A 133,415-nucleotide genomic window follows, 5' to 3' on the forward strand; every position below is an offset into this window, starting at 1 on the left:
AACGCTGGCCTTCTGCCTCGTGCCTAGGTATCTGTGGGTCCGCAGCTGCTGAAGTGTGGGAGGAGCGGGGCAAGACTGTTCCTGCTGGACCCTGGCCCACGTGCAATGGGGGGTAGAGGAGAGCTGGCTGGCTGATTGGGATGGTGCTGTGTGGGGGCCCTGAGTTCCTACTCAGGGGCAGCTCAGCCCACACACCCATTGATGGGGACTCGCCGGGCTGGGTGGAGAAAGCTGGTCAGACTCCTCTGAGTGATTCCATGAAGCCCTGTGCCAGGAGGTGCCAGGATGGGACAGCAAGGCTGTCCAGGCCCACTGTGTGTGAGCTCACTCCTGGCCCCTCGGACATCTTCTCCTGGGGGCCGGGTGCCCTGGCTTTCCATTTCCACGTTGCCAAGCTTTGCCAAAAAGAGCTGAGCTAAGTCTGAGGAACCTGGGGTACCACAGGCTCTTCCCAGCCCTTGCGCATGGCAAGCCTGGCCCCTGGGCTCGACAACCTGGCTGTTTTCTTCCAGCACCTGTGGTGGGGTATGACGCGGGTGTGTGGTGTGGGGGTGTGTGTGCTGTGCGTGGGTGTGGCACAGGGGTGTGGCAGCTGGAACTGGTGTGTGGTTTCTCTCTCCCATGCTCCATCCCTGCACTTCCGTCCTCAGCTTCCATCCATCTCTGGGCCTACACACAGACCCTGCCTGCCTGGACTTGGTTTCTGCTCTGGGTCCCCCTTGCTCTCCCCTGTGGAGCAGTGGATGGGTGCCTTGGCCCCACCCACATTCTGGATGACACGTCATTTATCACCAGTGGGGCTCCAGGCAACATCAGCCCCAAGAATGGCTGGGACCTGGAGCCCCTCCCATGGTGGGGCTGGGGTGCAGGCTTCTCATCCCCCTATCCTGGGGAGGAGGCGGGGCACTGGCGAACCTGGGTCACAGGCTTCCCAAGGCTACTTCAAGGGATGACGGCTCCCTCGGGGCTTGATACTGAGCGGGGCGAGGGGCTGCGCTGGCCCTGCTCATCCAGCCCGTCCTGTGCCCTGGGTGAACACCAGGGAGTCATGGCAGGCAGAGCTGGGAGCTCTTTCTTGTCCTCTTTGGTTTTTGAAAGGTTTAAAACAACAACAACAACAACAAACAAACCCTTAAGCTGTGGGGGCCTGTCTGGAAGAGATTGGCAGGGGAGTGGCGATGGAGCAGGGCGCCAGGCCAGGCCAGGCATGTGAGGGCAGCCACCCTCCCGCTGGAGAGCAGCTCGGAGAAGGACTGAGGCACCACGTGGAACTTTCCGGCCCCCACAATTCTGTGTCCATGTCCCAGGAGTCCCTTGTCATTCTTCCCTGCAGGGGAACTCGGATGAAGGCGGGCCTTCTTGGTCCCCCCAGACTTTGCTGCTGGAGCTTCTTCCAGGGGACGCTGGGCTCCCCTTCCTGTGGAAGACAGAGGAAAGGGGGTCTCTTTCTGGAAACAAGGACTGGCTTACTGTTCAGAGGCTCCGCCTGCCGCCTCCCACAATCTCCAGCTGGACTTGAGCAGGCGAAGGTGGGGGGTGCAGGGCTTTCACACGAGGGACGGCAGGGTGTAGTTCCTGGGTTCCAGCCCTTGGTGGCCTATGGGTGTGTCGTGTGGTCACCGGCCCTGAACGTCTTCAGTCCTCACGGGCCACGTGATTTTCTCGCTGCCCTCTTCCTGTCAGCTGTTGGGATCAGGGAGCGTGAAGTCATTTCCCATTCTCCAGCGTTCCTTGGAATTCTGACTGTCTGTCAACCTGACAGGTACAGAGCATTTCCTGGGTGCATCTTGGCCTTGCAAGCCCTGTACCCGGTTCTCAGCTGCCTCCCCGGTCAGGCGAGAGGCTATGTGGCTTGGCTTCCCCCCACTTGTCTTCTTTAAAGAGAGATCAGAAGCATGGAGGGGAGCCAGGCCTCTGGGCAATGCCGCCATCTCTGCTTTGGGCAGCCAGCTCTCCCTGATGGAGAGCAGGTGACTGCTTTGTGGCTGTACACCCTGTGCTCCTATGAGGAAGGCCTTACGTCCTGGTGGTCTGTGACACGGTGTAGACCCGCGGGCATCCCCACAGCATGGGGTCCTGGGCCCTTTCCAGGTGCGCGGCTGTGCAGCTGCCGGCGCAGGATGGGGCAGAGAGGATGCTGGGCTGAGTCCTGTTCTGGGTTAGTGATGGTTCTGAGGTGACCTGGACAGACCAGGCTCCAGCACAACATCCCAGGGGACGGGATCCACTCTGCACACGGGGTGTCCTGTGTGCCCTGGTCCCAGGCTACCTGCTTCCTCCACACAGACATTTAGGGGGCACAGCAGTGATTAATATTTACAGCTGCTGAAGAGCAATTTCCTAAAGTACCACCCACAAATATAAGTATATATATTATATATTTATATATATATATAGAAATTAATGTTCTATCAAGGGAAAGCACAAGCCCACAGTTTCCTGTCCTGAAAGCCCTAGGGCCCAGCTGTGTCCTGCGCCCTCAGACTCTGCCTCCCCCCATCCCAGCTTCCGGCCCGGCTTCCTGTGTGGGTGACAATGGCCACGCCTCCAGGGAACAGCATCAGGTTGGCCGGGCTCCCTCTCTTGAAACCTCAGGCCAGGGTGCAGACGACGGAGCCTGCTGCCCACACGGTGGGCACCGTGGTCTGGCCTGGCCTGCTACAGCTGCTCAGGAAGGGGCACTCTTGGGCCCACTGGACACAGAGAAGGACGGAAGGGCAAAGGCTGTGGGAAGCAATGTCTCCCACTGAGGTGGTGACCCGGGGGGCCTTCCACGCGCTGGCAGTGAGTGGTCCCGGCACGGCCTGCGGGTGCTGTGGTAGACGCAGGTCTCCGCTCCCCCCGGGTTCCGCCGTCCCTCACGGGGCAGCTCAGAGGCTATTTGTAGGGCCGCAGGAACCGGGATACTTTGGAGCGCAGCAGTTTGATGAAGGAGCGGGGAAACATCTCCTTAGACTCCTGGGCCGTGTACTTGAAGTAGTTCTGGGGGTGAGCCAGCACGTCAAAGAGGGCCTTGAGCAGCTTCTTGTCCTGTAAGGCACGGTGAGGCCCCAGGAAGGGTGAGGCCTGGGCCCTGTCACCCCTTCCTGCAAATGCCCAGGGGACAAGTGGGTGGGAGGAGTCTGTGTGGAAGAGGTTGGGTGGGTGGAGGCTTTCAGAGCCCCGATTTCCTCTTGGCCACAAATAGTCCTCTGGATTTAGCGGTATGATTGGTCTTTTGTGTAGTGCTGGGGATTAAACCCAGACATCCGCTAGGGAAGCGCTCTTCCACTGAGTTATAGCTCAGCCATGGGGCTGGTGGGAAGTAGTTTTTTAGCCCTAACTCTTGGAGTTCCAATAATATTTTATATATATATATATATATATGTTTGGTTCAAAATACAACACCACAACTCTTTGAAAACCAGAGAACAGCAAAGAACATAGGCTTTGCAGTCTGTAGCTTCAAGGCCATGGATCAGGGTTAGGCTGGGTCCCAGGGAGGCTGGAGGGATGGGGGGCCATCCCTTGGGGACAGAGGTGAGGAGAAGGTAATCAAGGGGTCCTTGAGTGAGCATGCAGTGAGCAGGGGCAGGGCAGGGTGGGACCTGCTGGCCTGTGTTCTTGGGACGGCATGTAGAGCTGAGGAGGTAGGAGGAACCTGAGGAGGGCCAGGAAGTGGGGAAGGCATACAACTTCAACCTGTCTGCCACGCCTGTGAGCTGCAGGGTGGAGTGGAGGGCTGTCTTTCAGACACTGTGGCTCTTTCAGCCCCAGGCTGGCTCTTGTACCCTAGGTTGGGGGCAGCTGCCCAAAGGTCGAGCTGGGTTTGTCTGTTCCAAGCTGATCCCAGGACGGGCCTCGCTTGGTGAGAGCTGGGGTCCTCACAGCTATGGCTGCGAGTGACAACAGCAGTGGCTGGACTCTAGGGATTTTAAGATGTCACCCCGTCAAATTGCCTCAGCCAGATGCTGGCCAAGGCCCCCAGCTGCCGGTCTACCGAAGGCCCCCTGCTCTCAGGGGACAATGCCTGGTCCCAGTCCCTCCTCCAGGGCTCAGGGCAAGAGCCAGGGTGGCCCAAGCCACACTCTCAGTCACAGAAGACACTTTCCACACACTCACCTTCAAGATTTCCTGGTGATTCTCTGAGGCGTAGAGACGCCCATCACGAACAATGTCCTCTATGAGTTGCTGGTAGTCCTCTGCAGGCAGGCAGGGAGAGGAAGGCCAGGGATGGAGACCTCCCTGCTCCAGCCTCTGTCCTCCCCAGCAACCTGACATGGCTGTGTGAGCTCTCCCCCCACCTGGGCCTCTGCACCTGGGGTTCCTTCTGCCCACTCTCCCCTCCTGGTGGCTTAGCTGCCTGGGCAGGAGCTCCCACCAGAGCCTCTGCCAAAGCCGTCTATGATCAGTCGGCATGCCCGCCCCCCTCACCACAGCCCCATGCCCTGTGGCCTGCCTCCCGCCCCTCGGGTTCCCCTGCACCTGTGCTCCAGAAGGGCAGCCCTGACTGGGTGCACGGCGGGCAGTGACCCGTGCGCCTTACCGTCGTAGGTGACGTAGGGAACTTGGAACCCTTTGCCGCTGTTGCCTTCGTTGGACTTGAACTGGATCCAGAGCTTGCGGGAGCGAGAGGTGAATGCGATGGGCCTCTCGTAGGTCTGGCAGGTCTCATAGGTGGTGACAGACGCCGGTGAGGCTGCGAGGACACGCCACAGCTGCCCCAGGCCCATGGCTCCTCACCGGCCCCTCCTGCCTCTGCCTGTCCACCTCCCATCCTCACCAGCGGCCTGGCTCCAAACCTGCAGCTCTCTGGTCTGTGGCTTCCTCTGTTCTCTGCCCTGAGCCCCAGCTCTGACTACCTGTCCTTGTGGGCCATTCCCAGGTCCCTTCCTCGAGGAAAGCCCTCCCGTTGGTCTCCTGGCTCCATGAATGGAGGCCAGGTGACCCCGAGGACCTGCCTTCCACAGGCCCTGGGAGGATCAGATGCTCTGAGTAATAATGTGTAGCCCAACTCAGCACACAGCACACATGACGCAGAGGAAGCGCTGGGCTTCCCTTCCCTCCTTCTGTCTGTATTCACCAACAGACAAGGCTCAGACCAGGAGTGCTTTTATCTATTATCATTATTATTATTATTTATTATTATTATTATTACTACTACTACTACTATGCTGCTCCTAGGGCTTAAACTCAGGACCTGTGCTTTTTTCTTCCCCCTGCAAGGCTAGCACACTGCTATGTGAGCCACAGCTCTATTTCCAGCTTTTTGATGTTGCTTTGTTTTTGTTTGTTTTTGAGATAAGAGTCTTACAGACTTTCCTGCCAGAGCTGGTTTCAAACTGTGATCCTTGGCGAGGAGTTTGGCCTAGTGGTGGAGTGCTTGCCTAGCATGCACGAAGACCGAGATTCAATTCCTCGGTGCCACATACACAGAAGAAGCCAGAAGTGGTGCTGTGGCTCAAGTGGCAGAATGCTAGCCTTGAGAAAGTCCAAGGACAGTGCTCAGGCCCTGAGCTCAAGCCCAGGACTGGAAAAAAAAAAGAGTATCAAACTGTGATCCTCAGCTCTTAGTCTCCTGAGTAGCCACGGGCGCCTGCCTTCAAGGTATCTTTTTTGTTCTGTGTGGACTCCTGGCCACCCTCTAATCTTTGGACTTGGGGCTTGCGCGCTTACTGCCTGTGCCCAGGGACATCCCAGCTCAACCCTGGGCTTCCTGTGGGCACTCAGCAATGGGGCTGGCTGGCCATTTGGGCACAGGCTTGTCTGCAGCCCTCTCTGAAGGCTGGCCCTCTCCTCACCATCCACCCAATGGGGCTCACAAGCTAAGAGTCTGGGGCTTGAGGCGGGGAGAGACGGGGGACCGCCTCCAGTAGGAGGTCACAGCCGAATGGCATGCACAGTGCCGCGGTGGGAGGCAGCTGGCTTGTGCCAGGACTGAGACCTGGTGAGATCTGATTCCCAGGATCTTTCTGCCTCCTGGGACCTCGGAGCCCCTGTCCCTGCCCCCCATTGTCTGTGGAGCTGTGCCAGGATGGAGGCCGGTACGTACCACTCTTCCTCATGACCAAGACATCGCCGCACTCGTCCTCGATGGGCAGGAAGATCTCGGGGACCACGATGAGGATCCTGCGCTTGGGGGGCGGTGCGATGTGCCACACACACTCGGCGTTGGCCGGGTAGTCGCCGGGGTAGTTGGGGGACTCGATGTAACCCATGTAGTCTCCAAGTTCGCCGCCGCAGTGCTGGTCTGTGGGCACCGTGGTCCAGGGGCCTGGTCAGACTCGGTGGGAGGGGTGTCCTGGCTGGCTGGCCCACAAGGGCACAGAAGGGACTGGCAGGTGCTCCCATCCCCTCCTCTGCCCAGCTTCTACCAGTGCGCCGGGGGCAGCCAGCCCAAACCTGCCCTGCCCTGCTAAGCTCCTAGGTCTACACCTGCTGGTTCTCCCACCTTGAGTGGCTTCTACTGGGCTGCTCTCCTGGCACAGCCCCTGCCACCCTCCTGTTTCTCTATGTCCACCTTGTCAGGCCCCCCCCCCCCCCGAGGGCCCGGCCCTCCCTACCCCTGTAGGCCATCTGCACCATCTGTGTCTAGCTTCCACTTCCTGTTGCTTCAGGGTCTCGGTGTGGCACCCACATGGTAGCCTTGGTGGCTTGTGCCTTGTGGAGCTTCAGGGCCAGCACCTGGTGGCTGTCCCATAGCTAGCTAGCCTCTGTGACACAGGGCCTGGCTTCTCTCCCTGGGACCCAGAAACTAGAGCAGGGCCTGGCCTGGGCTGTGGCTGGGATCAGGGGACCGAGGGACTGTGTGCAGTCACCCTGCTCGCAGTGCACAGGGGTGCGGGTCAGGGGCCAGGTGTAATCACACCACTCAGTGCACAGGGCTGTCCTTCCTTGCCCCTCGGCTCAAGATGACAGAGGATCCATTGACAGACGCGACCAGCGAGGCCCAGGGGCCCCTCTCAGCATGCTTGGTCAGGTTTAATGTTGTCCCCAAGCCTGACACCCCCCACCCCCACTCCCGGCTTCTCACCGGACTGAGAGGACACCTACTCTTGCAGTGTGTGACATTGGTAGAGCCGTCGAAGTCGGTGCTCGTGTTGCCTGGACAGGTGATGCAGTGGTTCTGGCCAAACTCGGGCTGGTAGGTGCCCACGGGGCAGCGGATACACCGGTGGGTGGTGGTGTTGTAGTGGTGGCCGGGGGAACAGTGCACTGCGGGGCAGGGGACACCGATGGGCAAGGGCAGTTCACAGCTTTCCCCACCCAGGTGGGAGGACAGAGGGATCACGCAGGAGGACGGGGAGCTCCTGGCAGGGCTCAGCCTGGAGAGGGCTGACCTGAGCAACCCGGGCCCATGCAGGGACCAGACCATCTGAGGGCAGCGGTGCGGTGACAGTGTGTCTGGTGGGGAAGGAAGTGGAGAGGGCGAGGCCAGGTGCTCCCTTCAAGATGGATGGGTGGGGGCCAGCGTGGAGCTGGAGTACGTACTGGCATTCTCCTCTCTCCTTTCCCACACCCAGACCCTGACTCCCTCCCCCTGGCCAGTGTCTGGAGGAGCTGGCAGCTTTCGCTGGTCTTGAGGCGCGGACGGCAGGTGTCGGGGAAGAGGGCCCTTAGGTGGATGGGGGGGGACCTCCTCACCTTTGGCCTCGCAGTCCTGGAAGGAGGTGCTGCCAGCGTGTTTGGTGAGCAGCCCCCCTCCACAGGAGAAGCAGCGGGTGCGCCCTGGCTCGGGCTGGTACGTGCCCACAGGGCAGGCCTGGCAGGGCTTGAAGCCATTGGCTGAGAAGAAGCCTGGGGAGCACTGGCCTGGAAGTGAGGGGTCACAGCTCAGGCAGGGGAGGGCACCTGGCCCTGCTCCCAGCCCTTGCTCTGCCTGGAAGAGTCAGCTGTGGTGAGGCCCTGCTGCTGAGCTGCAACGCTGCAATATGGGGCATCCGGCCAACAGGCTGGTGCCATCTTCCTTTCTTTCTATCTTCCACCAATCCTGGGACTTGAACTCAGGGCGTGGGCACTGTCCTTGGGCTTTTTTAAGGCTGGTTCTCTACCACTTGAGCCACAGCACCACTTCTGATGGCCTTTTCTGTGTATATGGTACTGGGGAAGCCAATTCAGGGCTTCATGCATGCTAGACAAGCATTCCACCACTTAGGGCCACGCTCCTGGACCTGCTGCTGCTTTCTGTTGCAGGGTGAAGGAAAAGACCCAGAATGGGTCTTTCAGAACCCAAGGGCTCTGGCAGGACGTAGAGAGGGGCCTGCAGGAAACCCAGCTCAGCACAAGGAGTTCTAGCATTCCAGCAGAAGGTGAGGAGTGGATTTGGGGCCCCTCAGACTCCAGGAGGCTCAGCTTCTCCCTCCCATGCCCACAGTGCACCCCTGCAGCCCCCATCCTCCGGGAGACCTCACTGCAGGAGGGGCCGTGGGCAGGGAGCAGCTAATGCCCTCAGAGACAGGGCTCAGGGATTCCCGGCTGATGGCACACTGACCCATGCTGCAGATGGCCCTGGGGACAGTAAATGGCAGAGTTCTTTGCAAGCCAGATTGTCCAAGGGGAATGGGGAGGGCGCACTAGGGAAGAGGTGAGGGGCTGGGCTAGAGCAGAGCTCCCCTCCAATAGGCCCTCCGGAGGCAAGCCACTCCCACCCCCAGCAGAGCTGGTCTGGTCCCCCACAAAGCCCTCCGTGTGGCCACACCCTGGTCTGTAAAGGAACGGCCTTTCCAAGCTGTGGATCACCATGACCAGCACGTGCAGGACAAAGGGCAGGCAGAGGCCGCAGTGCCCTGTGGTGGAGCCCTGGGTGGCTTTGGGAGAGGCAGAGCCTAAGACAAGGCCATGTTGTGTGACTGCATGCAGCCTCTGCCTTTGCTTGGAGGGCTCCTGTCTGTGCCCATCCCCGCCTGTCCCTCTCCCTTACCTCCACATTCAGATACGTTGCGGGCACCGGCCAGACCAAGCCCATGGCTGCTGGGGCACGGTGTGCAGCCGAGCTGACCTTCCATGTCCTGGTAGGTCCCTGATGGGCACGGCACGCACTGGCTTGGTTCCCCGCTGAAGGAGGTGCCGGGCCCACAGGCCACTGGGGAGGCAACGTGGAGGGCACAGAGTGATACGGGCTGCAAGCATCACCAGGCTCGCCCCTAGTAGGTGGCAGGGCCCTCGTGCTGGGGCTGCCCCAGCCCCATTCACACAGACAAGGGCAGTCTATGAGATCTCACCCTGGTCTCACGCCCCCCTGGCTTCTCCGTGTGCTCCCCAGAGCCCCCAGCCCTGCCCGGGCCTCTGCTCTCCTCTTTCTCGTTGCTCACATCGAGCGATGCACTCTGACCTCGTGGACTATTTAGAGCCAGTCCTGAGGGCAGGCACTGCAGCTCCTCTCCTCGGCTGCCCGTCTCCCGGGCACACTGCATCTATCTTGCCTGGCTGCACGGACTCACCACACTTGCCGTCCCGAAGCACCTGGCCTGGCCCACATGTCGCTGGTCCCTCCGGGGCCTTGGCTGGCCGCTGGGCCACCTCGTACTCAGTGCCCGAGATCCGGATGTAGAACTGCTGCCGGCTGATGGCCTTGCGCAGGGTTTTGACGGCGGCCTGTAGGCTCTGCTCTGCCTGCTTCCGCACACAGTCTGCCTCGCAGGTGTCTGCGGGAGTGGAGAGCAGCTCTCACCCCTCTCCTCGCTGGGGGTGGGGGAAGGACAGGGCCTCTGCTGGCCCTTTCCCCTCCCGCAGTCTCTCTGGTAGTGGTGGTGGGGTCTGTGTGCATGTCTGTATCCCATAGCTGAGAGTGCAGCCAGGCCCAGACAAACGGATATAACGACAGACAGCTGGCAGACTCTGTCCCAGTGCTCGGGTCACTGATAGCTAAGAGGAGACACTGGCATAAATACAAGCCAGCCTCACAAGTACCTTCTGGAAGCCAGAAAAGCCCACAGCCGGCCACTCTGGGGCTGTGTACACTTTCTCTGTAGCCCTCAGAAAGGCACGGAGGGCACGGGCCCTGGCTGTGTCGCATGGCTCTTCTCCTTCCCATGCCCTTTGGCTGCCTTCCTGGCTGGCCTTCCTGGCTGGCTTCTGCCTCTGGTGGCCGTGGCCTGCATGAGAGCCCCCGTGGCCCACTGGTGAAGCCGTCACCTACCCGAGGTCTGGTCCGTCTTCACCTCCACCTCAAACTCGGCCGTGATGTGGGACACCTCCTTGGAGGGGGACTGGCGGCCTCGTCGCCTCTTCCTGGAGGAGTCACACTTGAGCGTCACCAAAGTCACCTGGCAGTTGTCTGGATGAGGAAGGGAACACAGTGCAAAGGTGGCCGGGGCAGGGAGTGGGGCTGCCCACCCCGCCCAGAGGCTGCCCGCCACCGGCGCCTGGGGCAAATGCTCAGTCCCAGGCTTGTGGTGTTTTGGGAGGTCCTGGAAAGGTCAGGAGGAGGAGGAGGGGCCTAGATGACGGAAGGAGGCTGCGGGGAGAGGAGGCGCCAGCATGAAGGAAGGAGAGCGCCTCTGACGCGTATACACCTGGCTCCCAGTCCCATCCTTCCTCTGCTTCCTGCCTGCCATGAGGTGACCAGCCTCCCCTCCACATCACCAGGACAGTCTTCCTCTGCACTGGCCCAGAGGACATGTGAAACGGAGCCACAGTCCTCCTCCCTCCCCTTGGGCTGTGTATGTCAGGTATTGTGTTATGGTGCTGAGAAAAGCCCTGAGCACAGCTCCCAGTGTAAAGAATCCCCCAGACCAGCTGTCTATGGAGCAAGTGGGGACATGGAGGCCAAGAGAGCCAGGGCCGGGCTGGAGGACACCGAGGCTGATTTCCCCAGGGCTGTCAGGCCCCAGGCCCTGCCCTCTGAGCCTCACACCTCTGCCTGTGGAGGGTCGTGCACCTGACCACTGAGGGGGCCTGCTGGGGACACTCCTTGGGGACCTCTTACTTTTTAGTAGGCCCGCAGAGTGCTGGGACGCTCGCCAGCTTTGAGAGGGGCGCACATGGAGTCACAGCTGGAAAGCCCCTCCTGGCCTCCTCACCAAGCTTGTGCCCGGCCAACCCTTCCCCTGTAACCCTGTAACCCTCCCCTCAGGACTCCAGGCACGTGGAAAGCCCTGGCTGGCTCAGGGGTTCCTTTGAACTCTGGCTGCTGCAGAGACCATGCCCCTAGGGGACGCGAGGACCGCACAGGCCGCCTTCTCCAGGACTCAGGCCACTGACTACAGCACCCAGGTGGGGCTGGCTCCTTAGAAGGCCATAGTGATGGGACACAGAAAGACCACTATTCTTGGAAACCCAGGCTGCTCCTGCCAGGTCTACAGACTCCCTCATTGTCCCCCTCTGCCCCTGCAAGTGGGAGTCTGCCCACTTACTCAGCAGTCCAGGCCCTGGATGGCCAGTCTGAGGACTCACCCAGCAGTGGCTGACTCTGACCCTGGGTCTCCTTGGCTCGCTCCCGGCTGCGGGGCCGGAGCTGGCACCTTGCATCTCTGATCTTGAAGCGGGCCTTCTGCTTGATGGGAGCGCTGGGGGCATCTGGGGAAAACCAAAACTCCCAGCTGGTGGCCTCACCTGTGGGCAGTGAGGTGGGGGGGGCAGGGACTTCCAGGGAGTCTGGGGCTGGGGCTGGGTGTGGACAGCCCTCCAGGATGGAGGAACCTCCCTGCCCTATTTCTTTCTCCCCAGACAGGACCTGAAAAATGTGCCCACATGGACAAGAGGGTCAGATGCAAGGCCAGGGCCACCCAGGCCGAAGTCTCTGTAGGCAGAGAGGGCGTTGAGGGCCAGACACACAGAACTGCAGGTTCCCTCACAATCCAGCCCGCTGGCACAGAGCCCGTCCTGTATGCAGAGTGCACAGGAAGGGACCCAGTGCTCACGGGAAGGTCTGTCTTGAAGGGTGGGGCCTGGGCCCTGCCTGGGCATGGCTCAAGGGCAGCAGTGCCACACAGATGGGATACTCTGCTGAAAGCAGAGCCTGAGTACAATGGACCACAGTGTGAAGCAGGGTCCCTGAGCCAGAGTGGCTCTGCTATGGCTCTCTGTCCCTGGGCTGGGGGCTCAGCCTTAGCCTGCTGGCTTTAGGGCCCTGGCCCTGCCTTGTCTCCAGTGCTCTAGGCCAGGCTGGCTGCAGTCTTAGTGTGTGACACCCAGACAGGCCCAGTGGTTACCTGAGCAGCCAGGCCCCATGCCAGAGATGGTGCCATTGCGCTTTGGCTGCGTCTTGCCCTGGAGACCTGGAACGCCGCAACTCAGGACATAGCTGTTCTCTGCATCTGTAAAGAGGTCGGTGGGGCGGGGGGGGGGGGGGGAGGGGAGAGCACCTGTGAGTCTGTCCTCCACCCGGGTCCCATGCTGTCCATGAGTCCTCCCTCTGCTTGGGCTGCCATCTCCCAGAGGACAGCATGAAGCAGGGCCTGAGCCCCAGGGAAGGGGCCCCACCCACCCGCCCTGTTTTGCCCCAACAGTCTGGGGTTACCTGGCACAAACAGGGTATGTGCTGGGCAGGACAGGAAGCAGCTCTCCACGCCTCCTGCCTTGGTGCACACCAGCTGGGCCTGGGCAGAGGCCTGGGCCCGAGAAAGGCACTTGCCCATCTCTGAAGGGAACAAAGACAGGCCTGAGAGAAGCCAAAGGAGGGGGGTGCGGGGGGGGGTAGGAAGGGGCTCGGCCATGGCAGAGTCCACACACATCTGTGCACGAGGAATACGTGGGCCCAGACAGCTGCTCTACCCAGAGAGCAGAGCTGAACCCTCCTAGCAGGAGGCTGTGGGCATCTGAGGAAATCAAGGCTACAGATGACCGAGGCCTTCCACGGGGTGGGAGGAGGGGGTGGAGCAGCCCCTGACCCCAGTAGATGGTAAAGATGGTAAAGAGGACAGGTAAAGCTCTCATTCTCCTAGGAGAAGACGTGCCAGAACTCACCTGCAGATGTCTGATCGCTGAGTGATGGCTCTGAAAGCCAGCTTACAGAACAACTCACATTCTCAGTCAGTCAACAGACAGCCACTCTAGTGACCTGGCCACCAGGCTTGGTGGAATCACTTCTCAGCAGCCAGGACAAACCACACTTGCAGAAACAGTCATCCCAAACTGCCTCTGAAGAGCATCGGAGCTTTGCTTCCTACACGAGCAGGCAGGGATCCAGCTCTCCCTTCTAAGCAATGCACATGGCTTTCTGGTCTCAGGTATAGATTGGAATCTGCCCCAGGAACTTTCAGAAAATTCAAATTCCCTAGCGTCTAGCGCCTGCACTGGTGTGCTCACCCATGCTCTTAGCGTCCCACGCGCCTGGGTATCCATTGCTGAGCTCACTTCACTGCCAGGGTCTTGGATGAGAGAGGAAAAGATCAAAAGCAGCAGATGACAGGGGGAGGGGCATTTAAATACCTAGCGGAGCATAATTTTCAGCCATAAGAAAACTCTAAAAATAGGAAAAGTTGCAGCTAGAAGTCTTTTCCTTAAGAAAAAAAAAACTGGATGAAGATTTAAACAAGTGTAAGCAAAGTAAATATGATTTCATTGTTGACTTCAAGTGTAGCAAACAATATTTCTGAGCAGCCCCAAAGCCAAAATACAGGGATTCTGATCCTTTCTGGAAAGAACTTGAAACTGAGGATTTAGTAGAAAAGATAAATTGTAATGGGAAATTGTCAACTTGAATTACCTTCAACATGAAACTGGGAAAGCAAATAATCTGGAAACAAGTACACAAACATCCTCCCCCTGCTCCAGATGAAAACATCTGGCTCCTAAATACTATAGGACCCACAGCCCAGTGTCCACAGAGAACACTGTGGGCAGGTGAGGAGTGGACTAGCTGGACCTCTGCATCCCCAGGGGAATGGTCAGCTGGAGACAGGCCACCATACAGCTTTGTTCACATGAGGCTTCCTGCAGGGTGCCAGGGCTCTGATTGCCCTTTCCCCAGCCCATTGCTCAGGCTGTGTTTGCGGCTGGAATCTGCCATCCTCTCTCTTAAAGAGCAGCCTGGCTTCTACCCACTATAAGAAATGAGAAGGGGGTGAAGGCTGGGTATGGTGGCACACCACAGTAATCCCAGCTACTTAGGAGAAGGAAGGTGGATGGCAGCCCAAGGCTGGCTCCTGAGAGAAAAGATTCTATCCGAAAAATAACAAAAGTGTTTGGGCCACGAATTTGGCCTGGTGGTAGAGTGCTTGCCTAGCATCCTCAAAGACCCGGGTTCGATTCCTTGCTATTACATACATACAAAAAAAGCTGGAAGTGGTGCTGAGGCTCAAGTGGTAGAGCTCTAGCCTCGAGAAAGCCCAAGGACAGTGCTCAGGCCCTGAGCTCAAGCCCAGGACTGGCAAAATAAAAATAACTAAAGTGAAAAGTGCCAAGGGAGTGACTCTCAATTCACTAGAATGCCTGTCTAGAGTGTAATTACACACACTCTCATTGCCACCACCACCAAATGTTCTGGCCACGCTGAGCCACCCCGTGGGACTGGAGGGAGAAAAGGCGCTGCCCTTGCACTATGCAAACCCTTTGTCCCCAGCTATCATGCCCAGCCTCTGAAAATCACCACCAGGGCCCTGGCTGGCCAGGAAGGGAAGTTCAGACCAGAGTCCAGCAGGTCAGCATTCACTCCAGGACCACAGGGGAGGTTCACAGGGGAAGGAATCCAAGTGGGAAGGAGAAAAAGAGAGGAAAGAAGTTTTTTTTTTTCTGCCAGTCCTGGGCTTGAGCTCAGGGCCTGAGCACTGTCCTTGGACTTTCTCAAGGCTAGAGCTCTACCACTTGAGCCTCAGCACCACTTCCAGCTTTTTTCTATGTATGTGGTACCGAGGAATCAAACCTGGGTCTTCGTGCATGCAAGGCAAGCATTCTACCGCTAGGCCAAACTCCCAGCCCCGAAGTCTGGGTTTTATGCATGTGGGTGAGGGGCTGGGTGAACACTGTGGGGAGCTGAGTTTGAGAGGAGTCATGTGTTAGCATGTGTGAGAGCACGTGTAAGCACACGTGTGTGCTCAAGCATGTGAGAGGTCAGGGGCGAGGGCATGTCAGGTGACTGCAGGGACTGGGCCAGGTAAGCTGGGGGGGCTGTGATCCCAGGCCTGGGGCCCTGTGCCTGGCTCTGGGCTCCTGGGCCCTCTGCTGGAAGACTCCTGCCCCCTTTCTCTGGGACTAAGAATCCTGCACATGCAGTATGCCTACCTACCCCGACTAGAACTGCCCAAACACTACACTCAGGATGGTTATTTTTAGAGTCTCCACAGAATCCTCTTTACACATGATTCAGATTACAGCCGACAGAGTCCTAACATACCTCCATCAGCCAGGATTCCAGGGCGAATCCCTGGGGCCATGCTTCCCCAGCGTCAGCAGAGCCCCTGGCCAGGAGCCCAGGGAGAGTCCAGGCTGAGCATTCCCAGACCCCTTGCCAGCGCTGCCTCTCCCTGCCTGCCCCGGGCCTTGCTTAGAGAGCCAAGAAGTCTTCAGATCTTGAGGCTTTTCCTTTCAGGCAGACCCAGATGTTTTCTACTCCTCGTTAACGGAGCGTGTGTCTGGTTATTTTCTTCTGGTCCTCACACTGAACATGTCTCCTGACTCTTCTGAATGTGGAGCTCAGCCAGGGGCTGGCACTGCACTGCTTCTGCCTGGAAACCCTCACTTGATGGATGCTATGTAGCAAATGGAACTCAAGATAGAAACAAACAGATCCTAAAATTCACAGAGAAATTCAGGGGTGTCAACACAGCCCAAGTGATCTTGAATATGAAATATGAAGTTGGAGGATGCACATTTCCTGGTTTAACAACTTATTGTCAAGCTGTAATAATTGGAAGAGACCAATGGGACAGAGCCAGCAGTCCAAATGTAAGCCTACACATTTATATCCAACTAATGTTGACAATGCCAAGGCAAAGAATAATCTTTTCACAAATGATGCAGTGATAATTGGTTAGCTATGTGTAAAAAAAAGAGTAAGATCTCATTTGACTCATACTATATAAAATAAAACTATCTGAAAATTGCTGAGCGCTGGTAGCCCACACCTGCATTCCTAGCTATCCAGGAGGCTGAGATCTGAAGATTGCTGTTTAAAGCCAGTTCGAACGGGAAAATCTGTGAGACTTATCTCTAGTTAACCCACAATAAGCTGGAAGTGGAGCTGTGCCTCAAGTGGTAGAGCAATAACCTGTACAACAGAAGCTGAGGGACAGAGCTCAGGCCTTAAGGTCAAGCCTCAAGACTAGCACATGCGCACATACACAAAGGCATAGATTCTAAACAGCATCAGGGCAACAAATCAAAGGCATGCTCTGCTTCAGTCACTGTCTACAGGAAGGGAAAGTGAAAAAGTGGCAAGTGTTGGTGGAGATGAAAACTGGGACGCTTATGCATTCCAGGTGGAATTTAAAACAGGAGACCATTTTGAAAAATACGTTTCTTAAAAAAGGAAAAAAGGAGGGCCAGGAGTTTGGCCTAGTGGTTAAAGTGCTTGCCAAGCATGCATGAAGACCCGGGTTCGATTCCTCGGTACCACATACATAGAAAAAAGCTGGAAGTGGTGCTGAGGCTCAAGTGGTAGAGCTCAGCCTTGAGAAAGTCCAAGGACCGTGCTCAGGCCCTGAGCTCAAGCCCAGGACTGGCAAAAAAAAAAAAAAAAGGAAAAAAGGAAAAAAAAAACTGGGCACCAGTGGCTCACGCCTGTAATCCCTGTTACTCAAGGCGGTGAGATCTAAGGTCCTTGGCTAGAATGCAGCCCAGGCAGGAATGTCCATGAGATTTTTTTTTTTTGCCAGTCCTGGGCTTGGGCTCAGGGCCTGAGCACTGTCCTTGGACTTTCTCAAGGCTAGAGCTCTACCACTTGAGCCTCAGCACCACTTCCGGCTTTTTTCTATATATGTGGTGCCGAGGAATCGAACCCGGGTCTTCATGCATGCTAGGCAAGCACTCTACCACTAGGCCAAGCTCCCGGCCCTTGTCTATGAAACTTTTATCTCCAGTTAGCTAGCAAAAAGCCAGAAGTGGAGCTGTAGCTCAAATAGTAGTAGAGACCAGCTTTGAGAAAAAAAAAGCTCAGGGATAGGGCCCAGGCCAAGTTCAAGTCCTAGGACTGGCGTGCTTGTATGTACACACACACACACACACACACACACACACACACACACACACACACACACACACACACCCTGACCTGGTGTCTTAGATACAGTACACAGTAGGTAATAGTTTGAAGACCATGGTATGATATACAAGCTGGATGCGTGGTTCAAGGGGTGGAGCATCTGCCTAATAAGTATGAGGCCCTGAAATCAAAGCCTACAGCTGCCCAAAACCAAAACCAAGCCCAACCAACAAAACCCAACTTATTCTGGTTGAGGTATAAAGCTCTAGGCTTACTTCAAGTACCACAAAACAGGTAGAAAAGGCCCCCCTTTTCTGCCGCAGCCTGTGTCACGGGAGGAGTAGGCAGGGGCAGAGGCCCCCGAGTGGCTGGCAGCACAGTGGTTCTGGACAGCAGGTCCTGCACATCCTTACGACTTCTTTATACAGGACCCTAACTCACAGGGGAGGAAGGCAGAGCAGGAGCCCCCTAACTCCCACCTCCTACCCCACACCCTAGGCTGAAGGATAAACATTAGTAACACCTAAGGTCAACTTCGGGAGTTATTGCATTTGCTCTTTGGTCAGGTTTAAGAAACCTTCCAGCACCTTCTACCTCCATTCATACCCGTCTCAGCCCATGCCATTATCTAGAATATCAAATGTAGCAGATGAGTCACAGATGAAAATGGAATAGGTAAGATCACAGGGAAAACAGGTGGAAAGGCTGCAGAAGATTTGGACAAGACTTGGCGGCTGCCCCAGACCCCTAGCAAAGGGAGTGAGGGGCAGAGGGAGGACATCCCTGAGAAAGGCGTCAATGCCAGAGCCATGCAGCCGAGCAAACAGGAAAACACTGCAGCCCAGGGGATGGCTGCCGCCGCACAGTGCCCTCACAGCCTTGGTGGTGTATGCCAGCCACTGGGGCAGATCCAGCGCTTGTTCTCATGAGCAGCACGAGCCGTGCACCTCAGAGCCACCTTACCGACTCCCACCCCACCGTGTGGTCTGCTTTACGTGGTAAGAATGCCCCAACAGCCCCCAGTTCAGCCTTTCGGGTTTAGACAGCAGTTGACGCATCCGCCTCCGTTCTTCCATAGGCCCACCCACTCTCTAATTTCATTCAACAAGTATCAACTTAGGGTCTGTGACTGCCAGGCTCTGTTCTGGGTGCTGAAATACAGCAGGAATTGGGATCAAGCCAGACTGGAAAGTGGTTCTGAGGTTTCAGGCCTCATGTTGGAGGTCTCTGCTCCATTCTGGTTTGATGTTGCAAGGACCTAGGGGATGCGGGTCTAGGTTCAGTTTTCTGCCCGCACCATTGATTAAAGAGGTTGTCTTTCTTCCAGCCTATGTTTTTGGTTTCCTAACAGAATATCAGATGGCTATAGGTCTGTGGGTTTATTTCTGGGCTTTCTATTCTGTTCCATTGGTCCTTTATTTATGTTACTATAGTCAGTAGTCAAGTCTGAAGTTTGGGTATTGTTATACCTCCAGCTCCACCTTTCCCGCTAAAGATTGCTTTCAAAATTTGGGATCTTTTATGGTTCCGTATGATTTTTTAAAATTTCTTTCTCTATCTTTTTTTTTGATCGGTTATGGGATCTGAACTCTGGCCCTGGGCACTATCCCTGAGCTCTTCAGCTGCAAGGGTTGAGAGGAGGTCTCCCTGGCTATGACTGTTCACTCTAGCTAAAGCAGTAGGCCCAGGGCCCATGGCTCTGGCTGTACACTCATCTCCCTCTCTGTGCCCCTTCTCTGCTCTACAAGTGCCAGCTCTTGGCTAATACCAGGCTTGCCAGTCTTCCCACAACCTGTCAGCTGCAAGCTTTCCTTCCCATGAGCCAAGCCCAGAGGCAGACGACCCCCTCCCCAGGCACCAAGGCCCACAGTATGAGGTCCCTGCTTCCACTTCCTCAAGGCTACCTTGAGGGAGGGGCGGGCCCCCACTCACCTATGCAGTCCTTCTGGTTCCAGTGAAGCCGCCTCCCTGGCGGGCAGACACACTCGTAGCTGCCTTTGGTGTTGACGCAGCCCTCATCGCAGCCGCCGTGGTCCACGCTGCACTCATCCACGTCTAAAAGCACAGGTGGAAGTGAGGGGGCGTGACCGCCAGCCCAGGCCACGCCCACAGGGATGGCAGGACCAGATTGCTCAGGAGCTCCTGACCCAGCTCAGCCTCAGTTATCTGGTGCAGGTATGTGGCTGTGTGCACACTCGTGCTCACACATAACACACAAGCACATGCACGCACATGCTCCTTACAGATGACAACACTCATCCCTTCTCCGGGAGCCTCCATGGTTTTCTGAGGGCTCAGGGGCAGCTGGCAGAGCTCCCGTTCAGCCCTGTTTCCTGGGGCAGGGCCCGACCTGGCCCAGGCTCACAGGCCTGCCACACCTTGGACACCTGAATCAGCTTCTCCAGAGCCTCCGATGCAGGAGGCACCAGGGTGGAAGGCGGCTGCAGGTCCTCCACGAACCAAAGCTACAGCTACTTGCTGTGATGCCCAGATGGCAGCCACCAGCCTGTGGCAGGCCCTGGTGCCTGAGCGTCCCTCCAGAAGAGTCCTCCCAGCACCCCTGTGCCTACTGCTTCACTGTGTGGTCCCCACCTTATCTTCATGCTGCGCCAGGTTACAGAAAACAAGAGAGCGGGTGGTCCCTGACTCGTGCCCACCATTGCTGGCTTTGGCCTGCTCCCTCTAGCTCCAAGGCTATGGTCCGTGCTTGCAGGTGCCTGTGCACCGCCGCTCTGGATCCTATTTTTTCCACGTGGCAGCCATGGCACCTGGTTGCATGAGCCTGGCCATGCTATACCCTTGCTTAGGGCCCCTCCTGGTTTATGTGGCAAATGAGGCCCAAATGCCTTTTGGGTTCAGAGGCTCTGTCTGCTTGTTGGCTCCAGCCACAGGGCCAGTCTCCTGGCTTCCCTCTGTCTCTGTGCCTCTGCCAGTGTCTCCCATCTTGGCCCCTCAGTTTTCCCTCTGGCATCCTCTCACTGCCTTGACACTCTTTTCTTCTCTGCCATGATCCTAGCCCACTGGAACAATGGATGGATTTTTCTGTACATTAGTTCCCCTCGGACAAGGGTCCTTTAGTAAATGAGGTTTTAGGCCTATGTCTCAAATGGGCCTAGGACAGACACCCAACAGATGCTAGCTGGCCCTCCTCCCATGCAAGCTCCCAGATCCGGCCCCTCCCCAGCCTTGTCCCCCACGGAGCCCTCTTCTGGGCAGTCCTCAGCCTTGCTGCAGTCCCTCCCTGGCCCAGGAAGATCAGGTTAGGGTGTGGGGTGCAGTGTGGAGGCCTTGTGGCCAGGCGCGTGCCTCGAGGGGGAGGTGGCCCTGGCGGGCGGGCTGCAGACCTCCGCAGTGGGTGGCTCCGTAGAGGATGTAGCCGTGGTGACACAGGCACTGGAAGCTGCCCGGGGAGTTGATGCAGGTGTGGTCGCAGGTCCTCTCAAAGGAGCACTCGTCGATGTCTGTGTGAGGAGGGAAGGGGGTACGCCTGTCACTGGGTCCCCAGGGTTCCCCGCGGGCCAGTCTCTGGGCCCCAGCCACAGTCCTGCTCAGGTACCACTCTGTCTCCAGGAGAGTGGTTAGAAGCGTCTTTTTTGGAGGTAAGCTGGACAGAACCGTTTCGAATGGGAAGGACCATCATGAATTGCCGTGGCACCCTTTCTTTGGCGGTGCTGAGCAGTGACCTCGGGCCCTTGTGCTTGCTAAGCGGGCGCTTTCCCTCTTGAACCATTGTACTGGTTCCTTTTTGCAGTGGTTATTTACGAGATAGGGTCTGACGTGGTGATGCTGTGATCTTGTGCTTCCCCAAGTTGTTGGGGTGACAAGCCCAGGCATGCAGGGGAGGGACGTCTTTGCTTTTTCTGCTAAGGGCCATTTGGATATCTGTAACATCATTGGAGGCTCACACAAACCCATCAGTACCGGCGACTGCTCTGGGCTGCTGTAAGGAGTCTGTCTGTCTCTCCGGGTACCCAGTGAGTACACAGGCCTCGTATGGCCCAGGGGCTGACGTTCCCCACTCCTGATGGAGTCACAAGAACTTTTTTTTTTGGTCCTCAAATAATGACCCTTCTCTACCCCCCAAGTAGCCAGGCACCCAGCTTGCGCTGCTGGAGATATTAAATCCCATGAACAGGAAGGAGAGGGTAAGATGTGTTTGAGGGTTCCAGGAAGGCAGTTGACTGGGACATGAGACTGGGGCCCCAGGTCTCAGAGAGGTGATGAGAAAGAGTGGGGGTACACAGGTAGGTAGAGGCAGGCAGGGACCTTGGCCCAGTGCCCAGACACCTCCTCTGTTTGTTCAGGCTTAGTGTCTCCTCTGCCCTTTCTACCCCAACACTTTGACAAGGCAGACTGAAAAACTTATGGTGTGGACAGCCCTGGTGCAGTGTTCCTGGTGACCCTTCTACTGGACCTGGGCCAGAAAGTGGCTGGCCAGGGCACACAGGAAGCCAGAGGCCAGGCTGGCTGTGGAGGCTCCTGTTCTCACTGTCCCGAGGCCCTCGCACCTGAGGGTCATACACTGCCCAGGCTCCGAGCTGCATTCCCAGGCTGCAACACCACAGCCAGACACCCCGTACAAACTTGTCCAGCGCTACCAGACAAGACGAGGGAAGCAGGGTAACTGGCAAGATCAAGGCCCTTCTCTGGGCCTTTCTTCGTCATCTTCTCCCAAAGCCTGACCCACAGCCAGGGTCCCCTTCTCAATGGCCTCACTCAGCCCCCCTGGGCTACACTCCCCAAATCTCGTCAGCCCCTCGTGCCATTTCCTGGAAGGCCTACCTGGGCTTCATTCCCCACTCCTGGGGAATGCTGCCCACCCATCCTGTGGGCTCCACTGCCCCCCTGCTAGCCCATCAGTTTCACCATGGCCTCTTTAAGAGGATTTCCATGACCACTCTCTCTCCTGGCCACCCTCTGGGCTCCAGCTGCATCTGGGAGCCATCCAGGGAGCCGGTGCAGGCGGGGGACTGTCGAGGGCCTGTGGTGTGCGGTGTCTTCCACCAGGTGGCAGCAACCCCCACTGCTGCCAGCACCCCTCGCACACACAGGGCCGAAAGAGCCGTCTGGGGACCCCACTTCCCATAGGGATTCTTTTTCTCTCTTTGAGGCAGAGTCTATGTAACCTTGACTGGACTCACACTCACAACCCTCAGTGTCCTGAGTGCTGGGATTACAGTGTGAGCCTCCAGGCCTGGCTATTTCCCACCCGTATAGGGGACAGGTTAGATGGGTGCCCAGTCCCACAGGAAGGCAGAGTGGGCAGAAGCAGGGCTCAAGGTCTGGGGAGTGGTACCCATCCCCACAAGTCCCCCAGCCACCTCCCCATCCATGTGTCCTCCTCTCTCCGGGGCCTGCAGAAGCCCGTGAGGAGGGGCCGCCCAAGGCCGGTGGCACTCACCTTGGCAGGTCCGCTCGTCGGTCAGCAGCTTGTGGCCTTTGCGGCAGCCGCACTCAAAGCTGCCCACGGTGTTGCGGCAGAAGTGGTCGCAGCCGCCGTTGTTCACCAGGCACTCGTTGACGTCTGCAGGGGAGGGGCAGGGGCTCAGGGGCCGGGGGCTGGCACCACCCTGCTCTTCCCACCGTGGGTCCCGGGACACTGTGAAGAGTCAGCCCCCTCCCCCCTGCCCTGAGACCTGAGAGGGGAGAACGTGGCACCCTGCCCCGAGCACCGGGGCACACTGTCTCCAGATAACACGTCAGGGTTGGCGTGGCACACACAGGTCAGTGGTCCTCAGCACACTGCAGAGAAGTGGCTTTCACTGTCCTCCTGACTGGTGAAGCCCAGGCTTGGAAAGCACATTATGGGCTCCAAAGGTTCCTGGGGGGAGCTGCCCTCAACCTGGCACCGTGACCGCCCCATGCCCGCCTGCTTGCTTGATCTGCCTCTTCCGTCAGCAATGACCGAGGGGCTGAGTGGCACCCCTCCAGGTGCCACCCCACAGGCAGTATCAGGGATAAGAGGCCACTTTCAGGGTAGTGGGCCTTCCCTCACCAGGAGAGAAGAAAGTGAGGAGGAAAATGGAGACTCCCGGCTGCTCAGTTCCCACATCTCTGCCAGGCTTGGAGCCAGGACCTGCCAAGCCCACTAGAGGATGGATGCCAGCCAGGTGCCCACAAACCCTGACCGACGGAATGGAGACCACCCGTGAGGGGGGCGAGCTTCTTGATAGCATCTGAGTGCCACTTGCCCAGGCCTTGGCCACGCTTTTCACTGCCTTCTCCTCGAACCAAAGAGGACGCCAGCCCAGAGCCGCACTGCTGCGCTCGCTCGCACCCCCACCGCCATGTTTCCTCTCGCTCCCCCGCCGCCACGCTCCCACGCACACCTCCAACACAGACCGCATGCCCACGCGTGCTCTCAGCACGAGACAACCCTCAGATTCCACTCGTGCTGGGGCGGAAGAGGGAGGGCTATCTGGGAGACCCGTGCCAGGCACTTTTCTGACCTCCCTCGCCTGGTCTCCGGAAGTGGGAGAGCAGAGAACGGCTTTCCAGATGGGGTCAGGGGCAGGGCCTGGCCTCCGCCAGCACCGCCTCTGGGGATGCACTGCCTGGGGTCCAGTGCGGCCCGTCCATGGCAGAGCTCCACACACCCACCAGCCCCTCCCCTCTGGCCTAAAGAACCCTGGGAAGTTTTTCCAGAGGCCCCCGGCAGGAGGGCAGAGGCCCCATCTTCTTGCTCTGGCCAGCCCTGGGACCTTGGTCAGGGGAAGACACTTGTCTGGGTCCCAGGTTCCCAACCAGTGCTGTTCCCAGTTATGTGAAGTCAGTGAACAGCCACTACTGGGCTTCTGCGGCCCAGTCCCGCCTGACCCATTCCTGGCCCATCTGGCCTGGTGCCCCAGCATGGGACAGGAAGATGGTATGTTCCCTTGAGGCCCACGGTGGGGTAACTGGCTGCCTGGGGGCAGTGAGGAGGCGCCACCCCTCTAGCCCTGGTTCTGGGCTCTTCAGGCTTTCTACCACAGATGACCCTTGCACTGCAACTGTGTCCCTCTCTCCACTGCAGAGCTTGCTGCGGCCCCTACCAGCCATAAGGTCTCCTAGGGATATAGCCTTGCCAGCACAGAGGCGCAGGGCCCTCAACTTTGCAGGCTTACCTGCTGCTGGCCCCCCTCTCTGGGCTTGGCCTTTGCCAGGGCGGCTGGGCCCCGCGGTTCAGACATGCTTCTCACTGGCATTCCCTTGGCAGGGTCACCTGTGGCTCTGGGAGAGGTTCTCTGAGGCTCTGAGGGACAGAGCCTGGCCTGTGCTGGCTCTGGCCATGAGAGGGCCTGGGCGTGGCAGACGGGGCCACCTGCTCCATCTGGACCCCAGAGACAGCACGCATGGCTACCAAATGGTCCCCAGAAGAATGAGTGAACGAGTGTGTGATCCAGGCAACCCAGGGAGCAAGGGCCTCGGGGCGGAGGAAGGGAGCCCTGCACGGCTCTGGGCAGGGTGGGGCTGTGTGCAGGGGTGCAGGGATGGAGAGCAATGCAGAAGTACTCAGGCAAATGTCTTTGCTCCCTTCTGCCATCCAAATGGGGTGCGCCTGGCGTGAGGGGGTGGAGGGAGGCAGGTGAGGGCACCTTTGCTTCCACTCAGATACAAGTCCTGGCAGGGGGCTGGCCTGGCTCAGGACACCAGAGGAGGAAGGGGTCGCTCGGGGGGGGGGGGTGAGAGGAGGGGCTGCTGTCCTGAGGCTCCCCTGGGGAGTAGCTCAGCCCTGACAGTGAGCAGGGCGCTGAGGGGGGCCTGTCTCCAGTCACACTCTTGAAACAAAGCTAGAGAATGGGGCAAACACTTTGGATGCCCAGTCACCATGCTCAGGCTTAGGAGGGCTGCTTTGCCATCCTTCCCCACTGCAGGCCCTGGTCTTTCAGTGCTGGCTTTTCCAAGCCCACCGTTCACTTTGCTTTCACTCACCCATCTTGCTTCACAGTGACCCTAGGCTTCCAGAAAACATCAAACCTTTTTTTTTTTTTTTTTTTTTTTTTTTTTTGCCAGTCTGGGGGTTTGAACTCAGGGCCTGAGCACTGTCCTTAGGCTTTCCTCAAGGCTAGAGCTCTACCACCTGAGCCACAGCACCACTTCCGGCTTTTCTATGCATGTGGTACTGAGGAATCAAACCCGGGTCTTCATGCAGGCCAGCCAAGCACTCTACCACTAGGCCACACTCCCGGGCCAAACACTGAATGTGTGCCTTGATACCTTCCTGGGCCCTTGCAAGGTCCAGGTGTGCCCTTGGACTGGTGAGGCCCAAACCCTGGGATCAAAGCTATGGGACCACTGCCAACCTCACCTTGGCCGCGTCTTGAGCCTGCCTGCCCGGGATGTCTAGACTTGTCTGTCCCACATCCCTGACTCAAGCTGCTGTGATGCTGATATGAGCGTTCGTTTCAGAAGAGGCTGAGTCCTTCAATGTGAGCTGGGGACAAATCCTAACCCTCTGCTTGCTTCCTCTTCGCCGTCGCCGGCCTCTGCGATGTTTCCTTGAGCCTCATGATGGCTTCCTCACTATGCTTAGGTGGCAGGTCAGGCAGCGACAGGGCTGTGCCCAAATGGCAACCTGGACCTGACCCTCCCTTCCTTGCCGGCTTCCGAGTGGAGCCTGGCCGGCAGCCGCCGCCGGGGGTGCCGGCCACCCCGCATCTTCCTGCCTGAGGCCTGCACTGCCCGCTCCTTCCCTACATCCAGTGTGGATTGACAGGCAAATATCCATCTCCAGACCTCAGCACGAGGGGGCTGGGCTGCCTGCCATGTTCCCCCCCTCCCGACCATCACATGTGAGCTGAGGAGCTGCTCTCCCAAGTCACGAGGAAGCCAAGGCCCCAAGGAGTGACCATGCCTGGGCTTTGTATCCGTGGAGCCTGGGTAGCCAAAGGGCCAGGCACAGGCAGCCTGGCTCCAGGGCCTCGGGAAATGGGGAGTCACAGTGGCGTGGGGCGAGAGCCTTCGCTTAGTCTCCCTCATGCCTCCCCTCTCCCAGAGATGGGGTGGGGGCGTTATGCCCTGTGGGCTGTCCGGGAGTGGGGCAGGGCAGCAGGAGGAGCTACACAAGCTGCCAGCCCCCTTCTCAGCCCAGACAGATTAGTACCCGGCGGTGAGCTGCTGGCCTCCAGCTCCCCACTTCTGGCTGTCTGGTGTCACCTCAGGAAGGAAGCCGGGTGCTGCAGCCACCCCTGGAGGGCGGCAGGGCAAGGCCCGATCTCCTCTGTGCCAGCCTTCTGGAACATCCCCGACCCGTGTGCACCTCTGTCCTCCTTCCACTTGGGGCATGGAGTCTGCGTTTGGCACTCAGAGGCTATTTGTTTGTCCTTGTGCCTGCCAGGGACACGCTAAGGCTATTACAAGGCTGTTACCAGGCCTGCAGTGGCCACAGAAGGGCTTTCTTCTCAAATAAACGCGTGGAAGAGCTGTGATTTCTGCCAACACCACTGCGCTTCCCGTGGCTGGCGAGGAAGGAGTCGGCTGATGTCTATTTTCACAACAGCTCACCCTGACCTCCTTTAAGTGACCCACCACTTCCCGTCCCCTCCTCTGCTGGGGGATTGAGGTTCAGACCTAACTCTCTCCTTTCTGGGGGTCCTCTTGCTGTTCCTGGGGTCCCACTACCAGAGGCAACTCTGAGAGATGGGTCCCGGGACCAGTGGGGGGCCATCCTTTACTTCTGCAGTTTGGCCACCTGTTGTCTTTCCTTCCACCTGTAGCTGCACCGTCCCCTACTCTCCGCACTGGCTGTTCTATTAATGTCTCCTCGCAGATGTGTGGCCATGGCACACACAGTATGCCCATCTCCCCCACATCCCCGTACCAGGCTCTTCCCACCACAGTAAAGACCCTCCCACCCCCCGGGGAGCCAAAGGCCAGGAAGCTCTGCCTGACAGATGACCACTGGTTGCTTTGATATGAGAATGTGCTCCCTAGCCAGGGGGCTCCAGACAGCCGTGCAAAGGGCTGCGGGCACAGGTGTGGGGTGGCGGAAGAGCAGGCCCTGAGCTGACCTTTGCACGTCTTCCCATCTGGCTGCAGTGTGAATCCAACCGGGCAGCTGCATCGCACCCCAGTGGCTGTGTCCTTGCAGGTCCGGTCGCAGCCTCCGTTGTTCACCGCACACGTCTCTGGGGGTGGAGGAGGAGAGACAGACGCTCAGTGTCCCGGGGTGAGGCCGCCATCTTTCCCTACTCATGGGGAGACCTCCTAGGAGGTGGGAGAGCTGGGTTTGAGCTCTGGCCAGTACCCAGATGTGGGCGCCCTGGGCAGCTGCACCCCAGTCTGGGGCTCAGGCCCCCATGTGTGAGAAGAGATAGCACTGCTCCTGTGGGGTGACTGCTCAGGCCCACGCCAGGAGGAGCTCACCAGACAGAAAGGACTCTGCCAAGAAGGTTGAGGCTGGTCTGGCTATTTAACTGTACAGGCCAAGTTGCTAAACTTTTGCCCTGCCTGGGCAGCTCCAAGTCCAACGCAGTACGCAATGGCTTGTGGCGCTGAGCCATGAGCCAGGGTCCCCGGGGCTACACGCACGTCGTTTATCACCTTAGTGAGGCTTCCAAGCCCACATCTGTTCTTACTGAACCATTTGCCAGAGGCGTCTGGTTTCTATCCACTTGACGCCTGTCTAGTGCTATTTTTTCCTTCTGCCAAATTCAAAGGGCCTGGAGGGGCTGGGGGCATAGCTGGGGTCACCCAAGCCGTGGCGTGGTGAGAGTGATCCTCTGCAGGCCACAGAAGGCTGGCCAGGCCCGCTTCCCGCGGCTGGGGGCTCCCGGGGTGGGGGGCACTTTTCCAGACCTCTGATCCCTGCACCTGGGCGTTTTCCTGAGCATCTGGTGGGCTTACAACTCGTGGAAGAGGTGCCCCAGTGGGCTTCCTTCTTCTCTCTGCTGCTAGGAAGTAGAGAGAGGCCAGGCACCCGCCTTTCCCAGCCTAAGTTACCCTCCTGGCCTCCACCACGCTTCCCAGGGGACCTGGCCCTCGGCTCTCGAAGCTGCCAACAGGTCCTTCCACGAGGGGCTTGGGAGTGAGAGACCAGGACAGCCTTGGGGCCAGCAATCCCCCTGGCTCCCTGGATGGGGTGTGGGGAGCAGGGAGCCCCTCAGGTGTGCATGCCATGGTGACAGTCACTCTTCCTGGTCTGTCTCCACATGCCTCAAGCTGGGGGTGGGCACAGACCTCAGCGCCCCCCTCCTGCCCCTGCAGGGTGCTGGGCTGCAGCTTGCTGGTCTCCACAGGCCTCATCCTGAAGCCCAGACACTGGGACAAGGCCCCGCGCTTCCTCCCCTTCCCATCATGCACCAAGACCGCGCAGGCCGACCTGTGGGTCTCGGGACAATGGCCTTCCTTCCTAGGACTGGGGCAGAGACTGAAGGAATTCCCACGCCAAGTAGCTGCTCATTGAACGGCTCCGGTTCTGGGGTTCAAGTACAGGGGTCCTACCTCCCACCCCAACAAGAGCTGTGGGGCTTCCGTGTGAGCAGCCCTGCTCTGGAGGGGGGCAGAGGGTGTGCTCCCCGTGGTGGTGATAAAGGCTCTGAGGAGGCCGGAGATGGGGATGGGGGAGCAGGGCTGGTGGACATGGGTGCCGGCCCTGGGATCCGGCAGCGTGTAGGTGTTACCCTGCTGTGAGCTGTGCATCTGACCTTCCAGGGTCCAGGGCCGCAGGGATCTGCTGACCCCCACTGCCCACGGGGAAGCAGCTATGAGGCCTGGGGCCCAGTGTGGATAGCTCCTGCTCACTGTACCCCACTGCTGGACTCGAGTCTTCCCTGCTGTCCAGTCCAAGGCTGGTGCACCTCAGGGTCCTGGACCCCTGTGGTGAGCCCGTGATGGTCTCCAGAAGCCAGGCCCACACGATGGCCTCTGGCTCTCCGGCAGCCTCCTCTCACTCCCTGCTCTGGTATTCCCACTCCGCATGCCTTCCTCCCCCGCTCCCGCCCTCACTGCAGACCCTCCCCTTCAAGAGGTTGTTCTGAGCCAGACCACTGCAGTCCTCCAGGTGATGTCACACGCTCAATGTCCCCCAAGGGATTCTGGGCCAGGGGAGGGGGCGCCCTCTCGGTCTTTCTTCCACTCCTGCCTCCCCAGTATCACAGGATAGGAGTTCTGAGGCTCAGATTATAACACAACCCATGTGGATTCAGGGTCTGCACTTACAGACAGGCTGGCCAGGGTGGGACCAGGCCCTTTGTCCCTGGAAGCTTCCTAGCAGAAGGTCCTAGGTGTTACCAAGGGGGTGCTTTTGGGGTTATCAGCCTGGGGTCCTAGCCAGGACAATCTCCCAGAGCAGCAAGAAAAAGCAGTCTTGCCTTTCTGTCTCCTCAAAGCAGAAGCCACCAGACCTGGTGTTAGGCCTCTCCTGCCTTAGAGAAATGTGGAGAACAGGCCCCAGGCCCTTTCCTATCTTCGGATCCCCCGTTGCGTGCTACAGAGTCACGTGCCTCCCAGGGCCCCAGGCCTTCCTTCTCCTTGCCTGGGAGGGCCTCTTTGGGCCCCATCCACCCCATACCTCCTTCCTGGTGCTGTGCAGGCTGGGCTTGCCTCTGGCCATCAGATCCTGACTGCTGGCTCTTAAAGGGGGCACAGGGCAAAGCTAAACTTCAGAGTGCCTTCTCCAAGATCTGAAGGGCCCTTGTTTCTCTCCCTGTCCCACTCTAGGCAGAACTACCTGGTTCTTTCTACAGGGTTCCCAGGGAAGCATCAGGAACCATGGCTCCTGAAGCAGAGCCCTTGCTCTGGTGACCTCAGCCAGCAGCCCATAGGCATACAGCATGGCTCAGAGGAGAACCAGTGCAGGCAGGTCAGATCTGTGCCCTGTGCCTTGTGCCAATGGCCAGAGGGAGGAAGGCAGCGCAGAGCCCAGGGTTGGCTGGGCTCTAAAGAGTGAAGGAGATATTCTAGACAAGTTAGAAGACGGGCCTTGGCTCTTTCCTGGGGGGGCTGGGTCTGCATGGAGGAGCCCTACAGGGAGGGGTGGAGGGATGTTCCACCAGACCCTTTGTGCAGCCTAGGCAGAGGACGCAGGGGCAAAGGACAGGCAACGTTGACCACCGTACATTCATCAGAGATGAACGATGGCCTCTGACAGGCCGGGCCCCTGTCACATGGCGGATAACGAGTGTTGACCACCTGTCTCTTGCAGGGCCCAGATGTATCAGAAGAGGCACCAAGGTGCTGTGTAGCCAGACTCACCCTGGCACCACTGCAAACCTCAGCATGCAGACTCTCAGCACCCCCACTTCACTGTGGATTTTTGTTGTTGTTGGTTTTGGTGCTGGTCCTGGGGTTTACACACTGGGCCTAGCCCTGCTCCATGTTTCCTGAGCCCTGTCCATTCATATGGTGGCTCCTCACACACCCTCTGCTCGCTGGGCAGAGCTGTGGGAGGGTGGGTCTTGTGTCTGGAATCCAGCACAGGCCCAGCACAACAAAGCCAGCAATTCAATGACAGGGCTTAACGAGAAGTGGCAGAGAACAAGGGCACCAAGTCCCTAGTTCTGAGTCAGGCCTGCCTGGCGAGGACGCAGGGCATGGCTGGCTGAGGGCCCACAGGCCAGTGTGCCAGGCTTCTCTCCAACATGGCCCATCTCTCTCCAGGCCTTGCGTTCCTATCTGTGCTGTGCCTACAGCTCTTCAGAGGCTCTGAATGCCACGTCTACCCTGACTCTCCCTCAAAGGCCTGCCCTGATGGAGAAGCAGTCCAAGGCCTTGAAGGCCCCGCCACACAAGCCTCAGTTAGGGTGGGAGTACCCGCTTTCTTGCCTCTAGGTCTAGCGGAAGCAGCTGGATGGTCCCAGCCACAGGGAAGCACCATTTACTCTGTCCCCAGGCAGCCATCAGAAGCCTGCAAGGTCTTCCCTCTTCTGGTAGCACCTCTCCCTTCAGGGAACTGCTGACCCTTGACTGACTTGGAGACAAGTCACTCTCTCTCTGGCCTGGCTCTTAAGTCAACTGCACTGCCCGCCTGGTGGTGCCACATGTGGCAGGCTGGCATTTGGTCCCGTGCTGGGCACAGGGTAGCCTGCCTCTACCAGTTGGGTAGGTGGCTCCTGAGTGCTTTCTGAAAGGGTGGGGACAGGACCAGCCCCTCCCCAAGACTGGGCATGCTTCGGAGTGGAGCCAGGCCCCGGGGAATGGGTCTGGGGTGGTGTGGGGAGGGGCAGGGCGGCTGAGGAGGCCAGGACTGCGCCCTGGATGAGGAGGAAGATCCCCAGGGGGCAAGTGGGAGAGGGGCTCCCCGAAGAGCCCGCTCTGCTCAGGGCTGAGGCTGACAGGCCTGGCTCAGCGCTCAGGGGGCCATACTGGCCCGTGCGGCACCTGGCATCTTAAACTGGCTTCCTGGCACACAGCTGGGTGACCGGGAGCCCTGAGAAGGCCCCTTTGCCAATCCTGGCCTCCATCCTGTAAGGCATTTGTCTCCTTGAGCACCGCTCCGTGTTTTCCAGGCCATTAGGGGCTCGGGCTGCACAGTGAGCACCTGCAGGCGGGTGACAGGAAGGCAGAAGCCACCTGGATCTGGGGGACAAGGTCCTACAGCCTGCAGGGTCTTCGGAGGGCCTGAAGGGAGAGGTGTCAGGAGCGGAGAACTGACCCAGGAGCTGAGAATGCGCCCTGTGGCAGGCCCCTCACGTCGTCGTGAGGGTTTGTGGTCCGTTCTGAAGGATGAAGAGGTTTTACGTTAAATCAGGTGCCAGGCACAGGGCTGAGAGGCGGTGCCTGCCTCTAGCACTTGTCTTTGCTGTGGCTATGAAACGGAGGGGACTCGGGGCAGGCCAAGGGGCTCACCCACAGCCTCTCTCACTGGCGCTGTCCCTCGGAGGACAGTGAGTGGATCTGCATACCTGCACTAAAGACAGGATGAGGTCACACAGCTGGTGAACAGCTGGGCCCATGTTCCCAGCCCTGAGCTACCCAGGTCCTCCAGACCAGTGCAACCTAGGGGCAGGGCAGTCAGATTCTCCTCTCCACCCCCTTCAACAGCAGCTCATGTGCCCCGAGCATGCCCAAGCCACCGGGCACACAGGAGGACCAGACCAAGCCTGCCCACCCTGGAGGGCGCCCAGTGTGGCACTGTGACCCACCATGGCTGCTTGATGGAGGCAAAGCTCTGTTCCAGACTTCTGGTGGCTGCTCGGGGACGTGGCTGAGAATGACAGACCTCCGGGCAGAGGAGGCAGTGCACAGCGCCTGGCAGGCCTCCGTGTTTCCTAGGGGACTTTAGCAGTGGTCCACCCATGCCCCTCCCACCACAGGGGTCCAGATGACCAACCACCTGGCAGCCTCTGGGTAGTGCTGGTTAATCCTGCAGGCTCTGCATCAGGTTTGGCCCCCCCTGCATTACCGGGGCGGGGCGGGGGGAGGAGGGGAGGTGTCTAGCAAACTACTAACATGAGGGCAGAGAGGACAACTATGACCTGCACTGGGCACCTGCTCTGAACCCAAGGCCAGGTGTGGCACGGTGGCGCATGGGGGCTTCTCCTGCCGCCTCAGATCCCCGGGGAGTGAAAAGCCAAGGCTCCCGGGGTGGATTCGACCCTGACGGCCAATGTGACGGGTGCCTGAGAAGCCAGGATGGAACCTGGGCCTGACTGCAGAAGCTGGGCCAGGATAAGGACCTGGAAAGAGGAGTCCCAGGGATCCCTGCTCTAAGTCAAATAAGCACATAGTTCACAGACCCCAGCCCCAGCTGGCTGCTCGTCACTCTTGGTCTGCAGCTGGGCCCAGGCCCAGCTCAGGTGAATCCAGCTAGAAGGGGCACAGGTAGCGGAGGCGGCAGGCGAGGCCAGGCCTCCGAAGGCAGGTGGGGAAGAGGGTGCCTGGTGGAGTGTGTCTTTCTGCAGCTGGGTTCCTCAGATCGAGAAGGGCAAAGCTGTCTTGCTCCTCTAGCACGTTCCAGGTGTGGCTGGTGGACACAGGGCCCACCTGCACACTGGCAGAGCCGGCTGGCACTCCGCCACTGCATGCAGTGACTGTGGCCCAGCTCACACTGGGATGGGTGCACTGGGGGGAGAGAGGCTGGGGCAGAGTCTGCGTGCTCTGCTCTCAGCCACCTCCCTGGCATTATGGGGGCTGTGGTCTGCAGGACTAGCTTCCTAAAGTATCACACCCTCGCCTCTGGTTTTGCCCCTTTTCTTGGTTAAGCTCCGCTGGCACGAAGCTTCCACCCACAGTGTACCCTGCACCCCCACGGAAGCACCACGCCCTACCTTCTCCATCAGTCTTCGTGAGAGAGCAGGGAGAAGACGCAGCTTCTGAACTGAGGGAGGGGCTCAGGCCCCGCCCACGAGCCCCAGGCTGCCTCAGAGCAGCCGCACGTGGGATTCAGCCTGACCCCCTGACACTACTCTCTTGTCCCCTGTGGGCAGCAAGGCCACACCTGGAGGAAGGGCCCTCTGCTGGGAAAGGTCTAAGAAAGGTCCCCTGTAATTGCTGGCCACACTCAGATCTGCCCCAACCCTTCTCAATGCCAAGCTCTGGGCAGCTGGCCTGCCTCTCTCCAGGCACACCGGGCATCTCTTCCAGGAACCTGCATTCATGCGCTGAGCTACTCGTGCTCCCGCTCTGGGCGGGGAGATAAAAGGCTTTGCCAGGCAGAACCACCCCGGTGGCCCCGGGAGAGTGATGGTCACATGGCACTGGGGCGGGAAGCCCTGGACAGGTGGTAGGGCATCCAGGGTGAGCGGCTGTGTGGGCTGGGGAAAGTAGGCAGTCCTGGGGGGAGCACTGATGGGGAATGGCCCTGGACAGACCTCTCTGGTGACTGGGCTGGGGACAGTGTGTGGCAGTCTGTGCCACGTCATCCTCGTTCTCCCCCGCTCCCAGCTCTGTAACCCCATACCTGGGGCTCTCAGGACGAAGCAGACCCTGCACATGCCATCTTGCCTGCCTGGCACTCCTTCCCCTCTGCTTTCTGTGAGTCTGGTGGACGTCAGAGTCCATCAGGCACACTTGGGCCACCTGATGGCTGGGGACCCGAGGCCGCTCCTCCCAACGGGATCTGTCCCCCAGTGCAGCCACATAGCCCGCTTCCTGTACCTTTCCCCACGAGCCACGGGCCTCGGTGGAGGGGCAGTGCAGAGATGGCCAGGAGGCTGGGGCAGAGCCAGGCCCCACCCTCCGCTGCCTGCCCATCTGAAACAAACTGCCTCCTCTCCTGTGTCGGTGCCCTGGAGTCACCGCTGTGGCCCAGCTGGTGATGACCAGGCCAGGCCAGGCCCGGCCCCAGGGCCTGTCTATCACTCATGCCCTCTTCACAGAGCTCTATGATTACAGAGACATTAAGAAATAACTCCGGCGAGCACAGCTTCCCTAGAAATGTCAGAAGCACAACCTAGGTACTCTGGGCTGCAAGTTCAAAGCTTTCACTTCTCATCCAGGTCTGGATACCTGTAGGTGGTGGCCATGCAATGCTTGCGGGCTGAGGGACCCATGGAAGCTGGGGCTGCAGCTAGCTAGCTCTGGTCAGCTAGGAGAGCATTTGTGATAGGGCCCTTCAAGTACAGAGAGACAAGTAAGACTTTCGGGGGGGGGGGAGGGCTCGGACGAGGCACAATCCCCACCCACTGGCCTCTGCAAGCATCTCCGAGTACTCACTCCTGGCCACAGAGGCATGGGCCTAAGCAGAGCCAGCTAGGGAGGTGTGAGGAGCCGCCCCGTGGGTGATGGCAGACACAGGAGGGGAATTTCGGGCTTCCTTACAGTGTCTCTAGGCCCACAGTGACATCTGGGCAGACAGCCAGGGCAGCAGGCTGCTACGGCTGGGGTCTTGGCCTTGGCCTTGGGTGCCTTCACGGAGATAAATGAGACCTGCCTTAGCTGCAGAGCCCGTGCAGCCACGGCGGGCCAGGCTGCCCTCGGCTTGGGCTTTGCTCATTGGCCGTGGCCTCTCCTGAGGGTTTGGGTTTCACAGGGGGGAAGTAGGGCTGGAGCACTGACTGCACGGTGAGGAGGGAGAGCCTGCACAGAGCAGTGGAGGAAGGGAGGGGCCCACCGCAGGGCGGAGGGGGCGCCCGAATGGTCAGGTGAGCCCACTTCAACCCACACACCCGTGTGTTCAGAGCTGGCTTCAGAGCCTCTACTTAGACAGGGAGACTTGTGGCCTGAGCTAAGCATGTGAAGAGGGTGTGGGGCTCAACCCTAATTAACAGAGGGCCCTGCCTGTCCCACGCAAGCCATTTGTTTTAGCTGCCTAACGGCTCTGCAATCCCCAGAACCCACACAGCACCAAGGATTGGTGGATGTAAGGGGTAGAGTCTAGGGCTGAAGATCATCTGGGACTATGTGGATAGGCCCAACGGATGGCCAGGACCCCTAAGAGCAGAAGGAGAGGCAGGAGAAGGGGGGGAGGACAGAGGAGGGTCAGTCCCAAGAGGACGGATGATCTGGAGAAGAGAGGTGTGAGCCAAGGCGCAAAGTGGCCTCCAGAAGAAGGAACAAGCAGGGCAGGGACGCAGCCCTGCCTCGGGTACCAGCCGCAGCCACTTGTGGGAAGCCACTGAGTGGAGCGAATGACCGCCACAGAGAGCCAAGTCACATCCATCCCAGGTCCTCTGCGGGATGGGTTTGGGGCTCCAGGCCTGGCTGTGGGGGATCTGGCCTGTGAGAACTGACCTGCAGCCTTAGCTGGGCACTGCCTTCTCCCACGGGAAGTCCCTTTCGTCTTAGCTGCATGGGTTTATTCTCATTTCCACGTGACTCTCTGTTATTTTCCCCATGCTGGCCTGTGTGCAGGGACTGGGCGGCCACTCTGAGCAGTGGAGGATGCCGCCTCTGAGGACCGGCGTGGACAGGGACCTCTGACCCCTAGGGCCCCACTGTGGCGGGGGTATCTTCTCTGTATGGAAGCAGGGGCTCGAGGCAGGCAGGCTGCATGCTGGGTCCTCAGCTTCTGTGCTGGCTATTGGCCAGGTTGAGAGAAGGGAGAGCTAATCAGTGATTTATAAGGGAGCTGCGGGCACAAAGTACCCGCAGAAGGGTTTGGAGAAGACATGGAGCTTCAGCTCCCACCCACTGGAGCTTCCTGCAGGGCAGAGCCTGGCTCTGCCTCTGGCCCACTTGCTGGTATTGTGGGGCCTGAGGGCCTGGGCACTCAGAGAGGAGCTCGCAGCTGAGCCTGCAGGATATGCCTGCTCCTGACCTGTGCTCACTACAGTAAGTACAGCTGGTGGGTACCACTCCCCACCAGCACCCCTGTCTCCATCTTTCCCACTCTGAAAATACAGCCCCACTGACAAATGGCTTTGCAAGGCTGGAAGGATCCTGCAAAGCCATCTGGGCTACCTTGCCGTGGCCCTGGGCTCCCCGGCTTCTCTTACGCTGGGCCCTTATCTCAGCCTGTGGTGGGGAACTGGTCTGGTCATGCACTACAGAGCCAAACAGGATTTGCCTGTGTCTCCTGTCCCTCCTCCCACCACCGTCCCTGCCTCCCCTCCAATCTCCAGGCCCTATACTGGTGCTTCCTCTCAGAGCTGACGTTGGCAGTGTCACCATGGAAGGGTATCCCCATTCTGACACCCTGGAGTCTCGGCTGCTCTCTATGCCGGGCTTGGCTTTGAATGTCACAAGCCCTGACTGGCACAAGGCTGGAGAGACTGAACAGCTAACTCCTATCACCTTTCCTGGGCACTGCCACGTTCAGGGCTAAGGGAGGTGGGCCTGCCAGTTAGGGCCTCAAGTCCCACAGCACCCCGCTTTACAACAGGTCAGAAAACTGGGAGCCAAGAACTGGGGAGTGAGGGAGTCAGAGCTAAGTGGCTTCTCTGTGACCCTCAAGCTGTGGCCTCAGGGCACTGGGCTTGGACCCTGGGCATAGGCTACAGGTCCAGGGCTCAGCTTTAGAGAGCAGTGTGATTTTGGCTAGCCATCATAATGTCACCAAGCTGAGGTGACCTCTCTGAGACCAGCACCCAGAACAGCAAGGCAGCAGCAGACAGAAGAGGGAAGGAAGCAATATGGGGACAGAGATCCTTAGCCACCCTGCTGTACTGTCATTGGACCAGGCCCCTGTTCCCACCGGCCTAGTTGCAGCCCTGCCTGCCACAGCCCCCCTGGACCCCTGAGATCGAGGGGCCTTTCCCATGGGAATGAGGACCAAGCAGCCCAGAACCGTTTCTACCCTGGGGCCTCCCGGAGCTGCCCTAACTACACATGTGGTGTATACCGTGGGAGCAGGAGGCTCCTGACACACTCAACTGCTCACCATGGGCGCTGGGGGGGTCTCTGCTACAGACACACAAAGAAACAAACACGATGGAATGTAAAAATTTCAAGGAAAAGGTGCGCTCCCATGGGTGGTGGAAGCTGCTGCTCACACAACCCACACAGGGCGAGGCGCCCACAGTCCCCACACCGCACCCCCACACAGCACACAGCCTCACACTCACACACCGCACACACGCACGCGCGCACACACGCAGGAGGACAAAGGAAGTGGAAGAAAAGTGTTACCCATGAGGAGCCGCCGTTTCACCCGCTTGTCCACATCAGCTACTGACGTGGCATTGAACTGCGAGCGCTCAATTGCAGCCTCATCCTTGTCTAGAACACAAGTAAGGGACAAACATGGAGCCAGTGGTTAATGAGAAGCCCACTTCCCGCGGCCCAAGACAGTCAGCCTTTTGGCGTGTGCACACACAGCCAACACACATGCCAGGCCAGCACGGCGGGCGTCCTGGCCAAGGGCTAGTCCCAGGGACCTCCAGGTGGTGCGTTCAGACGCTTGATTGCTCGCTCGCTTGCTCAGGGTGCTGAGGAGGCAGCCAGGGCGGGAGGCGGCGTGCAGACAGGGAGGGGTGGCCATGAAACCCACACAGAGGGACACAGACCCACGTGGAAACAGGACATGGGGGAGGCCTCAGGCAGAGGCTGGAGAGGCAGACAGCACACCATGGGGAGACAAGCGACTAGGACCCCAGGGCTCAGGCAGGCACAGGACTAGGGGACAGGGCTGAGAGGTCCGGTGATGGATGAGCGTGGGACAGCAGAGGTCCCGCACAGGGACATGAAAAAGTGTGTCACTCATGCAAAATTAAACACGCAGAGGAACACAGACACGCACACAGACGGAACAATGGATCCCAGTGGACAGACAAGAGAAACCAAGGGATGGATTTGGGCAGCGCTGGTTGCCTGCTTGTCTAGAGGACCAGAGAGGAGTCAGTTGTTTTAGACGCGTGCAGGAAAAGAAATGGGGCCCTGCCAGCGAGGGAGCCTCTGGCAGCTCCGTAGGCAGCTATGACAAGTCGCCCCTGAGGCGCAGGAAGGCTGGCTAGAGTTTCTTTGCTCAGTTGGAAATGTGCAGAGACTCTGTTGCCAGCTGAGGGGGGAATCGATGACAGGGAGCGAGATCAGATGAAAGATTTTTCATCTGGCTGCGAGTAGAAGCCACAGTGGTAGGGTAGCTAAGGCAGGAAAATGGTTTCTAATGGGAAAGGAGGGAAAGCTCAGGAACTCAGATTCAAGCAGGGACTGTCACATGCAGCAGACACTGAACTACTACTAAAGGATGAGTGAGGAAGACACAGACAAGAGGTGTTAGCCACGGGCTGGGGTGTGTCTGCCCAGCTGTGCATGGGTCCCAGCAGCAGCAGCAGCAGCAGCAAACCCCTGGGGAGACGAGACAGGAGGGAGCCAGGGTAACCCGGGGGTCCAAGCAAGATAGTGGAGGGACAGGCTGGAGGACAGGAGATTCTAGATGGGATCAGGCTGCAATAGAGACACTGGTCTGAGACCTGGTTTGGCTTTTAATTACTTAATTTTTTTTTTTCCTGATTGGTTGGTTTGTTTTTGGCTTTTGGCTCTGAAAATGATTGATGAACATCAGTTATCAGACAAGACAGGCAATCAGGGACCATCACCAGAAAAGCAGGAGAAATGAGATAAAAATGAAATAATAAAAAAAAAAAGGGCTGTCTGAGAAGAGGCCACACAGAGGAAGGGAGACCCACTGCCTATGGAGAGACTGTCCCCGGTCCCCACCAGGCCCACGCCCAGCTCCTAGACCAGGGACGAAGCCACAGTGGCTCTGGGCTCACGCTTATGCGTGCTCAATGCAACACCCCCCACCCCACTTCCAGTCATCTCCCGAGCTGACCTAAGAAGTGGGGACTTCACAGAAAACAGCGACCACGAGCTCTGCTCTGTGTGGAAGCAGAGGCCTGATGTTGGGAGCCAGCTCTGGGAGACCTTCCCCCCTGCCCCTCACAAGTTAAAAAACCTGTTATTTTTGAGTAGGAAAAGAAATGAGGCCCTGCCAGCCAGGGAGCCTCTGGCATGAAGTAATAAGCAAAAATTCAAGCTTCCCCTTAGGAGATACAAGTGAGGATTCTGTGAAGTCAGTAGGGGACAGGTCGAGTCCCACAAGAACCAGTCAAAAGAACCCACACCCCATACGGGATGAACCCCCTGTCCCCTCTCACAAAGGAAACCTCTGGAACCCCAGACTGCAGTGAGCAGGGTACAGAGCTAAGGACGGTCACACAGAATGAGAGGCAGCTGGAAACATCTGTGTTCTGGGCACTGCCACTGACCCTCCGAGACACAGGGACCCCAGGGGACCCCCCCCCCGCAATCCCCTGCTCCACGGCAGTCCTCGTGGAGGAGGAGAATGACACACTTCTCACTAGAAGGTCTGAGTCAGGTGCTCAGAGGGTGAGGGACCCAGGATTAAATCTCTACCAACGCTGCCTACCAGCCCCCTCACCGAGAGGTGGCCTGATTCCCTCTGCTTCCTCTGGGACACGGGGGCTGCACACGAGGTCGGCAGCCAGTGGGGCCTACTTACCAATGCAGGTCCGACCGTCGGTGTGGAGGGCGTACTTCTGGTGGCAGCCGCACATGGGGCCGGTATCTGTGTCCTCACAGTTGTGCTGGCAGCCTCCGTTTCCATAGTTACAGGTTACTAGTTAGATCCAAAGTACACAATGTGTATACAAACAGAACAACACAGAGGATTAGTTTGCCAGCACTGGTTGTTTATTCTGGGGCTGGGGGAGGAGGACAGGGGCCTGCGGTGGCCAGGAATGGCTCGCCCAGGCTTTTGGACTCCTGCCCTCGATCTCCCTGGAGCCGTCTGGAATCCCTTAGCCCTGGAGCCTGAGAACGGGCTCTGAGACACATTTATTTCCACAGAGCCTCACACGGCTGACACTCCCGGATGGTGGGGTCAGCGGGACAGTTTTGTCCTTCTCAGCCTGCGAGACACTCAAATGCTGCCTGTCTCAATGGGCAAATGTCTGTGGATAACAGGAGCGGAGGCCTGGACAGGTTACAGGGGAGATGGGACTCGGCCCAGGTGACACTCATGTCCTTAGTTCTCACAGAGTTCTGGCCTTATCTCCCCGAGCTGAGGGTGTTCAGACAAATTAATGTCTTCAGTGTACTGCCTGCAAAAGACCCGAGTTATCCACCTTCCATGCTGCTCTGTGCCTGGAGGGTCTGGTGCCCTTTGGCCCTGAACCACCCAGCTCTTAGGTTTCCCTGTGGGAACAGAGGCGTCCATTAGCATGGCTAATGGACGGCAGAAGGGGGCTATGAGTGGCCACTCTGAGAAGGGAGGGCTCCGAATGTTTCAGAATGACTCCTGAGGTATCAGTCTCAGGTGCTCAGCCCCTCACAAGAGCCCCATGGAAGCTTTCCAGGCTCCCCTTCCTGGAAGCAGGTGGCCCCCGAAGTGGCCTCAGATTCATGCAGTCTCCACAGAAGCGTGGATCAAAGAAGGTGTCACCCAGAGGGGTCCCAGACTGTCCTCGGCAACCGGAGGCTTTCCTGGACAGCCTCCTGGAGACTCGACTTTAACGGCTGAGTTTCCAGGGCCCTCTTCCTGCACGCGTTAGGGGTTGATCAGCAGCGCCCGCACAGAGCCCTGGTCCCTTCTCTGCAGGAGCGACCCCCTCTCTCTCAGCACTGGGTATGTGTGTGGGTACTTCCCGTCCAGCATCTCCTCTCCGAGACAGTTTCTCTCTACAGCAGGAAGAGATCTTGGGAAGCCAAGGGTTCAGGCGCCACAGGCCTGCCCAGATGTGGGGAGGGGGAGGAGGCCAGACAGAGCCTACCCCGTGCTCTCCGGGACCAAGCGTCCCCTTTGGGGTGGGCACAGGTGCAGCTGGCATGAAGAAACAGAACTGCCAATGGTTTCTTCCTGCCCTGGGGTCCTATGACGTGATTGGGGCAACTCCAGGGCTCCCAGATCCTCCCACAGGAACATGAACACCTCAGACCCCCAGGGCCTGAGCCTCCCCTTATCCACCCCCAGCTCTAGGAAGACCCCAGAGGAGGGAGCTCTGGTCTTGCCTGTGGAGCGGCTCCTTGGCTCTGTGAGTTTGGCCTGTTCCCTCTCTCCCAGGCTGCCTCAGCCTCAGCCTCAGCTCAACGGCCAGCAGCTCCTATCCCTCAAGTCACCACCACGGCTACAGGGCAGGCCTCGAAGCTGCCTTTAACCTCATAAGCCACCCAGGTGGAGCCAGAACTGGGTTGGGTAAGCAGACTCTTCCCACTGGGCCACAGGGCTGTGACCCATGCCTTTGGCCCTGGGAATCATACCAAGTGTGCCACACCCTGGCAATCAGAGTGGGACTGTGAATCCTTGAGCCAGCAAACATTCCCAGAGCTGGAGATGGAGGGTCTCAGCTGCTCAGCCTGTCGCATCCCACCCAGCAGCTTCTCAGGACAGCGTCACTGGGAAAACTGTTCCCTTTGACTTGTCCCATCCAGGATATCTGCCCTCTCTCCTGGGCCCAGTTCAGGATCTAGTAGCTCCATCAGTCCTCCCCTCCCTCCCTCCCCTCCTCCCTCCCTTACCGCCCTCTCTTTCCCCTTCCTTTCATTTCTCTTCCTTTTGGTAGTACCTGTAGCATTTGAATTCAGAGACTTGAGTGAGGCAGGCACTCTACTATCTGACCTGCGCCTCCAGCCCTTTTTGCTCTGGTTATGTTTGTGATAGGGTCTCCCTTTTTGCCTAGGCCGGCTTGGCTATGAGCTTCCTATGTATGCATCCCCCAGAGCTGGGATGACAGGTGCATGCTACCACACTCTATGTTTACTGGGGTCTTACAAGATTTTTTTGCTCAGCTGGCTTCTAAATGAGACTCTTCTGATCCCAGCTGCTCAAGTAGCTGGTATTACAGGTATGGGCCACCACGTGTGGCTCCCTCCTGTGCTCTAGCTGAAGGGCATGCTGGTCTGCGTGCTGTGTGCTCCTGGGCTTTTCTTGTGAGGACAGCTAGGTCACCCCACGGGAGGCCTGAGCGAGCAGGGCTAGGTCTTCTGCTCTGAGAGTGGCCTGGAGGAAGAGCCAGGCTGGAGCCCAGTTTGTCCCTGTTGGTTCTGCTTTGGTGAAGCACACATGCTTATTTTTACTGACCAGGTGTAAAATGAGTGGCTGGTCCACACCGTGGCTGCTGTGGGGGAGAAGGAAACCTCCACCATGGAGAACAAACCCATCACACCCAGGGCTAGAGCTGGAGTCCACAGAGACAGAGAGGGTGTGAGGCCCGGGCAGGGAAGTGCCCAGGGCCCGGTGACTTTCAAACCAGCCTGAGCTGGGAAGGTGCGGTGCGAGGGGCCTGCCTGAGGCCTGGGGACCGCATGGCAGGGTGGTGATGGCAGGCCAGCGTGAGCCAGCTGCCTTCTGCACAGGATGAGGGCGGGTAAAGTCCGCAGGGAGCGTCAGAACCAGGCTCCTCGGGCCTGTTTTTTCCTGTATCATCCAGTGAGTCTGATGAAGCCCTCGTCTCCCTCAGTTCAGGGCGAACATGCTGTCACCTGGTCAGCCCGTGGAGAGTGGAGCTGCGGGCCCCTCCTCCCTGAGAGGACTCCACAGGCCACAGCTTCCCTAGGCAGCCGTGTGCTGTGTTCAGCGGCAGGGGTGGGGGTGGGCAGCTCCAAGGGTTTCCCGCCCTGTCCTCCTCCATTTTCCCGGTTCGGCTCTCTGGAGGGCCTCCAGATGGTTCCACTGGCCAGAGGTTTCCCTTGCCTCCGATTTTCTGGGGGCTCACTGTCCTCACCCCTGGACGCCCCCCCGCCAGGTGGTGCTGTGGTCACTACAAGTTCTGACCTTCCATCCTGGAAACAGGACCGGCACTGCCCAGAGCCCCTCTCCTTGCCTCACTGTTTTCTCCCATTACTGAGGGCTTCCAGGCAGAAGTGGGGCTCAATTCCCATGTGATAGTGGGCTCCATGTTCTCCAGATGATCCAGGCAGGAACACCCCAACCCCCCGCCCCCCCAGGCCTGACCCAGAGCCCCTCACCCCCGTCCACACAGCAATGGCGGGGGGCGGGGGGAATGTCGGCCCATTTGCCGCCATCTACCTACGTGTGCAGTCCTTCTGGTTTGGGGCAAGGTCGAAGCCGGGCCTGCAGTCACAGGCTACCCCACCTTTGGGTGTCTCTCGGCAGATGTGGGCACAGCCATGGTCTTTGTTCATGCAGTTCATCCCCTCTGGAAGAGAGACAGACAAGAGGGGGAAAGAGGAGGCTGGGTTGTGAGGCGCACAGCCAGATGGCCAAGCACCCAGTGGTGCACACAACCCCCGCCCGCCATGCGCTCCACGCCGCTGGGTCCAGGTCTCCGCCCCGGGCCCACGGCGGCACGGTGCCCACTTGAGGCTGGGTTCCAGACCCAGTCAGCGTCGCCTGCCCTGTGCCCCATCTGTCCCTCCCCTCCTCCTCCTTCCAGTGACCCCGCTGGATGTTTATCTTCCTGGTGACTTGTGAGCAGTTTCCAGAATTTATGAGGTCAGGGGTCAAGTGAGAGGTTATAGGTCACAAGTCCATCAAGAGGCCGCAAGCAGATGAAAGGGAAGAGCCGCTGTCTGCCCACGAGGGCTCTGGAACACCCCAGAAATGTGTGGAGAGGGCAACATGTCCCTGGAGAGGGCAGGGAAGCTGGGGGTGGCGAGCGTCTCCCTCTGGGACGCCCTCTGCTGCTTCCTCTAAATGGACTGGTGGACTGGCTCAGGCTCCATCGGTTCTGCATAGCCTTTGGGCTACAGTAATGTCCCCAGCCCGCCCGGATCGATGCAGTAAGCCGATCTGCACTTTCTTACGAGTCTGCAGGCTCTGTTAGCTCTGGCTTATGTGAACCCACGGCGGGAGATAGAATTTCCATTTCCAGCTCGAACCTCACAGTTTCCGAGAAGCCCTGCTAACCAGCACCACCCATAAGCTTGTACCAGAGGAGCCCTGGGGCCCCGGACCTTGGACTACAGAGCCCCAGGCTTAGCAATCGCCCCATCTTTGCCTCCCTGTGGCCCTGCTGTCTAGCGATCTTTCCTTAGAGCATCTAGACTTTAACGGAGCCAAGAGGTCACCCAGGCTTTTTGCGGATAAGGGATAATTGGGGGGTAATCTAGGCTATCACAGTCTATGTGATTCTCAGCGGCCATGTGGTGCTGCCAGGAAGGGTGAGCCCGGAGCCTGTCTGCAGCCCGCCGGTCCCAGAGGTCTCTACCCCATCCTCTCAACACCACGGGGGAGAAAAGCAGGACTCTCAGCTCCCCTGTCCCTGGGCCGGGCCTCTTCACTCAGGCTTGCTCAGACCCCGATCCTCGGGTCATGGCTCCTAATTGGGGAGCCCTTAGCCCCCCATCAAAGTCCCGGCTATCTCACACAGAGGACAAGGGTGAGGCTTGGAGATGTGCAGGGCCGGCTCTCAGCCATCTCTAACAATTTTCAAGCTCTGATATATGCTATTATAGTTACCAACATCTGCTATACTAGAAAGCAATTTAACAATTAACAATTAAAAATGTATTACACACACACACACACACACACACACACACACTTGCCATTCCTGGGCTTGAACTCAGGGATTTGGTACTGCCCTCAAGCTTTTCCAAGGCTAGCGCTCTACCACTTGAGCCACACTGCTACGTCTGGCTTTTTCTATGTATGTGGTATTGAAGAATCAAACCCAGGGCTTCTTGCATGCTGGGTAAGCACTGTACCACTAGGCCACACTCCTGGCATGTGTGTGTGTGAGTGTGTGTGGTGTGTGTACATACACACATATATACATACCCACATATATACGCATATATATATACATATACTTTTTTAACCAAAAACTATTTTCTAGAATAAGAGGAAGGGTGCCTTCTGGAATGGCTGCCAGCAGCCAGCCAGGCTGGGTGGGCCTGGGCCTGTGGCTGCAGAAGAGGGAGGGTGGGACGGCCAGGAGCATGTCAGCAGTTCCCCCATATCAGAACACCACCACCATCACCACTTCAGATGACGCCCACAAGTCAACTACCATGCCCAGTCCAGGACTGACTAGGGCTCCCTGTCTTCGGTGCCAGTGCCCAAGGATGGCCATGCTTGCCAAGTGAGGGGCAAAAAGAGGAGGGGCAGGCTCAGGCCTTGAGGGCAAGACTGCAGTGAGGCACAGGGCAAGCTCCACACAACTCTCTTCCTCCATCCCTCCCTCCATTCTTCCATCCCCCCATCCCTCCCTCCTTCCCTCCTTCCTTCTGTAGACAACTTGAGCAGAGAGCAGAGCTTTATCTTTATTGTGTACGAGAGACTTGGACTCTATTTTCTATCACAGCACAGGGCCAGACACAGGGTGGGGGCCCAGCAAACAGCAGCTGAGGAAAACCAGAGCAGAACCAGTAGAGAAGACAGTGGGAAAGGAAGGAATCCAGTCAATGCTAAGGGCAGAGGAAACATTGTCAATTATTACTGTCAAGCATGGGGAAGGAAGGTTGAAAATATTCGGGTGGCATCCTGGCCCTGTGTTCCGTCTGGTGTGGCCCATTGAATACGCGTCTGTTAAAGGGTCTGAGAAGTCAGGTATTACACTCCCTCTACGATGTCAAGATCTGATGGGTCCCTAGAACCTCTGAAGCCTCACCAGAGTTGGGGTTCACACCTCCATCACTTGGTCCTGGGGCCTTGCTAGGATCCCAGTTTCTAGAGAGAACATGCAGGCTCCCTCTTTTGGCAGCCCTTTTAGGGCAGCGCAGGGCAGCGAGGGGGCTCGGGGGAGCCCAGGTACTCCAGGTGGAGAGGGGTTTGCCAGGTGCCCACTGGGTCCTCGTGTCCCTGCTGCCTTATCTGTCAGTGCTCCTGTCCCAGGAGTGGCCTGAGCTCCAGGCTGAAAGCTGTTCCACCTATCCTACGGCTCCAGCCCCATCTCAACTCGTGTGAGCAGCTAGCCAGGCTCCTGTAAGCCTCCTCACGTCCAGCTTCCAGTTCCCTGCATGTATCGCACTGGCTCTGGACGTGCCTCCCTCACTGGAGATGAGATGAGCCGGGGGTGCTGAGCTCAGAGAAAGCCTGCGCCTGCCCTTCTGGAGGGACTCAAGACAGTGGTTATTCCCTGGAAAGGCCTGGACTTCAGGCTGGTGCCAGCCAGGCCAGGCAGCCCGCCAGGTCGACTCTAATTGGATCTAATCGCTGCAAATCCAGTTATGCTCTGCAAACTGGACCTGAGCGTCTGCTTGGGGGGCGGGCCAGGCTGAGGGCATCGAACTCTGTCTCTGTAATCACCAGGACCACTGTGGCTCTGCCACGTGCTGGGTGGCCTGGGGCATCACTACTGAGCCCCGGTTCACCTGGGTACAAGTGGATGGCCCTGGTCTGCCTCTGTGCTGCACGTCCATGGGAAGCCCCGGGGCGGGAGAGGGAGAAGAGGGGACTGTGCAGGACTCTGTCCCAGCAAGCGGAGGCTCTGAAGGTGGGGGGGCCTGAGGCTCTCTGGTGGCCCTGTGAGGGCATTCTGGAGAGGCAGGACTGCAGGAGAGAAATGAACCCGTAATGTCACATGACCCTGAGAGCACGTGGGAGGACAGGCGTGGGCACAGGTGTCTGGGTTGGACTGCCTGCCACAGCTTCTCCCCAGTTTTCTGGACAGTGATGTGTGGGCCCCGGCCTGGCAACACTCCTGTCTAGTCTACCCACAAGCCGGGGGAGTAGCACCATCAAGCCCAGGTCACAAGCTGCGTCTGGCCACACCTGGGACAGCCAGGCTGGCCTGGCAGTGCCCTGCTCTCTTCCTAGGCCATGTCCTCCTCCACAGCCTTTCCCTAGGGGAAGGCACACAGGGTGACATCCCTTAGCTCACCTCTGTTTCCTCAAGTGACCCCTTTGATTTTGGGAGATGGCCTGGTGCACACAGAGCAGCACGCCAGCCCTTGTCCTGCTGCACGGGAGGCCCTCCATCCCCCCGCAGGGTGGCAGGGGGACAGCGGGGTCAGGTGTGCCTCCTTAGTGCAGCTGCTAGGACAGCTTCACCAATACCCTCATGTTCCATAAAGAGACAGGAAGGGACACCAGCAGGGACGGCAGAACATGACCAGAGGACAAGTGTTTTGCTCCCATTCACCTCCAAACGGAGGGTGCACAATGTCCCCTCCTCCTCCTCCTAGGTGGAATACCAGAGAGCCATGGCTACTCACTCAGGAGGCTGAGATCCGAGGCTCAAAGCCTGCTGGGGCAGGAAAGTCCACGAACCACCAGGAAATCAGGAGTGGAGCTGTGACTCAAAGTGGCAGAGCACTAGCCTTGAGCAAAAATGAGTTTAGGGACAGCGCGCAGGCCCTGAATTTGATCTGGTGGAACAGGGCGAGGTTCTGCCTTGGGCGGCTCAGATGCCGGGACAGGAAGAGCACCCACAGCTCCTGTGGGCTGGAGGCAGATGGATGAAAATACCCGAAAGGCCCTGCAAGGAGAGGTGGGCACAGGGGCAGCTGCAGGGGCCGGGCTGGATGCAGGGAGAGGACAGGACGACCAAGCCCATCACCAGTGCCAGCTTCTCGGGGGGCGCCTGAGTTCTGACCCTGCCCACTGTAATCGGAGGGGCCTGGCTGAGCCCTGCACGCGTCCCAGCCGGGCCCAGAGCCCCGTCTTCACACCCTCCCCCTTGCAGGTCAGCAGTCAGTCTCCCTGCCCCACCTGCTTCTCAGGAGCAGGCAGCGCACCTGGAACAGAGCGCGGCGAAGCAGCAGTGTGAACCCAGGTTTGTGTGACTTGAGGGCCTGGCCCCTCCAGCCGCAGAGAACTTTCCAGAGCACACCTCTGGCCACGTGCCCCTCACAGAAGCCAATGCCTGTGCCCACAGGGTTGGGCACTCAGGTCCTCCCTGGCCTCTCCTACTGGGTGCTTTCTTTGGCTATGGGCAAACGCCCCTTTCCCACCTTGCATGACCACGTCTGAGTAGAATTTATTGGGAATTCAGTTTGGTGCCACCTCATTTAGAGGTGGTCCTTGTTTCCCCGGCCTCCTGACACCACGAGGCTGAGTGAGTGACAGCCGCTGGCACACTGGTGGTATCTTATAAAGGCTGGCCTGTGCCCCTGGCCTGGAGCCCCGTGGTCGTGCAGGCCGAGGCCTGCGGTCCCCTACAGCCCCGCTTCTCTCCTCCCGTTTCCCAGGCTGGTCACTAGGTGTCACCACAATTGCACACAGCCTCTGAGGACCAGGCCTCTAGAGAAGGCAACAGAGGCAGACCCGCCTCCTGAACTTACTGCTAGCCCACAGCTGCAGGGTGTTGAGTTAGGTCTGGACTTCAGATAAACAGCAGGCACTTTCCATATGTATGTCCTAAAGGAGTCACGCATGAAAAACAGCACTGTTTATCAGAGTGCCCAGCTGTCTGCTGCCACCCTCAGCTTATCCCCACCCCACCCACACCCCCGACAGCTCACCAGACACTGGGTCCTGCTCTGTCCTGACTCTGGAGCAAGTCCATGCTCCTTCCTGACAGGAGATGACTGCTCTGGGGTTGGGAGTGGCCATTCACAATGGACTGAAGGTGGTGAGGAGAGGGCTGGGGCCAAGCAGGAGCTGGGTCGGGGTGGAGAAAGAACCAAAGAAAACAGGGAGTTGTATAAGGTGACCCCCCAGTTCACTGGACTGGGGGGCTGAGTCTCTGCCTGCCCAGTCTTGGCTGAGAACAAGGCCCTGATAAGGTGCTTGTCCTGCAGTGGAGAATTGCTGTCCTGCCTCCATGGCTGGCCCTGAGGGGCTGGGGAGGGCTCGGACCTCAGATGACCTGTGCAGCCAGGCAGGCACCTGTCCGGGCCTTTCCGTGCCAGCGCCATTTTGCATGCTGCAGCGTGGAAGGTGTGCTTCACCTTCTCAGAGCCCTCACAAAGCCCAGCTCTGCCGCCAGTGTGCTGGTGACCACACTGGGCCTCAGCTTTTCCCAGAACAGGCAAGTGAGCCAGCCGCCAGCCTGCCTAGAGAAGGCCTTTCCAGTCCACATGTCCTGACACCTGCTCCCTCCCATAGCCTGGCTGCACCCTGGAGAAAGGGGGGTGGGGGTCTTCATCCTAGACAGACTCTCACATGAGAGACAGTCCTGGATCAGAGATGTGGGGGCAATACAGGCAGATGGGGTGTGAAGGAGATACAAAGGCTGGACCATCCACTCCGAGGGCTATCAGGAGGGACGCCTAGAGAAGGGCTGTGTAGGCAGAGGGTTCTCAAGTGAGCACGGGTCAGGGCAGGGTGTCCAGAGGGCATAGTGCAAGTGGAAGTCCAGACACAGAAAGCAACAAGGAGTTTGCTGCAGAGCCCAGAGCCAAGGCGCTGGGAGGATCAAGTGGAGACTTATCGTGGCTGAGGACTGAGTGGAAGAGAGGTCCTGCTTGACTGAACAGTGGTGGCCATTCTCACTGAGGGTGGGGCTCACTGGGCCCCAGAGGGTCTCAGCTGCTCCCGCCTGGTTCTCCTGCTGTGTATTCAGGGTCTGTGCCCTTAGGAAGCAATCAGACCTGGGTTTGAAACTTGCCTCTGCTACTTCCTGTCGACAGAAATCTCTGCATCTCAGCCTCTGGTTTTTCTTTTCTATCCTTGAAATGAGACGAGAGCCACATCCAGGTCCAGGCACCATACCAACGGGACCCAGCAGAGCACACTCCGTGTGTGACAGGTGTGAGGGTTGGGCATGGGGCCCTCTGGACTTAGGGCTGAGAGTTGACAGACCCTAGGGAGCAGTCAGGCCTGGTTCAAAGCCCCCCAAGGCTCATTTGCATCCTCTCCCCCCATTCTGTAGAGAAAGGATTGATCTGTGTGTCATTTTACATTCTGCTCCAGGATGGTGGACAGGAATGGATTCGGGGTGGGTCCTGTCTCTTGTTCTGGTGTCTTGAGAGCTAAAGTGGTGTTTTCCCCTTGTACAATCCACCCCTGGGCATGCGACACTCCTGCATGCTGGAGGAAACTCGGCTGCTAACGTGGAGAAGTCAGCCGTGGGGCGTTGCTGGCATCGGCTCGAGGCCAGGCCAGGAGAAGTGCGTGAAGCTGGCTTCCCAGCAAAAGTAGTTGTTTATGGGGTGGGAGGCTCATAAAAAATAATAGGCAGGATTTATTGTCCCTGCCTTGAGGGCCGTTCCGGACCGCACAGGGCCAGGCCCGGCCTCCTCCAGTAGCACCATAAATCTTCCCGCTGAGTGCTGGAGCCGGCCTTGGGCTGCGACAGGCAGGGAAGGAGGGAGCCTGCAAGGGCCACACGGTGCTCCTGCAGCCAGGCTGAGCCTAACCCCCGGGGCAGGGGCCGGGGTGGGGGGCAGGCCAGCGGCAGCCTGATGGTCAGGTGCGCTGACAGGGTGACTCATGAGACACTAGAAGGTCTCTTGCCCTTGGGCTGGCTGTTCACCAGGGCGTGGAAGGGAGTGGAACAGGAGAAAGCTGGCTTTGTTGTCAGAAACATGAAAAGCCTAATCTGGAAGTGTCACCTCATCCCCTGGGAGAGGAGGCCATCTTCCCTCCTTAACGGGAATGGGTACACACTGAAGCTGCACTGTGCAGCTGGAAGCAGCATGGTGGTCTGGGTAGAAACCAGGGCAGGCGGCTGGCGGTGGGGCGGGCTCAGCTGAGATGGTGTGGGAAGGGCAGGGCCCACTCAGCCTGCAGACCACGGTCAGGAAAGGCAGAGCAGAGACAAAGCGAGGAGAGGGATTGGGGCCGCCAAGGGGCAGGCAAAGGGAAGCCAGGGCAAGGGTTAGCACACACACTGCTCCTGCAGGGAGACCCACCGGACCCCATCCTGACCCAACACACAGAACTTGCCCCTCCAACCCCTCGAGAGGCCTTTCTAGGCCTAGCAGGGCAGTGAGCCCAGCCAGTGGGAGTATTCCCAGAGGCTCCCGCTACCACGCTGGTGTCGACTCAGGTAGATGCCCTGCAGGACTGATGCCCAAGCCCTTAAGAACACAGTGCTGTCCGTGTGACCCTGTCTCTTCCATGCTCTGTTAAAACAGAGCCCCTGGGCAACAGAAGGAAGAGGGGGGCCCGGTCCTCAGGGATGGGATCAGGGAGAAAGTGAAATTGACCCCTCGGCCTCTCTGACCCGAGGTTTACATGCTGTAAAGAGAACAAGGCTGGCCTTGTCCAGAGACAGCCAGAGATATTCCATACCTCGGTGACAGGGCTAACGGTGCAGTCTGAAGTGTAATCCAGGGTGGACGGGGTGCTCTCACAAGGTCAGCTATCCTGATCACCCCCTTCCTTCTCTGCTGTCCACTGCTGCTTTCCCTTCAGATCCCCCCTGCCACGTTTTTTTCTCTTGAAAATTTTATTTTATTTTTTTCTGGACTTCAGAAGGTTGTACAGGGGGGCTGCAGTTTAACACATCCATTGAAGTGTCCCATGCATCTGTCAGTCTCTCCAGAGAGACTGCTTTCTTCTCAGGCTTTCTGCCACCTTCCTCTCTCCACCGTTCTCCTAACATGTCCCCCTGTCGTTCTGTCACCTTTGGTTCAACCTCCGGTTACTTCCCAGCTATGCTCAGTCACACTCGTCATTTCTCAGCCACCATGTCACCTCTGCCTCAGCCATCTCTGTCCCTTTCTTCTATGTCACCACCCCTCAGCCATCTCCCATCACCGAGCCTCAGCCGTCCTCCACTTTCTCCTTTGGCCCTGTCACTTTCCTCTTGCCTCTTCTGTCACGTTTCCCTCACCCTGCTGCCTTCTCCTCACCCAAGCACCCATCGCCTGTCACCTCCCTGTCACATTCCCCCAGTCGCTCTTCTGCCATCTCCCCTCATCGTCCAGCCACCATCTCTTAGAAATTCTCACCACTGTCCCTTGTCATTCTGTCTCCTTACCAATCCTCTGTCATCTTCTTTCCCCCCGGCCATCACTGCCACCCCTCAGTCATCCCTCTCACCCGGCTAGCCTTCCACCTTCTTCTGTCCAGACACCCCCCAGCCACCTTCCCTCACCCAGCTCCCATGTGCGACACCTCAGTGAGCCTCGTGACCCCTCTCACCTCACTCGCTGCCAGTTTCCTCCATCAGCACCCTTCTCCCTAGCCTTCTTCATCACGCCTGCCCCGACCGTCTTCTGTTGCGTTCCTCTCAAACATCCGCTCACGTTCCCTTCCGCTGCCTTCCCGTCACCTCAACCACACTACTCCTATCATCTACTACCCACCCTTCAAGTCATTGCTGCCATCTACCCACATCAGCTTGTCAGTCCCTCAGCCATCCCGGTGTCATTCTCTCCAGCCCTCTTGTTATCCCCACCCCTCACCACGCCATCCTGCTCCACACTCATGCCACCTTCACCTGTGTGCATTCCAGACCCCGGGGGGCTGCTGGCACCCCACCTGGTGCCTGCTTCATCTCCCTGTGCTGCCAGGGACTGATCAGTGCGCTCCCCCCCCCCTCTCTCTCCCCACGCCTCTCCTTACCTTCCTGGCCATACAGCTTAAACTCAGGGCCTAGGCACTGCCCCTGAGCTAGCACTCTACTGCGTTGAGCCACAGAACCACTTCTGGTTTTGAGGTGGTTAATCGGAGCTAAGAGTCTCATGGACTCTCCTGCACCCAGCTGGCGTTGAGCCTTGACCCTCAGATCTCAGTCTTCTGAGCAGCTAGGATTCTAGGTGTGAGCCACCAGCACCGGCTGCCCCTTCACTGTTCAAGTACAGCTTCCTAAGCAGTTTCATGACCCTCGCATTCTGCCGGGTCTTTCGAACTCTTGTGGCCATTCTTCTCCATTGACCCCAGAAACACTCAGCTGAGCAGTCAGAAATCTGAAATACTGAAGGACTTATGGCCGCAGGGAGGCACCAGGCTGGCTGGGTGAAGGAGCTACTGACCCAGATCAACGGGTGGGAAGGGGAGGGCTGCGGGGTGGGGAGACTGTGGACTGCCTGGTCCAGGGTGGAACCACATACAGAGCAGTCCCATGAGCGAAGCACGGACTCAGGGGTGGCACCACGCGCGGACAGAATGCACGGCGGTTAGTCAGGGTGCACACAGGCCCCCTCCTCGCACGCGGGGCCCTGCAGCAGTCGTGGAGTGATGGCCTCGGTCGGAGGGTGCTAGAGGCCGGGCACCTGAGGACTCCCTTCTTCCTGACACTTCCACAACGGTGACCAAGAAGGCACCACGCCCCGGAGCTGGCTTCCCGAGGGTGGCCTCCCAGCCGCACTTGGAATTATTCTGTGAGGCTGGCTGCCTCAGGTCATGACCTTTGCCACCTGCTTTTGGGAATCCCTGGCCTGTTCCTCAGGGCTGTGCGGACCTCCCGGCCCCCTGGGCCTGCACAGATCTGTGCCCCACAGCCTCAGTGCTGTGTACAGACACGAGTAACCCTAGCGCCCCTCACACACAGTACAGGGAGTCGAGAAGCAATCCTTTTAGGGTCCCATTTGTACCCAAGGCCCTGGCATTACCGCAATGTCTTCTTTCCCTCTTGAAAGACTAGCGGTTCTTGTTAGGGTGATCATTACAGGCTCGGCGGAGTAGTCCGTTATTATTTAAACACCAAGTCTTCAGTGTGGTGGCTGGTAAGGGAATCTATGTGGAAGGAAGCGTCACAGACCCACAGGTATGAGATCCATCTGTGCCAACTCCCTGTCTGAGGTCACAGTCTGGAGACATAAGACACCACGAGGGTGAAGGACATAGAGGAGCTCACTCTAAGGTTTCTGCAGCTTCTTCTTCTTCTTCATTATTTTAAAGTTAAAAAAGGTATTGTGACACATGCAGAAGGTTAGCCAGACGGGGAAATGCTCCCGGGTCAGCTCTGGATGCCCTTGGCTGGGCAAACAGGAGCCTGGGATCCGTGGAGCCTGTGGTGCCTTCTGCTCAGGTGCAAGCTCCTGTGTGGCAGGGGCTGCGGCTGGGACTAGGCCAGGACTGGTGCCAGGGCTGAGTGTCGGAGGGGGAGCTCTCAGAACCTGCTGGCCAAGGGCTGGCTGTGAGGCAAGAGTGGGCTGTCATGGCCCCACAGCCACTTGAGGAAGCGCTAGCTATAGTGTAGAGGGGCTGGCCAGATCTCAACAGCTCTGGGTTGCCCCGCCCCCAACAACCCCTTAGGGAGTTAGGGATGGGAGCACCCTGGGCGTGTCTCCACATCAAGCCTAAGTTCTAAAGATCTGGAGAGGCTATCTGCTGCTGTCACTGCCTGGAGGGTGAGGATTGCACTTGGCTGTTTCACTCCCCCCAGTGGACTGAGTTCTCACTGGCCGGCAGGAGAACCGGGTCCCTTTGAAGTCCACAGGTCCTGAAGAGGCAAGGGGAACTGTAGAGGCCACAGGGAGAGCTGGGACCAGACCAAGAACCCAACTCTCCCACCCCCAGCCTGGGCCAGAGCCACACATCTGGGGCCAGGACACTCAGAAGGGCCGGGCCTGCAGCCTTGTTTCTCAGCCAGGAGCCCAGACTGACCCTAGCTGACCCCTCACATGCACCCAGAGTCAAAACCATTCGGGGCGTTTCCTTCCACTGAGAAGAGAAACCGAATTGCCAAAGGACTCTGGGTCCACCCACAGAAGCTTCCGGGAGCCACCTAGTCAGAGGTCACTTGGATGCAGAAGAGTTCAGTCCTAGCACCCTAGACAGGCTCTCAATTTCAGCCATTGACAGTCGTCAACATAGCAGACAGACACTGCCACGGAACGCGGCTCACGAGGGGGCAGCCTGCCAGGCACCATGGCCTGCTTTGTCTGGGCCAGGCCCTGCATACTCATCTCAATCCCTCTGGATTTTCCTCCAGGCCTTCAAACCCCTGGCAGCACTGCTGCCTCTCCCAAGAGAGGTCAGGAAGGTCTGTTTCTTCTTAGGATGGCTCTGCTGACCAGAGTCATAAAGCCGGGAAGTCCACCCACCCAGAAGTCCTCCCAAGAGCAGGGAATTTTCACTGGTGACCACAGACTCCAGTTGTGGCCCTAACCTAAGTGTTCCGGGTAAGTCCAGATTCTTGTTTTCACTTAAGAAATCTGGATCTTCCCCCGAGGGGTCCTTGGGAAGGTGAAGCCCAGGCCTGGTGTCCTGCAAACAGCGGCAGTGCACACTTCCTTGATGGCCCAGCACTGGAGGCTCCTCTGCAGAGCCTGCCTACCCGCTCCCCTCCGGGACGCGGAATACGCCCCTCCTCGGGGCCTTTGCACCCCACCCCCCAGCACTCTGCCTCCATATGCTCAGGCAGTTCTTCCTCCTGACTCGGTTTCAGAACACACGTGGCTTCCTTGTGGCCTGTAGCCACAGCTACTGTTGCATCACGTTAGCACATGCTGAGGAGACCCCCTGCACCAGGCCTGTCTGGGACCCAGCCCTGCTCTGCCTCCCTAACCTACGGGGCTCCAGATCGGAGGGAGTGGTCTGTGCTGGTACTCAGGCCTAAGCCCTGCAGGGAGCTTGTCACTCTCCCCATGCTGTCCCCTGCCTGACCCTGCTCTTGTGGCTGACACCGAGGTCTGTAACCTCCTGGGCCTGCCAACACTGGGACCCTCCCACCCCCCTGGCACAAGTCGTCCACAGCTGTCCCCGTCATCTCCTGACCTCTCTTCTACACAGCCTCCTTTTAGCCAAGGCTGCCCGTGAAACCAGAGCCTTCTCCTGGGGAGCTCACACCCAGGCTGGGAAAGTGGCTCAGGAGTCCAGCCTGAGCGCCACATGCTTAGAAAACCCCTTCTCCCTGGCAAGCTCCATGTTCCTCAGGGCCTGAGGGGGGGCGCTACTGGTACACCTCTGTGCCATCTGCCTCTGCCCTGGGCAGCTCTACTCAAGGGTACACTGAGAGGCTTACAAGGAGCAAAGTGAGCTCCTACCTGCTCAGAGACACCTGTATGGGGTGGCGGGGCATCTGGGTGCCCAACCCTGAGCGAGTACCCGGGAGCGCAACGCTGCTCAGCGTCACACTGCACGGAGCAGAGGGTGGATGGTCGGCCCCACGGCCGCCCAAGCTGCAGGATCTGCCATCATGCCGTGATACCAGTGCCCTCATCTGGGCTTGGCTGGCAGCCAGGCGCCATCCAGCCTGGGTCCGCGCCAGTTCACCCAGCTGCAGCTCTACACTTCATCCTTCTCCCCGGGAGGCCTGCCAGCCTACCCGGCCTCCAGAGGGCAGCAGGCAACCAGCAAAAGGACTCGCTGGCTGGTGAGGCCCACCAAGGCGGGAAGGAAGATGGCAGCCCCCACCTCGTCCCCACATGTTCACAGCCCCGGCCCCGGCGTGTACACACGTGGGCGGAGCGCGTGCTTCAGCAGCATGGAACTCACCCGTGGAGCGATGAATGCAGGTGTGCTGGTTGTCACTGAGGAAAAAGCCGCCGTGGCACTGGCACTCATAGCTGCCCATGGCATTCACACAGATCTGCTGGCAGCCGCCATTGTTATCCTGACACTCGTCCACATCTGCCGGAAGAGGAAAAGAGAGAAGGGAGTGACTCCTGGAGGCCGCGATTTCCCCAGCCTGCACTGGAGGGCCTCTGCAGACCACCACAGGGCAGCGCCCACTGTCTGGCAGTGCTACTCCACGTTCGTGCCCACGGTCACCGTAGAACTCCACGGCAACACCCACGGTCTGTGCTACGGTGCCACCTCACGGTGGAACTCTGTGGCAGTACCGCGGTTTATTCTACAGTGGTACTGTGCCGTACTCCGGGCTACGCCATGCTGGTACTGTACAGAGGTACCATTCAGGATACTCAAGGCAGTATTTCATGGAGGTACTGCAAAGGGCCGTGTCTGGATGCCATCCTAGGAAGGTACTTTGTCGGGGGCAATCCATGGACATGCTCCGAGATCACACTTCGGGGTACACCACGGTTCCCTTCTAGAGCAATCCGGAGAAGTAGCCAGTGACCATGGCTGCTTCCTGGGTGCCTAGCAGAGGTCAAGCCTGGGGCCTACTTTACTCCTTCACTTTTTGCCCCAACCTACCAGAGCCAGATATTGGCCCATCTTTAGATGAAGAATCTGTGAGCCAGAGACACAAAGCCATTTGTCCAATATCCCACATGCATTAAGTGTCAAGAGGCAGAAATCAAACCTGGAAGACTGACTCCCTAACTTGGACCCCTTCCCCTAGAAACGCAGTGTAAGCCTGCTCTACCTCCCTGCTTCTCCCTCGTCTTCCCAAACAGCCTTGCCAACCACAATCCACCATTCCCTCCTCTCTCAAGTTGACAGCAAGCCACACAAGACCCAGAGCCAAGGCGGAGGCTGGAAGCCCAGGGAGGCTGCGCCACCCTGAGGCTCTGGGCCCCGCAGATTGATTTCAAAAGCCCAGAGGGTGGGAGGATTTGAAAAGGCCCTGACCTCTGGCTGCCAGGACAGCTGGGGAAGGCTGCCAAGAGGTCTTTCCCACTCCCTGGGAGGGACGGACCTCAGGGCCGACGCTCACTCCTGACCAGAGGCTGCTGGCACAAAGAGGAGCGACTGGCTGAAAAGAGTCTTTATGGAGTTCTGGTCGTGCACAGAACAGCATGTTTCAATTACCGAAGTCATAACCCCCTACTCTGTCGGTTTGTTTAATGAAAGAAGGGCTTCTTAAACCTTAATGTTCCATGGCTGTATTGTCATTTTAATAGGCAAATATATAAAACCACAGAGGCAACGTGAGCTACTGGCTGCTTCCAGCCCATCTCTGTCCCTCTGCGCTCACACATGTATACGCACACGCACGTGTGCGTGCACTTTGGCACTGAGAAATTCCATCCGGTCCTTTTGAACACAGACATCTTTTATTCTTGAGACTAAAAGAATGCGAAAAGGTAGAGGCAAGCACGCAGACCTGTGCTGAGCTGGCCAGCCACTTGGCTGGGAGCGCTGTCAGCTGGGGACAACAGACCACTTACCACCCAGGGGCCCTCGGCTGCCTTTGAGGCCCACAGCGAGGCGCGTCATTATTCTCTGGCAAGCTCAAATGTCAGCCCTGCGGCAGCTGGAGCAGAGAGGCAGGGCTCTGAAGTCCAAAAGCCTCCAGTGGTTACAGTTCCGAGAGAAGGTGACTCTTGCTGACAGGAGCCCAGCTGACGTGGGATGGCAGGAAGAGGACAGCCTTCACCCACGGCTTTGCTGGTGGCTCCCTGTGGACACCTTTGTGAAAGAACCCCAACGTACAGCAAGTGGGTGCCCCCCCGTCGCATTCCTCCAGCCTGAGCTGTCAGGTTCCCTGGGCCCTTGACCTCAGCAGCCTGAAGCCAGCATCTTCCTGCCCCACCACGATAGCTCACCACAGGCCACAGCTCATGTGGCACATGGTTTTACCAACTGGTACCCTCCAGGACACCAGCTGGGGGCAGCTGGAGGTGAAGGTCTCAGCAGGCTGAGCAAGGCAGAGCTGACACCCTAGCCTGGCTCCAGTGCCACAGCCAGCAGCCTCTCGCTGAATTGGCTGGGCCAGAAGGAAGTTCAGACTATGTCACCAACAACCCTGTCTCTCTGTGAACTTGAGTCTCGAGGTCACCTTGAGCTCGTGCCCATGGAGCCCCAGGTGTGGCTGTTCCTCAGAGCCTGGAGAGTGACTCAGTGCCTCTAGGGTTAGTGCCATCTCTGGCTCAGCAGGATCTGAGAGGCACCTGTGCCCAGGTCCTGGCACGCGCCTGACCATGGCGGCTGTTCCCAGGCTCTGCAGTCAGTTGCGGCCTCTCTCCCCATGGCCAGCACTGCTCTGGGCCTGGGCCTCTGTGGCTTGAGCGAAGGCTCATTTGTAAGATAGACAAAACAGAGACCCTACCATGCCAGCTTCACAGGGCAGACATGCTGCTTTCACCCGAGGCCACCCATGTGTGCCAACCTGGGGCCTGGCCTGGCTCTTACCTCACTGAGGGCGAGGAAGCAAAGGGCAGCTGACGACCCTGCTCTGTACGGGCTGGCAGGGTAGCTGGGCCTTTGGGACAGAGCTGTTTACACTAGCAGGGAACAATGGCTCGCCAAAACTGATGAATAATTTGAAACAAATGCAAGGCCATGTAAACATTTCTTTCTCTCACTCCCCAGTGATAAAGCCCAAGATTAAGCAGGCGGGAGGGGGGGAGCCCCTCACCACCCTTTCTCCACGGGTCCAAACACGAGCCTCGCGCACCCCTCCCCCTCCGCGCAGCCTTCATGGGAAGCTCAGGCCCCACTCGTGCCTTCTCCCACCCGTGTTTCCAGCTCTTAAACAGGGTTGGATGGAGAGCAAGCCGCTGGGCAGCAGGCTTGGTCGTGCGACTGTCCACAAACCCACGGAAGAAGGGTTCACCGAGCCCTGTGGTGGTCCCTGAGAAGTGGGGGAGCCCAGCACACTCACTGTGCATGCCCCGGCCTGAGGGGCTCCTCCACAGCTTCCGGTCTCAGCCTCCTCAGGTTCTGCCCTGCTCAGTGGCTCATGAACGCAGGCCAGGCCTGCGTTCAGAAAGAGCCCAGAGGGTCAAGGGTTGCAGGTGGTCCACCTGGAAGTGGTTCGAGAGCACTGGGAGGTGAGAAGGCTCTTTCCTGCCCACTCACAGAACCACAGCATGTTTCCACACCTGGGGGGAGCACGGAGCCGCTGGGGTACCACAGACTCCCATCTCAGCTCACTTCCCTCAGACCGTGGCTTGGGCTCACATGCAACATTGAACGCACATGGCAGCCCTCCGGGGTGTGGCCCCGCCTTCCCTGGTTCTCAGAGCTCCGTGTTTCTCTGAAGGTGTGGAACACAGAAAGGTGCCCGGGTGCCGAGGCTCACACACCTGGCTGCACATTTGCTTTCCCAGGTATCTACCCTGCCTTGTGCCCAGTCACCCTAACCCCTAGGTCAGCTAACTTCTTTTCCCTTTTTTCCTTTGCCCAGACCGCAGGGCCTGGCTGACATGTCTGTGCTCTGCCTCTCTTCAGGGCGGATCCCAGCTGAGGAGTGGCTGAATGGGGGGGGGGATGTACTGGTGGACACCCCCGGAAGGGCCCCTAGCACTGCAGCAGCCAAGGTGCACAGCCAGGGTCGTGCCAACAGTCCGCCTCCACCACTCCCCAATCGCCCTTCTACTGTTCTCTGAACATAGCCCGGCACTCACACCTGACCTCCTGCATACCTCCTTCCCTCCATGCAGCAGACCACAAACGCCCAAGACCCTCTAAAGAGAACACGGCTGGCTCAGTCCCTGGCTCAAGGTTCACATCAGCACATGGCAAGGGAGGCTTTCTGGAGGAGATGAAGGAGCTGCTAGGAGATTTGCCACCTGAGGATGGAGAAGGAGGAAGAGGAGGAGGAGCAGGAGGGAGGATCCAGCTTCTGGTCTCTCTTTCTGTGTAACCATGGCCAAAAGATGATGGAGCCATGAAGCAGACGCTCAAGGATGGTTTAGGGCTGGCACAGAGCCGACCCCAGGCCCCACTCAGCCAGGTGTGCAAGGCAGGGAGAGCTCCTCCAGTGCACACACGTGCCTTTAGTTGTGTCCCTACACCCGACGGAGCCCTGATTCTTTGGGTTCCAGGCACTTGGTGGTAGGCAGGGAAGGGAGCCAAAGAGAAAGCCAAGCCTTGGGCCTGTGGAGAGGGAGACCCCTCAGCCAGACCGGGGTGTGAGATCTGGGAGTGACAAATGGGCCTGCTCTTCCTGGAGTCCACACCAGCCAATGGCTGCTGGCGGAGTGAGCAGAAGACAGGGTGCCAGGGAAGACCTGAACACCTGGGGGCAGAGGAGGCCCCCCACCCTACCAGCCCCAAACCCCAAACTTCACCTGGCCACCCAGCCTGGGGACCATCTCATCTTTGAACTCCTTTCCTCTGTCTCTCCCCAACCCAGCTACCCAGTCGTTGACTGTCCCTAACCTACCTCATTCTTCTGTTTCCCCAGCTTTCCCGGCACAGGCCTGGCTTGGCTAGCACCGCCCCATGCCAGTGGGTCTTCCATCTTCCAGCTCTCCTGAGCTCCTCTCCAGGGCCGTGGTCATGAAGGCCTCTAGTTCCGACAGACATGGCACTTGAGTACCACCAGCACCTCTGGAGAACACCCAGGCCTGGTACTGAGGTCAGGGCAGGCTGCCCTTAGCTGCAGCTCCTGCCTGCCCATTCCTGCCTAGTGGGCTCCCTCTCATGGGCAAGAGCTTGCCGTGCGCCTGCCAGCCCCCAAGACTCATGCCAGAGCCTAGCCCACAGACTGCGGTGGACACGGCTGTCTCCTTGCAGGGCGAGTCTCTGGAGGTCTGCAGGCAGGGCTGTGGTTTGTGCCTGAGGTCTGCTGTTTGGCCCAAGGTGCTAATGTTTGTTTTTATTAATGGCTGGCTGTTTGTCCTCCTTTGGGCTGAGAATCCAGGTTTGCAGTTATTTATAACGTTAAAAAAGGATGACTTCTGGACCCAGCTTTGGTTGCTTTGTTTCCCATGAACACTTCATGATTTGAAACAGAGATGTTGTGTTCTGTGCGGACCCCACCCGTAGGTCCGTGGCTGGAGGGAGCCCACTGGGTGTCAGGCTGGCTCCATGTCTCAGCAAAGGCCTCCGGAGCTCCCCTCAGAAGGGTGGCCGAGGCAGAAAGGCCTCTTGGCTATCGAGTGGCTCTTGCAAAATTGCATTTGATGAGTTAAGTGTAAATAAATAAGAACCAGATGAATTTGATTTAGGGTAAAATACGCAGGGGCCTTAGAGCCTGGGGCCTGAGTTCTGCCAGATCCAGAACTCTCCAGAGCTGTCGGGAGCCTGGCATGGCTGGCAGGAGCTCTGCGCGGGTCTTGGAGGGCCGATCTGCCTCCTGCTCCGGGCATCAGCTGAGGCCTGTGCTGGGGCTCTAAATTCTCTGGCAGACCTAAGGCTCAGTGATGGGAGAAAGGGGACAGGTGGGGGTACATTTTCACAGGCCCATCCCTGAGCCAGTCCAGGGGAGGGTGGGCTCCACTGCAGCTACAGGACTTCCGGGCTGCTCCCCATACCTTCAGGGGCCGGGGCCTTCTGACCCTGGTTCTGCTCCCCAGTTCCCCACTACTGCCTCTCCAAGGACAGGGTTGCTGCCATGCCTCCTGCAGACAGTCTGGGGGGGAGCGGGTCACCCCACAGCCACTACCTGTGGGACGTGGCTGTCTTCCACACCAAATGGGGTACAGGATGCATGATCTTGGGTAGTCCAGTGTGTGGCCTGGGTTTGCTTCTCTAGAACAACACTGGGGTGTTTGAGGGTTAAAGCAATTAGCACAGTGCCTGGCTGTTGTGAGCATTTAATAGGGTGAAAATATTAGCATGATGGATATAATAAATAAAATATGAAAATGGTATATGATGAACATATTGTGAAATGCTAAATGAATATGATATAAAATAGTGATATAATAATACGAGAAGAGTAATTAAATAAAATACAGTAATGAAATGCAACTAAGAAATATACTGCCAATAGAAACTTGTACCTAAAGGCTTATGGACACGGAGATAAACTATGATGTAAGGACACATAGGACTGTAACCATAGGAACGGTCAGGAGTCTGGCTTACAAGATGAAGTATCATAGGAGCCCAGACACCTGGGCAGAATAGATAGAGCAAGCAACCAGCACATCCCTGGGCACCACCGACCAAAAGGTGTAACCAATCCAGACCAAGCAAGGACCAAGGCACAACCAATTCAAATCAAACACGAAGGAGTTTGAGCTGGAGAGGAGCAGGCCAAGGACTAATATAAACCAAGGAATCAGAATGAGGAGCGGCACTTCTGCTGGCCTTCACTGAGACTGCGGTTCGAGGATCTTTGGCATGCAGAAGCTGCTCTTGCTGGAGAAGACTGACGAGGACCGAGACTCGTCGTGTGGCCCCAGAGCTCACACCACGGCAGGACTGGGAGCTGGGTCTAACATCTGATAGACAGGCCCTGTTCAACTTCAGGACTAAGAGATGTTAGAGAGCTGAGTCCAGCGGTGTGCTGGATAGGCAGGTGAGGACTAGAAGATAGGAACTAGAATATAGTGTCAACTCTGCTAAGCTATATGAAATCAATAAACTATGTTGCATCGTATTGTCTGCCTATTGGTGAAATACTTCGCCGGCTCACGACACTGGCCCACACCAGCCTTCCACAACTCTGTGCCATGCTGGGCGTACCAGCCTGGGCACTAAAGTCCGTGAGACTCTGATCTCCATTAACCATTAGAAAACCAGGAAGTGGTGCTGTGGCTCAAGGGATAGGGCGATAGCCTTGAGCTGAAGAGCTCAGGGACAGCGCCCAGGCTGGGTTTGAACCGCAGTCCTCGGATCTCAGCCTCCTGAGTAGCTAGGATTACAGGCGTGAGCCATCACGTCCGGCCGTACCACATTTTATTAGCCATTCACCAGCCAAGGGACATTTGGGTTATTTCCACCTAAGGGCTATTTCTTCCCCCCTCATGAGGGCTATTGCTAATGGTGCTAAGAATATTGACAGGAGAGGCACTGTTACATAATACCATAACTGTACGTCTATCTCTTTGCGGGGCACTGTTATGTAATACCATAACAGTGGTGTGGCCCCTCTCTTGGCCACAGGGCAGAGCTCACGGGTTCCACCAGTCAGGCCTGAGTTCCCGGTTCCGTTTTCCACATCCATACCCATCCAGACCTACCCCTGCCCACTCCTGTTCTGTTTCAGTGGCTGACCGTACGGCCATGACGGAATCTCTCCTGGCTTTACTGTGCATTGCCCCCATGTCTGTTCGCATCCTTCGCCCACCCCTCACCTGTCTTCTTTATCTATTCCAGCTACTGTAAACACGGACAGACACGAGCAGTGGAACGATGGGGGAAGGCAGTAAGCCTCGGGTGCTGTTGGGCTTCATTTTCTTCCACGTGCCAATCCAGGAGACCCTGCACACCCACGGCTTCACTGGCTGCTTATCTGTCGCTATGCCCAGGCCTCCAGCCCCCTTCTCCACTGATCTCTGAGCCTGCACGGTGCACTGACCCACTCTACCCTACAGCCCATGCTCCTTTCCAGGTCCACCTGGTCCTTAAGCCCCACGCTCCTCACCTCTCCTGGATGGCTGGTCAACTGCCTTTGCCCAGGCCTACCTCAGGGCCCGCACCGCTCCACCAGCCTCTCTGCTGCCACCTTCTCTACGAAGAGCCCTCAAGATGGATCATAGTCACACACTTGCTTTCCTGGCCACCAAGGCCACTGGGAACAGGTCTGGCTGCGTGCTAGCCAGCCTCACGTGTGCATGCCCCCTCTGGTTGTGTTGTGCTCCTCTGCTCCCCAGTATAACGGCTCCATCTCCACCTCCAGCCCTCAGCCGACTGGTCCCTTCCCTGGGGATGCTCCTCTGGCCACCAACCCGAGGCAGCAGGTCGCCTGCCCCGCCTCCTTCAGAGCACATGGCAGCCCCATGTATTCTCTGGGATCTCTTCCCTCCACGTCTGCTCAAGACAACAGCAGTCTTTGAGAACAGGGACTGTGTATGCCTTGAGCATCTCAGACCTGGGTGGGGGGCAGGTGTAACAGTGCCTGGGGCACCCCATGTCTGTGGGTGCACAGCTGAGTGCTCTGGAACCTGTAGGCGGTGGCACAGCCAGCCTGACAAGCCAGGGGCCCAGGCTCCAGGCTGATCTAGACAGGGATCAGCTGCAGGAGCCCTGCAGCCGCACACTGCAACCAGCGAGGCAGCTCCATGGCTGAGTGACTCTAGCCACGTGCAGCTGAGGCAGCCCCTAGGCCAGAGGCTGAAGACCTGAGCACACTGGGCAGAGAAAAGTATGCCCACCTGACCCCACCTGGCATCGTGCCCTGTCCTTGTCTGGAAGGGAGCCTGGACGTGGCATGCACCCGCTGGGAGGAGAAGATGGCGGCCTGTGGCCCTGGTGCCAGGCGCTGCACCACACTGTGCTCAGGGGTGGACAGGTTCACAGGGGCCCTGCGGGTGAGGGCCAGCCTGTGTGGGCCTTCCGTGACATGAGGACAGTGTTTCAGGAGGCGGCTGGAGTGAGGAAGGGTCTGGGATTGGTGGGTGCCTCTTGCCAATTGTCCCCACCTGCAACATCGGCTGTCTTTAAGCAGGGCCGGGGTGGAGGGAGCCCCGGCCTCATGGCGCTGGCTCTGCCAGGCTGGCCTGCCCACAGCCCCACTTGATCGTGGCTGACAGGCCGCTTTCCACAGCTGCGAATGTGATCCTGGCTGGACATCTGTGGGAGGCCCTGCAGTATTTAAAAATTTCTTTTGATGAGGATCAGCATGGAGGACTGGCGCGGGGAGCGAGGCAAAGCAAACAAACAAGCCGTGGAAGCAGAGCCGCTGTGCGAAGAGGCAGCCCTGGAGGGCCAGCTGGCTGCGATCACCTCCGGGGCGGCCTCTTGAGAAAGGCTCCGGGACCGTGCAGAGGCCAGGCGGTCCAGCGACCCCCGTGTTGACACAGGCTGACACGGGTCCTCTAGCTGGCTGGTCCGGCCTGACCTCAGTCAAGTGGGCTGGCCGAGTCCCCTCAGCACTGTCTAGCCTGAAGTCTGCCCAGGGAAACTGGGTACATTTTCTCCCATGTGCCCCAGCTGTGGAGGGCAGGACCGGGTCTTTTCCTCATTCGGCCCATGTGCGCTTGGCGGTGTCCTCCCCCCCCCCCCCGCCCCGGGGGCCTCCCTCTCTTGCACCACCCTCTGGGGTGGACCCCGTCACTCTAGCAGTGAGGGCCACACACACCCAGGCCTGTGCCAGTCCCGTCAGACCACTTGCTGCCTGCCTGCCTGTGTGGTGCCTGTCTGCCCACCTGCCAGTGCATCCCAGGCTGCAGGGCAGCTGTACTCTGTGCAGACAGTCCAGGGACACATCCAGTGCTGGTGGCCCTTCCACGTGGGACACAGACAGCTGGAAGTGGGATTCCGAGGTGGTGACTGAGTGTCCCCTTCTGGGCTCACTGTGGAGCTGGGCTGACTCTCACACCCAGTGTCCATCCACACAGTGCCCGGTAGACCCTCTGCTCACCGGCCCTTCTTCAGAGACATGCCACGCTGTGCACTCACTCCTTCCCCACGCACAGATGGCACCCATGGCAGAGACAGGCAGTGACAGAGAGGCCCAGGCATCAACCTCCTTCCAGGTCCTGGCCAGGCAGCAACTGGCTCTCCCGACTCCTGACAGGCAGTGGCGCCCCACCCGGCTCTGCCAGGCCATGCCCGCCCCCTCTCATTGGCACTGGGAATCCACCACTTCCTTTTGTGGCAGGATGTGCCACAAATTCCATGATAGTCACCGTATTTCTCCACATGGCCCAGGTACCTCGGAACATCAGGCCCTGTAACCAATCTCCAGACGCCTGGCCTGGCAGGCATTGGCATGCCAGGGGCCTGTGCTAGCAGCGGGGCCGGGAGAGAGGAGACCACCATGTTACAAATGGTTTTTCCTGGGCATTCAGCTGTCCTAGACAGAGGGTCATGGCAGTGGCAGCTCTCACTGGGCACCGCTGACTGCCGGCTCCCGACATCCTGGACTTGGGTTACATTCTGTCACCTCCACACACAGTTATGTAGCAACACAGAACCCAGTTCTGATGGACTATGGGGGACACACACGAACATCATCACCTTCATGAGAAGCACAGAGACCCCACTACAGACCCGTTGGTAGTCAGCTGAGGAGCTGTCAGGGAGCGGTGACAGAAAGCGGGCCTGCAGGGTGCAGTGTCCGTGTCAAGGCAGTACTTGGAAGGTTCTGAGAGACCTCGGCGCCCGCAACCATCCAACTTGCCGGCTTTCTCCTAGCAGCTAGCTGGGGGCTGCTAGGAGATCGAGCCATGCAGCTTGGCACGTGCCAGCTCCGCCTGGCTGTGGCGTGTGCCCTCCTCGTGGATAATCTTCCCGGTGGTTAGAATCGCGTTTTCTGCCCCTTACCTGGCTACGTGGCATGTCTCCATCATACTTGGGCCTCTCTAGGCTCCAGGTCAAGAGCTAAATCAGCTCCAAACTCAGCCCAATAGGCGTTCCCAAGGAAAGACCCCCAGAGCCCAGCCAGAAGGGAGCCCAGAGAGGGACCCTCAGGGGCTGACCTCGGCCACGGCCTAGGGGACCTGTCGGGGTCATCCAAATGGGACAGTGAACACAAGGCTAGGAGAGAAGGACTCCTGCGTGGGCACAAGGGGAGTGGCGAGCGAGGAGCCATGGCCCAAGAAACCAAGCTGTCACCAAGCTGTTTCTCGTCCTGGCGACTGCGCTCTGGAGAGAAGAGGGGAGGAGTGGACAGGGCCTCTGTCTCGCAGGAGGAGGACACCGAAAAGGGCTCGGCTATGGTTCCCAAGGCCAGGTCAAATAGACCCCGTGCTTCCCAGACCCAGGATGCTGGTGGGAGAGGCGGCCCACCCCGGGCACAGAACTGTGCTCCCGGGCTTCCGGGACCACACGTGTTTGCTGTCACAGGCAAAACCTCAGAAAATCTACGAACCTCTAGCAGAGTCTAACTGCTTTCATTTTCCATGATGTGGACGGGGAGGCCCTGGGAGGAAGGTGGGGGGGGCACTCGCTCCCCACAAGTAGCAAGAATCGGGGGTCAGAACCGGCTCCCTCTCCACACTCGGCTAATGAGCCCCTTCCCGCTTTGTCAGCCATGTGGGGGAAGAAGGAAACTCATTTGCAGAGATACCATATCGTTCAATGCGTTTCTTTTTCCCAGGCAGTTGACAAGGCTGGGAGAAGCGGCCTAGCCTGCTGGCAGATCCTGCAGCTAGCGTGGTGAGGTCACCGGACTGCCTGCCTGCCTGCTGCAGGAGGGAGGGTGGGAGGTGTGGATGAGAGAGCGTGAGCGAGGCAGAGCCCTCCTCAGTTTACCTTAGAAACACTGGTGTTTACAGAGCAGGGACGGGACTGTCCAAAGCTGTTTAGTTTTACATTAAAATGGTCAGCATTTTTACTGAGTAAGAAATGCGCTGGACTGTTGAAGTATGAAGACAAATAAACAGAGGCAGCGCAGCGCTCGGGACGGGTTCACGGGAGCACCACATTGTCTCCAGCTGTCCTCCCCGGCCCACACGGCCCTTTCATCACACCGCCAGGCCCAGCCTGGCCCTGCCTCCACAGTGCCCACGAGGAGCAGCTGGCATCCTGGATGACTTCCTGTCCAGAGACAGCAGGAGCCCCCGGCTGCCCTCCTCGCCTTTGCTCTTTCCACCTGGAAGCCTCAAGCGTCACCTGCACATCCACGCCATCCCCCGGCCCCGTCCTGACACAGGGGGCTGCCTACTCCACAGGCAGATATGGACTTGATGTGTCCCAGGTCACCAGCGGGACTGGAAACTCTGCAGCCAAGTGACCCCAGGCCAGTGGCACTGCTTTCTGACTGGGGTCTGTGGGCAGCGGTTTACCTAGATGCTCCCTGGCACGAGGAGCCCGTGCTCATCCTTTGAGTCTCACCTATGTTTACAACCTGCTCTGACGTGGGTGTGAGGAAGAACCGGCAATCAGACAATCCTATCTGGGGAGCCAGGCACTGTGTGTGCTTTACCAAGCTCATCTCATCCCGGGCAAATGGCCCCATCTCACTGGGGAACCCCGGAGGAAAGGAGCAGTAAGTGGGAAGACTCAGGGTTCAAAGCCAGGCAGGCTTGCCATGCTTCCCAAAGGAGGGATTATCACTCGTTTCAAACCACCAACACCCAGGGCAAGGCACAGCGTGGGAGCTGCGAGTTCTTTGTGAAGTGAGTGGCTGTCAAGGTCTCTGGCTTTCGAAGCCAGCTGGAAGCTGTCCGCTGAACTTCTCTCTCATGCCCATCTGGACGGCTACTCCCCATCTCAACAGAGTTCAGCCAAGCTGACATCTCCACCAACTTCCACACGTGTGGGCCTCCTTCCACGTGCCCCCTCATCACCACGTTGGCACAGCCACGTAAACTTCGCAGGCCCAGCCCGGGCGGCCAGCTCGGTCCTCGTGCGTGGGACCAAGGAGGGGTTCTTGCTGCTGTCTGCCCAGAACCTCCTCCACACGGAGCCATCTACATCCCTGCCCAGACCCTAGTCCTGGTCCCTGCTTGAGCCCCTCCTGCCTCCTAGTCCCCTGACTTTACTTGGCAACAGGAATGCTTGATCTAAGTGTCAATCAGAACAACATGGATTCCAGGTTAAAATGTCGCATGGCTTCTCAGAATAAAACCCACACCCTGTCTACAAGTTTGAAGGCCCTCCACGACCTCTCCTGCCCCTCTCCCTCTCATCCCCCCTAAGACCTGTCCTCAACTCATCTAGCTTGCTCCCCACTCAGGGGCACACTCGCATCTCCTTGGGCAGAGGACTTGTACTAGATCATGTGTGTGTGTGTGTGCATACACGCACACGCACACACACACGTGCACATTACCGGGGTTGAACTAGAAGCCTCAGAATGCTAGGCAGGCATTTAACCTACAGCCTCAGCCCTTCCGTTTTTTTGAGCTAGGGTCTTGCGAACTCTGCCCTCCTCCTGCCTCCAGGGCCACGCGCCACCTGATGTGGCTGGGGGATGTGACTCCTGAGGCTAGGCTGTAAAACTCTCACACACTTGATCTGGCTGTGTCGAGGCCCCATCCCATGCCGTGAGGAGGCCCCCACAGGCCAGCGGAGAAAGACCGAGCAGAAAAGCCATCCACAAGGATTCTGGCCAACAGCCAACAGCAACCACTCGCTGGGAGCCAGGAAGCTTCCAGATGGCTTTGGCTCCCAGGCCTCAGGTCGTCTCCAGTTTCATGCCGTCTAGCTGAGGGCAGACACCCTGGAATACACGGCAGCCATCCCTGTCTGCTCACAGGAGGAGTGAGATGGCATTTGTGCCCTCAGGGACTGAAGCCCCTTTGCTGAATTATGCTCCGTGTGTTTATGTCTGCACAAGCATGGACTCATGAGGCAACTCCCCACTCTGCAGAGCTCAAGCACAAAGTAGGTGCCCAGGACAATTTTCTGGGTAAACAAATGGTGAATTACCAGGCGGAGGTTGTTAATGGAGGGCTTTCTGCCTGACAGCTCCCTTCTAATTCATCTTTGGCTTTTCCATGTGCCCATCCCCACCTTCGGGCTGGGGGGTTTTCTCAGGTGACAAATCCTTTAATGTGCTCATTCTGCAAATATTGACTTGGGCGCCCAGGGGCTGCCCGATACTGCACAAGGCTCTGGGAGGTGGACGGATAAGCAGCAGGGCTCCTGCTCCCTCGGCAGGTCCCACCACGGGCCACAGGGAGTGAACCACGCAGTATGGCCCCAGAAGACCCCGGGGCACCGGGAGGCTTGAGCCGTGAATGACAAGCAGGTCCATGTGGTCCTGACTGGCCCGGGGAGGCGGCAGGCAGCTGTGAGCTGAACTCCCCCAATCTACAGCTCCCAGAGCAGGTGCTGCGCTGGGCGCCGAATGGAAGGTGCACCAAAAAGAAAAAAACACCTATGTCCTCTCCCCATGGACGTCATGGAGACTGATGAAGAAACATGACACACACTTTGGGAGGATCTGCCAACACACAAGCTCCCCTGTCATGTACTTGAACAGAGCTGTCCACCAGGCAAACAGTAAGCACTCAATACAGGCTCACGGGAATGGGGTGTCTGGTTAATCGATCATTCCTTCTACAGAACCTCGCGATAGAAGACAGTGCTGTGGAGGGAATTTAAACTGAAAGCAACTTGAGAAACACACTTTTCAGTAAGGGAAGGTAAAGACAGAGGCGGGCAAAGACATCTGGTTGAGTAAACTAATGGCTCTGGGGTAAGAGGAGCCTTAGCCTTAGCCTGGGGACACGGGGAAAATTACCCACTGCTGGTTTTAATTTAAGACAGGAAAAAAAATCTTATTCTATTAGCCCAGATAGTGCTCTGTTGTCCGATTGCGTGGAGTTTGGAATAATATTTTTCAAACAGAACTACTGCTATTTCAAGTAATTACACAGCTAAAAGCAGCCATTTGGGGTCGAGCGAGATCTCATCATGGTTTCAATTCTCTCAATTCCCTCTGGTATCATTTTCTGTTACATTTGAGGAATTCCTCAATAAAGATGTCAAATAGAGAGAAGGTTTCACTCCCTGGAGGATAGATCTGGCCACTCTCCAGGACATTCCCACAAGAAAATAGCTGCACTGACTCAGAAGAAGAGAAGGAGTTCAACTGTGAAAACCTAGGCAACTGCAGCCTCACTTTTTGCAACAAACCTGGAAGCTTTCCCAAACTTCTCTACTTCTGTCTAGGGTGATTGGGGTTTGTGCTGGCCTCCAGCCCTTGGGAATCCAGTAGTGGTTTGGAGAGGAACCGGACAAAACTCTTGACTCGGAGGTCTGAAGACAAAGCAACACCACAAACAACACCTGTCTGCCCCCCTCCCCACTGCATAGATAGCAGCCTCTGGGACCTCACCAAGCTGGGTAGGAGTGAGAGAGCAACTCAGCCTGCACAGCCATCTACCACCTCCCAGAGGGCTCCCTCCATGCCAGATCTTCACCAGGTGGTTGGTAGTCTGGTGACCAAGGCTGTCTGGCAGTGAGCAATTGGGATCGGTGCAATTGGGGATCGTGGGAAATGAGACAGTGCAGTGCCCTCTGGCACTACCCTCAGATATGGTCAAGCTGGGATCCGGCTGCTCTGGGGTCCCAGCTCTGCCTCTCCTGGAGCTACAGCCCCCGCTCTAGAACATGGAGTCCACGGTGTCATGAATGCCAGGGACATGCATCCGCCACTCCAGGCTATATCCTGGGTGTTTTTGACCCTAAAATGCCCTGCCTGAATGGTCTCCAGAACTTCCACCCTCAGAGGGAACCACGGCACATGGTCCATGTCAGCAAAGGGGCGGCTGCTGCAGGGTGGACTGGGCTTAATCTGGAGCCATGCAGGGGTGGCACAAAAAGACCAAGTAGCCCTGGAAGTCTAGCCTCCCAGGTCAGCAGGAAGGAACCTCTGCGTTTTCCAGGCTCAGAGAGAAGTGCCGCCATTCCTGCAGCACACAGAGTGGCACAGACTTGCCTCTGTTTCCACTTCTGCCCCGGTCCCTCTGGGGCTTGTGGGGCTGGAAAGGGCCATCTGTCCATGACATCCTCTAACCTTTAAGTGCTGACCAGTCACACAGTGGTCTCTACTTCTCCCAAAATGTAATCAGCACATGGCCCCCTTGCAGCAGCCATCACTGAGGCTGGGGGGACGAGGGGAGCTGGCCTCACATTCTAAGACTCAGGAGCAGGGCAACAGGCCTTGAGCTAGATTCTTCTGGCACCAGGCCAGCTTGCTCTCATGGCTGTGTTTGTCCAGCTAGCATGGGTCAGGCTCTGACATCCCGACACTGCACGTGGCAGCTCTCTGGCGGACAAGGGGCTCTCGAAGCTCAGTCAACAGCCTAGGATCACAAGGAGAGTCTAGGCTGGCGCTGTCCCTGAGCTCTGAAGCTCAAGGCTATTGCTCTATCACTGAAGCTACAGCGCCACTTCTGGTTTTCTGGTGGTTAATTGGAAATAAGAGTCTCACGGACTTTTCTGCCTGGGCTGGCTCTGAACCGTGATCCTCAGAGCTCAGCCTCCTGAGCAGCGAGGATGATGGATGTAAGCCATGGCACCCCGGCGGGGTGAAGATCCTTCTCTGGGCTGTGGGATGTACCCTGGAGCTTCATGATGGGAGGCCATGGGGGAAGGAATGAGCGTCTCAATTAATCAGCCCACCAAGAATCCACTGGACACAAGGCTGCTGAAACCCAGATTCGTGTGGATTCGCTGTGTGTCTGGAGGCAAGGGAGGGGCGTCTACGGTAGCAGAAGCAAGGGTGTCTCCAGACAGGTGGTCCTGTGGGGTCACAGCTGGCTGGAGAGCTCTGTGCCATCAGACCTGGACCTGGCCTTGCAGATGCTGGGCTCGGCCCCCACTAGGTCTTGAAGGCATCCAACGAGCCTGTATCAATGCACCTCCTCCGACACTGATGCCCCAGACATTCCAGGTGTCCAATGCAAGCCTCTGCTAGGCGCTCAGCAGCCATGATGCCCCCGAATTTCACAAAGGCCCTTTTAGACATAGGAGAGGGAGGAAACTGAGGCTCAAGGAGGTGAAGATCCTGATGAGAGTGGCACTGTTCAACCCCAGAGGGACAAGATTTAAGCCCCCCTTCCCCTACATGGCAGCACCATGGGTCTGTCCCGTGGGCCAGAGTGACATTTCCTGCCCAATCACTGAAATATCCCCTTTGCCACAATTGGAGGTAACATTGTGGCTGGGAGGATTAAATGAGATAACTCTTGGCTAATACTTAACGTGATGTATGCCACTGCAAAAGCTGTGCAGTCCCTAGTCACAGGCTTTGTCTGGTTCCACAGTTCCACCCCCAACTTCTTCCCCCACACCTCTACACCCTGGCCTAGACATGAGAAGCTGCCTGTACCTCTCCACACAGGCGGTGCCCTGACCCAGCCAGCCTCCCCCCGCCTCTGGTCAGTCTGCTCAGGGCTTCTTCTTCCTCTTTGAAGATGCCATGTCTCCCCTGTGTCTCCCCCACCGTTCCCTAGCAAGGCATTTAGCTTTTTGCAGGCCCTTCCGGGCCTCGGCAACTTGCGGTCCAGACCTCTGTTTTGGCGCTCATTTGAAACATAATTACATGGTCACAGATCTGTTTCCCATAACAAGATCATCTGAGACCTGATGGGCATTAAACAAACCAGGAAGGATCCGAGTCTGACAGGCCACTAGGACGCAAAGGCAAGGGCACACGGCGCGGGGCCAGCCGTCCCTTGTCCCTACATGCCAGCTGGTGCACTGAATGTCTGCTTGATCCCTTTACAAAGGAAGCACTGCATAGAAAGTCATTTAAAAAAAAAAGAAAAAGGAAAAGGAAAGGCAAGCAAGCAAGCAAGCATGCTCTGGACCCTTTAGTTGTACTTGTAGCAAGCAATCCTAAAGGGACTCTTGGGGTCCAGAATCATCTCTGGATTCTAAGGGTAAAAACAAACCACAATGCCAGGTGCCAGTGACTTACACCTGGAATCCTACTCAGGAGGCTGTGATCTGAGGATTGTGGTTTAAAGCCAGCCTGGGCAGAAGAGTCAAGGACTCTTCTCTCCAATAAGCTACCCGCTCCCCCCCAAAGCCAGAAACAGAGCTGTGGCTCAAGTGGTGGAGCACTAGCCTGAGCAAAGGAGCTCAGAGGCAGCACCCAGGCCCTGAGTTCAAACCCCATTGGTGCAGAACAAACAAAACCAGCACCTGCACTAGTGTGGCCCCGTCTCCCAGGACATCGGCCATCAGGCCGGCTTGCGAACTGATAGTAGCTGCTACTGTGCAGCCATGTTATCTTCACACAACCTCGGGAAATGGGCAGCCGGGTCTCAGGGGCCACACTCGGCCCTCTAGTTTCTGTGCTGCGCCCCTCATCTCCCTGAAGCCAGCGGCCAAAGGAACAGGCAAATCTGCTTCGAGCATGCGTGGTTGGCAAGTCTGCTGCGAACATGCGACGTCTGCCACGTGACGTTGGCTCCTCATTATAGACCTTGAACTGCCTCTCTTATAGGCTGAATGATGTCCCCTCAAAAAAATGAAGGTCTAGCCACCTCCCTCCTCAAGTTCTTGTGATTTTGTTTAGAAATATGACCCTGAAAAATAAGGGAGGATAACACTGTTCAAAAATATTGATATACTCATCACCTTACTTATGTATTTGTAACTCCTTTGTACATCTCTGTTACAATAATTTTTTTTTAGAAAAAGAGAAGAGCAGAAAACAAAAACAACAACAACAACAACAAAAAAGAAATTGGCCCTATCACATGATCTGGTTAAGATGAGATGGTTGTGGTGGGCCTTAATCCAATATCACTAGTATCCTTATAAAAAGGGAAATGTGGACACCAAAGGCATACCTACAGCTGGGATAGTGTCGACACACAGGGAGATCTTCTGTAAGCTGAGGAATTCCTCAGGTGACCGGAGACTAGGAGAGATGCCGGGGAGAGCGTCTACCCACATCCTGTAGAGTCTACCCCATTGCCTTGATTCTCCACATCACAGAATGTCAGAACTAGCCACCCCCGTGCTGTTTGCAGTACAGGGGATTGAACTCAGGACCTCTTGCCCACCTAGCTCTACCACACCTAGGCCATATACCCCAGGAAGATACCCAGTTTGTCACTTTATTGTGATACCCCTAAGAAATACACAAAGGTCATCAGTAACTTATCAGCTGGTGGAACAGGTATGTGCAACAGGGGCCACGTAAAAATACCTGTGGTACACATGCTATACAAGGGAAGGAGTACAGAACCATCTGAGCACGCTGCTGTAAGAGCACAGCTGGACACAGGACACGGACCAGCAGTCCTCCAATGTTTCCCCAATTTTATCCAGCAGAAATGCTCTGTGCATACACATTTGATGAAACTGGCTTAAAAATGTTCCTGAACCTCAGGAATTTAGAGGCATACAGGCTAAACTGTGTCCCCCTCAAAATGCCTATGTTGAAGGAATTCAATCCCTAGTACCTCCAAATGTGACTATATTTGGAGACAGGCCCTTAAAGAGAAAATCAAATTAAAAATAGAATTGCTAGGTTGGGACCTCCTCCAATAATCTGACAGATTTTTCTCATAAAAAGAGGAGATCAGGGCACCAGACACATGCATACACAAAGGAAAGACGTGAAGACACAACAAACAGGCCATGCACCAAACACCAACCAGAGTGGCTTCAGAGGAAGCCAAAACTGCTGGTACCTGGGTGCTGGGCTGTCAGCCTCCCGAACAGTGAAGAAATAAATATTCTTGTTGTTTACATCATCCAGTCTACAGGATTTTGTTATGACTGCCTGAGCAAGCTAACACAAGGAAGCAAAGGAGGGTAAACCCACAGGCCCTAGATCCGCCAGCTAGAGCTAGTCAACAGGCAGGCTGTGCCCATGGGACAGGGCACAGCCATACCACTCACCCAGGCAGTTGTGTCCATCGTGTGCCAGCATGAAGCCATCAAAACAGGTGCACCTGTAGTTTCCTGGGATGTTGATGCAGTCATGGACGCAGCCACCATTGTAGTAGTCATTCTCACACTCATCAATGTCTGCGGGGCATGACACAGAAGAATTAGACAGACAGCCCAAGGGCCCCCCCTGCCAACACTGAGGAAGCTGCTGGCATCTCAGAGGCGAGAGATGGCTCAACATGCATTTCGTAAGGTCTTACTGAGGGGTGGGACTTAGGGCTTAAACAAACAAAGATCCTGAAACTGCAGCCAGGCTCACCACCAGTTCACAGAGCAGGGCCACGGTGTGTGTGTGTGTGTGTGTGTGTGTGTGTGTGTGTGTGTGTGTGTACCCACTCGTGAGTATGGCTTTCTCATTCTTGACACAGGTTAGCATAGAAGGCTCTGTCTCCTTCTAAAGCTTCAATCCTGTGGACATGTGAGGTCCCTGTTTATAGTCCCTGAAAATCATCTCTGGAAGCTGCAGAGATAGAGGAAAACCCAATTTGCATTGCATCAAAAGGTGATGATGTAGAATGATGGAAAAGTCTACCAATTCCATCCAAAATAGTTGCCTTGAGTGTCAGCGGTTTGAGTGTTCTTGTTACAACACAGTCTTCTGTCTCATAAACAATGGCCAATAGCCTTGGTAAAGGTCAGTCTCTCCTCTCTCTCTCTCTCTCTCTCTCTCTCTCTCTCTCTCTCTCTCTCTCTCTCTCTCTCTCTCCTGTTTTTGGTCTTTTTCAACATTTCCCAGCTGGGGTCAAAGGGTTATCAGTTCTTAAGTCCCGTCCTGTGGGCTGGACAGGAAGTCATTACCTCTTCTCAGAGACGGCTTTAGAGCAGAGCGACCCTGTCAGCCATGACCTGAGACACCAGCCCTACAGAGTCCCCAGGACCTGAACTCCATAGGCCCCAAGGCGCTGTGTGGGGGGAGGGAGCGGAAGTGCAGAACTGAAGTCAGCCTGGAAAACACCAGTGTCTCAATAGATACTGACTGAGCATCACTCTGATGTCTGCCTGCCGGAGACCTCGAGAGCGGCGGGGACAACTTCAGCAAAAACAGAAGAAACGGTGACAGAGTACAGGGTCTGGGTCACATGGGCCTCTCCCCGGGCCTACCCAGACAGCACAGTGCAAGAACAGAGGCTCCAAAGGTCCAGGGGGCAAGAGGCTTTGCCAAACTGCGAGGGGGGAGCCAGCTTGATTTCTACTTCTAATCATACTTATTCCACTATAAAGGAATCTGTAAGGCGGAAGGTTTATTGACAGCATGTATTGTCTATAAAGACTGAGGGCTGGACGTGCGTGGATCAGGTTGATAATCCTGGCTACTCAGGAGGCTGAGATCTGAGGATCGTCATGGGTTTTCAGCCCTGGCAGAAAAGTCAGTGAGACTCTATCTCCAATTAACCACACACACACACACACACACACACATACACACACACACACACACACAGAGCCAGAAGTAAGGGGTAGAGTGCTAGCCTTGAGCAAAAGAAGCCCAGGGACAGCACCTAGGCCTTGAGTTCAAACCCCAAGACTAGCCCAAAGGGGGAAAAAGACGGAAGGACACTGACTGCTTCCCAGACTCCACTGACTGCTCTGACCTCTCTTCAGTGTCAGGTACAACCATCTAATCACCACCTCTCCCCTCAGCTCTCCCCTCAGCTCTTCCACACAGCACCCCAACAATAATATGGCCCACCCTAAGTCCCTTAGTAGCACGCCCCTGGCTTCTTGACACAAGGAACTTTGTTTTCCCCTTATTCCCTCAGCATCTAAGCATCTGAGCAGCTCAGCAGGGGATTTTAACAGGCTATAGGCTGCCCACCAGTCCCTTATTTCCAGTACCTGTCAGCATGAGGATGCCTCTTGTGATTTAACCTAGCCAGTCCCCCAATTTCCTCTCGCCTTCCCTCAGAGCAAGTGGCTCTGGAAAGCCAGCCTGGTCCCAACTCTAATCTAAACAGTATGTGCCACCAGTGCTCTCTCCCGCTCTCTCTGTGTCTGTGTCTTTGTCTTTCTCTGCCTCTGTCTGTTGTACCTCAGGAGAGAGCACACTAGTATATACTTCTGCAACTTATACAAGCCCGTTCACAATTCTGAATAGGTGTTTTAACTTCATTTTATGACTGTACAGAGAGGTGTGGTAACCCTTCAAGGTCATACAGTAAGGGTTAGGTCAACTGTCAGCACAAAAGTGACTCAGTCTACAAAGCTTTCATCCTTTCTCCTAAGCTGCAGTGTCCATCACCTACCAGGCATTGGCAAAACACTTTATCCATATCATTTCATGTTTGTCACACTTACAGTGTACATGAGGCAACCCCATCCAGCCATCTGAATGCCTGCTCTCCTGTCCCTCATCTCCCTCTTCCATCCTTCCACATGTGAGTGCACTTGTCCATCTACCTAACAACCAGTCAGCCGGCCAGGCATCTACCCACCCAAACAACCATCGACTCCCCATTATCTACTCACCCACCTAGCCCATCCATCCAAACATGCACACAACAATTCATCCACGTATCTATTTATGCTAAAATATATCCATCAAAACATCTTTCCATGCATTCGATCACTTCTGTGGCTATCATTGTATCCAGGCAAATACCTGTGTATTCATTCATGCATGCACCATTTAAATGTTAATTCTCCTATTAATCTAAAAATGAATCCACACATCCATCCATCCATCCATCCTTCCAAATGCCTAACCATCAATCCACATATTCAATGACTCAATACCCACCATTCTATTAAATCTTACATGCCACCCCCTCCCACACACACTTACATATACCACATTCAAACATTCACCCATCATCCACTCCTTCAAACAGCATCAACCCAAACAGCTTAAAACATCGACACATAGGCCGGGAGTTTGGCCTAGTGGTTAAAGTGCTTGCCTAGCATGCACGAAGACCCGGGTTCGATTCCTCGGTACCACATACACAGCAAAAAGCCGGAAGTGGTGCTGAGGCTCAAGTGGTAGAGCTCTAGCCTTGAGAAAGTAGAAGGACAGTGCTCAGGCCCTGAGCTCAAGCCCAGGACTGGTAAAAAAAAAAACCATCTACACATAATATTTTTTTAAAAAAACAGATGTTAGGACCATGAACAAAATAATGGTGGATGAACAAGGTAAACTGAGACAATTAGGTGATTCCATCACGATGACAAAAGGTAGGCTACAATTTTGGCTGGGTTTCTTAGAAGCTAAAGAACACAAGCAATTACAGACAGGTATAGCATACCCATAAATGCAATTGTAGCCACTGCTTCAGTGGTGCTGAGATCTGTGGGTTGCTAGGTTCCTAAAAGGAGACAACGTCTTTGCCCCACTCCAGTAGGGAAATTGAGTGCCTCAAGTAACCTGGCATTCTCCTATGGCATTCTTCTAGCTTATGCTCACCGTCAGGCTGAACTCACCGACGGCAACCTTTTCCCTATCAGGATAAGTAAGCCAATCACCAAGCCCAGAATGGGCAAATAAAGTGATCAATGGCTAGTCAACAAGCCCATGTCTAGACTTCCCTTTTATTCCCCAGGGCTTCACCCACCGGTGGCCTGACGATGCAGGAAGTGCCACCACCAGAGTCTCTTCCCTTAACCAAAGAGGTGCCGCGAGAGTCTCGTGGTCCCTCCGCCTCACCCCTGACTGTGCAGGATCTCATGCGGCCAGCCGAGCCTCCCAGACCCAGGGTGAGGTATCAGCTCACACACCAGCCTTCCCCCACGTTCCCTTCATTTCTAGTTTTGAATCAGGTGAGGAAGCCAGGCATGCGGGCTCAGATCTGGAACCCTAGCTCTGGGGAGGCTGAGGAAGGGAGGCTTCAAGTGTGAAGCCAGCCTGGGCTGCACAGCAAGGCCGTCTCCAAACAAATCAAAACGGCAACAAAACAAAATCTATGCATTTCCAGGAGGCCGCAGCCCTGGAGGTGCAGGGGGCTGCAGAGCCAGGAACACACACAGGGACAAAAAAGGAGGAGACAACACACTTTTTTCTTAAAGGGCTACTAGAAGGGGAGGTGTGTCCGAAGTCCTAGCTCCCAGGTGACCTCAGGTGACTTGATTCGGAAATGGTTCTTTGGCAAATGGAATCTGTTCAGGTGAGGCCAGGCCAGGAATGGCGTCCTCCTCAGTGGAGGGAAGCAGGCCTGGCACCCGGGGGAAGATGGCGTGGAGATACACGGGTAGCCAAAGGGGAAACAGAGGCTGGAGCTATCTGCTGCCAGAGCTGCAGTGAGCATGGTTCCCAGGGTGCTGTGAGGAAACGGAGGACAGCAGAATCAAGACCTGCGCCTGCGTCCAGATGCACACTCAGCCTCAGGGGGTGTGGGAGGAGCATCTTCACGAGTACCCCAAAGACTCAGCAAGGAAAGCTGGGCTTTGGCCAGTGGCCTACGCCTATAATCCTAGCCACTCCGAAGGCTGAGACCCGAGGATCACAGTTCAGGCCTCAGTGAGTAAAAAGAAGAGTAGGAAAAGTGTCCTGGATGATTTTAATTTCCAAGCCCTGTGCCAACCCTGAAGATGGAGGGGTAGCAACAGACCAGGGAGATGACAGAGAGGGGTTGACAGCAACCGTGAGCCGGACAACAGCTCTGACGGGCCTTCCCTCCCTCCAGTCAGCCCTGGGCCCTGTGAAGATGGTTTGTAAATGAAAACTCAGTTCCCAAGAGGAAGACAGCAGGGAGGAGGCTCATCACCGGCTCTTTGCAAGGTCACACAGCCCCACTTTTCCCTACAGTAAATGGGTGGCATGCCCCACGTGGCCCACAGCCAGAAACACTGGCGCACACCCCAAAGACAGTGATTTGGGCTTGTTTTTCCCATTTAATGCAAAACTGACTCTCTATAATATATATTTATATACATCCAACTGTTTTATTTCATATATATATATATATATAACTTATTTATCCTGTGGTGTCTAGGTTATAATGAATCAGAGTACATTCCCAGTTGATTTTCATACAGTGTTGGATATTTTCTTAAAAATAATACCTGCCTTTCCACAAGCCTTCCAAGAGGCAAATTTTTACAGCACGGTGTGCTTTCTCTTGAGGTCATTCTTGATCGGGTCTTCTTTCTCGTCCCCAAATTGGCACTTCTCTCGCCATTCCTCCTGTGCTCTAACAAAGCCTGCTTCCCTGCCTGGGTGCTCACCCACCTGGCCCTCCTTTGTCTGTGGCTTTGGGGGAAACCATGCACTCCTTAGATCAGACAACCAATCTGAGAGAGATGGATGGCTTAGGAAGTCCAGTCCTTATTGAAGAATAAATCTTAATCCGGTTTGTTGCCTAATTACGCTCTTGGGAAGGCTGTTAGCTCCTCGGCTGCCTAGCAGGAAGGATTAAGGCCCTGTCTCCGGTGGTGTGGGGTTAAGCGGGGTTTGTAATGACTGAGTAATGAGCCCGAGCTCCTCTCTGAGGGCCCCTGGCGTCCATCGATCAGGTGTCCCCTGTGCAGGGACAATGCCAGAAGTGGGCCCAGCAGTTAATTACGGGGGAGGCCAAAGGTCGCGCAAAACCAACACAAATCTATATACTTTTTTCATTCCTAACTGCACACAATGACCGTGGCTCAGCCAGAGAGTGGGGAGCCTCCCCCCAACCCGCCCCCACACACATTCTGTGACCAAGATAACCATGGATTCCTTCTCCTAGTTCCCAGTGTGGCTCTGAGCCACCATACTTTGGCTTGTGCTGTATTTGCTCTGCCTAAAGGTCCTTCCCTATCCCCAGCGCCTATCCAGGGCCGAGGTGCGCTTCCCCGTGGCTCTCCGGAAGCTCTTTCCCTCCTTTCTGAGGTGGAGGTGGACATCATCATGTGTCCTTGGGCATACGCTGTCCCTCAGCGCTTCGGTAACTGGGTCCAGCTTGACTTGGACCAGACCTGGCAGAGTGAGATCCAGACAGAGCAGCCCAATCACGAGCTGCCCTGAGCAAGTTTCATGAGGAATGAGGTGGGCACCATCTCTAGGTCATAGCAAGGTAAACCCAGACTCTGAGATACTGCTTGTCCTGCCAGGACAGCACAGCCACCACAAGGGGAGTCAGGGATGGGGCCAGGCTGCAGACGCGTGGAAGGGGATGGGAAATTCTCCATCCCCTTTGGGAAAGGCGGGAGAAGCCCAGGCTCCAGATCTTGGAGTTACCCCCTACCCAGAAATCAGCAGCAGCATAAGCGGAAATGCACTGAGCCAGCACTCATGAGTTTAGGGTGCCCAAACTCCTTCCCTCTACCATCCTGGCTTTCATAAGTGGGCCACTAAGTCCAGAAGAGAGGGGGATCCTGGGGTGAGTCCTCCAGAATGGCCCCAGGCATTGTGGGAGCAGGGGCGCTCAGGACCCTGCCTGCTTCTGCTCCTCCAGCGCCAGTGCTTTCCCTGGGCCTGGCTCTGTGCCCTGGGCCTGGACTTTGGCCACAAGAAGCTGCCAGCAAAGACCAGACTCAACCTAACATGGTTTGGGGTGAGGAGAGCTGGGCAGCTCAGGTCTCCCCAGGGGACCAGTCTGGGGAGGGGCAGGTGCTGAGCTCAGCTGATGCCCCATGGTGGCTGAACCAGCATCAGGCAGGACACAGCCGGAGCCCCCTGAAAAAGGAGGTGTTTGCTATAGCAGCCCAGGGACTGCTATTTCCTGCCTTCCCCCAACTCTGCAGGCAGCATGCTAGGGCCTGAGAGTCACAGCATGCACCCAGTCACCCAGGCGGATTCGGGGTCTCCAGGGCCCACTCACCACTCTCCTACCCTTGGCACAGAGGCAGAAAGCCTGGGGACTGTGGAGGGAGGGCCGCATTGCATCTCGCAGCCCCTGCAGGGGTCAGACCCAGCAGCTGTGTCCAGCCAGCCCAGAAGCCCCTAGAGTGGTGCGCTCACTCCTCCCAGGGGCCGCAGCCCCGACCCATCTGGAAGGCCCCATCCGAGGGCCGTTGAGACCCCCTGACCTTGCCCGCACACATGAGCCCCCGGCCCTCTTTGTCTCAAGGCCTTTGGGGAAGGCCCATATCCATTTCAGTAGCATTCAAAGGCTCACAAGCCCACAGTTTATTTTCTTAGAAATAATGGTTTTTTTCTGGTTAGCATTCCTCGGATGGAAAAACAAATACAGCCACTGGAGGAAGAAGTAGCCCAGGGGAGGGTGAGAGGGCCCAGAGCAAGGGGCAGGAGCAGAGAGGGACAGGAGGGGGACAATACCCCTAATCCTGCAGAAAGGACTTAGAGGGGAAAAAAGGCCCAAAGTGTTACCCAGTTGGGGGGCGACACTCTCACAGACAGACAGATTTCCACCAGCGCCGCTGCTCCCTGAAGGGCGCAGTCACCACCACACAAGGTGACAATCCCTTGCAGCCCTGACTCAGCAAGGCCCTTCACACCCTTGTTGCACATGAATCCAGAGACCACGGGGGTAGGAAGGGCAGGCAGGACCTGTTTCTTTTCTCGTTCCCTATCCTAGCTAGGATACCTCCTGCAAGGAGCCCTCCCTGATTTCTTCCCCCCTTTTCTGTACCCCCACCATCTTATCACCCCATCTTGTCTCCGTTTCTGCCCTTCCCAACTGTCTCCCGCTAACCAGTGAGGTCAAGGGCAGCAAACACACCTTGGCCCCAATCCCAAGTCTGAAACAGAGTAGGTGCTCAGTAAACATGCTTGCCCGACTCTACTCAGTCCAAACTGAGGCTGGCAACAGTGAATTTTCCCCCAATGCCTATGTACCCAGTGGCATGAATCATTTGAGTTTTCTTCCTACACATCTTTCTTTGGGCTTGAACTTAGGGCCTTATGTTTGCTAGGCAGGCGCTTTTCCATTTGAGCCACACCCCAGCCCAGCTCTCCTTCTGAAGGTGAACAGGGCTTAAGACCTCTCCATGCAGTCGTGTCTCTGCCGCAGGGCTGGGACCCACGGCTGGCTAGCTTGCCTTGCTGCTGGCAGCAACGGGGAACCCTGAGTCCCCCGTGGCTTCTTCCCACCCGTGTGTGGATCTGCTGGACTCTCTAGAAAGACACGTGTCAGCCTGGACCACACTGGAAGCATTCCCGCCACCAGCCACCTGGCCTCCTCAAAGCAGAACTTACCAGACGCTCAATAAGAGGGCAAGAACGATGATGGAAATGATTTAATAAGGTCATCAACATGGTTCCCCAAGAAGGCTAATTGGTTAGAAGTTGGTTTTGTTTTTGTTTTTTGGTAAATGGTTCATAGGGTATATTATTAGGAGTTGAGTTAAAACCCTTTAATAACATACTCTGTAATCTTCCTTACCTTCAGTGACGGACAAGTAGACCCTGGGGATATAAAATTCAGGAAGGGACTATTTACATTTATTACACACATGCTAGTTTTGTGATCTCTGATGACCACAGCTTGTCATGGTTTCCCTCCCTCCCCCCACATACATGCAGGAAAACTAATGTATTTAATATACTGTGGCCAAAACAAAAACCTATTTCCCCTAGGATTTGTAATGCTAGCGTTTTAGAAGTGGCTAGAGCTGAAACTTCAAATGGAATAAACCACTTGAATACATGGCTGGCGATGGGAGGGCATGCAGCAGGGCTGTGCACGCTGCCGCTCAAGACTGGACAGCGATGAGCAGGAAGGACGCTCTCAGTTAGTTAAACAGGACGTTTGAGGGTGGTTTGCTCCTCATTTGAGGCCTGGACCGGATTATAGACGAGAGCTTCTCATTAAGATTAGCAAGACCCAATTCAAGCTATAATTTAGTCCTTTTCCTTAGCAAAATGTCTGAAAACAAGGCAATTAAGGTCAAATGAGTTGAAGCATTTAAAGGGCCTGTAGTCCCCCTCCTGGCCCCAGCCTGCCCCTTGGGCAGGACGAGTATAAACAGGCCTGGTTAATTCAGACCAGGGGGCTAGTGCAGGGCTGGACCGACAACTTCCAAAGAGCCCATGCCAGGGGGCTCTGTGGGCTGCAGAGGCACAGGCTTAGCACAGAATGTGCAAAAGCCCTAGGGTAGGAAGAAGCCAGCAGGTGAGATTGAGGGTAGTAAAGCTGGGGTGCGTGAGGGAGGGCAGGGCAAGTAAGAACAGTAGCTTACAGTTGCAGTGCCAGGCCAGGCCCAAGGTGGCCTCATCTCCCAGATATCAGAAGGGGGATGCAGCTGGGCGCTGGCGGCTCACGACTCCACTCCTAACTGAGGAGGATCGAGGTTCACAGCCAACCTGGGTAGGAAAGTCCATGAGACTCTCATCTCCGAGTAACCACCACGAAGCTAGAGATGCAGGTATGGCTCAAGTGGTAGAGCAAAAAAAGCTAAATGCCCAGGCTCTGCGTTCAAGCCCCAATGCCAGCACAAGAAAGAAAGGAAAAAGGACAATGGAATTCTAGCTGCTCATGCTCACAGGGTCTGTCTCCGGTAAACTGTGGGTGATACAGGTGGGACATCTCTAGCTCCCCCAGCTTCCTCTATCCTCCCAGGGCTTCCCCCACAACTGCTGCTTTTGGAGGGGACCCCGGGGCTGGTGAGTAGGTTCTAGGCCCTGCTGCCTCTCTGCAGGACCACTCGAAGATGCTTCCCCTCCCCAGACTCGATTTCTCCAACTCACCAGGGGTCACGCGGCACCCTCAGCCAGCCCCTGTGTCACAGCCCTGAGAGGACTGGGAAGCCTTTGCTGGTACCCCCGTGCTAGTGAGAGCCCTTCACTGTCTTCCCACACCAGCTGTGGGCCTCATCTCAGTGTAGTGGCAAAAGGCATCACAACCTAGAGCGATGCCCAGGGGATGCATCCCCTGTCTGGGAGCCCGGAAGACTTCCTGGAGGAGATGACCCTGGGGCGTATCGCTCATCCTTCCCCATAGCAGTGCACCCCACCCTCAGGACTTCAAGGCCCAGGAGCCCAGCAGGTGACATGATGTATCATAATCGCCAATGCCAATGTGACGAGGCACCCATGGCTCACACCTGTCATCCTAGCTAAAAGGAGGCTGAGATCTGAGGATTGAGGTTCCAAGCCAATCCAGCAAAAAGCCCAGGAAAGAGCGTCTGCCCGACTCCTACCTCCAACCAACCACCAAAACGTCAGAAGTGGAGCTATGGCTCAAGCGGTGGGACACTAGTCTTAAATGAGCGAGAAAGCTCAGGAACAGCACCCTGGCCTGGAGTTCAAGCCCCAGGACAGCACACACAAATAAAAAATAAAACCATCCGCAGTGCTACCACCATCTTCTCCACCACAACCATCGGACGCGCCAGCCCCTTCTCCACCACCCTTTCTCCTTCTCACCTTAATTACCCTCGGTCTCACCATCAACAGCAGCACCCCTCGCCTCTTCCTTTGTGTCACTATTGCCACCAGCATGCCCACCGTTAGCGATGTCATCGCCACCACTCCCCTCACCATGGCTAGCGTCACCATCATTTCCATCAAGAGCCTCCCCAGCAAATCACACTATCATCATCATCACCCTGTGTCACCAGCACCACAAACACCACCATAAAGCCCGTGGCTTAGCATATTCCACGCCAGCCTACAAAGAAATGCTCCAAATCAGCTACCCTCCTTACCCACCCTCTCTGTGATGCAGACACGGGTGCCATGTTCCTTTCATAGCTACGCAGGCAGGATGTGAACTCTGATCGACTGAGAAGGGACTGATCGGGGAGGACAGACAGCAAAACCACGTGCAGAGGCAGTGTGGACATGCAGGCTCTCATCCTGACTCTGGCAAGATGCCCATGCTCTCAGGTCCCCATGTGCCCATCCTTCCATCAAAGGAGGTCAAGAGACCCCCCCCAAGAATTCCTGAGGGGAGCCAGTGGGCAGGATGGCAGGCGGTGTCCATGCCAGTCCCTTGGGATGAGACAAGGAGGGGGTGACCAGGACAGACAATGTACCCTGAGGACCCCAGGATCCACAAGAGCCAGCACTCATCAAAGACTTTGGGGAGCATCAGCCAGCACCCATCATGGGGGCTCAGGGAGAAATTACTACACAGCTGACAGGGTGGCTCAGCCGGTCCTGAAGCACCACGTTGCCACATAGCCCTGTGCCACGCACAGAAGCTCTCAGGACAGGGAGCAGATGACACAGCCCTGCGGGATTTTCTTTTTTACTCTAGGTTTGTGTTTCAGATTCAACCTCACACTTTTTGCTTGGGCCGACCTCAGGGGTGGCCACAACACCCAGCCCACGAGCAGAATCAAAATAATCCAGCTGGCTCTCCAGTGAGCCTCGGCTGCAGTGCACCAGGGAATGCTAAAGTGCAAGTACCATGGATACTGAATGTGGCCACCGGGGAGGGAGCGTCTAGGAGAGGAGGCTGGACAGGTGGCCAGCACGAGCCCAGGTGCTCATTCTAGAGCTGGAGACCAGAGACGGGATCTGGCCTCACAGCTTGAGCTGCTTCTCTCTAGGAAAGCTCCAGGCCACTGTGGATGGTTTTGACTGGAAGTTAAGCATCCTCATACCCAGTCACAGACAGATGCCCACACACTGTCCCGTGCCATGACCTTCACGTCTCCAAGAAACATCGCCTAAAACATGGGTGATAGTCAGGTGCCCCGAGTCTCAAATTGCTACCCTCCAGGGCAGCTCCAGACTCCCAGCAGTTTGGGCTGTGGGTTCCCAGGGCTCAGCCTGGCTGGAATTGTAAGGGTGGCACTGGCTCCACCCTGCAGTCAGGCCACTGTGGATGGGCACAGGAGTGGGGGGGGGGAGGACTCACCTTCACACTGTCTCCCTTCCCCCTTGTAGCCAGGCTTGCAGAGGCACTTGTAGGACTTGGGTGTGTTTTGGCAGATGGCGTCGATGTGACAATCGTCAGTGCCCTCGGAGCATTCGTCCACATCCACTGCTCCTGCGGGAGGCAGGGACACAGCAGGTGAAGTGTGGCCGGGGAGGACCACGCGTCGGTCGGCCAGCGGGCACCTCCACCCTCCAGTGACCACTGGGGCCACTGACAAGATCAGGTGTCACGTGATGGGGTGTGGTATGATAACGTGCCTGCCAGCAGCATCCCTGGCGAGGCTTCTCCGTGCTAGGCGTGAGGCTGCCCGGATGCCCTGCCTCCCTTATTCCACCACAATCCCACTGAAGAGACAGGAGAACGGAGGTTCAGGACACGTGGAAGGAAAGCCTCTGCACCCTGGCTCTTCCTGCAAGCATCACCCCATCCCTCCTCTCTGCCTCCAGACACCAGAGGCATTGAAATCCAGCTTAAGACAGGGACACGGATGTTGGGGCGAGCCGGGTGCGGTGGCTCATGCCTGTAATCCTAGCTACTCAGGAGGCTGAGATCTGAGGACTGCGGTTCAAAGCCAGCCTGGGCACTAAAGACCGAGAGACTCTTACCTCCAATTAACCACTCGTTAACTGGAAGGGGTGCTGTGGCTCAAGCGGTAGGGCGGGGGCCTTGAGTCCTACCAGGCCCAGAGTTCAAGCCCCAGAACCAAAAACAAATTTTTTTAATGAAGTTGGGGGGCGCAGAGGCCATTCCAGAAAGCTAGGTGGGTGGCCTGGACATGGAGTTGTACCCAGCCCACAGACTATGACCTGGGAGCACCTTCATCAGACCTCCACACCCCCAAACTGGAGGGTCCAGCCAAGGCAAGGCCGCCCTTCAGCTCAGGCTAACCTGGCTCACTGATGCTCACTGCTCCCTGTCCTCCCCACCCCCAGAAATCTAGGCATGAACCCAGATCCTGGATTCCCACGTCTGATTCTAGACTGAGGTCTGGGCTACATTTGGGGGCTCCCACTGCCTGTTCCCAACACCACTTCACCACTGGTTCTACCCAGGCTGGGAAACAATGCAACAGAGCTTCTAGACACTTATACCATATACCTTCCTGAGGGGGAAGAGAGGGGAGAGGAAGAGGAAGAAAGAGGAGAAAGCTGGTTCACACGGGAAGCTGGGAGGAAGCAGGGAGCCAGACTCAAAGATGGTTCAGACAGGGAGACCTTCGTACACAAGGCTAGAAGAAACCTAGCCATCACCATGGCTAGGTTAAGAGAGGTCAGGGGGTCACCTGGATGCCCTGTTCCTTCTGGCTGAGCTAAATAAACACACAGATGGACGACAGACAAAGTACTCAGGTATGTGACACACAGGTCTCTCTGAGCAGCTGCCCTAAGGTAAGCTCAGGACGCCCTCATCTCTCTGAACCTGAACCGCTGGCCTCACCTCACAGCGTCTGGTCCACTCTGAATTCTCCCTGAGGCTAGCTGCTGGGTTTTAGATCTGGATTTGGATATGGGGGAGGAGTGGCCATGACCCCTCTGCCTGGCCCGAGTCCCTCTGGCTCCAGCTCACCATTCCTGAGGGACAAGAGGCACCAAAACCCACATGCACATGCATACGCAGCACCACAGTTCAGAGCGTTGGTACCTACTCAAGTGGGCAGCACAGCCTGACAGCTGTCCCAGGACAGTGGCAGAGGGCAGGGAGGCAGGCAGGGTGGGAGCCAGAGGCTGTGGCTGGACACCAGGGCCAGCAGCGTGGGTGAGGGACCCTGCGTGGGGAGTGGGAGGTAACTACCTCAAGAGCAGGAAACCAGAGGCTTGGGAAAGCCAGTTCAAACACTTTGAAGGGGTTCTACCCAGGAAGCCTGGGTGGGGACCAAGAGGAGAATATGGCTCTCCTGAGGGTCAGGGCATGGAACAGAGGGACAGGAATCTGTCCCTGTGCCTCCTCCCCCACCTCGTGCCTGGGTGGCTGTTCTCATCAGGATGGTTAACAGGTGGATGTTGGCGAGGGGTACCTGGGGATGTGGGCACATATACCTTATAAACATGGGGGTGCAGGGGAGCCCCAAGAGAGAGTTTACACAGCCAGGTTCTGTGGGCCCATTCCCTGTAGGCCTGGATCGGCCAACACAGTCCCTCAGTTGCAAGCTAACACTGGACTCTGGTTTGCTTTTGCTGGGACTGGCTGTTGGGGACTCAGGGAGAGGAGACGGTGAGGCAGAAAGAGACACAGAGAGGTAAGGCGGAGGAGCTGGGCAAAGGCACATCTAAGAACAGTCACTTAAGAGGCAAAGGACCCCAAACTAAGGGGAAACACACACAGACGTGCCAGGGTACAGGCAGCAAGTCTTGGTTTCCGGAAGGGGAGTCTGGTCCACGTTTTCTTTTCTGGGGCTATGGAAGGTACCACCTGAGGCCCTTTGCCCTTCACAGGGCTCTGCTTCCAAGAAGAGCCCTCAAGGGACCCAGCAGCCAGACAGCAGAGGGAGCAGTGCAGGCAGGGCCTCCCTATCCCCTCCAGGGAGGGACTGGGGAACCAGCTCAGCTGAACACTGGAGATGTGACAGGAACTTCAGCTTTGCTTAGTAGCCCTTTCCAGGCAGCCAGAGAGCAGGCGGCCGCAGGGCCAGAGGGCTGGGACTCCCGCAATCCCCACCGGACACCCCCAGATGCCGCTGCCACCTATCAACCGCAGGCTGGCTGGTGTCACAGCGTCCCTCTGTCGTCTTACAGGGAGGCCTGTGTCTGGTCTCCGCTCCGGGCCCCTGCGCACCTCCTCTCCGCGTCTGCGTCTGCTCCCCCTCCTGTCTGGCTGTCCATCTGTCCATCTCTCCGCAAGCATCTCCATCCTTCCTCTGTCCCTCTGCGCCGCCCCCCAGGTCCTCCTGCCTCTCTCCCGTGCCCATCTGCCTCTCGCTCACACCATCGGGAAGTCCCCCCGCAGGTCCCCCTTCCTCTGCCCTCCACGGCGGTGGTCAGGCCGTTTCTGCTCCCCTCTCGACCCTTCCGTCCTCCCCCGGGCTTCTTCCTGCGTCCTTTTGTCTCGATACCCCGGCCGGCCCGGGCTGCGGCTCCGTCCACCCGTGCCTCCACCTCCCCTCCCCGTCCCGGTCCCTCAGGGTCCCGCCCTGCGCCCGTCCTTTCCCTCCCGGCTCCAGCCCCGGCCCCGCCCGGCCGGCCCGGTGCGCCGCGCCCGGCCCCCTCCGGCGCCCACGCTTCCCGGGGCCGGGCGGCCGGCGGCGGCTGCGCGGGGCCGGGCTGCGGGGAGGGGGCGCCCGGCGGGCTCGCAAGTTACTTTGAGAACTACGGGGCGCGCGCGGGGCGGGCGGCGGGCCGACGGCGCGAGGCCCCGGCCTGCGGGGGGGGGTCGGGCCCGGCCGCCCCGCGCCGCCGCCGCCGCCCCCCGGCCCCGGCCCCGAGGCTTACCTGGGAGCCCGCTGCCCCCCGCCAGCCGCCCGCGCGCGCCCAGGGCGAGCAGCACGCACAAGTGCCAGCGCACGGCCGCCGCGCCCATGCTCGCTGCGGGCCGGGCCGGACCGGCCGGGCTGCGTCGGGTGCCGGCGTGCGGGGCGCGGGACGCACCGACCGGCCGCTCCGCGAGCGCTCCGCGCAGCAGCTGCCCCGCGGCCGCTCGGGCTCCGGAGCCACCCCGCCGCCGGCGCGGCTGACGAGCTGACAGCCGCGCGCTCATTGGCCGTCGGCAGCAGGGGGCGGGGCGGCTCGCGTGTCCGACCAATGGGAGCCCGGCTCAGGCCCGTGGGGGAGGGGCGCACGGGGGCGCGGGGCGGGCGGCAGGTGGGGGCGGGAGGAGCCCCCGGCGCTCCGGCGCCCGCGGGGTGCGGGGTCCCGGGCGGGTCCTGGTGGTCCGCGCGGCACCCGGTCGAGGCTCTGCATGCAGATCTCCACCCTACACCCCGACCCCGGCTCCGCACCCCGTCCCGGCTCCGCACCCCGTCCGGGCTCCGCACCCCATCCCTGCTTTGTACCTCATCCCGGCTCCGCACCCGGTCTCGGCTCCACTCCCCGATCTCGGCTCCGCACCCCGTCTCGGCTCCACACCCCGATCCCGGCTCCGCACCCCATCCCTGCTTTGTACCTCATCCCGGCTCCGCACCCCATCCCGGCTCCGCACCCCATCCCGGCTCCGCGCCCGGTCCCGGCTCCGCGCCCGGTCCCGGCTCCGCGCCCCATCCCGGCTCCACACCCCGATCCCAGCTCCGCGCCCCGTCCCGGCTCCGCACCCCGATCCCTGCTCTGCACCCCGATCCCGGCTCCACACCCCATCCCGGCTCCGCGCCCCATCCCGGCTCCGCACCCCGATCCCTGCTCTACACCCCGATCCCGGCTCCACACCCGATCCCGGCTCCGCGCCCCACCCCTGCTCTGCACCTCATCCCGGCTCGGCGCCCCGAGGACGAGAAGGCGCCGCGGGCCCTCGCTGCGGGGGGTCGGGGGCGGTGGAGCGGGGCCCGCGGTCGCGGTCACCCCGCCCCCCCCGCCCGGGCTCCCGGAGCGCCCCTGGACGCCGGGCGCGAGCCTTCCGCCCAGGTCCTGGGACGCCCAGCGACCTTTCGCCGCCCCAGGCCAGGTCCGCGGCGGGGTCGCCGGGCGGCGGGGGGGGGGGGGGGGAGTCTCCACCTGCCGGCCTCGGCCTCGCTCCGCCCGGGGAGTTCAGCACCCCCCGTCTCCATGACAACACGACCAGTGACAGCGCCCTCCTCCTTCTCCCAGCCCCGCCGGAACCCAGGCCCGCACGTCGAGTCCGAGCCGGGGGGCCGAGGCCAGCATGGGCCTCGCACGGGTCTGTGCGGGGCGCCCACCCCCGGCGCCCGTGCCCGGCCCACGGCCCGTGAGCTCCCGTGACCCCGGCTCCCGCGGCCTCCAGGACCTCCCCGTCGCGCCTCCCGCCCCGGTGTCCCCTGCGCCTGGGCTCAGGGGCCTCAGGAAGCTGCCGCTGCCCCAGGTCCCAGGAGGTCACCTTCCCGGGCGTCCTGGGGCGAGCCGGGCTGGTCCGCCAGGAGGGACCACGAGCCGTGGTGTCCTGAGCCGGACACCTGGGACCCAGGGCTCTTTGGCTCCCTCTGGTGACCCTCACACAGGCCTGAGAAGGAAAGGGGGGAAGAAGGGAGTCCCTTCCCCCCTCCCTGCCTCCCCCCTGCCTCCCCCTTCCTCCCCCTTCCTCCCCCCTCTTCTTTCCGCTGGGGTCCCCTCCCCTCCCTCGTGACCCCCACAGTCACCGTTTCCTGGTATGACTGGACTCCTGGAGAAGGGAGACCGTTCAACCAGGCAGGCTGGCATGGGGCCCGGTCCCTCCCCAGTGAAGGGCAGGGTGCTACTGTCTTGCACTAGGTGAGGTAGTGCTGAAGGCCAAGCCCTCAGAACAGCACAGAGGCGGCCAGCGGCCACCAGGGTCACTGCTGCTAGTGGGGCTCCACCACCACCATCTGCGCAGTCCCTCTGCACCAGAGCACCCTCGGACAACTGTCCTCAGAAATTCCCTGCTGGCTCACCATTCCCCACACCGTGTCACCACACCGGCGGATGGCTTCAATCCTGATGCCATTAGAGGCTTTCTCCCCTCCCCATCCTTATGTAATTTCTTTTTTGGCCAGTCCTGGGCTTGAACTCGGGGCCTGAGCACTGTCCTTGGGTTTTCTCAAGGCTAGAGCTCTACCACTTGAGCCCCAGCACTTCTGTTTTATTTATTTATTTTAATGTATGTGGTACCCAGGTCTTTGTGCAGGCTAGGAAGGCACTCTACCACTAGGCCACTCCCCCTGACGACCTTCCACAGCAGTCTTGTTTTTTTGTTTTTTTTCTTTTTTAATCATGGGTCACCCAGACTCTTTTCTCAGCTTGACTGACCACTGAGCCCCCGTGAGCTCATGATGCGGATGCTGAGCTGGCTCCCATGTAAGTTCTGATGGTTGAGTAATGCATCTTGGGGAAGGGACATTACAGCGTCCCCTACCTGACTGACTGCCCTCTGCCACGCTACCTGACTGCAGCTGCCACCCCTCCATGAAACCAGGGACAATGGGGCCTCAGGTCACCTGCTTGGAATCACAGAGCCAGCAAATGGCAGAGATGCGAATTGAGCCCATGAATGACCCCTGCTTGAAGCACTCCCAAGGGGGTGAGATGGCAGCATGGGCTGCTTGACCCCGTACTGAGCAGGAGTTCTGCACATGGTAGCCACGCCAGTCCACCTGGCTGGCTTGGCCTTCCAGTGTGCTTTGAGGGAGGACCCGCTGGCCCTTCTTCTTAGCCTCTGGTACAGAGCCCCTGGCTCTTGAGGGGGACCCCCGCTCCTGTAGGGTAGATTTGTGGAACTGAGTCGTGCCTGCAAGCTAGTTCATGGACAGGGCTCGATAAACTGTAAATCAACCCTGCAGATGGCACAGCCCTTGCTGGTCATTTGACAGGGAGGGAAACTGAGTCTCATCTTCATAGACCAAGTGCCCCCCCCCACAGACACCACACCTCTCCAGACATCTCAGACTCCCATGGACACTCAGCTTCTTCGCTCATGCCCCACCTTGGCCCCACCAGAGGCTGAAACTCAACCCCACCGGAGGCTGAGTCCACCCGAGTCCTCCAAGACAGGGCCACAGGCTCGCTGTACTCGGCCCTCTGCTGCATAAGCTCCACAGCTCTCTACGCCACGCTGCCCCTCCCTTCATTCCATTCCCTGGGCCTTCAGTGCCCTTCCTGGCCCCCAGGCCTGTCCTCAGAGCCCAGCCCCTGCATGGACCTAGAGCCTGCGGGGTGCCACACCATCCTCCATGGGAAAGAGTCATCGAGTCTCCTACCCCCCTTGACCCCAGGCCTCACGTGATCAGATGACCAGCAGGGCCATGCAGGGTACCCTGCCCACAAATAAGCCTCGTCAGTGGTCAGTGGGGATATCAGAGGCGACAACGGGGTGGGAACAGTCCAGAGCAGCTGGCCCAGTGACTGTGCCTCCACTATGGCACACACCCAGAGCCCGAGAGGGAGAAGCAGGCAAAGGAAGAGGGAAAGAAAGGGACAGACAGACATGGAGGGAGGAAGGGGGGAGGGGAGAGCGAGCACAGGGCTGAATGCCCTGGTGGAGTTAAAGACGCTGTGATGGTTGGGGTCGCAGCCACTGCCCATGGCTGGACGCTGGCACACATAATTCACACACCGGGCTCCATCCAGAACCCTTTCCACCCCCAGTCCCATGACTAGATGACAAGGGAGGCACCGTTATCCCATCCTCAGATGTCACAGAAGGCACAGAAAGGCCCGGGACCCAGCCAAGGCCACACAGCAAAGCCAAGAACCAGGCCTAGGTTTCAAGGCTCCCTGTATTCCATATGAAAAAGACCAGAGAAAACTTGACATTCTGCTGGATTTCCTCCTAGCCCTTTTTTCCCCCCTCTGTGAACATTTATTTTATTTATTTATTTTTCTTTTTTAAAATATATTTTTATTGTAATTAATAGAAGGATTACATTATATTAGTCAGATAGAAAGTGCATTTTTTTTGCCAGTCTTGGGCTTGGGCTCAGGGCCTGAGCACTGTCCTTGGGTTTTTCCTCAAGGCTAGAGCTCTACCCCTTGAGCCTCAGCACCACTTCTGGCTTTTTTCTATGTATGTGGTACCGAGGAATCGAACCTGGGTATTTGTGCATGCTAGGCAAGCACTCTACCATTAGGCCAAACTCCTGGCCCTGAACATTTATTTTAAAAAAGTAAAATTAAGATCATCTTACAGACACAGCATATATTCTGGATTTTATGTTTATTTTATTTGAACTATCTGTATAGAAGCATTCTTTACACATAAAATCTTAAATCCATAATTTCATGAGTTGAATGTGTACTTTTGGGATGGCAAAATACCTGTAATATAAAATGTATTCTTTTTGTACAATTCTGTGGTTTGTACCCAGCAGGCGCTCTTCCTCTTGAGCCCCGCCCCCGCCCCTTTTTGTTTTCATTATTTTTTAAACAGGGTCTCCAGTGTATCCAGTCTGGATACCATAACACATATTTGCACTTCCCAAGTAACTAATATGACAGGTGTGAGCTACTGCATCTACCTGTTGATTGAGAGGGGGGTGGGGAAATCTCTTGTTTATGCCCAGATTGACCTTGAACCACAATCCGCCTGATCTCTGCCTCCCAAGTAGTTGGGATTACAGCTATGAGCCACTGGTGCCAGCTACACGTTGCCATTTTAATCATCTTTAAGCATACAGTTCGGTGGTGTTCTGTATTTTCAAAGGATAATTTTCTTTTTATCTTTTCAAACTGAAAATCTGTCCCTGTTAAACACCAACCCTTCATCTTCTGGCCCCCAGCTTCCGGCAGCCTACGGATCTGAGACCTTCATAGGTGGAACTGCATAAGATTGACTCTTGTGTCTCTGACTTACCTCACTTGGCATAGCACCCGTGTTTTGCCATGTACGGGGATTCTTTTTCTTTTAAGGCTGGATAATATTCCATTGTGTGGACATACCACATTGTTTATTCGTTCACCCTTCAATGGATACTGGGTTGCTATGGAAACACTGCTGTGACTATTAACATGCACCTCTTAGTCTCTGCTTTTAGTTTTGGGGGGTATATATCTAAAAGTAGAATTGCTGGGTCATTTGCTCATTTCATATTTAATTTTTTTTTCCGGAGAAGCAGCCAATGCGTTTTCCACCATGTCTGTGGAACGCAGTAGTTGCAGTGAGCAGATGCACTTTTATAATTTCTGTTTCAACTACAAACATTTGCAGGGGGCCACAATTTCCACTGTGTCCTAAACAGTCAGCTTCCCTAACCTTCAACCTGGGTGGCCCCTGAGCCAGCTTCCTTGACTATGGGTTGCTTTTACCATTCTTGAAGGTTGTCTGAATGAATGCCATACAATAGCCTTCTTTCTGCTGCCCGTTTTCTTTTGTTTAGCAGACTTTGGAGTTTTTTCCTCCCATATATCTTCTCATTTATTTTCTCAAAGTCCATTTGTAATCACCAGCATGAAATCTTTCAGAAAGTGCTTTTTATAAATCAGCTACCTTGCTGGACGCCTGTGGCTCCCACCTGTAATCCTAGCTACTCAGGAGGTTGAGATCTGAGGATCACTGTTCAAAGCCGGCCTAGGCAGGAAAGTCTGCGAGACTCTTAACTCTCCTTATCCACCAAAAGGTGGAAGTGGAGCTGTGGCTCAAGTGGCAGAGCATTAGACTTGAGCACAAAAGCTCAGAGATAGTCCCCACGCCCTGAGTTCAAGCCCCAGGACTGGAATTAGAAAATAAAAATAGAAGAGAGTCGGTGTTGTGAGGATGGAAGCAGGAACATGTACAAATGGCAGCTGTTTCTCCAGGGTCATCATCATGGGCTGGAGACCAGGCCTTTAGCACATAAGCCGGGGGGAACATTTCATATTTAAACCATGCCACCCCTTGAACTTGGCCTAATGAATGGGGAGTCACTTCTTCCCCCTGTCAGTGCCAAGCAGAAAACCTATCTGAGCAGGCGTTGAAGACAGGTACAGAGGGGCGACCGCCTCCTGTTGTCTGTGAGGGTTGGAGAAGGGAGACTGCGTATGGATGTTCAGGCAAAAGAGAGTTTATTTGGAGAAACCAAATGTCAGCCCACTCCAAATGGAGGTGTGCAGAGAGTGAATGGGATGGGGGGGGTGACCATAGTGTGCGAGGAAGTGACCTAAGAACCTGGGCACCTCCCACTGCCCCCAGGTACTTACCTGGGTTACAGGTGCTGGGCGGGGACTTACGGGAAAGGGCCATTTGTCCTGGGCAGACCTAACATTTTCACTTTTCTTTCTTTTCTTTCTGGCTCTAAGGTTTGAACTTGGAGCTTAGGCACTGTCCTTGAGCTTTTCTGTGCAAGACTAGTGCTCTGCTACTTGAGCCACACTGTACTTCTAGCTTTACTTGTAGATAAGGGTCTCGTGGGCTTCCCTTCCGGGGTTTACTCTGAACTGTGATTGTCCAGTCTCAGCCTCCCGAGTCACTAAAGATGACAGGCGTGAGCCACCAGCGCCTGGCTCAAAAACAGGTATTAAAACAAGGTCTGCAGTGGAGTGTGTGTTTCAAAGGGTCTGGTGCTTGCCTAGCACGTATGAGGCCCTGGGTTCAATCCCTGGCCTGCAAAAACAAACAATGACACGGGGGCCACCTGTGACACCGTGTGTGTGTGTGTGTGTGTGTGTGTGTGTGTGTGTGTGTGTGTGTCACAGCACATGTGGACCGTCTTTCTGCCGTGTGTCTGTGTGGAGACCCCTCAAAGAGGGGAACCGTCAAATGTGCGCCATGGAGGTTTTCTCTGGCGGGGAGACTTAGAGGTCCCTGCTGGGACACTGGCTTTTTATTGTGTACCCAAAGTGTGTCATGGAATTGTTTTGCAATCGACACTCAGTTCTTTTGCAATGGATCACAGTAGAGGCACTGGGCCCACAGTAGGTCCTCACTGACGGCAGGAAAGGGGTGTGTCCCTAGACTGTGGGATGGGAGGCTGGAGACATATTTCTCTGGGAGAATTATCCTACAGCCGGAGCTCTGTTTGGTTGGCCAATTTTTTTTCTCTTTATTTATGAGATTCAGAAAAAAAATTAAATGGAAAAACTTAAAAAAAAGCAAGGCAGCCTTCCTTCCGTCTACTGCGGGTGAGTTGGCGGGACCTCAGTCGGTGACTGGGGGTCTCCGTCCTCTGGGGACTGTCACTGGCCAGGCCAGGCACAGAGGCACAGACCCCTCCTCCTTCCAGGCTCTGGGAGCCCCCCGCCCCCTCCAGCCCCTCCCTAGTCTTTTTGAAGTTGATCAATGAAACATGTTTTATTTAAGGGCCAATTCCTGAGCAGGGACTCTGTGAGGCCTTCATTAGTTCCACAGAATGAAAGAATGGGCCGATTCAGGGGGCCTGGGGAGAGAAAAGAGGGAAAATTAGAGTTCGGTCTGCTCACTTAAAAAAATAAAAAAAAAGAGAGGAGGGGGTGGGGTAGAAATGTGGATTTGCTAAATAAAGCTCCCCGGGCTGCATTCAGAGGGGAAGGGTCCCTCCATCCTCCAGGCCTGGTCTCCTGCCCAGAGGCTCCCATTCCCTTGCACAGAGGAGCAGCAATGGCCTCTTTAAATTGCTACTTAGGTTTCCAGCTGTTTTACCAGTGATTTGCCCAACTTAATAGCTCTTTAAAGCTTTAAACAAGAAAATAGCTCTTCTCACAATTCAAAAAGAGTGGTCTTGGGCAGCTCAGTGGACGCCCATTGTCCCCGGCTTAAGCCCTTCCCGGGCCTCCCCTCCCCCTCCAGCAGCCCCAGCCCCTGCCCAGCTCCGCCAGCCTCCTACTCGTCCGTTCCATTCTGCTGTGCTGGCCTGGGTCCAGAGGACTTCTTCCCGAGTTCTTATTTCAGGGGGCATCTCTCTTGCCTTTCAGCATGCCTCCATAAATGCATAGCAAACAGCCATGACGAAGGAGAGTGGGACGCCCCTCACGACACTGCCCACCTGTGCCCAAGGTCCTGCATCTAGTGCTTTTTCTTAGTTGGTTCCTCCCTCCCTCCCCTCCCCCTCCCCTCCCTTCTCTCTCTTTCTCTTTTTTCCTTCTTTCTCTTCCTTCCTTCCCTCTTTCCTTTTCTTTCTCTTTTTTCTTTCCTTTCTTCCATCCCTCCTTCTTTCCTTCCCTCCCTCCCTCCCCTCTTCTTTCCTTCCTTTTTTTTTTTTCCCATCAGTAATGGGGCTTGAACTCAGGGTCTGGCACTGTCTCTGAGCTTTTCTGCTCAAGCCTGGTACTCTGCCATTGGAGCTACTGCTTCACTTCTGGCTTTTTATTGGTGATTGGAGCTAGGAGTCCCACAGCTGATCCTGCCTGGGCTAGCTTCAAACCAGAACCCTCCGGTCTCAGCTGACTGAGTGGCTGGGATTGCAGGCAGAGGCTACCTGCACCAGGCCTGACAACTTGTCCTTTCCTGTTCTCACTGAGTTCTGTCTGACTACAAGGAGGTGAGGGCCACACGGTGCAGCTGGGGAGCTGAGGCACAGGGTGGCTGCGCGCACAGAGGGGCTCCCAGCGTGGCCAGGCCTATGTCTTGGCTTATGGCTCCTTCTGGTCTTAAGTAGCCCAGAAGCCAACACAGGAGGCAGAGGAGACCCTGGGTGCTGAGCGGATGGCGCTGGCAGGGAACTGTTGGGCGCAGTTTTCAGGGAGGCTGCCGGGGTGGGGGGGTGTGAAGGTCAGGGGGGCAGACATTTGGGAGCCTCATCTGAAGGGACCTGCCTTCCATTGCTTGTACGTAACTCTCCATCCATCCCAACCTCACCCTAATATATTAACAGGGGCCAGGCGCTGTGGCTCATGCCACGAGCTACTCAGGAAAGTCCAGGAGACTTATTTCGAATGGACCAGCAAAAGGCCGGAAGTGGAAGTGTCAGCTCAAGTGGTAGAGCACCAGCCTGGAGCTAAAGAGCTAAGGAACATGCCCTAGGACCCCAGACAAAGCCAACACAAAACAGAACCAAAAAGCAACACCCCTCCCCCAACTGCAGCAGTTATTGTCCCAATCACCACAGTGATCATGAGTAAAGAGCGGGAGGGACTGAACGCGCTGCCTGGCGCTGAGTGACTCCCCAGCCCCCTCACGGCAAGCCAGCCACTGCACCGTACCCACCGGGGCCAGAGGCAGAGGCTGGATTTCCTTCTAGCATCTTCTCTATTTGTTCTGTTTCTGGGGCTTCAATTCACTCCTCTCTGTCCTTTGGTGAGTAAGTTCATGAAAGTGTCTTTACCTTGCAGACAGGGAAACTTAGAATCCCAGGAGCAGAGGGCGTGGGGAGGGTGTGGGGAGGGGCTCGGGGCAGCTGGGGGGCGCTGACAGCACTGCAGAAACCTCAGTGAGTGAGTGTAAGCTCCAATCCCATAGACTTGTCCTCCCCCTCCTCCATCCTCCCCCTCCCACATCCTCCCCCCCCACCCCTACTGCCTTTGCTTTTGGCTATTGTTCATATCTAGTTCTGGGGCTTGAACTCAGAGCCTCACACTCTCACTTCACTTTTTTGTTCAAGGTCCATGCTCTGCCACATACGCCATAATGCCAGCTGGGCTTTTTGCTGGCTATTTTCAAGACAGGGTCTCTATAGATTTTTTTTTTGGCTGGCTGGCTTCAAAGCTCAGTCTTCCAGATCTCAGCTTCCTGGATAGTTGAGAATCCAGGCATGAGCCACTGGTGCCTGTCTGCATTTTCTTCCTTTTCTAAACTTACTTTGTACTCCAAGTGAAGATGCATTTCAACTTTCATTTACCCAACGCCATGGCTTCTGTACGAAGAAGGTACTAGTACCCTGTGTTGAATTATTTTATTTATGTAGAAAAAACTTGCTTCCCCCCTTCTACTAATCACGTACTATCAGAAAGAACTTGAACCTCATCAGATGAAAATTATTCCTTGGCTTTCTTACCCATTTATTTCCCCAAATGAATTTTTCCTGTGGTCTCTTGAGTTTTTCTTCATCCTGCCTAGAAAGGTTTTCCTTTCCAAGGTTAGAGATAACTTCACCTATATTTTCTTTTAGGATTTGTTGTTGCTTGAGTTTTGGCTCCATCTGGAATTTATTTAAGGATAAGGGCTGAGGTAAGGATCTTATTTTTTCCAGATGCCTGACTTGCACTTACCTCTGCCAGCTTACACACTGCCTTTTTCCCCTTTGATAGAAAATATCTCCTCTTATTTGCATGTTAATTTCCATGTGGATTTCCATCCCCTTCTGTGCTTCTGGCCTGCACTGAGAGAGAGGGGACAGAGGAGGGCGAGGGGATAGGAAGGGGTGGGGAGGGAAGGGGGGGAGAGAGAGGACTTTTAGGACTTTTTAAACATCTGGCATAGCTAGTACTCCTTCATGCTTTGCGTTTCCTTACAATTTCCCTGATTTCACATATTTATTTTTCCAGATGAAATTTGGTATCAGTTTATCAAGTTAAAGAAAAAAAGAAGTAGAGAAAAGAGAATTTTTTTTTCAAACACTCATTTCTTTCCCTTTCTGTAAGTGTCCTCAGCAACTTTTTGTTGTTGTTTTGGTACCAGGACTGGGACTTGAACTCAGACCCAAGGCACTTTTCCTTAGCTTTTTCCATATAAGGCGGGTATTCTACCACTTGAGCCACAGCTCCACTTCCAGATTTTTGCTAGCTAATTGGGATATAAGAGTGTCATAGACTTTCCTACCCTGGCGGGCTTTGAACTGCAGTCCCTGGATCTCAACCTTCCAAGTAGCTAGAGTAACAGGTGTGAGCTACTGGCCCTGGCTGACTTGATCTTTAAAGTAATAATAGTAATAATAATAATAATGATAATTCTCACAGTGATTCTTTTTCCCAGCCCTGTCAGGTTGTGTCCACACTGGTTGCGGCTTGCAAGGCGGTCCTCCGTCTTCTCCATGGCAGATAACTGTTTCTGTGTCAGGTTTCTCCCACAGTTCCCAGCCTGATCTTGCGCTCTGCTTGGGAACCAGGGACTTCTCATCTATTTTAGCACCCAAGGGTGCTGCTAACTTGTTTCTCAAAATAGCCTCTGCAGTTCTCACCCGTGTATTTCCCCAAACAGTCACGATTCATTCAGCCTCATGAGCATCTGTGAGGAGTCCAGGAAGCATGCTTGAGCCCTCAGCTGAGCATCCGCCTGAGTGGAGGAAAGGCGTAAGGGGAGCCAATCGGGGCACTGTGCCAGGATACTATGCCTTTCCTCCTGGCCACTGGGGAGAAGCCCACGTTCTTTCTAGAATGTAAGATCCCTGCAGGAGGAGTGTTCACTCCATGCAGGGGCTGCATGGGCCACTCGGTCTCTGGGGACCATCACCTATGCTCTTCGGTCAGAGCTGCCACCTTGTCACATGGATGGGGTATCAGGAAGAGGGCTGGGGTGTGCCGGGGGCCCTGGGAGGGTTCTGTACACCCTGTACCCATCCCATGGACTCTCCTTTGCCTTTGGGACCTCCGGTGCTGTGGTGTCCCTAGAGACCCATGTGTTGTCAGTTCCAGAAACCTAGAGCAGGCTGGGCTGGGAGGGGAGGTAGGGAAGGGAGGCAGGGAGGCCTGGCAGGTGCAGATGGGGTCTGGGGTGGGCAAGGCCCTGCTGGGAGCTGCAGCCAACTCCGGGCTGTAACTGAAGCCATGAAGTCCTCTCCCCTGTGGTGTGGGGCTGGGAGTGCCCAGGCTGAAACCCTCTCAAGGGGGACCAGAACAAGGGCGCCCAGGCCCACAGACCCTGCTCTAGCTCTCAGGTTTTGCTCTACATCGGAACCTGGCTTCTTTATTTTCTTTAAATTTAGCTGTTGGTTAATTCATTTTGCACGTGTCCTGGGCACTGCCTCTGAGCTTTTTCACTCAAGGCTGGCATTTTACCACGTGAGCTCCAGCTCCACTTCTGACTTTTTGCTGATTCACTAGAGATAGGGAGTCTCCTGGACTTTCCTGCCCTGCTGGAAATCCTGAGATCGCGGCCTCCTGAGTAGCTACGGTCACAGGCGTGAGCCACCAGGGCCAGGCATATTTGCTTATATGTTTACTTGTTTATCTGTTTGTGTGTTGTGCGTTTCAGTCTCAGTGGCTGCCTTTCCGTGCTGGAAGGGGAAGGTCTCTGGGTGCCCGGCTCTCCCCACCACACCCCTTCCTGCCTCCTCAGCAGGTCACCAGGCTGGTGTGGCCTCCCTCCTTCCTCATGGAGTCTGGCGCCTCCTGGGCTCCCATCCTCCTCTGGCCACTCTATGGACAGATTATTGTCAGCGTGGGTGACTGACGGTGGCCTCTAGCTAATCGTCCTGACAGAGACTCATTGAAAGCTGCCACCCAGCTAGGCTATGGCGGTCACCCAGACTGACAGGCAGTCAGCCCCTCCCGCTGGTGTGAGCTGCCAGTGCTCGGCCCCCGCTTAGTTTTCAGTGTTTTCGGACCCAGTAGTCTGTGAGTGTCCTCTGGACAAGGAGCCAGGCCAGGTGTGGTGGCTCACACCTGCAATCCTAGCTACTCAGGAGGCTGAGATCTGAGGATCACGGTTCAAAGCCAGCGGGGCACTAAAGTCTATGAGACTCCAATTCACCATTAGAAAACCAGAAGTGGCGCTGTGGCTCCAGGGATAGGGCGGTAGCCTTGAGCTGCCGAGCTCAGAGAGAGCACCCGGTCCCAGAGTTCAAGCCCCATGACCACCACCACCAACAAAAGGAACCAGGTCCCCAGGTCCCCAGGTCCCCAGATCTTCACAGCCCCAGCCAAGCACATGATCTTCTCCCCTGTTGGGCCAGCTCTCTGAGGCTGGCTTCTTGTTGGCTTCAGAGAGAGCAGCCTGCCCTGCCCAGAGCCACACAGCTTCGCAGAGGCGGCTCAAGCCCTCTGATGGAGACTGCAGTTACGCTGAGCCTTCCTTCTCCCCCGTGTGCTTCCAGGGCCAGGGGTGCAGGCCTGCTGTGACCCAGCGGCCACTGAACCCCTGCCTCCTGGTTCTTCCTGGGACTCACAAGAGGGGTGTGACGCCGCATGCTTTGGCCTTGGGAGACAGGCTCAGGTTGGAAGTTTCTTTGTGACCTTCGTCTTTCTGATTTTCCATCCTGGGTGTTCAAAGGTGTGTTTTTGTAAGTGAAAACACACTTCCCCCAGGTTGGCGGCTTCATGCAGACGTGTGGACTCTGTTTGGCTTGGCGTGGCTTCCAATGTCTCCCAGCCACCGTTGCTCTATTTCTTCGTGCCAGAACCAAGATCAGAAATAACTCAGCTGTGAAACAAACCCCACCAGCTTGCCGGCCGGCCGGCAGCGCTGGGAGGAGACGGCTGGTCGCTGGGTTCCTTTTTCCCTGTGAGTCAGAAGCGTGAGGGTAGGAGGGAAAGCGAGCGAGGCTCTGAGAGACTCCGGGATATTTAAGGACCTGGATCAGTTCCACCGTGAGAAAGCTGGGGGTTGAGGTGTCTGTGTCCTGGTAGACAAATCCAGCTCTTTCCCTGCCAGGCTCTCTGGTCGAGTCCCTTGGTTCACTCCGCTAAGAGCCACAGATTTCCAGGGAGGTGGGCTGGGACAGTGAAGAAGCTGCCAGTCGCTTCTCCCCGTCTGGGATTCAGATCTGTCCTTGCACCTGGCAGCTGGGGACACCATGGATGATGACGCCCGCCCTGGGAGCTGAGGCTGGGAGGAAGATTCACGCAGTTGTCGGTTTTCTCTACCACCCTGCCTTGTGTCCCAGGGAGGGCAGAGCTGGGCCCACGGCCTCCTGCCCCCACCCCAGGAAGTATCCTGTGTGCAGGACAAGCACACTTGATTAGGCCAAAGGCCAACACAAGTTCTGGAAGTTTCTCAGGAGACTGGCTGTCCCTGGCACCCTGCCAGACTGAATATAACTCAAAGGCTGGAGAAAAGGCTGTTGTAAAAATCGTTTCCCCCCTCCTGACACATTATAGAGTTGGCCTGATAAGAGAACAGTGTTTCTCCCCAGTGGAAGACAAACAGGACGCCTTGTAGACCTTGAGCTGTTGTTTCCAGAGAAGAGTGGGCCACGGGGACCAGGACCCCAAGCCTGGCCTTTGCCTAGGGGTCTCTCAGGGGACCCCTTCAAAGCTGGGGTGTGAAGAACCCAAGTCCCTCCAAGGCCAGGCTCCCGGGAGTTGGAAGGTTTGAAGAGTAAGTCTGGGCGCTTCGTGTGCACTTTGTGGCAGAATGCTCATCTAGTTCAGAAAGAGGTCCTGGGCTCCATTCTCAACGCTGGAAAAGGAAAAGAAGACAAAAGTCGATTTCACCCTACAGAAGGGAAAAGAAGAAGAAACTCACCCATCCTGCCCTTCACCTGGGGTTAAGAGAAAAACTATCTCCTCTGAGAATCTGACCTCACAAGTTGGCCTTGACGTGATTGCAAGTCTGGGTAAATGTTACCTATATGGTTAAAAAAACTAAAGACCCCACCTGCCACATCAAACCCCCAAATGTCAAGCTGAGAATTTTGCAAGTGACTGGAGCCCAGTGGTGGAAGTAAATCCTAAACCCCCAGGGTTCAGCTTCAATGTCAACTCATAGAGACGTTTCTCAGTCACCCCCAGGAAAGCAGCAATGACACACTTCACAAGGGGGTGGGGGGGGGATTTGCAGAAACCAGATGGTAGAAATAGGTCTTTAAAGCTTTCACATTGGAAATGATCACACAGAGACAACAAACCAACTTAAAATTGCTATGTTTGTGTTTGTCAAAGAAATGAAAGAGAAGGAAGTTTAGAAGACTTCAGCAAGGAGTAAGAAACTGTAAAGAGCATCCAGGCTTGAAGAAGAAGCAAAGGAAACTTACAGAAATGAAAATTATAAGCCAGGCGTGGGGGCTCACAGCTGTAATCCTAGCTACTCAGGAGGCTGAGATCTGAGGATCATGGTTCAAAGCCAGGCCAGACATGAAAGTCCATGAGACTCTTATCTCCAATGAACCACCAGAAAACCAGAAGTGGCGCTGTGGCTCAAGGGGTAGGGCCGTAGCCTTGGGCTAAAGAGCTCAGGGACAGCGCCCAGGCCCAGAGTTCAAGCCCCATGACCCACAAAAAAAAAAAAGAAAGAAAAATGAAATGAAAACTATAGACGTAGAGACTTGAGATGCAGCAGAGAGATCTAACAGAAGGCGAGACACAGCCAGAGCAGGGCTGGGAAAACTGGAATGCAGACAGCCTTGTCCAGAGGGCAGAGCAAGAGCTAGCTCAAGGCAACTCTGCTTATGGTTCTTCTCGATGCTGTGATGGCCACTAAGCCTCTGACCCAGGACGCTCAGTGGACTGACTGTAAGGCAAGCAAACACACTCACATCTGCACTTCTCAGAGCAGCGTTAGGAAGAGAAAAAAGGCCCTGGACCTGTGGGGAAAGGTCCAAGAACAGGACCAGGAACAGGAATTAGAGTTAAGAAAAAAATCATCCGCAGAGGACGGAGAGCTGCCTAGAGAAAAGGCTGACGGTCCCCAGGGACCAGAGATTGGATGAGCAGCGACTCCAAACACCATCCGTGGAAGCCAAGCCCGGTGGAATTCTCCATCAGCGGAGGGGCGGGAGGGGCTCCCAACGCCACCCTTCCCTCCAGAGTGAGGAAGGGGCAAAGACACATCCAGGGAAGTAGGAGCCAGAGCTGCTTTTTTAATCACAAAAATATTCTCACTAGAGAAAGTGGTGAACTTCAGAATAAAGATTACTGTAGCCTGGTGCCAGTGGCCAGCCTGAGACTGAGATCTAAGCATCGCGATTCAAAGCCAGCCTGGGCATGGAAATTCCCTGTGAGACTCTTATCTCCAATTAGCCACTCAAAAATGGGAGTGGAGCTGTGGCTCAAAGTGGTAGGGTGGTAACCATGAGCAAAAGAGCTCAGGGATTGCACCCAGGTCCTCAGTTCAAGCCCCACAAATGACAAAAGAAAAGGAAAAAGATGATTCTAGAAGCCAGCAAGCCAGCAATCCTAGCGACTCAGGAAGCTGAAATCGGGAGATAGGCCAATCTAGGCAAAAGGTTTTCAAGTCCTCATCTGAATAAAAAAATAAAATAAAATAAAGCTGAGTGCAGTGGTGCATGCTTCACGGAAAATAATGGAAGAAAAGACTGGAGGCATGGCTCAGCAGTACAGCACCTTGTCTAGGAAGTACAAGGCCCTGAGCTGAGTCCTGAGCACAATCAAAACAACAGTCAGCTGCATAAGGAGGAACAGGCAAAGACACTGGCAAATTTTTGGAGAAACTCAAACAAACGTGGACAGTATGACTCCACAATAATAATGCCTAATTTATGGTAGGAAAAACAGGCCAGGACTAAAATACCAAGCCGTACCATATAATTTGGGAGAGGATATACAAAATTGAGGCTTTCAAATTCTTTCAATTATTTGGGAGGAGAGCAAATATATTAGCTAATTTTAGACTTTGTTAGGGGCTCAGTGTTAAAATACTCAGGACAAGCTCTAAAAATTAGTCATAGTCTACCACCCGTAAATAATCAGAAAGCAGAATTAAGAAAAAGAAAAACCCTAAAATGCTTTCAGTGTCATTAAGACTAGGAGTGTGGAATAGAAGAACAGAAAAATAATCTAGGTTGTCAATAAGGTATATGAAAGGACTAAATTCACTGGCTAAAATTTGGACTGAATTTTTTGAACATCTATACTGGAGCTGGGCGTAGTATTGCATGGCTGGAATCTCAGCGAGTTAGGTGGTTGAGGCAACTTGTTTAACTTACCTTATTTTATTTATTTACTTACTGATTTATTTTTGCCAGTCCCAGGCTTGAGCTCAGGGCCTGAGCACTGTCCTTGGACTTTCTCAAGGCTAGAGCTCTACCTCTTGAGCTTCAGCATCACTTCTGGCTTTTTTCTGTGTATGTGGTACCAAGGAATCAAACCTGGGTCTTCATGTATGTTAGCTTAAACTCCCAGCCTCTTATCTTATTTTAAAGGAATGTGCTTCAAATTAAAGGACTCAAACTGTTGAACGTGTTAAAGATAAAAATATCACAGGAGCTGGGTTAAATCCTCACCATAAACAATGAGAGAGGGAGGAGAGGGAGGCAAGTAGGGAAAAAAGAAAGAGACAGAGTTGGCAGAGAGACATGGAGACAGAAAAACAGAGACAGAGGAAGAGAGAGATTGGGAGAGAAATAGTAAGCAAATATTAACTAAAATTAAATAAAACGAAATATGAGGTAAGTCCTAGCTACTTGAGAGGCTGGGATATGAGTGTCCTGGATGGAAACCAGCCTGGCAGGAAAGTCTGCAAGACTCTTATCTCCAGTTAACCAGCAAAAGAAAGTTCCTGTGTCTATATTAATATAAAGTGGGTGCTGGGATGTAGCTCCATGGTAAAACGCCCGCCTAGCATGCACAAGGCCCCGGCTTCACCTAGCACCGCACACCACACCCTCTACACACGCCACACAGACACCCACGGCACACACCTGCACGCAGCACACACGTGCACACAGCAATGCATGCACACGTGCACACACACACACACACACACACACACACACACACACACAAATAAAGGAAGAAAGGGACAGACTCGCTGCCCTGATGAAGTTGTTTTCCCAGCAATCCAGGGAAGGCCGCGGCTCGAGCTCCCAGGGCGTGAGGCCGAGTGTACAACACAGGACACAGAGACCAAAGGCAGGAATAAAATCAACGCCATCCACAGAGCTCATCATTGAGAGTTCAAAAGAATCGACCAACGGACATTAGAGTCAAGAGCCCAGTACTTCAGTCCACGTGTGAAAACACGGAGACTCGCTTGCGTGGTGACTTTTGAGTGGCTGCCCTCCAGATGCCAGAGTCCCGGAGACGCTGAGGCGGGAAGGGTGCGGAGCGGCCTGCTGAACTCAAGCAGGGCTTGGACTCAAGGCCGGCATTCCACCAGGTGAGCCACCACTTCTGCTGGCTTTTGGGGGGTCCACGGCACGGAAGAATCCCGAGGACTTGCCTGCCTGCGGTGGCTTTGAACCGTGACCCTCAGATCCGGGCCTTTGGACACTGCAAGCCACACAGATGGAGCCGACGGGTCTCGACTTGCTATCTGCTTCCCACCAGTTACTCTAGCATTCCTAGGCTCCTCTCCACCACCCCTGAGGCAGGCTGGCTGTTGGCTTCCCAGTCTCCCAGCTCTGGTCAGTCAGGGCTCAAAGCCCCTTTCATCTCTCTCCCCAGCCCCACCTGAGGCCTCGGTTGCACATGGAAGGTGAGCGGCCCCTGGACAGGCGGGGGCTTTGTGACCAGGCCTTGTCATATCTGGAGGCCAAGGTGGAGATTGCTTCCCCCATGGACTCACCTTGGGCAGTGCAGGGACCAGAGGATCAGGTGACACCTCCTCCCTTTCCACAGTCCCACAGTGTCTTTGCCTAGCATCTGTCTCGAGGAAGAGAGGCAGGCAGGCAGGCAGGCAGGCAGGCAGAGGCAGGCAGGCAGGCAGGCAGGCAGGCAGAGGCAGGCAGAAGCAGGCAGGCAGAGGCAGGCAGACATTCGAACCTTACTCTGAGTTGTACTCCTTGTTACAGAGCACAAAACTTGAAGAGGAATGGGGGAAAACTAGTCCACTCAACCCGTTTGGTGTTGGCACTGAAGCCTTGTAGGGGACCAGGCCCAGGAGCCCGGGTTGGGGGAAGGCCGCCCGCCTGGGCCGCTCATGCCTGGGGCAATGCTGCCCCCGTGTGGCGCCCTTGGGGACGTGCCGGCTGCGGGTGGTGAGGAGGCTGTGACTTTTTCACCAAGATCCTGAGATGTCTGAAGAGCGGGCTTGGCTGGGCAACCCTGGGCCTCAGTGTCCCCACTGGAAAGTGGGGTGGGAAGGAAGGGATTTTGTGTACACGCTGCATCTCATAAGCTGAGGGCTGCAGCAGGGCCCCCCTTGGCCCCCTCCCCATCTCTCCTCTGCCCCTCCCCAACCCTCTCCCCCGCCCCTCACGGCTCGCATCCCAGTTTGGTGACACCAGCAGGGAGCAGCGTGCAGAGGGGTGTCCAGGAGGCCTGGTCCACGAACCCTCTGGGGGACCCTGGGGGACCCCTGGGAGGCGGCTGCTTGTCTGCTGCAGCCTGAGAGGCTGGGTGTCCCGTCAGAGGCCCCAAAGCGGGGCCACCCTAAAGCGGGGAAGGTGCCCAGCACCCGGGGGTCGTCTGGTGTCATGGCGGGGGGGGGGGGCAGGTAGAGAATGTGACAGCACCTCGGGCCCAGCTTCTCATGGAAGGGGACACCGAGGCCAGGAGAACACGGCAACTCTTGGTGGCCTGGACACCACTCACCTTTCTGCAGGACTCGGGGATGGAAGAGGGCGGCTGTGGCAGGGGCCCGGCCTAGCCCAGCAGAAACCAGGGGGAGCAGCCTCTGAGGGAAGTCCTGCTCCGGGCCTCCCAGGCCAGGTTGGGAGCCCGGAAGCCTGGTTCCTGTCGGAGCCTTGCTCTCTCACGCTGAGCTGTGAGGCGGGTCTCTGGGCCCCTCTGTGCCATCCATCAACTGAAACAGCGCCACACACTCCACGCGAAGCCCCGCACACAGTGGGTCTTCAGCATACAGTTAGATGCCCGTGCGGTGCCTGGCACCCCTTGCAGGACCAGCGGGCAGAGCGGCTGGAGGAGACCTAGCTGGTCTCTGATGCCACACCAGGTCCTAGCCGCCCAGCCAGGACAGGGTCCTCTGCATGGACTTCCGGCCACGACCAGCAGGTGGCGCCCAGAAACGTCCCCAGCCGCTGGCTGTACTTACAGGACCAGCACTGTGGGGTGAGAGGGTGGGGGTGACCTGACTTGGCCTTTACAGGGCAGTGGTGACCCTTTGGGGAGCCCAGGTCTTCCTGGGCAGATGCTGACACGGCTGTGGCTGCAGGATGGCGAGGGGGAGGCAGGATGGGCGGGAGCAGCAAATGAGCAAACAGGCTGGGCAACCAGTTAAGTCTCTCTGCCTCTGTCCCCAAAGCTCTGGGGAAATAACACAGTTCTCCAGAGGCGTCTGCCAAGGCCGGAAAGAGTGTGCAATTAGGATTCGTGTGTAAGTTCATGTGTGCATGAGTGTTAGTGCATGGGGGATGGTGATGATGATGATGGTGATCATGATGATGATGATGATGATGATGATGATGATGATGATGGTGATGATGATGATGATGATGGTGATGATGATGATGATGATGATGATGGTGATGGTGATGATGATGATGATGATGATGATGATGGTGATGATGATGATGATGATGGTGATGATGATGATGATGATGATGATGGTGATGATGATGATGATGATGATGATGATGGTGATGATGATGATGGTGATGATGATGATGGTGATGGTGATGATGATGATGATGATGGTGATGATGATGGTGATGATGATGGTGATGATGATGGTGGTGATGGTGATGATGATGATGATGATGATGGTGATGATGATGATGATGATGATGATGGTGATGATGATGATGATGGTGGTGATGGTGATGATGATGATGATGATGATGGTGATGATGATGATGATGGTGGTGATGGTGATGATGATGATGATGATGATGATGGTGATGATGATGATGATGATGATGATGATGATGGTGATGATGATGATGATGATGATGATGGTGATGATGATGATGATGATGATGATGATGGTGATGATGGTGATGATGGTGATGATGATGATGATGATGATGATGGTGATGATGGTGATGATGATGATGATGATGATGATGATGGTGATGATGGTGATGATGGTGGTGGTGATGATGATGATGATGATGATGATGATGGTGATGATGATGGTGATGATGATGGTGATGATGATGGTGATGGTGATGATGATGGTGATGATGATGGTGATGATGATGATGATGATGGTGATGATGATGGTGGTGATGGTGATGATGATGATGATGATGATGATGATGATGATGGTGATGATGATGATGATGATGATGATGGTGATGGTGATGATGATGGTGATGATGGTGATGATGATGATGATGATGATGATGATGGTGATGATGATGATGATGATGATGATGGTGATGATGATGATGATGATGATGATGATGATGATGGTGATGATGATGATGATGATGATGATGATGATGGTGATGATGATGATGATGATGATGATGGTGATGATGATGATGATGATGATGATGATGATGGTGATGATGATGATGATGATGATGATGGTGATGATGATGATGATGATGGTGATGATGATGATGATGATGATGATGGTGATGATGATGGTGATTATGGTTGTGTTGATCGTGGTGGTGGTGCTGGTGATGGTGGTGGTAATGGTGCTGGTGGTATAGTGGTGATGGTGGTGGTACACAGAGCTGTTGACTACCGCTGTGGAAGCAGTGGTTCTGTGTGGAGGACGTCCTCCTTCCGTGGGGCACTGAAGGTGAGCAGAAGGCGGCCTCCAGACCACGGTGTGTGAATCGGGTCTGTGCCAGATGCCAGCGCATTCCCTGAGTTCAGGTCTTTGTAGCTTCTAGAATCTTCCCCTTACTTTACATTTGCAGTGGGGCTTGGTCCCACGAGGACTCAGTTTGTAGAGGGGGTGGTGTCCCCCACAGCAGATGGGGACCGAGAGATGGAGGGAAGCCCTGCCACCAGCTCTGGATGTGGCCTAAATGGGGTCGCCAACTCACCCACCCGTATGCTGTGGCCACGGACAGCCAGAGGACTTGGGCCATTCCTGGGGGCTGGCCTCCGTCAGGCCCTCTCCAGCAGCCACGTGGAGGGCAGCGTCCAGAAGTTCTCCCCCCTTGAGTCCCTCTACCTGTCCCCCCCCACCTACCTCCTCCTCCTCCTCCTCCTCCTCGTCCTCCTCCTCTAGGAGAGGGGAGAGCCTGCTCTAATTGCCCCACATGGAGCTCACCTGCCAGGAACGGGGTTAAATAACACGCAATTTCCTTGTCTTCCCTGTAGGAAATTAGAGAGTCAGAGCTTTCAAATTAGCCATAGATTTTTCTAATTGAATCTCTCTCCCCGGCGGCCGGTGAGGTGAGAAGTGATCCGCAGCTCACTTTCCCCGCCATGGACCACGGGCGATGAAGGAATGAGACGCTTGTGAAGAGGGTAGAGAAAATGGTGATTGTGTCGCAGGACCCCAAGCTGTGTCCTCGGCAGTCCCCGGCGGGGGACAGGACCACTTCCACCAGACCTGGGGGGGTGCGTGAGGCCTGGCCACAGGGCTTAGAGAGGTTCGCAGCCCCTCCTCTCCTCCCTCCTCAGCGCTGGTTTGGGGTGGCACTGGCAATTATGCCCAGCTCCCGCTGGGTTTGCTATTTCGGGGTCTCCGTGTCCTCATCTGTGGGTAGCACCGGTCCGTGGCCAGTGGCTGGACTGATGCAGGTGGTCCGAGCTCGCCACCCCAGGGCCCAGCTTTACAACATGACACTTACTGTGCGTCTGCTGTCAGGAGGAGCCCAGCAGAGCCCAGGGGAGTGGGGTGCCGGCCCAGGCCTGTAATGCCAACCCCATGGGAGGCAGAGATTCAGAGGAATGAGCTGTGAGGCCAGTTACACGCCTGTCATCTGAGCCACGAAAAAAGGGCGAGGACGTGGCTCGCGTGGTAAAGCACCTGAATGGCAAGGTGAGCCGTGAGTTCCAACTCCAGTACTGAGCGAAATCACCACAAGGCTGGGAGACTTAAAACACACGAATGTGTGTCCTGCGCTGCAGAGCCAAGCACAGCGACCCTCCTGGGCAGAGAGGACCAGAGCCCTTCCCTGGACTGTGTCGGTGGACACGGGGCCGCTGGGCCCCCCAAAGGCCGGGACCCAGGTCCCAGAATGGGTGGGATAGGTGGGTGCCACCCAGCCAGGGCCCACAGGGGAGCGGGAAGGCCAAGGCCTGGGAAGCTTGAGGGGCCAGAGGTGTGGCTGGGAGCAGAGAGGCTGAGGAAGAGACATGTTGAGAGAGGGGAGAGAGAAGGACACAGAAGGACACAGGCAGACGGAGACACAGAAACAGAGACGTACAGAGATGGAGAGAAACGAGCACGCAGAGAGAGACAGGGAAGGAGGGGGAGCCGGGATGCCTGGGCGCTGACCACGGCCTGGAACCTGCCATCTGACTCGGTCCTGGGACAGGGCAGGGACCCCACAGCAAGCGCCACTGCCACTGCGCTGTGCATGCGGACCCCCCAGGCTGGGGGAGGGAATGGCCGGCTCAGCCCCAGGCCACTGCCCCCCCATGGGCCACGGCCCCCTCAGTCCCCCGGCCCTTTCTTGGAGATCGGCCGGCCGCCATGTCTGAAGGATTAGTCCCTCCCTCCCCCACTTGGGGGATGAAAAGCCCCCTTGTCTGGCCTGGTCCTTTGTCCCCAGACACAGCCCCCAGGCCTTTCCCAACCTGGCCCCCTCCCCCCTCCCCGTGGGTGAGGTCATCGGTGTGTCAGTGGGAGCCACACAAAAGGCCGGGGAGCTGCTGCAATTATGGCTGCACAATGGCCCCTCCTGGGGGGGGGCTGCCAATTACGGCTCCAAGGGAGGGTGGGGGCTGGGGGTGTCCAGGCGAGCTGGGGACAGGGCTGTGACCCCAGTGGGTGAGGGGTGCCAGAGACAGAGCAAACACAAGTGCAAAGTGTAAGGGGGGGCGGGCAGCAAGACTGACACACTGCACCCAGCTCTCCAGCTCCCGTCACCCCCACAAACCCCACCATGCGGCTCCCGCTGCCTCAGCCTTTGTCACAAGAGGGGTGTGTGTGTGTGTGTCTGTACGTGTGTATGTGCGCACGTGCGTGCATGTGTGTGTGTGAGAAAGAGGGGGGGAGAGAGAGAGAGGCAGGGAGGGAGGGAGAAGCAGGGGGAGGGCCTCCGCTGCCACCTACAGCTTCTCTTCAGAGGCACTTCCCTGCACAGTCCAGTGACATCGACACCACCTGGCAGATGGGGAAACTGAGGCTCAGGGAGGTTGGGCCAGGACCTAGGACTCCCCCTCACGACTGGATGGCAAAGTACAGGGTGCTAGCGGTGGTGTGAGGGACGAGGCTGCAGAGGAGGGGTGTGGGGCTGTGGGGGGCCTGGGGCCCGGTGTGGGGGACATGAGGAGATGGGGAGGAAGGAGGGGCCTCCAGCTCAGGAGGCGGCATCCTGCCACCCACAGCACGCGTGGCACAGTGAAGACAAACTGAGCTGATCTGGGTGGCGAGGGGCGGGGGAGGGGAGGGGGCCGACGCAGGCTCTGGCACCTGGAATGTGAATCTCCAGTCTCAGCCCCTGTTTGCAGTGTAAACACCCGCCTTCCTGCAGGAGGTGCCCGGTCCTGCCAGCCCCCTGCGTTGCCAGCACAGGCTGAGGGCATCCCTGCGGCCCCTCTATCTCCTGGGCCTGTGGTGGCCCTGTGGGACCTGAGCTTTCGATGGCTGGCTGCAGGGCATGGAGGAAGGCAACTGGGCCAGGTGACAGGCAAGGGTGGGCCCCAGCCAGCACCAGGGAGAGGTGGTGGCTCTGAGGAGGGCACAAAGTAAGCCCTGAGCAGAGGGCATGGCGGGGCAAGGCAGGGAGAGGCCTGGTTCTGGGCCTGCTGGGGGATCCAGCACCAGAGCTGGGTGAGCCGCGAGCTTTTCCCGCAAGGAGAGGCCGGGCGTTGCACCGCACGCAACTGCTGCCAGCTTTGATCAGCTTGGTGGCTTGCACAAAGGGGTTTCACGGTTCTGCTTTCCTATCTGACCCATGGCTGCTGGGTCAGGCCTGGGCCCTGCACCCTCCCCTTCTGTGGAGAGGGAGACAGACCCCCAACGCTGCGCCTCCCCGCCTGCTAGGATTACAGGTACCAAACCGGGCTCCACCTTTTGCTTTTTTAAGGACTAGATTCCAGCACCTATGAGGCAGAGCACGGGTGTTGGTGTTTTCTGTCTCTCCTATTTCATTTAACATGAGGCCTTTTCTTCTCTTCCTCTTTTTCTTTTAAACAGAGAGACATGCCATGTTGCCCAGGCTGGTTCTGAACCTCTAGACTCCAGCAACCCTCCTGCCTCAGCTGCCGAGTAGGTGAGACCCCCGGGCCTGCCCCGACCCAGCTCCCTCCTGGACGCACTGCCTTCCCTTCTCTGTTTGCTTCCTCCTTCCTGTCTGCTCCCCCTTTCCTCCATACCCCTCAGGAAGGCAGGAGTCCTAGGGGCTCAGACCCAGCCCTCCTTTGCATGGAGGCATGTTCTGGGTGGTTCTGGGGACCCCTTTGGCCTCCTGGGCCTCTGTGTGAGGTCCAGTCACACTCAGGCTCCAGATGGGCAGTCTGGCCTCTGTCGTGGTTCTCTCTCCCATCCAAATTACCCAGTGAGTGCCGTCCCGTGCTGTGCGCCCTGGCCAGCGGCCTCGCCAGCTCCACCTGCTTCTGATGGCCTCCTGCCTCCCGTTCCACACCTGTCCTGCCCACCCCACTGGCCCCCCACCACCCCAGTCAGCAGGATCCCTCCTGCCACAGGGCCTTTGCTTGGGTTTCAGCTTGACTAAGGGCTGAGTGGGCCTCCCACAGGGAAAACTGGAAGCTGCTTGTAGGCAGAGCCCCTGACCTCAAATCTTCCCTTTTCTGGAATCAGCCAGACTCACTGGGTGAATGGCTCCACCTCCCACCCCTTCTGATTGGCGCAGGCTGAGCACCTGACTCAGACTTGGCCCAATGGAATCCTTTCCCCCACTTCCGTGCCACAGGGAAGGGGAGCCTGGAGTCTGCTGGGCTGTAAGCTGCTCTGGTGCCCTTTCCTTCCCTTCCTTGTGCCCCCAGATGCCACCGTATTCCCTAAGCCCTTCTGGTGTGGCTCCTGTTGCAAGCAGGGACCGATCATGCTGGTTCTCTGCAGGGAGAGCCTGAGGCCAGCCCCTCACACCCCCTCTGACATTCCTCCCCCCAGCGCCGCCTGTCCTGGCACCGCCGTTGTCTGTCCTGGCAAGGCACCGTCTGTGCACTTCCAGCACACTCGAGGTGGCAGACAGCAAGGGGCCTCGCCAGATGCTCACTGTGCCCCAGCCAGGGCAGGTCGGCTTCTCCTGATGCCCGACTCCTCAGCCCCCTCCCCAGAGGCCCCCTCACTTTCTCACGTAGCAGGAGGCCCTCAGGCAGGGTCTGTCCATCAGCAGCTGTCACTTGCCATGGCCTGACCCCGGAAGTGAGGGCTCTGAGGCGGAGGGACCCAGGGGTCCTTGGAGGCCAGGCGAGTCCCAGGTCTGGTGACTGACTCACTGCTGAGCCTTTGGGCATTTTCCTGAGACTGCTGTGCTCTCTGGGGGCCAGATGTCTCCTGCTGGTCTCTCTGGGAATCAGGACAGGGGGCACCAAGAGGCAAACACAGCCAGGTGCCCGAAAGAAGCAGCCCTGGTGCCTGGAGATGTGGGACCGCTCCCCCCCACGCTTCCCTCACTCAGTGCCAGCCTGGGCCTGGCATCAGGTGCCGTGTGCACCTGTGGAATTTGAGCGGCATTTCTTGCTGGGGACTGCCTTCCGCTGACTTCTGTTCTCACCTGATTTCATTCAGAGCCAGATTCCCAGGAGGCCCCGCTGGCCTAAGCTCCGCCCCAGCCTCGGTTTCCTCATTTGTAATGCCTTCACTGCCTCCAGGGCTGGGTCCTCCCCATGCTGGCCCCGGGCTTCCCAGCCACCGAGGGCGGGCCGGTGCCAGGGCTGTCGCCGCTGCGCCTGCTGGCTAAACTGGTGATGACAGAAGCTGATAGCTTGGCAGAGACTCCTGGGCCAGCAGCAGCCTGGCTGGTGAGGCGGGTGGGAGGGGCTCCGATGGGGAGGGTCCTGGGCTCCAGGGGGGTTTGGGAGTAGATGGCCCACAAAGAGGCCGAGCAGGGTATTAACAGTAGGATCAGAGCCCATTTCACGGCCCTGTGAGCTCCTCTGAGCCTCAGTTTCCACACTTGTGCCAGGAGGCAGCAGGGCTGTGAGCCAGGGCTTCCAAGACTGGCTTGGTCCCCTGGGTTCTCCCAGCTGGCTGTGCGGTCTGGAGTGTGAGATGCAGCAGGCGCAGAGCTGCTCTAACCCAGGCTCCCTTCTGTGCTGTGCTGCACAGCCAGGGCCATGCCAGGGCACTCGGCCTCTGTGCCTCAGCCCACAGTTCCAGACCTGGTCAGGGTGGCAGGCAAGAGGGATGGCTGAGGGGACACGGCTCACAGGCACTACACGGTGCCAGAACGAGAGGCTGCATGGTCAGGGTGCCTGTGGGCCTTGGGTGCCACACTTGAGGCTCAGGGCCTTGGTGAGCTTTCTGAAAAGTGTGGGTCATGTGGCAGGTCCCAGCCAGTCAGATGCGCAGATGTCCCAGTCTCTTCTCTGGCCACCCAGAGACCTGGAGTGATTGTGGCCCAGCTGCTGTGGGATGTAGGACAGCGCACTGGGGCTCCCTGCACCTCCTGGGGGAGGAGGCGGGGGTTGGGGAGCAGCCAGAGAGTAGAAATCTGGCCAGCACCCTGGACAGCTCCCCAGAGCCCCACAGAGCCTGAGAGGGCTGCCCTGTCTCTGGGGGTGGATGGGAAGGGGCTGGCCTGGCGCCTGGTAGAGAGCTGGGCTCTGAATGTGGGGACAACAGGTACCTGAAGGCAGCCCCTCCTTTATGATACACTAATTGAACCATTCCTGAATCTTTCCAAGCCTCAGAGCTGCACATTCTTGCTTCGCCTTTTGCCTGCTCAAGGCTGGAGCTCTACCTCTTGAGCCACAGCTCTACTTCAAGCTTTTTGCTGGATCCTAGGAGATAAAGAGTCCCCTGAATTTTCCTGCCTGGCTGGATTTGCACCTGGATCCTCAGATCGCAGCCTCGTGTGAGCCGCCAGTGGCTACATTTTCCATTTTCAAAAAGACCGGATCCCTGCACTCACCAGACATGCGCTGGTCCCTGACAGCATCCCGGCGACGGGCCTCACTACCCAGAGGTGCCTGGGTGTGGCATGACTTAAAAGGCCAAGCATGGCCAGAGGCTGGTGGCTCATACCTGCAACACAAGCTACTCAGGATGCTGAGAGCTAAGGATCGTGGTTCAAAGCCAGCTTGGGCAGAAATTCCATGAGACACTTATCTCCAACGAACCACGGGAAAACCAGAAGTAGCTCTGTAGCTCAGGGCGGTAGAGGGCAAGCCTTGAGCTGAAGAGCACAGGGACAGTGTCTACGCCTTGAGTTCAAGTCTCTGTGACTCAAGAAATAAGCCAAGGCCCTCTGGCTGGCCCTGACATTTCTTCCCGTGGGGCCACTGCCAGTGGGCTACCGGTGCTTCCCTGTGGCGTTCTCATCTGGAGGGTGAATCCCTGCTTTCACCTGTGGCTCCTCTCCCTGTCCATGCTCTGCTCTGCAGCAGGTCACAAACATTGACTTCCTGCCTGTCCTGGGTGACAGAGAGCCTCCCTTCTCTCCCACCTTCTCCCTCCCCTCTTTTTCTCTCCCCCAGCCCCCAGCTTTCTCTACCTCCTCTTCCCCAGCCTCCCTTCTCTTCCTCTCCCCTGGCCTCCAGTCTCCTCCTCCTCCTCCTCTCCCCTGGCCTCTAGCCTTCTCCTCTTCCTTGCCCCTGGCCTCCAGCACGTAGTAGGCGCCTGGAAAAGCTTCACAGCAGAGCCAGCCGTCCCCTGCTGGTGTAGCCGTGTGGGATCGGGTGGTGTTTCTATTAGTCTCCATGAACAAGTGCCACTGTGTTATTAAATTCTTCTAAAAGCAGAATGTCTGTGGTGTTTGCCAGATTGGTTGCTCTTTTTGGAGTGGGTCTAGCTGCCCATCCCGCCCTCCTCATTCCCTCGTCTTTTCGAACCCTGCCTCGGGCCCCTGTTGGGCTCCAGGTGGCATGGATGCAGCACTGACCTCTGCAGAGCAGTCCCCACATGGAGAGGTTAGGAGCTGAGGCTCAGAACTCAGTTTCTGGCCTTGGGCAGTTCTAGGCAACAGCCGGCTTTTTGCTGTGAGGGAAGCGGAGTGTCAGGCAGGCTACGGGAAGTCAGCAGATGCTCACCCAGGCACGGTACACAGGGCTGCTGTGGAAGGCAGTTCTGAAGGCCACGAAGCCAGACACTGGAGGAGCAAAGTCCCAGGGGCTCCCCTGCCTTCCTCCCAGGGGCTCCAGTGGCAAAGTCTTCAGCCTGTCAAAGTAGCACCCTGGGGAACACATGGCCAAGGGCGCCTTTCGTTGCAGGCAGCAGTGGAGTCTGAGATGGGCGTGAGGCCCGGTTCCCAGGCAGGCATGGCTGCTTCTGAGACCAGCTCTGCCCAGTCACCACGGGGGAAGACACAGATGAAGGACAAGGGTGCCCTGGAGGAGTGTGGGTGCAGGGAAGTGGATCCTGAGACAGGGAAGCAGGAGATGCCCCTGGCCCCTGTCCAGCTCGGGGGCCTCAGCCCCTCCCAGTCCAGATCCCAGCGCCATGCCCACCTCCTCCCAGGAAAGGGCTGGCCAAACCTCAGGCCTGGTGCTGGGCCAGCTCTCTCCTTCCCTCCGCCCTCCTGCACCTCCCCTCCCCGACTGCACCCCACGCCGGCCAAGGCCTTCGCCCTCTGTGCCGGGCCCCAGACTGGGCTCTCCCGAAGGCCGGCCCAGCCGTGGGGCGTCTGCCCTGTGCTCGTGGGGAAGGAGGCCCACGGCATTGTCCGCGTGGCCTTCCAGGATGCCTCTCGACTCCTCCGCGGGGAGGTGGCGCCACAGTGGCCGTGTCGTGGCCACCCCGGGCTCCGCGCGCGCCCCTGCCATGTCAGGTGCTGCCCGGGGCCACGGGTGACCTGGCCAGCGACGGAGGACTGGGGCGGGGGAGCAGGGAGACCGGCCGGGGCCGCGTCCGGCCGGAGGGAGGGGGCCGGGCCGGGGTCGGGGCCTCTGGCGGGCCCGGGCCCCGGGGAAGGAGCCGCTCAGGCCCTGCGCCGTGGCGGAGGTGAGCGCGCCCCGCCCGCCCGCTGCGCCCGCGTCCAGCCCGGGCTGGGGCGGCGCGGGAGGCCGCGGGGCGAGGCCGGGCCCTGGGCGGCGGGGCGCAGGGCGCGGGGGCCGCGGGGCGAGGCCGGGACCTGGGCGGCGGGGCGCGGGGGGCGCGGGGGCCGCGGCCGAGGCCCGGGCGGCGCGGCGGGGGGGCGGCGGCGGCGCGGGGCGGGGGAGGGGCGGGGCGGCGCGGGGCGCTCGCGGCGGGCGGGCGGGGGAGGGGGCGCGGGGACCCCCCGCCCCCGAAGGAGGAGTCTGGCTCCCACTTGCAGCCTCGGACGCGCGGCGAGGCGGCCGCCGCCGGAGCCCCCGCCCCGCGCGCCTCCCTCCCGGGCGCCGGGCCGCTGCCCCCCGCGCGCCTCCGCTCGCCGCCGCGGAAGAGGAGCCCGGGGCCAGGTAGGGCCGCGGCGGGCGGCGGGGCCGGGGCCGGGGCCGGGGCCGGGGCGGCGGCGGGGCGCGGCCGGGACCCGGCGCCGGGGACGCCCTCGGCGGGGCGCAGCGTCCGCAAAGTTACTTTGGCCGCCGCTGCCCGGCCGGGGCCGGCGGGCGGGGGCTCGGTCCGAGCCGCGGCCGACCAAACTTTTCCCCGGTGGCCGCCGGCCGGGACCGGGCTGGAGGAAGCCGCGGGCGGAGGGGCTCACAATGGCCCGGTCCGGGCGCTGCTGCCGGCGCCCCGGGCTCCGGTGGGCGCGGAGGCTCAGAATCGCTGGAAACTTCCCCCTCGTCTGCCCACCCAGCCGTGCATCCACCCGTCCACTCAGCCGTCCACCCACCCGTCCACCCTCCTGTCCACCCACCCGTCCACCCACCCGTCCACCCACCCGTCCACTCACCCGTCCATTCACCCGTCCACCCTCCTGTCCACCCACCCGTCCACCCACCTGCCCGCCTACCTGCCCTCTCACCTGTCCACCCTCCTGTCCACCCACCCGTCCACTCACCCGCCTGCTCACCTGCCCGCTCACCTGCCCGCTCACCTGCCCTCTCACCTGTCCACCCTCCTGTCCACCCACCCGTCCACTCACCCGCCCGCTCACCCGTCCACTCACCCCTGCACCTACCCATCCACCCCCCTCTGTCCGCCCATGCGCCCTGCTGTCCACTCTTCAGCTTGCCCAGCCCGGACTCCGTTCCAGGGACAGCAGTGCCTGACGGTCCAGGCTGAGGACTTGTTACTTCTGCTCCTGCGTGGCCGCCCGGGACTCCCGGGGGTGACCACCGTGCAGTATCCCATGCTGCCTTGGGCACATGGGGTGCTGCTTTATCCAGAAGTCTGGCTGGCCGGCCGGCCAGGGCTGGGGCCAAGGACTCATCCCTCGCTCCCCAGCCTTAGGAGAAGTTGCAGCTGGGCTGCAAGAGGTCAAGAGGCTCCAGGCTGGAACTGGGCCCTGCTCCTGTCTGGCTGACCTCTTCCTCTGGAAGTCCTTCCCGGGGCTCTCCAGGAGCTCAGCTGTCGCCCCAGCTGGGTGTCCACTGCTCTATGGAATGGCCCAGAGGACAGCTTGTTAAGTGGCAAACAATTATGAAATTAAACCAGGAGAGCAAAAGTAAAAGGCTGTGCAAGGGTTGAGCCGGATTTTGCTGGTTTGAATGTCGTGTGTGTGTGGGGGGGGGGTTGGGAGCTGAGTTCTGATCTGTCTGGGTGGGGGGTCATGTGGGTATTAATGTCATTGATGCCCTGTCTGGTATTGAAAATGCTGATGGCTGCACCCCCCAGCTGGAAGCCAGGCCGTGGTCTGAAGGAGTTGAGCGGGTACTGGAGAGCCCGCAGGGCCGCGGGGACTCATGGACCTGGCTGGGCGGAGGCTGGAGGACCAGGCTTTGGAGCTGGCCGTGCAAGGACTGGTCTGGAGTGGGGCACAGTCTTCAGGGGACCGCGGTGTGGGCACCGTGCATAATAAACCATGCCTTGCAGCCTCCGACACTGCAAGCTGGCTTTCCCGGTGGCAGCCCCTCAACACTTGTAAAATCTTTCCTTTCTCTTTCCTGAAGATGGATTTCGGTGACAGGGTGCCATCGTTACTGTGCTGTGCCTTCGTTGGCTGGCGACGAGTCAGAGGCGATCATCCAGTCGTGGGGGTTCATTGTGTGTTGGGAAATGATTTCACAGAGGGCTGTCTTCCCGTTTCCCTGGGCGGGGGCCGGAGTTTCCAAATACCTGGCATGAATGAGACAGATCCCTCTCATGGCGCCGCCGGGGGCTCTGGCTGCTACCTCTATGTGGAAGCAGCTCCCTAGACGTGACCGCAGAGGGGTGGCTCTGATGCCTGCATTCAGAGCCCCAAAGGACAGCACTGGATGGGCAGAGGGGCAGTTTGGATCCTGTGTGGTCCCTGCTCCATCAAGGCCACACAGACCAGGGTCTGGAATCATCCATTAAGGAAAAGCTGCTTTGAAATTTTTGCCATTCCACCCATGGGACCAGTAAATCTTTATCTACACAAAAGTGACTTAAGTTCATTTGTTCTGTCTTGAACTTGCTGCTGTCTTGTCCAGCCAGCGGCTGGGCTCCCTGTCCACAGACCCCTCTCTCTGTCTGTCTGTCTGTTCCCACTTGTCTGAGGAATTAAGGATGCTTGTTGAATTGTATGAGAAGGGGTTCATCCAGAGAGAAAAATCGGCATTCTAGACTTTGGAAGAGAAAGGAAACCTTTACAAAGCGCAGTCATCTTTTAAATTGCTTTTCCAATCTCAGGCCCCGCAGCTAAGAGGGGGCAGAGGAAATGAATCAGCTAAGCAAAGACTTTTAACAAGTAAATAGTATGCACAAAACAACATACAATTAGTGGAGGTTAGTTAATGCCTTCTAGTCTGCAGTTAGGGGTGGAATTTCTGCCTTGTCCCTGGGTTGTCTGTCAAAATCCTTACAGTGACAATGTGACACGTCTCTCGGTGGGAACAAAAAAGGGTCTTTGCATGCATTCCTTCCTTCCATTCTTGTCCTCTCCAAATCTTCCTGCTGGTTTGCTTTTCATTTGGTGGGAGACACCTTTGTGTGTTCTTCATATCTGGCAGATTCTCCAGGTGCATAGGCCTGGGTGCAGGTTCTCAGGCTGGCTCTGTACCCACATTTCGAGGGGTCTGGCTCTTCAGATATGCCACAGGCCTGCTTGTGGGGGTCTTCCTTCTGCATTTCTGCATGAACTGGGCCAGGCAGTGCCTGCAGCAGCCGTCGTGGTCTGTGAGGTCCCCATCTATCGACACACATGCAGCCCTTCTCCATCCTGACCCTGAAATCCTTTTGGGTCCCAAGTGTGAAGAAGCAAAAGCAACCTAGAAAAAGGGAGAAGATCAACCCCCCCTCGCCCCCCCACCTCGTAAAGAAGAATTTCCCTCCTTTGGTTCGGAGGTTGTGTCAGGTAGAAATGAGAAATGTTTCCTCAGTTATTTGGAATCCCCGCACCCCCACCTGAGATGAGGCTTAGTTGAGCTCTAGTTCCGTTTAAAAGAAGGAGTGGAGGTGGCAGTTCCATTGCACTAAACATTCTCCACAAATCAGGATTACGTGTGTGAATTCAACACACACACACACACACACACACACACACACACACACACACACAGTGGACTTGAGGTGTTGTCCGGCCTGCCTGAGAATGGTTCTTCCCAGAGTTTGCTCGGCTGTGAGCTTGGCCCTGATCCTTTCAATCACACATAGCAACAGCTGTACGTAAAGAAGAAAAACGAAGAAAGACAAAGAAAGACAACAGTGCAACACACACACACACACACACACACACACACACCCTCTCCTGTGGTTAATCTTGATCTGAATCCAGTGTAGAGCCAGGTGTGAACTGCTTTCTGTTCTCACCAGTCTAGTCTGTACTTGTGCACTCGCTGGTTTATTTTCTACCGTAGAACTTGTCTGTGGTTACCTTTGTCCCAAGAAGACTCTGAGGCTAAGTGTTTACCGTATGAAAGAGCTTTGGCCATCACCCATGCCAGTTTCAAGGCTTCAGGGAGAAAATGGTGACGGCCTCTGGTCTCACCACTCTGCGCCATTCTGCCTTTCCTGCACTATACTGCAGCCTGCACAATACCCAGCCCACTACCTCCTTGCCCACTGCCCGATGAGGCTGATGGGGTGTCCCAGGCTTCAGGGAAGAGGCCAGTGCCCCTTCCTGTCCCTGAACCTGCCCTAGCCTCCTTGCACAAGGCCAGTGGGTGTGGAGAAGGGAGTTTGGCTTTCAGGGATACTAGTTAACACTTTGGAGGCTGAATGCCTAAATGTGAATTCCTCTGTGAGGAAAAAACAAATATGTATATAAAATATCTATACACACACATATATATAAGTACACACACACACACACACACACACACACACACGTGAGCTGATCAGAAAAATGGCTAAACCCCTGATTTCAGATTTGTTCTGGTGACTTCTGTTTCATGGAGATCTGTAATTCCCCCCCCCCCGCCCCCATCTGTCTGTCTGTCTGTCTGTCTCTCTTTCTTGCAAACTGGGTTTGAATGTTGTTACTAAGACAGCTCTGCCTTGACGTGGGTGAGCTGCGGGGGAGGGGTGTGGAGTGAGTGGGCGTGTGAGTGGGCACGTCGGTATGTCCACGTCGGTGTGCCCAGCCGGATCGAGCAGACTCTCCTCTTAACCCCACAGACAGGCGGGGCCTCCCAAGCTTGATTTGAAAACAAGGAGGTAGCACTTTGCAGAGGAGAAGTTGGTCCCCTCGCTATTATTTATGTGACTGCTATTCCTGGGCGCATGGACATCAGTTCTGGAGTGAAGCACTGAGGTTCACTGGTTTCAAACACGTCCCTGGGGCCCGGCCTCTCTGGGCCTTGTTTCCTGAGGTCTGGCTCATTGGCCAGGGAAGGGATGGAGGAGACTCGGAGGCTGAAGGGTGCCCGGCAAACAGACTTGTATTCCTAGGTAAACACTTAGGGGACTAAGTGAGCAGCTATTTGCGGCGGACAGGACATGCTCGAGGAAGTGGCGCTCTTCGTCATTCTGAAACAAACGTCTGTCATTGGGAAATGGAGCTGCAGCCGCTGGCTGGGGAGGGCGGGCCGAGGATTCGCAAGTATCATTTGAAATCATGTCGTCATAATTCATAATGGGCCCTGCTAAAAGGTTCTTAAGTGGTAAATGCTTTGAAGTCACTTTGGGGTTGAGCCTTTCTCAATGGCTGTGGGCTGATTTCCACTGGTTTTGTGGATTCTGTCATCCCTTAGCTCGCCAGCGCCTCAGCCCCGCTCCTACCCCCGTGCCGGCTGGCCGGGGTTCTCTTTCTGTGGGATGCACCGTGGGGCAGGCGGACGGGAGACTCAGTTCTTTCAGGACATTGTGAGGCAGTCCCTCCCCCGGGCAGTGAGTGATGGGCTCCTTTTTCTTTGAATTTTCCTTTAAAAAATGATTTCCTTTTCCTTTCTTTCCCCCCTTCTTTTTAAAACTCAACGGATCAAGTGCCTATTTTCAGGCAAAACAAGGGAAGGAAACGGGATTTAAAGCCATGCTGGCGCTTGTCTGGGAAGCATGGCTTACGAGAGAGTCCTCCCAGCCTCCTCTCCTTGGTGCTTTTCTGTGAAATGTTATCTCCAGCGTGGGGGATGCATTGGTGTTTGTTGTTGTTGTTGTCACCATTTTTTCTTGTGTTTTATTCCTGTGACATGTGTCCACATTGCAGCTTTCGCTGCAACAAGACAGTCTCATTCCCAGTTTCCCCGGCCCGCTGGCTCTGAGCTCTGAGCTGGGAGCTGAAGGTGGTCAGCTTTGGGATGACAGGTGACAGAAGCGGGGTGTGGTTTCCACGGCCCCGACTCCCTGGCTCACAGTTCAGGGGTGCAGCAAGGTATTGGGGCACAGTGGGCCAGGAGTCCTGGTAAAGTGCTTGGGAAAATGGCAGCCAGCCCTGGTGATGTCTCCTGGAATCGGAGTTTGTCCTGTGGCCTCTCGACCTGGACTGAGGGTCACCCAACAGTGTCCTCCTCAGGCCTTGTGAAAGGCACGAGGCTAGAATGCCCAGGTGGACCTGGAGTGGCCCTGCAGCAGGGGAGGCCCGTGGGGCACAGCCAGACCCCACATGCAGGCGCTTGGATGTTAGGCCCGCTTGGCCTCTCCTGTGGAAGCCACCTTGACGGGCTGTGGGCGCGAGCCGGCGCCTTCTCAGTCTCTCCTTCCTGGGTCATGGCTGGACACTCAGGGGCCTCAGGTGGGGAGGGGTTTTTTCCGTCCCTGCTCACCGGAGGGAGGGAGTTGGCCATGGTGGCCCTGCCAGCCCCGAGCCAGGAGGGAGCTCCTGTCACACGGGCCCAAGAGCAGGGAGGCCCAGGGGATGAGCAGGGCGTGTAGGGACTGGTCAGGGCCGGGCAGCGCCTAGAAGGACTAGCCAGAGGGAGCGGTGCCTCCCCACAGGGCAACAAGAACGGGGCCTTGGGGAGGGCGAGGAAGGAGTGTGGGGCACTGGGGTCAGGCGGGCAGAGGTCTCTGGGCGTCTCAGGGTTGCCCTGAACAAGCGGAGCAAGGAGCAGGTAACCCAGGCCCTGGGGTGGAGCCGTGAGCCTTCTGGGCAGGTGCACCCCAGGAGCTCGGCACGGCTCGGCACGGCTGGCCCTCCCTGACGGTGGCCACACTGGTGGCGGCTGGTGGGAGGGATCGGCTGGGCTGGGTGAGAGTCTGGGGACGCCGGCGTGGGCATCTGGGTGACTCTGTGGCTCCTGAGCCTCCAGTCTCCCCTGGGAGCTTGGTGACCTTACCAGACTTGGGCCCCGGGAATAGAAGCCTCTGAGAAGAAACAGAGAACGACTTTCTTTCAAGAGGATGAGACTTGAGAAGACCAAGCCCTGAAAATGGAGGAACAAGTTCTCCTCTCCGGGATTGCTAGGCCGGAGTGAGGGGGTGGGGGGGGCTGGAATTCCCAACCTGGGGTCCTGGGTGGTTTTGGAGGAGCAGGCTGCAACCCCAAGAGGAAATGAATGAGGGAACAGAAGCAGAGAGGCTGAGTGCCACCCCAGCATGCTTCAATGCAGTGGCCTCTGCGCCTCGCTTCCTCTGGCATCTCCATTGCAGAAGCAGGTGATGACAGTCCAGGACCCATAAGAGCAGGGCCCTTTCTGATGCCTCCTCTGCCTCAGGACCTTTGCACTTGCTGGTCCCTCTGCCCTGGTTCTCTTTCCCTAGGGTATTTGGTCCCTGCTTATTAACTCCTCTTTCCTGGGAGGAGGAGACATCTCCTCTCCAGACAGACCTTCCTTTCTTAACGCAGTTTAAGGTGTCTACGCCAATTATAGTATCATCTGAAATCCCCTTTCTGCCGACTTGGGTGTTTACTGTCTTGTCCTCCAGCCCCTGGCCTCTGGCCCCCTGGGGCCAGCGAGAACAGGTGCAGCATTTGGGGCCTGGGTAAATATTTATTGAACGTGGGTGCACTCCTTCCTCCATTCCACCCTTCCCTGCCTGTCCCCGCGCGTGTGCCCGGCGGCTGCGTGCTCGAGGCTGGGGCGCTGGGCTGCCAGCCAGGCAGTCTCCGGGGGGGAGGCGGCCTTGTGTGTTTTGTGGGCCAGGCGTGCTCGTGGGAGACGCCGCTCCACTCCGTCCCTCCGCAGGCGTGGAAGAGTGTGTGCTGTCGTCAGTGGCTGGTGCGGCAACTCCATAAATATTAAATGGGCATGAAAAGAAGGCTCTGCATCCCGTTTCCCCTCGTGAAGCCCCTTGTGTGAAATGTGAAATGCAGCCCGCCGCCAGGGCCTGGGGCGCTGTTCTCCTCCTCCCTCCCTGCTGGGCTCCGCTCCCCTCCCCCTCCCGCCCCTGTTAGCCACACTGCAACCCTGGGCTGGGTGGGGCCTGTGGGCCAGGGACTCCCCCCCAACTCTTAACCTGACTACACCCAGCCCCTGGCACCGGGATGGACGGGTGAGGGGGGAGGCCTGACAGGGCTCCACAGGCTGAGCCGCCTGGACATTCCCTTCTGCTGGGCCAGCACTGGGGGTAGGGAAGAAATCTGTCTAGTCATGTACTGTCTGTTACCTACTATCCACCCACCCATCCATCCATCCATCCATCCATCCACCCATCCATCCACCCATCCATCTATCCATCCATCCACCCACCCATCCATCCACCCACCCACCCATCCATCCACCCATCCATCCATCCATCCATCCATCCATCCATCCACCCATCCATCTATCCATCCACCCATCCACCCACCCATCCATCCACCCATCCATCCATCCATCCATCCATCCACCCATCCATCCACCCATCCATCCATCCACCCACCCATCCATCCACCCATCCACCCATCCATCCACCCATCCACCCATCCATCCATCCACCCACCCACCCATCCATCCACCCATCCATCCATCCATCCATCCATCCATCCATCCATCCATCCACCTGCCCACCTATCATCCATCTATCATTCATCCACTCATCAGCCAGCCAGCCATCAATCCACCCACCCACCCATCCATTCATCCATCCATCTACCCATCTACCCATCCACCCACCCACCCACCCACCTATCATTCATTCACCCACCATCCGTCATCCTTCCACCCATCTAGTCACCCATCCATCTATCCACCCACTCATCTATCATCCATCCATCCATCCTCCCATCCCTCCCTCCCTCCCTCCCTCCATCCATCCATCCATCCATCTACCATCATCCATCACCCACCTACCATCAATCCATCCATCCACCTACCATCCACCCATCAGTCCATCATCTATCGTCCCATCAATCCGTCCTCCCATCCATCCGTCCACACACACTTCTATCCACCCACCCATGACCCTACCTTTATTCCTTCCTCCCGATGTGTTGGGGATGGGTTCTGAGGTGCTACATTTATCGAGCACGTAGCATGTTCCGGGTTCACAGTCGCCCCTCTCACGTCAGGGGGAGAACCAGGACCCGCAGCTGCTGGTTCCCTGAGCTCGGGGCTGGAGGGCGGACGACCTTGGGGAGAGGAGTGAGGGCTCCTCACAGGATCTTGAGCAGGGCCGAGATCAAGGCCGCATCCTTGCTGACAGGTTTGGGGTGAGGGGTGCAGCTAGCTGGGGAGAGGCCGGAGGGCTTCGGGTGAGAGGAGCTGGGGCCTGGGGGCCAGGCAGCCTGGCCTTGATCCCAGGGCTTCTCCTGTGTCGAACAGAAACTAGGGGACTGCCTTCCCGTGGCGGTGAGCATGAGAGAAGGGCCTGCCTGTGGGCTGTTGGGAAGGAGTGGAGGGCATCTTTTGGCTGAGGCCTCTGGGTGCAAGATCCTGGGGTGTGGGGGTGCTGGCCTGAGTAGCCCTGGGAAGCAGGCCAGGCTCACACTCCACCCTGTGCCAGGTGCCCAGCTCGTGGCCACACTCGCTGGCATCAGAAGCAGACGGAACTAGCAGGGAGTCCCAGTCCCAGGGACTGCCAGCCAGACACGGTCCTCCCAGCGGAAGAAAGATGGGTATTGAAAATTTGGGGGCAGGCTTTTTTGGGGGGGTAGCCCACTTGCATGTGTGCTATTTTATTTTACCTTGTTTGGAGATGATTGAGATTTAAGAAAGTTAACAACCCATTTTTCCTTTGTACATAATTAAATGTTTTCTAATTTTTGTCATTTTCGTAATCTAATTTGTTTTTGTTGTTGATTCTTCTTCCATGCATAAAGCGAGGGTTTTTTGGTTTTTTTGGGGGGGGTTTGCTTTTGGTTTTTCTGTTAGGATACAACCGTCCAGGACGATGTTGAATTATGTTATTTTCTCCTTGGCTAAAGACAGTGCAGCTGGAACCATTGGAGGGTTTTTGTGGTCCCAAACAAAGAATAAAAAAATACCTTTTTACAAGGCATTACCAACATACACAGTTTAAAAAATTAATTATGGAAAGAAAGGAGGAAAATTGACAGTGTTTGAAAGCAGGCATTTGCTGTAGCCTTGAGGGTGTCGGTGTTGTGTGTGTGTGTGTGTGTGTGTGTGTGTGTGTGTGTGTCAGTGGGGTAGCTCTGGTCACACGCACGTGTATGTGAGTGTGTGAATGTGTGTGTTGCTGAATTTCTAAGTTTCTCCAAGGCTGGATTGGAATCTTCCAGAAGGGCATTTTGGTCTGATAAATATAAATAAGTGAAAGAAAAAAAAATGTGATGCCCTTTACCAGCCGCGACTGGGGTGGTTTGGGCATCCAGAGGGAGGGCAGAGGCCGAGGGGCATCCTTCCCATCCCCGCCCTCTACCCCTTCCTCCCTCTGCCCCCCACCCTGAGCGGAGGGATGCACGGCCCTCCCCTCTAGGAAACTCCTGTGTCTGGGTGTCGCTAATAGCTCCCCGGAGGCTAAGCTGGTGCAGAAGGAATTTCCCCAGCGCGGCCTGCCCAGCCTTGCTGGGTGTGGGCGTGGCCCCCGTGGGGGAGTTTGGGGGTTTACATGGAGGGAGTGGAGTTAGGTGAATCCTTGCTGTCCTGAGACTCTGAAAAGTAAAGCTGAACTTCCCTGTTTACCAACCAGCAGCCTCCCGTCACCCCGTGGGCCCGCGGGGCCGGTCAGGAGCTGAACAGAGTCTTGAGTGTCTGAACATGTCGGGCCACGCGTGCGTGTGTGCGGGCTTCGCGGGCGGTGTGTGTGTGTTTTCTCCTGGTCTCCTCCCTTCCCTTTTCTTTTTACCAAAGTATATTCATCAAACTGCTGAGTCGGAAAGATTTGTAATGAGTTTTTGAGCTGTACGACTGTGTGGTTTTTTCTTTTTCCTCTCCCCTCCCTCTTTCTAAATCTTCATCTGACATTAAATAAAGCAAATCGCACACAGATTAACTGTCGCCCGGTTCTGCTTCGTCTCCTCGGTGTGTTCGCAGGTCTGGCGGGGCTCGGGCGGCACAGCCGGTGGCAGCGGAGCTGGGGGCGGCAGGAGATGCCCAGGCGGCTGGCTGAGGTCCATGTGGCGCTCTAGGTGGGGTGCCGGCGTCCTGAAGGCCGAGGCCCTGGCCCTGCTCCCGTGTGGCCTCGGCATGGCGTTCTCGCAGTCCCACACGCTGGCTGCCAGGCGACACCAGCACAGCAGGCTGATCGTCGAGGTGGACGAGTACAGCTCCAACCCCACCCAGGCCTTCACCTTCTACAACATCAACCAGGGCCGCTTCCAGCCGCCGCACGTGCAGATGTAAGTGGGGGCCTGGGGTGTCCCGGGCTGGGCGGGAGCGGCTGTGGGTCCATGCACGCGCCTCGAGGGAGCTGACAGAAGTCGCTGGTGGCCGGCTGGTCCCCTGTCCTGTGTGGGGCCTGGAGGTTCCCACATACTAGGAAATGAGGCCAAGCGCCAGGGACTCCCGCCTGTAGCCCTAACTGTCTACGAGGCAGAAGTCTGAGGACTGTGGTTCAAAGCCAGCGGAGGCAGGAAAGTCTTGAGAGACTCTTCAACTGACTCGCAAAAAGCCGGTGTGCTTCAAGTGGTAGAGCGCCTCCTGTGAATACGAAAGCTGAGGGGGACTGCGAGAACCTGAGTTCGAGCCCCCATACTGATACCAGAAAACAAAACGACCAAAATAAAGGGGCGAATGTGCAGAGAAAGCCAGCCTCTGGCTTTGCTGATCGAGCCCCATGTCCTCAGGGCCTGTGGGGACTGAGTTCCAGCAGAGGCATGTGCTCTTACTTGCGTGGATCGCTGTCGTGGCCACCTTCTGTGTCCGATGTCCTGTGGGGTGCAGCCGCTGTCCCCTGAGAAGACCCTGGCATCCTGAGGATCCCTAGAGAAGGAACCATGGGGTCCCCGAGTTCTGACTGGCATGCTGGTGTGGGAGACGGCTGTGGTGTCTGTGTGTCACCTCCGCCCTGGACTGCGGGGGTGCAGGCAGACTGTTCGCGTGAGGAAGGTTCTGGAAGTGACTGGCTGGCACTGGGAAGTCATCCAGCTGCAGGCTGGCCCGCTCCGCTGGCACTCGTGTCTGTGGGGCCGCAGGCCCGTTTCCTCGGAAGCTCCCCAGTGGATTTTTCTCTTTTGTAGTAGATTTCTATCTGGGCACCTGCCTCCACTTTTCTTTTGGGGGCCAGATTGGCAGCGTGGGGCAGGTACGAGGCTGTAATCCTGGCACATGACTTCTCCTGGTCTGCAGGGCCTCAGGCCTGGCCAGGCGGTGCCCCTGTCCACCCTGGGCTTGGTCTTTCTTTCTTTCTTTTCTCTTTCTTCCTTTTCTTTCTTTCCTTCCTTCCTTCCTTCCTTCCTTCCTTTCTTTCTTTCTTTCTTTCTTTCTTTCTTTCTTTCTTTCTTTCTTTCTTTCTTCCTTTCTTTCTTTCTTTCTTGTTGGTTGTAGGGCTTGAACTCTGGGCCTGGGCGCTGCCCCTGAGCTCTTCAGCTCAAGGC

General features: G+C 57.0%; 2 protein-coding genes and 1 long non-coding RNA gene across 3 annotated transcripts in view; 1 reads left to right on the plus strand and 2 right to left on the minus strand.

The window, feature by feature from the left end:
• Positions 1-1,246: 1,246 nt before the first annotated feature.
• Scube1 (signal peptide, CUB domain and EGF like domain containing 1) lies at positions 1,247-89,792 on the minus strand. Its single transcript, XM_090354132.1, has 23 exons — positions 89,714-89,792; positions 87,740-87,871; positions 76,011-76,139; positions 56,499-56,633; positions 43,351-43,476; positions 39,822-39,938; positions 37,487-37,576; positions 27,049-27,165; positions 22,461-22,583; positions 20,404-20,520; positions 18,992-19,114; positions 12,440-12,559; positions 12,132-12,236; positions 11,374-11,496; positions 10,118-10,255; positions 9,420-9,623; positions 8,900-9,061; positions 7,624-7,791; positions 7,033-7,194; positions 6,032-6,229; positions 4,526-4,678; positions 4,102-4,181; positions 1,247-3,030 (listed from the first exon to the last, which is right to left on the minus strand). The coding sequence occupies exons 1-23, from the start codon at positions 89,790-89,792 to the stop codon at positions 2,878-2,880; spliced, it is 3,054 nt and encodes a 1,017-aa protein (XP_090210258.1). The 3' UTR covers positions 1,247-2,877.
• An 8,771-nt stretch (positions 89,793-98,563) lies between these two features.
• On the minus strand, positions 98,564-102,179 carry LOC150067662 (uncharacterized). Its single transcript, XR_016539683.1, has 3 exons — positions 102,092-102,179; positions 101,407-101,516; positions 98,564-98,660 (listed from the first exon to the last, which is right to left on the minus strand). It is a non-coding gene; the product is annotated as an uncharacterized LOC150067662 (long non-coding RNA).
• A 29,739-nt stretch (positions 102,180-131,918) lies between these two features.
• Mpped1 (metallophosphoesterase domain containing 1) overlaps positions 131,919-133,415 on the plus strand; it is a 38,607-nt gene continuing 37,110 nt past the window's right edge. The window contains exon 1 of the mRNA XM_090358320.1: positions 131,919-132,218. Coding sequence (XP_090214446.1) covers positions 131,995-132,218 — 224 coding nt within the window. The 5' untranslated portion in view covers positions 131,919-131,994. The remainder of the gene's footprint in view (positions 132,219-133,415) is intronic.

The sequence above is a fragment of the Megascapheus bottae genome, chromosome 2 (genome assembly GCF_031878675.1).
Source record: "Megascapheus bottae isolate mThoBot1 chromosome 2, mThoBot2.hap1, whole genome shotgun sequence".
In the NCBI taxonomy this organism is placed as follows: domain Eukaryota; kingdom Metazoa; phylum Chordata; class Mammalia; order Rodentia; family Geomyidae; genus Megascapheus; species Megascapheus bottae.

What these genes read in the sequence shown, in the direction of transcription:
- Scube1 (XM_090354132.1), bottom strand. Translation starts at nt 89,792, where the DNA reads ATGTGCCCACATCCCCAGGTACCCCTCGCCAACATCCACCTGTTAACC. An exon ending in GAAACGGCGGCTCCTCATGG is followed by an intron (nt 27,166 to 37,486) that starts GTAACACTTTTC and finishes CTCCACCCCCAG; the next exon opens with AGACGTGTGCGGTGAACAAC. An exon ending in CCAGGACTGCGAGGCCAAAG is followed by an intron (nt 7,195 to 7,623) that starts GTGAGGAGGTCC and finishes CCTGCCCCGCAG; the next exon opens with TGCACTGTTCCCCCGGCCAC.